Source organism: Mytilus galloprovincialis, chromosome 12 (genome assembly GCF_965363235.1).
Source record: "Mytilus galloprovincialis chromosome 12, xbMytGall1.hap1.1, whole genome shotgun sequence".
Taxonomy (NCBI): domain Eukaryota; kingdom Metazoa; phylum Mollusca; class Bivalvia; order Mytilida; family Mytilidae; genus Mytilus; species Mytilus galloprovincialis.
In genome coordinates, this window is record NC_134849.1 from 23509141 (window position 1) to 23653319 (window position 144179).

The 144179-nt window shown below is 32.1% G+C and overlaps 3 protein-coding genes and 2 long non-coding RNA genes across 7 annotated transcripts; 1 reads left to right on the top strand and 4 right to left on the bottom strand.

The window, feature by feature from the left end:
- Positions 1 to 39371: 39371 nt before the first annotated feature.
- LOC143054550 (uncharacterized) lies at positions 39372 to 56311 on the bottom strand. Its single transcript, XM_076227572.1, has 10 exons — positions 56221 to 56311; positions 53125 to 53265; positions 51872 to 51967; positions 48172 to 48270; positions 47702 to 47800; positions 45644 to 45781; positions 44310 to 44408; positions 42354 to 42452; positions 42097 to 42204; positions 39372 to 40306 (listed from the first exon to the last, which is right to left on the bottom strand). Exons 2-10 carry the CDS (start codon positions 53242 to 53244, stop codon positions 39935 to 39937), a joined length of 1230 nt encoding a protein of 409 aa, XP_076083687.1. The 5' UTR covers positions 53245 to 53265; positions 56221 to 56311; the 3' UTR covers positions 39372 to 39934.
- Positions 56312 to 56320: 9 nt separating this feature from the next.
- Positions 56321 to 118568, top strand: LOC143054551 (UDP-N-acetylglucosamine transporter TMEM241 homolog). 2 transcript variants are annotated; one of them, XM_076227573.1, is made up of 15 exons: positions 56321 to 56404; positions 80465 to 80716; positions 81640 to 81686; positions 83279 to 83368; positions 83648 to 83729; positions 84137 to 84214; positions 85650 to 85727; positions 87132 to 87180; positions 88111 to 88159; positions 89948 to 89983; positions 90889 to 90923; positions 92548 to 92617; positions 93721 to 93820; positions 94483 to 94547; positions 118046 to 118568. In XM_076227573.1, the coding sequence occupies exons 2-15, from the start codon at positions 80633 to 80635 to the stop codon at positions 118239 to 118241; spliced, it is 1059 nt and encodes a 352-aa protein (XP_076083688.1). In that variant the 5' UTR covers positions 56321 to 56404; positions 80465 to 80632; the 3' UTR covers positions 118242 to 118568. The 2 variants fall into 2 exon arrangements, with proteins under 2 accessions (XP_076083688.1, XP_076083689.1); XM_076227574.1 differs by lacking the exon at positions 118046 to 118568 and adding an exon at positions 96618 to 96815.
- Positions 62206 to 74254, bottom strand: LOC143054552 (uncharacterized). Of its 2 annotated transcripts, none has more exons than XR_012971728.1 (5): positions 74178 to 74254; positions 66751 to 66858; positions 64477 to 65863; positions 63738 to 63804; positions 62206 to 62937 (listed from the first exon to the last, which is right to left on the bottom strand). It is a non-coding gene; the product is annotated as an uncharacterized LOC143054552 (long non-coding RNA). The 2 variants fall into 2 exon arrangements; XR_012971727.1 differs by lacking the exon at positions 74178 to 74254 and adding an exon at positions 68928 to 69194.
- A 6732-nt stretch (positions 118569 to 125300) lies between the features above and the next one.
- LOC143055052 (uncharacterized) lies at positions 125301 to 128626 on the bottom strand. The gene is made up of 3 exons (XR_012971926.1): positions 128603 to 128626; positions 126470 to 126481; positions 125301 to 125455 (listed from the first exon to the last, which is right to left on the bottom strand). It is a non-coding gene; the product is annotated as an uncharacterized LOC143055052 (long non-coding RNA).
- Positions 128627 to 129201: 575 nt separating this feature from the next.
- On the bottom strand, positions 129202 to 135899 carry LOC143055259 (uncharacterized). Its single transcript, XM_076228389.1, has 5 exons — positions 135825 to 135899; positions 133784 to 133964; positions 131500 to 131579; positions 130451 to 130525; positions 129202 to 129221 (listed from the first exon to the last, which is right to left on the bottom strand). The coding sequence occupies exons 1-5, from the start codon at positions 135865 to 135867 to the stop codon at positions 129202 to 129204; spliced, it is 399 nt and encodes a 132-aa protein (XP_076084504.1). The 5' UTR covers positions 135868 to 135899.
- Between the last annotated feature and the right edge of the window lie 8280 nt (positions 135900 to 144179).

Below are 144179 nucleotides of genomic sequence, written 5' to 3' on the forward strand. Positions count from 1 at the left end.
AGGAGCGATGAGAGATCGGTTTTTAATTAAGTCCCACGCGACATGAGAGATCGGTTTTTAATTAGATTGGAAGTCTGTTATTACGCCGGTTGTGGTTTGTTTTATTTGTTTTCCGTTCATTGTTTTGTCAGGTAGTTGGATTTTTTTTTTATGTCATTTAGTTGTTTGAATCGTTTCACATATTTTTATGTCGAGGCCTTTTGTAACTAACTATACAGTATCGGATTGCTCATTGTCGAAGGTCATACGATGGCGTAAAGTAGTTTTATAAGAGCTGATTTAGACTCTGTTGGATAGTTGTCTCATAGGTAGTCATATCACATTTCTTTAATGTATACTGTTTCGGTCGTTAGTATTCGATCTGCAATGTAATGTCACATTTTTTTTTTAAATGAAATGCGTAGTATCTCTATGGGTAGTCCTATTCCATTATATTTGCTTTGAATAGAAAAACACACATAATAAGATTCATATTTAATAGTGTTAAATAAATTATGTAAACTCGCTTTATTTATGAAGAACACAATACTTCAGAGACCTCTAACAGGTTAGAAAGTAGAATTTACCAAAAACACAATTATTTTAGTGCAAAATTTAAACAGAGAAAAAAAAAAAAAAAAATCTACCAAAATGGCTTTTTTTGTGTGTGTTACACATAACACATCATGATATTGATAAGGGCACTCAATTATGAATTTCCTACTAGGAACGAACAAAACTTTTGAAATGAAAATAACACTAAATATAATTCGTGCTTCTGAAGCGCTTTCCTGGATTAACCTTCATCAGGAATTCTCAAACCTATACATTTTTAAACCTTAGATAAAATTGTGAATGGAAATGGGGAATGTGTCAAAGAAAAACAACCCGATCATAGAGCAGGAAACAACCAAAGGCCATCAGCGGTTCTTCAACACAGTGATAAAATACCGCAACCTGAGGATAACACAAATTATAGGAAGATTGACAGGTTAACAGTTATATTTGATTTATATGTGCTTTTAGTAGGTAAACACAAAATTATGATCATATTCAGGGCTCAAAAATAAAATTTGAAATATTTTCTTTTGAATTCAAAATTAACACTATAGATACATGTATCTACGTTCTAGAACATAACTTCATATTGCATATTTGCCTCTAGCTCTCATTGGTTATAAATTTTGTTGGGTTGCCGACACTCTGTATACTCAGGTTTCTTTTTATATACATATCATTAAGTTCGAACAGCATTTATATAAATAAAGCAAGTATTAAGCATATTGAGTAACTCTCGCGACATTTTTTCCCCCCAAACAATCATGCCGGAACCTAAACAAGGCGATTTTGAACCAAGAGGCTCACTCATAATTTAACACGTGGTCAGTCATGTGTGGGCGTACTATTATAACGGGCGTCTTTTTATTTGGATCGACCGATTTTTTTGTGACCACAATTGTTATGATTATTCAGCAGAAGTTGGCAAAGCGATTACTTTTTTTGTAATCAAAACTGTTTTTAAATCACTGTATGACATATCTATTCATAATAATAGGACCTTGGTGTCAAAAACCTGTAACACTTTTCTAAATGAATAGACGAATAGAATATCTCATTCATCTAAAAGTTGAGATATTATAACGAGTTTTAACTTTTGTTTGTGCTTATGGAACGTGATTATCGGTACATAAATCAGAAAAAGACGATTATAACATATTATCAAATTTAAAGGTGAAAAAGGACAGACAAAACCCATTACCAAAAATGAAAAATAGATATAAAAATATATTTAGCGAAAGAAGAAACAAGGACAATCAGATATCCATAAAACAGTACACGAAACAAAAGAAAACACAAGGCAGCTATGCAATAAACCACTTAAGTTATCCTATCGTAATACTTATTCGTCGAAGGACATGTAGAAAAATCTGTCCTTTCGGAACCAATCCTTACTTAAGCAGTTTCATGCATATCAGTCAGTTCCAAATATATCTAGAAACCAGAGGGACGCCCCTAGTTTAAGTGTTCACAGTAAATACACTTACATTTTATGTTTGTACTATCTGATGTGCCCCTGAAGTTTATTGGTGCCTGATTGTTATTTTTCATCATACTTCCGAAAATCAGATATTAAACTTGCAGAAGATTGTATGCTTCTTACATACAAATTCGTAAATGTAGATTCATAAGCGTTCTTCAAGATTAGAATGACAACATGCAATGATAAAAGGAACCATTATTGAACTCAGTGTTTTTGAACTTACCATGCACATCCCATCATTAAAGAGAGGTCTGAACAACATTTGTGTGTATTTGTGCAAATGTTATATTTCAAAACATGTGTCCAAATTAAAAATGTTCAAAGAAGACTAAATACTGAAATATCCGTATATTAAGATTAAATAATTGTTCTTTCTCCCCCTCATCCCCTCAAGCCACAATTGTGAAAAGATTAAGAAGAATAATGCGCATGCACATCACCCGTCCCACTCACCGACAAACAGATGACCAAGAAATAATTGTACATGTACATTTTGTTTTGTTGATTATAACTTTAGATAGTTTTCATCCTATTTGTTTCTGTATTATTTGTTTTCGAATCATGTTCATTTCTTGGCTTCACAGGAGCTTTTCATTTTGTAATATACATTAAGTTGTTTACAATGAACATTTTGACATTAACATTGGACATTTTATATTTAAATGATGAAACTTAAAAGGGATGTATATGCCTGTCCCAAGTCAGGATCCTGTAATTCAGTGGTTGTCGTTTGTTGGTGTGTTACACATTTGATTTTTGTCCATTTGGTGGTACATACATTAAGTCGTTTTTTTTTCGTTTGAACTGTTTTAAATTTGTTATTTAGGTCTTTTATAGCTGTCTATGCGGTACGGATTTTTCTCATTGTTCAAGGTCGTACGATGACTAATAGTTGTTTATTTTGGTTTTTTGTGGAGACTGGTCTAATTTGCAATCATACCACATCTTTTTTTGTATATTAGGTGTTGGTTTTGTTCATTTTTGAAAGCTGTACGGTGACCTATAGTTGCCAGCTATTACATCAGTTGGTCTCTGGTGGATAGTTGTCTCGCTAGCAATATTCCTATTTTTATACAAGATATGCAAGCCATTTGTCATTGCTTACAAGCGAACTCCTCTCAAGCCTTGTTTTTTATTGGTTTTTTTTCCAGTAAAAGAGATTTCGACATATATTTTTTTGACTTCATCGTGTTACCTACATGTACCATACTTTTTTTCACCCTACGTTATATGTATACAAGATATCGAAAGTCATTCGTCATTGCTTACCTAAGAGGGGCTAAAGATACCAGAGGGACTTTACTAGCTTTGCTTGTTTTTTAAGCATGAGAGATTTCAACATATATTTTATGACTTCATTGTGAAACCTACAATACTTTTCTAACCCTTTATTATTATAATACAAAGTTTGACAAGTTATTAGAGAATACCTCATTCTATTATAACATTTACGTTTTTAAAGACTAAGATATTTATCAAATGTTTGCACAAGATTATAGTAGAAAAGAGTGAAGCAATTCACGACGCCTTAACACTCTATAAAAGATATTTTGGGTGAGAAATTCTAAGTCTTAGTAAATAAATCTGAGAACTGTCAAGTTGAAGAAAAGTTTTGTTGGTGTATGACATTTCGATGTATTGTAATTCAAGAGTTTCGAATGGCCTTGTACTTATATCACCAACGGAGAAAAATAAGAAACTTAATTACACAGTCTAAATATATTTTACTTCAGGTCAAAGAACTGCCAGAATATTGGCCATGTCACATTTTTTTGTAAACTTTTTAGTTTAAACTTATTTATTTATAGTGGATTGGGAAACAAGTTATTACAACTTATATTAATCCCTTTCCACGTGGCGGGTTTGTGCAAGTGTTGCCTTGTAGCGGCATTAGCCTGCTCTTTTTTGAAATCTACAAAGGTGTTTTATATGTGCAACAGATATTGCTGTCTCTAACACGGGTCAGCCATTTATCGTCCCTTTCCGACGGACTATCATCGTTTCTCAAGACCATATTCGCAAATGGTGTCAAGGGAGAGCCGAAAATTCAGTCCATGAATTTTTCTCCCCGTAACGGGGATCGAACAAAGAACCTTTGTGTTAGTAGTCCGATGCGCTACCCACTACACGACGGCTCTCTGTAAACTTCGTCATACACTTATACACTTCACACACGAGGGTAATTACTATCACCAGTCCAGTAGTCAATACTTCGGTGTTGACATGAATATTAATAATGTGGTCATTTTTATAAATTTCCTGTTTACAAAACTTTGATTTTTTTCGAAAAAAAAGGACTTTCTTACCCCAGGCATAGATTACCTTAGCCGTATTTGGCACAGTTTTGGGGAATTTTGGATTCTCAATGCTCTTTAACTTCGTTCTTGTTTGGCTTTATAAATATTTCGATATGAGCGTCACTGATGAGTCTTATGTAGACGAAAAGCGCGTCTTGCGTACTAAACTATAATCCTGGTACCTTAGATAACTATGGCATTCCATCTCTAGATTGAAATAACAACAATTATTAAGAGAAAAGAAACGATAAACAAATCATTTTTCAGTGTTACTTTTGTAAAATATGATTGAAAAAGCAGGACGGTTCGTTTATGAGACGGTTGATGGGTTTTCCGATACTGTGGTCTGGATGAGGGTTTATAGAATAGAAAATAGTCATAAATTATATTCAAGTAAACGAAGGTCATTAATGTTATAGATGGAGATACATCTGTTTCGTATTTTTTTTTAAAGGAAATACTAGTATATATAGGTTAATTTAATTCAAATTGGTTCTTATCTGTCTGATTACGTTTCATAATTTAATGCATATGGAAGACGAGATAAAAATCTCAATAGTTCCAAGAAGCAAGGTTCTGCAAAGGGGTTTGACAACGATGTGTCAATCGGCAATCCTCGGATAACTCCGCTTCTCTTCTTCTATGAGGTACGGAATCGGCCGAGTTGTGACGATTGAGCGATGTGTCAATCGGCAATCCTCGGGTGACTCCGCTTCTCTCCTTCTATGAGGTACGGAATCGGCCGAGTTGTGACGATTGAGCGATGTGTGCGATGAATGTAGACTAGCAAAGATACAATATGTAAGAAATCTCGGGAGAAATTATGCATAAAAAGCGGTCCTATTTGGACAAACAAAGAAATATTTAAAACACACAGAAAGCGTCACGCTTTTCGTTGTAACGTTTGTTTGTCGAGTTATTAAGTTCATATTTCAATCATAATGCATTTGTAAATATACTAGATATAGATCGAATAAGAAAAATATGTACTTTAAGTGGTAAATATGTGGAGTTATATAACTTTTTTCAAGTTAAACAAATCAAGTTTATTACTGTTAATTAGGAAAAAAGCAAATTTCGTGATTAAGATAAAATGGCGATAATATTCACTCGCGTTAGTTTCATATTTCAGATCAAAACAAAACAAAATGACAAGAAAACCTCGAATAGAATTTGCATTTAATAGATTGAAACCATTTTACCGTATAAGCATTATATGTCGGATAGCAACAGAGATATAAATAGTTGCATGGTATGCGTGGGCTGAAAAGATGAAAGTGATAATAACCAATTATCAAACAAACCAATTATTAAGATGTCCTTGATGGTACAGGTTACAGTGAACAGGTTAAATTTAAATTATTTTCAAAAGAAACTATCAAGTTACATATTCTACAATACTTAAAACGCTAAAGATTATCAAACGAAAATAACGCTTATAAGTTTTGTGCGTCCGAAGAGCTTTTGTAGATTAAAAAGCTAATGATGTTTGAATACCTTTTCACCGCATCTGTTACGAGGACCAAAAGGGACCTACAAAGAATTTATAGATTAACCTTCATTAGGAAGCAAAGGATGTTTGAAAACCTTTATACCTCGAGGACCAATAAGCACATAAAAAGCATTTCTAGGTTAACCTTCATTTTATAGGAAGATAGGGATGGTTGAATACCTTTATACCCCGAGAACCGATAGGGACCAGTCACCTAAAAAGCTTTTCTAGGTTGACCTTCATTTTATAGGAAGATAGGGATGTTTGAATACCTTTTGACCGCAAAGGTCGCGAGGACCAAAATGGACCTAAAAAGAATTTCTAGATTAACCTTCACTAATGATTAACCTTCACTAATGAAGGTTAATCTAGGAATGCTTTTTAGATCTTAGGTGGGGGGGGGGGGGGGGGTGAAGTTTTGGGTTTTTTCATCTGACACATACACTTATACGCTAAAAACTTCTGAGGGTCTTGCAGCAGTAAATAACTAACAATAATTACATCTTCGGGATTACAAAAATGCTATGTCAGATCTTAGGGGTGCTTTGGAATGTAGACAGTTTCGTATCATGCATTATCTAGTATTGTATTTAAAATTCTGATGGGTACAATTCTTGCAGTAAAAAATTCTGATAGGTCATTTTTTCCCATAAAAGCCCATCCGCCTAATATGAACCTAAACTCTTCATCTGATAGGTCTCAATTTTTAGATCTGATAGGTAGTTTTTCATGAATTTTTTTTCTAACACGTATAAAAAAAAAACACTCCCCATCCATCATCACCTGTCAGAAACTAACTGGAATGGCTAAGGATGTTTGACTACCTTTTGACCGCAAAGGTCGCGAGGACCAAAAGGGACCTAAAAAGCGTTTCTAGGTTAACCTTCATTTTATTGGAAAATAAGGATGTTTGAAAACCTTTATACCTCGAGGACCAATAGGGACCTAAAAAGCATTTCTAGATTAACCTTCATTAGGAAGCTAAGGATGATAGAATACCTTTTGACCGCAAAGGTCGCGAGGACCAAAAGGGACCAAAAAAGCATTTCTAGATTAACCTTTATTAGGAAGCTAAGGATGATTATGAATACTTTAAGACCGCGAGGACCAATATATAGGGTTAAAAGGCAAAGGCACCTCCATCTAAAACCAACTTTTGTCTGAAGGAATTGGATTGATGGTATTCATTACGCCATTATTTTATCAAATTTATCGTATTCTGATTGAGTTCTATGGCTTTCATTCGCCATTTCAGAATTTATATCACTAAATTTTATTTTCATTTTGGTGTACGAACAACGAAATTACCAATAGTCCTTTAGATTCTAAAGAGGCGAAATTTCAGAGAAAAAGACCGGTTTTGTGTCGGTATTGTGATATTTGTCCATAACAAGTCCCCAACATATATGTACTAAGAGTCCTACGAAGGTAAGCTAAATTATTGTATTGGCAAAGCCCATGATTTTTAGAGCGAAAATAAAGCTTTGTAATAAACCTTTTGTAATCTTTGAATGTATAGGTGTTCAAATAATTGTTCAAAAACTATCCATTATAAATTTATTTGAATAAATAGTTATTCAAGTTATTGGTTAACAGCCATCCATCATAATTTTACACAATACATTTTTGAGTAGCATTGTGAAAAAGCTTTATAAAGAACCTTATATTCGGTTATAGTAATTCGGACGCTTACTAAGTTATCCTCTTAAATCATATCGAAGGTTATTGTCCTTTACATTTATGAAATAGTACACTGACATTACAATTACAGTGAAAACTGTTTAAACCGAACCACTTAAGGACTTAAGATTTTGTTCGGTTTTGGCCGATGTTCGGTAAAATTAGGTTCACAACGCATGCAATTTGATATGACGGTGATTAAGAACATGTTTGGATTAAACAGGCTTTCGGTTTATACAGAATTCGGTTTAGTCAGGTTTCACTGTAATTATCTTATTTTTTAATCGCCTTTTTTTCTTCTAGATGAGATAAATATTATAATCGGCATGAACGTAGCCCATGTGGCCGGTAAATATAAAGAAAAAGAAGATGTGGTATGATTGTCAATGAGACAACTGTCCACAAGAGACCAAAATGACACAGACATTAACAACTATAGGTCACCGTACGGCCTTCAGTGGCGGATCCAGAACTTTACCTAAAGGGGGGGGGGGTGGGGGCGCTGACTGACCTAAAGGGGGGAGGGGGCCCGCTCCAGTCATGCTTCAATGATTCTCTATATAATCAACCAAATTTTTCCCACGAAAGGGGGGCCCGCCCCCCCCCCCCCCCCCCTGGATCGGCCTATGGCCTTGAGCAAAGCCCATACCGCATAATCAGTTATAAAAGACCCCGATAAGACAATGTAAAACAATTCAAACAAGAAAACTAACGGCCTTACTTACATAAAAAAATTCGTAAGGGTTCCACGGAACCCAGTGTCTCGCCTACTTTTGCTGTTAATCGCAGACTCAACAAAAATGAGGGAAAACATCAATAAAAATTTCCCTCTCGATACTGTCTTTTGATTGAAAGAAGCTTCCAAGTTTGATAAAAAAATCCAGGATAGTTTATGAATCTAATAAATGTTTTATAAACTTTAACTGCAGACTGTATGTAATGTTAACTGGGAGAAAAACTAAGTCCATTTATAAGTAAAATACGGAAAAAGTGAATATTTTTTTTACAAAATTTACTTCTGAATAATATCTTATGATCAGAAACAAGCTTTTGTCTAAGTTTGGTAGAAATCCAGGATAGTTTAAGAACATTATAAAAATTTTAAAAACTTAAACCACAGAGTGAATGTTTTGTTTCTGGCAAAAAAACTAAGTCGATTTATGAGTAAAATACGGAGAAATGGAAATTTATTTTTACAAAATTTTCTTCTTGATACCATCTTATGATCATAAACAAGCTTCTGTCCAGGTTTGGTACAAATCAAGGATAGTTTATGAAAGTTTTAAAAATTTTAAAAACATTAACCACAGAGAGAATGTAATGTTTCCTCGCAGAAAAACTAAGTCCATTTATAAGTAAAATACGGAAAAGTGGAAATTTAATTTTATAAAATTTTCTTTTTGATGCTATCTTATGACCATAAACAAGCTTCTGTCCAAGTTTGGTACAAATCAAGGTTAGTTTATTAAAGTTATTAAAATTTTAAAAACTTTAACCACAGAGTGAATGTAATGTTTCCTCGCAGAAAAAAATAAGTCCATCTATAAGTAAAATACGGAAAAAATGGAATTTTATTTTTACAAAATTTACTTCTGGATACTTTCTTATGATCATAAACAAGCTTCTGTCCAAGTTTGGTAGAAATTCAGTATAGTTTAAGAAAGTTATTAAATTTCAAAAACTTTAACCACAGAGTGAATATTTGTGGACGCCGCCGCCGACGACAACGACGATACCGACGACGACGGAATGTAGGATCGCTTAGTCTCGCTTTTTCGACTAAAGTCGAAGGCTCGACAAAAATGAAAGAAACACAAATATGTAACACATAAACAAACGACAACCACTGAATTAAAGGCTCATTTCGCCCAATCTAGACTCTCAAGTATCTATGTTCAAAACAATAATGAAAGCAAGCTTAAAGTACTTGGCCTTATGGTGGCCGGTTAAGGTCATTTCGAGTTTTCGCTCGCCCTTCATATCATTATGAAGGGCGAAAACGCGAAATCGTGAAGTCGAAACGTGAAAACGAAAACATGAAATGGGAATGAAAAAATATTTCGCGTTTTTGACGTCTGGTCTTTGCGGTTTCGCGTTATCGTGTGTTCGCCCTATAGAATAAAAAGTAAAATCACAAATATACCGAACTCCGATGAAAATTCAAAACGGAAATTCCCTAAACATTGTGGATCGAACCTGGTTTTATAGCTAGCTAAACTTCTCACTTGTAAGGCAGCAACCATTTGATTTTCGGAGAGGGGGGGGGGGACTATGGTTTTTTTTTCTGGACAATTTTTTTCGCGATAAGTCGAAAACAATTTTTTTCTTTCAATTTTAGCATTACATATAGTGGCAGCTGAGGGTGAAACAAACAATTCTTTTTTCTCAGAATCAAAAACAAAATATTTTTTTCTCCAAAAACTGGAAACAAACTTTTTTTTTCAAAAAAAAAACCATAGCCCCCCCCCCCCCCCAGAAAACAAATGGTTGCTGCCTAAGACAGTCGCATAGAATTCCTTTATAATAACAACGAAGCGTGAACAAAACAAACCGACATAATCTTCATCAATAAAAAAAAAATAATAATGATAAAAAATAGACACATACAAATATGTAAAAAAGAAGCCACAAAATGGCATATAGAACAAGCATACTAGCAGAAATTAAAGACAAGAAAACACAAATTTACCATGGTACCGTAACAAAATGACGGAATGTATAAGTACAGAGCCACGTCATATATGTAACAAAGAACTGAAAGGCAAGAATACGAGAATATCATAAACAATAATGACAGGACGTACAAGTACCACATGTATCCTAATAACAATAAAAACAAACAAATATTTAATAAAGAATCACAAAAAGGCATATATCAAACTTAACAACCTCATTCATTGCTTTCTTATTTTTGAATCCCATTTATGTATGTTAAATCCACCCAATAACGACTGAAAGACTCTAAGCATGCACTGGGACTGAATGTCCAGATCAGCATGGCTCTAACGCCGAATCGCGCGCCTGACGTCAGAATGTAAACGTCACACAGGTAGAGATATATAATAATTTTGTCGTTCAAAGTTTGAAAATAATCTGCCGAAAGTAAATAAGAAGTATGAAGGGCGAAAATGCGAAAACGCGAAATGGCCTTAACCGGCCACCATAAGGTCCAGTTCTTTTAGCGTGCTTTCATTATTGTTTTGAACATGAATACCAGAGTCCGGATTGGGTTTACCAAATACGGAATAATTGACTTGTACTTTTATATATAAAAATGGCCCGAAAAATAAGAATAAAGATACATCCTATGAAAAAAATAAATATTGTATTGGGTTTACAGAATACACTAGAATGATAGACCAATACTTTATAGAAATGGGCCCGGATAAATAAAGAACAGAGAAACAGGCTACAAAAATAAAGATTAGGGAGTAATGGTCATTAATGGGTTGCTGAAATATACATGATCATACATAATTGAGTAACTGGCAAAATTTATAAAGAATGTAAAATTGCTAAAAATTAAAAAGTGCAGAATTTAAGATCCCATCCAGATCCTTTTTACTTTTATGTTTTGTTATTGTGATATGTGTTTAAATAGGTATTCCGTCTTCAGTACCTGCTTCACTCTGTTTTTGTTTTTTGTTTTATTTAAACTTTTTTTGTTATTCCCCTAATTATGTTGGAGGGTGAAGTTACAGATTTACCGTAAATAAAGATACGTTTGTGGTGATAACAGATATTTAATCATGTGAAAGAGGCAGAGCCAATTCTCTAAACTTATTTCACACTAGGGATGTTTTCAAAATGTCTTTTGAGCTTTTCTTCAATTCACAGTACATGCATTTGTTGTCGCTTTGACACATTCCCCATTTCCATTCTCAATTTTATGTATGACAGTTTCATATACCATGAGGCTTTAACAATATTATGGTGTATTTTTGAACAGAATTAAGAAAGCCTAAAGATGGCTCAAAACTGCAATGTTGGTTTATATTTTTGACAAAAAAAAAAACGTTATTTAGGCATCAATGTTTTAGCGCAATACCTTTGAATGTACTAACAACTTGTAAATACTGTTGAAACATTACATCCATGCATTCAATACTGCAATTGTTCATCATTTGACAAACATTTAAAAAAATAAAATTTATCATTTAAAAGATTTCAGGAAATACTTAATACATTTTTGAAGATACAAAAGAGGGACGAAAGATACCAGAGGGAGAGTCAAACTCATAGAAAATAAACTGACAACGCCATGGCTAAAAATAAAAAGACAAACAGACAAAATAATAGTACAGAAGACACAACATAGAAATCTAAGCAACACAAACCCCACCAAAGACTGGGGTGATTTCAGGTGCTCCGGAAGGGTTAGCAGATCCTGCTCCACATGTGGCACCCGTCGTGTTGCTTATGTTATTACAAATCCGGTAAATATAGTCTAATTCGGTAGGTCACATTACATTTTTTGTTTACTTCTGTCGTTGATTGCTAATTGTGTAGCATAAAAGAGGCGTGGCAATTGTTAGCCAATATTTCTTTTCCTTGTAGATTCTTTAAAATATCTGAATAGCAGTGTATATCTATATATTACAATTTTTGACATGCAAATCGACGCGTTTTATAGCTACTTTGATGGTCAAATTAGAATGAAATTCAAAACAGTGTGGCTGTGGCCATTGATTGACACATTAAATTCATCCATTGACTGGGACAATTTAGGTGAACGTTTGTATGTAACGACCACTGCCCACTATGTACTTTTTAAAGACATTTAAACTATGGGATCACCAAAAGTTCTCAACACCTTAATAAAGTAATTCGAAAAATTAATCAGAAATAACACGATGTTTTGATTTATATCAATTATATAAATCAAAACATAAAGGTTATTCCTGATTAATTTTTCGAATTATTTTTATAATTAAAGGCGTTAAGAAACCTTTGGTGACCCCACAGTTTAAATGTCTATCGTAGGTACGTCGTGAACAGTGGTCGTTACAGACAAACGTTCACGTAAATTGTCCCAGTCAATGGATGAATTTAATGTGTCAATCAATGGCCACAGCCACACTGTTTTGAATTTCATTCTAATTTACTCTGTAATTTACATGTATGTGTTAAAAACTTGTAATTGATAATAGACGACAGGACACAAATGTGTGTAAAGAAGTGTGAACTGGTTTAGAATTCTGTCAGTTATGTGAATTAAGATTGAAAAAAGTGGTATTTTCCAATACGTTGATTCCACATGCAAATTTTTTTCCAAAAGTATGTTTTGTTTTTCGTTACATACTTTTATTATTATAACTAAATCTAATATTTTGATGACTGTACTTTGAAAAATGTATTTTGTATGTCAGGCTGACAATTATCAAATACTTATAATGTATTTGCCAAAAGCTCAATATTCATTTGGTAGATTTTTGCAAATAAAGTACAGCTAGTCGTAAGAAATGATCAGAACCAAATCAAATAGGAATAACACGTGATGTGAAGTTAGCCAATCAGAATAAAGTATTATGATGAAACATGCATCTAATGTAATTATATGTTGGGCAGGATGTTCTTTTGAGAGAATGTTCTGCATCGATGGACTTGTTTATATTTCATTCGGTACGATTTAGAGATTGTCGAATTGTACCACAAGGGTACGACCGTTTGTGTTTCTAGAGAGGGGAAGCAGCGAGAAGGATTTTGAAAATGAATACTATTAGTATTCTGACCTGATAAATAACATTGCACAAGACAAAAGGAATATTCTGCAACACAAAATACAAGAATCAATCGTGAACAAAAGTGCAAATAAACTTTCGCAGAACAAGGCCGCTGAAGAAAAAAAATAAGCGTGCTTAGCAACAAATGAAAATGAATAGTCAATCCCAAAACAAATCCTCTTGGCTTTCATAATATCAATTGGTCGTCCACTAATCGTTTGCACACTATTTAAATCTAATATGATCATACTGCATATAATAAGCGTCTTAAATTGACAATAAATATGTATTGCTATTGCTAAAAACGCCTTTCTGTTTAAGGAATTTGTACGTATTGCCTCTAAATGACTTTTGGTTACTTTTGGAGATTGTTTGATGACGTATACCCAGTACCTCCTTACATAACCATCGCGACAGGTGCCACATATGGAACATGCTTTGCTTTAGCCCTTCCGGAGCACAAGATATCTACTCCGGTTGATTATTGGTTGGGTTCGTGTTACCCGATCATTTAGTTTTCTAGGTTATATGTTTTGTATACTAGTCTCTCGTTTTTCTTTTTGTCTTTTTCCTTTTTTGCCATGGCGTTAATTGTCAGTTTATTTACAACTTATGCGTCGGAATGTCCCTTTGGAATCTTTCGCTTTTTTAATCTTTCATTCATATGTGTATTGTAATAATCTGTAATATTTTAATTTTGATGACGTATATATAAGCTGTATTTAGAAATCATCATAATTTGGCAAGTGCATACATTTCAACTTTACGTCATTCTATTCGGTTGAGTATGACGAATTTTTGTTTGGTCAAGGTCTTAGGGTCGAGAACTATAACTGCGTCAGTGAAATATTTGTAAATATATTTAACACGCGAAATTTAAGAAGCTTGTTTTGATTTTTCTTTTGTGAAAGTCTTTTGACATAAATCAATGCGATAGTTATCAAGTATTTATTAAAGATCTCTTAAAAATTTTAACAAAAGATTTTAAAATTCACTTGAAGAAAGCCTTACAAACAGAAATCAAACAGACAGAATCTTTTATTTAAATACAGATTTAAAAAAATAAAAATTGTGAAAATCTTTTGACTGAAAACAAAGTATAATATTTATAAAGTATTTATTTAACAATTAGTTTGCAAATCATTTCCCTTGAGCAATCATAAAAAATAACAATCAAACAGAAAAGATGTTTTGTTCAAATTAAGATAATTGTTTTTAGATATTTGCACTAATTGAATTTTTCATATAATATGAGTTGCGTTCGATGTCGTAGCAGCTCACTTATTCATTGATGAACGACTTGCTATATAGCTATACTTTATAGCTTGCTGTTTCGGTGATCCAATGCTCCATGTTGAAGACCGTACTTTGACCTATAATGGTTTACTTTTACTACTAAACTAATTGTGACTTGGATGAGAGAGTTGTCTCATTTGCACTCATCAGGCATGGGGTAATCGTAATCATTAATCGTAATCAGCTGTAATCGATTACATTTTGCAGTGTAATCCTATGTAATCAGTAATCATGCCATTTCTGATTACAAGTAATCATAATGTAATCGATTACATTGCAAAAAACAGGTGTAATCATGATTACTTTTAGATTACTTGCTGATTACAAATCTTGTATATATATGAAAATAGTTTTGATAGACAATATGAAAATGTAAAGCTTGAATGAAAAATCATGAAACTGGTATTCACAATAATGTGACCTTGTTTAATGTGATAAATTGTATCATCTGTATAACAAATTTCTATAACCAAGTGTTTTATTTTGTTAACAGTTTACTAAAGGAAATTGCCTCTCCAATATTTTGTTGTGAGATTGAGCTCTTATGATACAAGAATATGCCTTGAAAGCATTTTTTTCCTTGGTTGAAAACTTCTGATATTAACTCCAATTTCATATAAGTTTACCCAATATTTTTACATAACTACATTGAAATTCAAATGCAGAAAACATTTAGTTCCAATTTTACTTTGATGGTCGACATATATATATGAGCTCACTTAATTCAAAATGGAAGTTAAAACCAGATTTTATTTATTGACAAATTGAATAAATTTTGTTTTCCATAAATTCGTGTATAATATGTGCTTTCTAATTTTTATTCTTTATTAACTTTGAGCCTTACGGCTCATCAGTACAAACAAGTACATGTACAGTGTATACATATGGCATAATATTACAAACAATATGCATAGTAAACAACAGGTGACGTCAGAATTTCATTAGTACAAAATATATTTTATTAAAATAAACTGTTTCTTAATTTAAAGAGAAATGTATATACTTTCCTAAGTTACAAAGCTGTTTTGTGTTTTCACCTGACAATAATTATTAATTAGATCAAGTATTAAAAACTTTCAAACAAAATAATGACAATCAACCACTTTTAACTTTATTGATATTGTTATTAAGACAATAAGATTTTAATACCCAAGCTCACCTATTGTTTGTTAAAAAAATGGAAGTGGTGATTAACACCTGTAAAAACATTAATGAATGTGTCAATTATGTCCCAACAGACAATGAAACTATACTTAATTAATTTTTCCTTACTTGTTCAGGTTTTTTGTTAATTAGGCAGTTGGTTAAAATTTGTAGAAAAAATAAAGTTATATCTTTTACATAGAGAAAGGACATGTATGGCAAGCCGTTCTCGTCAAAACTATGTTTAAACCATTTTTCGAAAAATTTACACACTGAGAATTACAACAAAGCACACTGAGATTTAAAAACTTCAAAACGCACACTGAGAATTGAAAATTACACACTGAGAATTGAAAATTACACACTGAGAATTGAAAATTACACACTGAGAATTAAATATTACACACTGAGATTTCATAAAGACGCACTGAGATTACTAAAATGAAAAACGCACACTGAGAATTGAAAATTACACACTGAGAATTGAAAATTACACACTGAGATTTCAAAAAGACACACTGAGAATAAATAAACTGAAAACACACACTGAGAATTTGAAATTACACACTGAGAATTTAAAATTACACACTGAGAATTTAAAATTACACACTGAGATTTGTGCGCACTTTTTATGCGCACATATCTAATTAACATACTTCATCTGAATCTATTACAAGCTTAAAACAACAAGGGGACAGAACTCGTTAGTCCTTCGATTTGGTTCCAAATTATTAATAAAAAAAACTTTAGAAATACAAGAACAAGAAAAATACCCACTTACTCTTATTACAAAATATAACCAAATGGTGAAAAACTTTATTAAAATTATAAGAAAACATTGGAACAATCTGCAAAAGAATGCAATGACATTTTTACTCAAGTGTCTATTATAGCATATAAACGTAACAAAAACATAAAAGATTAACTAGCGAAATCAGGGAAACAGTTGGAAGACTTTTGAAAAGGGACCCATGTTTAATTACTGGTAGTAATGATCTGAATTATAGGCAACAAACTAACTTATGAATATAAGCGATGTTAACAGTGGCGGATCCAGAACTTTTCATAAGGGGGGGCTCTGACTGACCTAAGGGGGGACCCGCTCCAGTCATGCTTCAATGATTCCCTATATAATCAACCAAATTTCTCCCACGAAAGGGGGGGCCGGGCCCCCAGGGCCCCCCTGGATCCGCCTATGGTTAAGTCTTGAAATTTATTACGAATGTTGGTTGAAGGAATCGCATTTCATTATAATGACAAGAGTTCTTGAGATCAAGATATTAATCTGTTGAATTATTCATCTCATGAATATTCATTAGTAATTTGCATATTAATCTCAGTGTGTATTTTTGAAATCTCAGTGTGTAATTAACAATTCTCAGTGTGTGTTTTTCTCAGTGTGTGTTTTTTATTTTTTTAAATCTCAGTGTGTAATTTCGATTTCTCAGTGTGTTATTTTAGGTTTTTAAATCTCAGTGTGTATTTTTTTCGAAAAAAAGTGTTTAAACATAGTTTTGACGAGAACGGCTTGCCATAGACATGCACTTGTCTGTAATAGCTATTTTATCAAATTACACATGTTACACTGTACTTGTCAATAAATTCTTTTAATTAAGATGAATAATTTAAGGCTTTTAAAAAAATCACCAAAATTAGCTTTTTGTGAGGATACAAAATTATAAAAAAAACTTTGATATTGCAATATACAATGTAATCATAAGTAATCTAAAGTATTCATGATTACATTAAAGAAAAGTAATCTAATGTAATCGATTACATATGAAAAAGGGTGTGATTGTAATGTAATCGATTACATTTTATTAGCAAAGTAATTGTAATTTAATCATTACATTTTAAAGTAATCGACCCCATCCCTGGCACTCATACCACATCTTCTAACATCTATATAGCCTATAAAAAATAGACAGGCGTACCAATCTGACGCATTTTTAGAAAACCTACGTCCAGAAGTTCAAGGCAGCTCTATATAGTCCTACGTACCGGCTATCATATGTGAGGCACCCTTGGTCTATTGTTATCACTTTTATGACCATCGTTTGTTAAAGTGCTTTTCTTCAATAGATTCAAGAAGATGTGCATGATCATGAGAACCAATGAGACAACGCTCCATCCAAGTCACAATTTGTAAAAGAAAAAAACATTATAGTCAACACGAGATCAATTAAAACAAATCATGGCTTCCATATTTACTTGACTAGAAGGATATTTCTAAAAATATTCTAGTATGTCCAATTACTTTGTCGTAAAATCATGATTTACAATATGACCTGTCACCACTACTGAAAATATTTAAAATTTAAATATTCTCGTCAAAGCCACAACCGTTACGCCAATATTTTGGAAAGCAAATTAAGAAAAAAACACGTCACGGAATGATCAGATGTTACCAAATTGTATTAGTTAAAATGAGTCAAAAAGAGGAGTTGCAAGGGTGTTAATACAATCTCTACTCGAAGTTGCTATTCTTGGAGTTTTAATGGTTGATCATCCCATCAGCCTTCAAAGCGTTACTGAAAATAACTTGAAAATGGCTAAATATGGGATAGAAGTAACGCCCAGATCCAGAAAGCTGGAAAACAGTAGTTTCACCATACTCGGTTTTAACTATTTAACTTCCAAAAAAAAAAGGGGTGGCATTGATTTTTTTGTGTAAGTCAGACACTTTAACTCTATCAATCAAATTATTTTATTTTGTCCTCAAACTTAACACTATAAGGTATGGGGGGAAATCTTTATTTAGAAAAAAGATTTTTGTTATCTGCTTGAACACAATATTTTTTTCGTCAAATTGGGGATCAGAATAATTTTTTTAAGATGACAAAGGGAAACCTATACAAAGTGCCGCCTAATTGGATGCATGGTGCCATTTTGCTGGGGTGAAGAACTGACAATACGATTAGGAAACAACAATTATAGAGGGAGGGTGACATATTTTCTAACAATGGACACGAATTATTTAGTTAAAGTCGGAATACAATCTTGTTGAATGGTAGTTATAGATATATATTAATATCTATTTAAAGACGAAAAAGGAACATATCGAAAAATATCAAGTAGGTTGAATACTAGTACCATTTTGATGGGTTGAAGATCTAGCAGTACGGTTATAAAACAACTTAAAAGTGGGAGGGTGACTATTTCATGTATTTACTATTCACGAATTATATAGTTCAGTTTATTTTGTGTAAAAAAAACAAATAGTTATCATGTTGATCTTGACACATACTCCATATATCATAACGGTGATGGTTAATTAAGGCAGGGGTTTGATTTCAATTTCTTAAGTGAATCTTTAACGCTCTGAATCCGCTGAATAGCCCATTATAGTGACATCACATTTAGTTGGCCGTGTGACGCGCTTACAAGTTAGGATGACCTAGACCGAGTTTGTATAAATTACAATATAACGGCTGATTATGGCACCATGGTTGACCCTCAATATATTGTTACAAGCGTATTTCAACTGACATTTTTAAACAAAGTAATTTTATATGATTAATCACAAAGTCTCTAAATGTAAAGACTGAATATGTGTATTGAAGTGTTTCGGTCTCAATTTAAAAAATCTTGGGAACATGTACGTGTTTTGATTGTTTTTCTATGTTCAACCTACAAATACTCGTTGTAAAACATCAGGTACTTCATTTTAACAAAATAGTTAAAGCAATGATAAACGTTTAAAATAAAAAAAATAATAAAAGATAAAAGAGGGATACCATATAAATATATATATATAAACTTTCCATGTATTTCATGCTCTAAGTGACCAGCCTGTAGTAATACTCGAATCAAAATTAAAATCAACGAAAATGCAAGTTTTCGTCAATCCACGAAAATTGATATCCACGAAAATAAATGAATCCACAGTACTAGTAGTAATTTGAATTTTAATAGCAAGTAGTCAAAATATATGTACTAGTAAAGGGGAGGGTTGACGGGTCATTTCGCGTTTTTGCCCTTCATATTATTATATAGGGGGAAAACGCGAAATCGTAAAGTCGAAACGTGAAAACGAAAACGCGAAATGGGAAAGTAAAATATTTTGCGTTTTCGCCTTTGCGTTTTATACGTCTCGACTTCTCTTTTTCACATTTTTAACATCTGGACTTCGTGATTTCGCGTGTTCGTGTCTTCGCCCTATAGAATAAAAAGTAAAATCACAAATATACTGAACTCCGAGGAAAATTCAAAACGGAAATTCCCTAATCAAATGGCAAAATAAAACAAAAGTTCAAACAAATCAAAAGAATGGACAACAACTGTCATATATCTGATTGGTACAGACTTTTTCTTAAAATATGTAGAAAAATGGTGGATCGAACCTGGCTTTAAAGCTAGCTAAACTTCTCACTTGTATGACAGTCGTATAAAATTCCTTTATATTGACAACGAAGCGTGAACAAAACTAACAGACATAATCTTAATCAATAAAAAAAAAAATGAAAACAAATAGACACATAAAAATATGTAACACAGTAAAACAATGGCATATAGAACAATCATATTAGCAGACATTAAAGACAAAAAACACATATTTACTATAGTACAATAACACAATGACGGGATGTATAAGTACAAAGTCACGTCATATATGAACAAAGAACTGAAAGACAAGAATACGAGAATATCATAAACAATAATGACAGGACGTACAAGTACCACCAGTATCGTAATACCAATAAAAACAAATAAATATTTAACAAACAAGCTCAAAAAGGCTTATATCAAACTTAACAACCTCATGCATTGCTTTCTTTCTTTTGAATTTCATTGATGTAATATATATGTTAAATCCAGCTATAAACGACTGAAAGCTCTAAGCACTGGGACTGAATGTCAGCATGGCTCTAACACGGAATCGCGCGCCTGACGTCAGAATGTAAACGTCACACAGGTAGAGATATAAAATAATTTTGTATCAACTTTGGGATTCTCAAAATATATGTTTTTGTTCTGCGAATGTGATTATTGTAAAATATATAACATAATCTCAGATTAAAAAAGTATTGTTTACGGGCTTCACTGTTCGACTTTCTTTTTCGCCTTGTTAAAGTTGTTGAACAGGTTTTTTCCATTGTTATTCATTGTACCTGTGCAATAATTTTACGACATGAAACAGTGAAATTTCAGATGAAATGACCACTGTCCACCATGAAATTTTTTGAGCTCTTTTAAACCTGTATAATGTCATTCCAAAATCATTTATGCCTAGAAAAACACGAAAACTTTCATTGAAACACTTCTTTCTGTACTGGATGTGTAAAATTTATCAGGACCTGAACTTAAAGTAAGAACATCATAATATTCATTATGCTAAAAATAAGTGTTATGAAAGCGGCAGGGCGGATCCAGCCATTTAACAAAGGGGGGGTCCTAACCCAGGACAAAAGGGGGGTTCAAACTACATTTCCCCATTCAAGTGCATTGATCGTTCAAAAAAAGGGGGGTCCAACCCCCGGACACCTCCATTTGGATCCACCACTTAGCGGGTACGGTATATAACTTAATACATTTTATATAGCTTTCTCCATCGATAAAGTCCGTTAGTTGCTAATTTTATCACAAAATATACCTCAGAAGTTTTTTATTGTTCGGCTGCTGTCATGTTGACGTATGTGAAATATCTCAAATATTTAAAGCCTCTGGATCACATTTAGTGCCATATTACCTATTATTTTTATTCTAAAACGTGCTTTGTATATAGAAATAAGAAGATGAGGTATGAGTGCCAAACGAGACATCTTTTATGGCTGACTATGCGGTATGGGCTTTCCTCATTGTTGAAGGCCGTACGGTGAACTATAAATGTTAATTTCTGTGTCATTTTGGTCTCTTGTGGACAGTTGTCCCATTGGCAATCATATCATATCTTCTTTTTTTTTTATATTAGATCCAACGCCTCAATTTTCATAAAACACATATACATAAAGGATAACATCATTACAGCTTATTTCCTAATGAATGTAGAGCAAAACTTTGGTTAGCTTGCTTGCTTTGTTTGTATATTGTACAATCATATTAGGAAAACAACAAATTAAATTCAAATATAAAATATACAAGTTAAACTATGCCTATATATATTGTTCAAACAACTATACACACAAAGCAAGCAAGCCAACCAACGTTTTACTTTGCAAGCATTAGGAAATCAGCTGTAATGATTTTATTCAATTTGCCGAATGTCCGAGCCCGTTAAAAAACGAAAACAAAATGAAACTACAGTTGCTGACTTCACTACCTTCAAAACAAAGGGAACAGTTTGGAAGTCTCATATACTGAAATGTGACAAACATAAAAACTTATAGATTTTGTTAACACTGTCATGAATTTAAATATTTCTTCGCCTTTTTTACGAACACAAATTCAAGGATCACACATTTGCTTTTAATTATCTATACGGAAATTGCTGTACTCGTGAATATAAGCACCGGCTGTTATCGACGGCTTACTTTACACTAGTAAGTTTGTCTCATGGGTAATATTTTTTTCGCTGTTGTTTCGTTGCTGTCTGGTGGACGAATACATGAAATCTCCGTGCCATCATCAAACATATTAATGGCTATATATCGGGTAATTCAAACCCTTTTTTCTTCGCATAGAAACAACTCTTCGTTAATCTGAGCATGGAAGGAATACTTTGTACCACAAACTATAAATGAGGATACACAAAATGAAAAACTAAGCGAAATTGTGAATCCCGCATTGCACGAAAAAATGTGTTGTATTTCAATAAATAACACGTGTTATCAGTTGGTTGTAAACACGTAGTAGTCCATCATCCATTGTTACTCATTTAGTGGATTGGTAAAAAACCTAGGTAAAAATAAATTGCGTCACATGTAAATAAACAATTACATGTGCGAGAACATAAGTATGCTAATTTATGCATTTCCATATAAGGTAGTGGTCCCGACCTGTTACAGAATACAGTAGAATTAATGATTCTACCAATACTTCATAGAAATGGACCCGAAAAATAAATCATAGAGAAACAGGCTACAAAAATAAAAAAAATATGGATAAATGGTCATTTATAATGGCTTGCTGACATATACAGAATGGAATAACTGGCAAAGTTGTTAAACCTTGATAAAGAATGCAGAAAAATTGCTAAAATTTAAATAAAAAGTGCTGAATTTAAGAACCCATCCAGATCCTGAAATTTACTTTTATGTTTGGTTTGTGTAATATATATCCGCCTTCAGTACCTGTTTCGTTCTGTTTTTTGTTTTGTTTTATTTTTTGATGTTTTGTTGTTGTTGTTGTTGTTGTTTGTTTGTTTGTTTGTTATTTTGTTATTTTTTTAAAGTTTTTTCGTTATTCATTCCCCTAATTGTGTTGGAGGGGGGGGGGGGTAAAGATTTACCGTAAATAAAAATACGTTTGTGGGGATAGGAGATATTTAATCATGTAAAAGAGGCAATTCCCTCAACTTATTTCACACTAGGAATGTTTTCAAAATGTCTTTTGAGCTTTTCTTCTTTTCACAGTACATGCATGTATGACAGTTCAATATACCATGAGGCTTTAACAACTTGATATTGTGGTTTATTTTTTGAACATGGACAGAATTACGAAAGCCTAAAGATGGCTCAAAACTGCAATGTTGATTGATATTTTTGACAAACAAAAACATTATTTGTGCATCCATGTTTTAGCGCAATACCTTTGAATGTATACTTTTTAAATTTTAATCCTGATATTTATGATGAGTTTATTTGATATCATATGCCAAAGTTCTGCATTCAAGATTTTAAGGGACGAGATGTGTTCAGTATGATAGACAAGTACTGTTTACAAGATCCCCAAGATTTTTATAAATGAGCTTGATATATTAGGATAAATGTTGATTCAAATAATGCTAAATAGACTAACAACTTGTAAATACTGTTGAAACGTTACATGCATGCATTCAATACTGGAATTGTTCATCATTTGAGCAACATTCGAAAATAAAATCTATTATTAAGATTTCTAACATACTTTATACATTCTTGAAGATACAAAACATGTTATCACAATTTAAAATGTGATTTCATATTTTTTGTTAACTTCTGTCGTCATGCAGTTGCTTGCTAATTGTGTAGCATAAAAAAAAAGGGGGGGGGGGGGGTAAGGGGTCCTGATCCCGAAATCCCGGACTTAAACATGAAATCCCGAGGTCCCGAATTTAAAGGAATTTAAATCCAGCCATTGCGAAATTTGAAACAAGAATTCCCGCATCCCGATGATCAATCCCGAAATCACGGGTGCGGGTTGCTCGCTTCATTATAAACCAATTGATGGCCTGCTCTATGGTCGGGTTGTTGTCGCTTTGACACATTTACCATTTCCATTCTCAATTTTAAGGGCATACGATACAGTTACAGGGAAGGTAATGACGTTGCTAACGTAAAATGTTATTTTCGCGACGTCAAACTCTGACATATCGGGAAAAGATGCATTTTTCGACTGATTTTTATCATTCAAACTGATTTAATTTGAAAATGAGTGCATGGACCCCTATTTTTTAAAACAGCAATTTGTTTCATTTTGCAAGGAGATTATGTGACCCAAATTTTATAAAACTGTAAATAGCGCATTTTTTTAAATTTTGATAAACATGCAGCAAAAAATGACGTTTTTTCCTCTATTCATGAACGTTTGATAAATATAGAGTTATTTCGGAATAAAAATTGCATAATTTTTAATGATACTTAAAAATACAGAAATTACCGATTATTTAACAAAAACCATTTTGTGTTTATCTTTTAAAACAAAAAAGTTATGTCTTTCTTTCGAAAAAGAAAATACGGACACAAATCTGAATTTTGAGCAAATATACAAAATTTCGAACTCATTTTACTCAAAAAGTAGCACATGAAGGTATATTTTTTATTACATATTTGATTTAATGAGGTAAAAAATAGCCTATATGCAAATTTTCATCAACTTGTAAATACAGGTTCAAAACTGTATCGTATGCCCTTAATTGATATATCATCATCATACAACAGGACACAAATGCGTGTAAAGAAGTGTTAACTGGTTTAGAAATCTGTCAGTTTTGTGAATTAAGATTGAAAAAGGTGGTATTTTCCCAAACATTGATACCACATACCAAGTTTTTTTCCAAAAGTATGTTTTGTTTTTCGTTACTTACTTTTATTATTTTAACTCAATCTAATATCTTGATGACTGTACTTTGAAAAACATATTGTGTATGTCAGGCTGACAATTGCCAAATACTAATAATATATTTTGCTAAAATGAAAATTCATTTGGTAGATTTTGCAAAGAAAGAACAGCTGGTCGTAAAAAATGATCAGATCGAACCAAACCAATATTTAAGAATTGAATGCTTCTTTTTGTAACTTCATTGGGGTGTAAAAGCGTAGACCGAAGTACATTTTGTATGAAGCGCGGAATTCACCTGTGCACTTTATTGTGGGACCACGTGTTATCATGAATGAAAAGTTTTATTGAGCGATGCAATTGCTTTAGGAATAACACGTGATGTGAAGTTAGCCAATCAGAATAAAGTACTATGATGAAACATGCATCTAATGTAATTATATGGTGGGCAGGATGTTCTTTTGAGAGAATGGTCTGTATTGATGGACTTGTTAATGCTTCATTCGGTACGATTTAGAGCTTGTTGAATTGTATTACAAGGGTATGACCATTTGAGTTTTTGGAGAGGAGAAGCAGCTAGGAGGATTTAGAAAATTAATACTATTATGCTGGCCTGATACATAACAATGCACAAGTCAAAAGGAATATTCTGCAACACAAAATGCAAGAATTAATCGTGAACAAAAGTGAAAATACACTTTCGCATAACAAGGCCGCTGAAGGAAAAAAATAAGCAGGGGCGTAGCTACCTAAGGCTCGACTAGGCACGTGCCTATACATAAATTTGCCGATTATACCCCTTTTGGAAGAAAAAAAAATAAAAAAAATAAACATTTTAATTCTAATGCGTATTATTGCCAAATTAGGGAACTTGACTCCAGAAATATCAGACAAAATTTACAACTGTTACCGTTCGGATTTAGGTGAAAAAAAAACAGAATTTGAAGATGAGATAGCACGATTGGTAAGCCCGTTAGCGTACTGAAGACAACAGACCAGATAGACTTCTTGGTGTCCTTAACGTAACAAACGCCGATCTGTACCCTTCAGTAAATAGGATTATTTGGATGTTATTGGCAATGCCTGTTTCATCGGCAACTAGTGAAAGATCCTTCAGCGCGATGAGACGCGTCAAATCCTACCTGAGATCGACCATGGGAGACGAGCGACTCTCAAATCTATCTCTTCTTCATATCCAACGACATCTCAATGTTGATGTTGATGCGAGTATAACTGATTTTATCGGCAGAAAAAAACGTCAACTTGACTTTGAGTAAATGTATCATTGTCTTTTTGTATGAAACTGGATCTGAAAGTTATTCATAAAAGTTCAGAAATATTAAATTTGTTTAACCAATTTTTGCCCAAATTTAAGTTAAAAGATTCGTTCAAAAAAGTTGAAAATCTTTTCCTTTGACCCTCTGCGGGCATTAATCTAAATCTAGTTGGATCTACACTGGGCATATTGTAAATATTTATTTTTTTTCAGATTTTTGTTTGTACTACGTTAATTCAGGTGTTAATGTAATACTATTCATAATTCTTCGAACTTTTTTTCATGAATATTATCATGATAAAAACCAGTAAATATGATATTTTTGTACACAAAATTATGCAACTAAAATGCTGAAAACCGTTTTCCGTCGATGGGGCTTTGCCCCCCGGATCCCCTACCACGGCTCCGCCCTGGACCTGCTGGGGGGCCTTCAGCAGCCCCCAGACCCCCTGCCGATTTGTGCCTACAGTTGATCTGAAACCTAGCTACGCCCCTGATAAGCGTGCTTAGCAACAGATGAAAATGAATAGTCAATCCCAAAACAAATCCTCTTTGCTCTCATAATATCAATTGGTCGTCCACTAATCGTTTGCACACTATTTAAATCTAATATGATCATACTGCATATAATGAGCGTCTTCAATTGACGATAAATATGTATTGCTATTGCTAAAAACGCCTTTCTGTTAAAGGAATTTGTACGTTTGGCCTCTTAATGAACTTTGGTTACTTTTGAAGCTTGTTTGATGACGTATACCCAGCACCTCCTTACATGACCAACACGGCGACAGGTGCCACATGTGGAGCATGCTTTGCTTATCATCAGGAGCACACGAGATCACCTCCGATTTTGGTGGAATTCGTGTGCTCAATCTTTTTCTAGTTTTTTATGTTATTTTTTTATATACTTTTGTTTGTCTTTTGGTCTTTTTTCATTTTTTGCCAAGGCGTTTTCAGTTGTTTATGTCCCTTTGTATCTTTCGCTTCTCTGTTTCATTCATATCTGTATTGTAATAATCTGTAATATTTTAATTTTGATGACGTATATATAAGCTGTATTTTGAAATCAAAATTGGCAAGTACATACATTTCAACTTTACGTCAGTCTATTCGGTTGAATATGACGATTTTTTGTTTGGTCAAGGTCTTAGGGTTGAGAACTATAACTGCGTCAGCAAAATATTTTAAAATATATTTAACACATGAAATTTAAGAAGCTTGTTTTGATTTTTCTTTTGTGAAAGTCTTTTGACATAAATCAATGAGATAGTTATCAAGTATTTATTAAAGACCTCTTAAAAATTTTAACAAAAGATTTTAAAAATCACTCGAAGAAAAGCCTTACAAACAAAAACCAAACAGACAAAATCTTTAATTTAAATAAAGATTTAAATAAATAAAAATTGTGAAAATCTTTTGACTGAAAACAAAGTATAATATTTATCAAGCATTTATTTAAGATCTATTTAACAATTAGTTTGAAAATCACTTCGCCTGAGTAATCCTTAAAAATAACAATCTAATAGAAACGTTCTTTTGTTCAAATTAAGATTGTTTTTAGATATTTGCACTTATTGATTTTTTCATATAATTTGAGTTGCGTTCGATGTCGTAGCAGCTCACTTATTTATTGATGAACACCTGATATATAGTTATACTTTATAGCTTGCTGTTTGGTGTTATCCAATGCTTCATGTTGAAGACCATACCTTGACCTATAATGGTTTTCCTTTTCTAATTATGACTTGGATGAGAGAGTTGTCTCATTGGCATTCATACCACATCTTCTAACATCTATATAGCCTATCAAAAATAGACGGGTGTATCAATCCGACGCCATTTTGGATAACCTAGACCGCTTGATGTTTAAGACTATCTATATATATTTAGTGGTTAGGCTAGTCATACATTCAGTAGTCCAACTCTACATAGCCCTATGTAGCGGCTATGATATTGGACGCCCTCCTGGTCCATTTCCATTACTTGTATGCCCATTGCTTGTCTCTCTGTTTTTCTTCATGTCTAATCTCTCGAAACTACAAGATCAATCATTACTAGTCGAGAAATGTATTTAGATACCGTAGACAGCTTTATGTTTTAGGCTATCTTTATCTCAGTTTTAAGTGGTGAGGCTAGCTATACGTCCAGTAGTTAGTACAACTCTACATAGTCCTACGTACCGGCTATCAAATTGGGGGTACCCCTGGTCCATTCTTAATACTTCAATTATGCCCATCTTTTGTTACATTGTTTTGCGTCAATGGATATAAGGAGATGTGCATGGTCATGAGAACCAATGAGACAACTCTCCATCCGAGTCACAATTTGTAAAAGAAAAAAAAAACCATTATAGTCTACACGTTCGAAATCACGAGATCAATTAAAACCAATCATGGATTCCATCATTACTAGTCGAGAAGAATATTTCTACAGATATTCTAGTATGTTACATTACTTAATCTTGATTAACAATATCCTGACGACCTGTCATCACTACTGAAAATCAAAATGACGAACAGCTCATTGTTCATTCATAAATGTTCTCGTCAAAGTCTCGACCGTTACCCCAAAATTTTGGAAAGCAAATTAGGAAACCAACACGTCGTGGAATGATGCTGCCAAATTGTATTAGTTAAAATGAGTCAAAAGAGGAGGTGCAAGGGTGTTACTATCTCTAAACGAAGTATCTATTCTTGGAGTTTTTAGTCTTTGGTTGATTATCACACCAGCCTTCAAAGCATTAATGAGAATAACTTGAAAACGGCCAAATATGGGATAGCAGTAACGTTCAGTTCCAGAAATCTGGGAAACAGTAGTTTCACAATACACGGTATTAAGGAGCAACCATTTAACTTGAAAGTGTGTGTTGGGTTGGGTGTGGAGGTATTATTGGTTTTTGTATAAGTCAGATTTTTAAAGATTGTTTTCAGTTTATCTACGCTATCAAGCAAATTAAAGTTTTTTTGTCTTTTCGTCCTCAAAATTTAACACTATAAGGTATTGGAAAAATCTGGTGTCAGATTTTGTTTTGTTATCTGCTTGACCACAATATTTTTTTTATCAAACTTTGGGATCAGAATAATTTTTTTTAAGACAACAAAGGGAATGATATAAAAAGTGTCGACTAATAGGATGCATGGTGCCATTTTACTGGGGTGAAGAACTGACAATACGATTAGGAAACAACTAGCAATTATTGAGGGAGGATGACATATTTACCAACAATGGACACGAATTATATAGTTAAAGAATACAATCTTGTTAAATGGTAGTTATAAATATATATTAATATCTATTTAAAGACGAAAAAGGAACATTTCGGAAAATATCAAATAGGTTGAATAGTACCAATTTGATGGGTTGAAGAACTGACAGTACGGTTATAAATAACTTATAAAGTGGGAGGGTGCCTGTTTACTAACAATGGACACGAAATATATAGTTCAAAGTTTATTTTGTGTTAACAAATATTTATCATACTGATCTTGACACATATAGCTTATCGGTGATGGTAAATTAAAGCAGGGGTACGATTTCAATTTCTTAAGTGAATGATATACGCTCTGAATCCACTGAATAGCCCATTATGACATCACATTTAATTGGCCATGTGACGCGCTTTGAAGTTAATATGACTTAGACCCTCTTTGTATAATTTACAATGTAACGGCTGATTATGGCACCATGGTTGACCCTTAATATATTGTTTTGTTACAAGCGTATTTAAACTGACATTTTTAAACAAAATTAAAGTAATGTAATATGAATAATTACAAAGTCTCCAATTTTAAAGACTGAATATGTGAACTGAAGTGTTTCGGTCGCAATTTAAAAAATCTTGGGAACATGTACGTGTTTTAGTTGTTTTTTTTTCTATTTTCAACTTACAAATACTCGTTGTAATACATCAGGTATTTCAGTTTAACAGAATAAAGCAATGGTAAACGTTTTGAGTATTAATCTTAATTTTGTTGGTAAAAGAGGGATACCATATTTAAATATATATGTATAAATTTTCCATGTATTTCATACTCTAAGTGACCAATTAGTAGTAGTAATTTGAATTATAATTGCAAGTAGTCAATATATCTATACTAGTTAAGGGGAGGGTTGGAGGGTTGGCGCATTCAAACTAGTTGAACCCCGCCACATCATTATTCCTGTCGCAAGTTATGAGCCTGTATTTCAGTGGTACATTGATCCATATCAGATGAAAACTTATTAGTATGTAAATTGCTCTCTGATGGAGAATTGTCTCAAAAACGATTATACCGCATCTTCTTATTTTTATAAACATGGTGAACGATAATTAAAATCAGATATTTACCAGTGACTGTGTATAACAATTTTCAAAGTTAAAGTTCGATCTGACATTAAAAAGCACATACAACCACCTTCCCTTGAGGCAGATGCACTCACATATGAAGGATATCAAATAACTGCTTAATTGAAATCAAATATTAATAACTATGTACCCTGGGTTTTAATATGTTAAGATATGTTTGAGGTATTCGAAATTTTCCATATCTACCGTACTAGTGTTATTGTGCCATTTGTTTTTATGATTTGCTAAAAAGCAAACCCAATCTCTGACAAAAAATCTTTTTAAAATTGTTCAGCTTAAGTCGGACTGGAAAGATTCCGATACCAATTGTGTAAATATTTACTGATTCATAAAAATGTTATGAGACACAAGATTTTCAATATAAATATTTATCTAATTAAATCTAAACTAGATGATCAATAAATTTTAAAAGAGTAAATATTGATCTGATTGAAACTAGACATCATGTTGAATAGCTTTCTAGAGCACTTTCTTTATAATTTGTAAATACTATTCTTGTATCCTTTAACATTTGTGATAGTAGAAAAATGCACTATAAGTGTATCAAGTTTTGCACCACTACGTAAAATGCTGATTTACCATCCAAAAAGTGCCTCATATGTTGGTAATAGTAGATAACTAGTTGAAATTCTGTTGTGTTATTTCATAAGAGTTGTGATTACAAACTGTTACAGCAGTATATTTAGGCCAACATTCTAAGTTCAAAGAGGCAAAACTCCTAGAAAAAATTGAGATTTTGTTTGTCGAGTGACAATGTTGGGGCATGGGGTATGTGAGTGTGCTCACAATGGTTCTTTAATTAATTTTGTATATGTAATATTGTGTCATAGATCTAATTGATTTCTTCAGTTTATGTTCACTTGTTTTTGTTAATATGTCTTTTGATTGAGTTAAGCCATTTCAAATGATATTTCATAGCGAGTCTTTCTATATTGTGATATATACTATTGGTTCTTGGTAAGGGTGAAGGTTAGCGCCTATTAAAATGTTTAAACTAACTGCATTTGTTTGAATCTGTCCTATGACAGAACCTGATGTTCAGAGGTTGTCATTTGCTGATGTGGTTCTTAAGAGTTTCTAATTTCTTGGTTTTTTTTATACAGATTAGGATTTGAAATGGTTTTACACTAGCTTGCTATTCAGTCTGAGTCAAGAGTGTGGGTTGAAGGCTTTACCTTGACCTATAATGGTTTACCTTTATAAATTGTGACTTAGATGGAGAGTTGTCTCATTGGCACTCATACCACTTATATCTTCTTATATCTACTACAGAGTTTCTGCAAGTCATAACACACATCATTAGATTCATAATATATCTTCAGCTCAGAATTTTGAACCATCTTTATATCCAAAGTGATCACATAGATCTAGCATGGCTAGATCAATCATATCTATATTTCAGGAACACAGAAGACAATTACTGGCCTATTAGGGTTTATTTGAACCAGAGGCGGATTTAGGGGGGGAGCACAGGAGGCCTGGGCCCGGGCCCCTCTTTTTGGGAAAAAAATTGGTTGCTTATATAGGGAATCACTGAAGCGTGACTCGAGCAGGCCCCCTCTTATGTCAGTCAGCAGGCCCCCACTTATGAAAATTTCTGGATCCGCCACTGTGTTCAGGTTCTTGTAAATGTCATTCCATTCAATTTGGGAAGGGCTAACAACAACTATTTGATTCATCAATGATGTTCATGACTACTGTCTATTCATCTATATTCATGACTTGTGTCATTCTAGAGCATTCAAGACTAGCAGGATAACTTTTATTTTATCTCACCAGTGGCGGATCCAGGAGGGGTTCCGGGGGTTGGAACCCCCCCTTTTTTTTGGGCCGATCAATGCATTTGAATGGGAGCATATAGTTGCCCCCCCCCCTTACTCTGTGTTGGGAACCCACCCCCACCCCCCCTTTTTAAAATGGCTGGATCCGCTACTGCTCACATACATATTAATTCAAAATTATGTCAAATTCGAAAATTAAAACTTTTTTGTACATGGTTTAGAAACTGGGAACAGTAGCTTTTCAACAATTTAGTGCTGAATACAAAAATACACAATATTTTTCTGAAGTTGACCTCTTATCATTTTTATACTGCAGCTTTAAATAAACTTAAGCTTAAGGTAGGAAAATGTAAAGAAAAAATAAAAACTGTCCCAAATTGTGACGAAGACTTTTGTGATATGAAATCGACATTGCATGGAATATCTTGTTGTTACAATATTTAAGAATTGAATGTTTCTTCTTGTAAATTTTTTTAGTTGTAAAAGCTTTGACCTAGGTACATTTTGTATGAAGCTACCATGGTCAATGCTTTTATAACCCTTTAAAATACTAAAAGAAACTTTCAATACTTATAATTACATCGGGATCATGAAAACACAGTTTTCTATCAAATTTTTCACTTGTATACCTGTGCACTGTATTGTGCAAGCTCATGTCATCATGAATGTTACATTTCATTTTAAAATGAAGGTTAATTTCAGAATGACACCAGATAGATAAAGATCTAGCTGCAGAATAAAATGTGTTATCTTTATTAAATAAGATTTACTTTGGCACAAGGGAGATAATCAAATTTGAATAAAGTTAAATCTCTCTTTACAAATGCATTTTTGTCAATATACACTTATAGGTATAATTCATGTTGCAAGTCCTAAATTATTTACCAAATACTTATTGGCATTGATTTAATGGATAACTGTGACAGCAAAAATATACAAATCTTCTTTAGCAATGCATGCAGGATTTGTTACAAGCACAAAATGAAGGTACATTTATCTATGAAAAAACTATTTTATCTCAATCTATGACTAAATAATGCAATTTTAGGAAATGCCCAATATAAATAAAGCAATAACATATGTGGATTCTAATAAAAACAAAACAAATCTTGTCACATAATATAATATAAAACATTGCACAAATTTTTAAATTCAATTTAATTCATACACTACCTAATACAGGGGATGAACCTAATTCTTTGAAGTCACATAACCATAAGTAATATTTTATTTCTCAGACATTAAATTTCCCCACCGCAATAATAACAATAAAACTCCATACTTTTCTATAGTAAAATGATAGTGACCGAAGTGGATTATATTTATATAATTAGGGGAACTGGAAATTTTTAATAGCATCATGATCAGTGGCGGATCCAGAACTTTCCTAAGGGGGGCCTGCTGACTGACCTAAGAGGGGGCCCGCTCCAGTCATGCTTCAATGATTCCCTATATAATCAACCAAATTTTTCCCACGAAAGGGGGGGCCCGGGCCCCCCAGGCCCCCCCCCCTGGATCAGCCTATGATAATTTATATTTTTTTTGTATATAACATCTTATTGTATATGTATATTATATGTAGCATCAAGATAATTGAAATTTACATAAATTTCGTTGAGAATTTTTTTTTGATAGACTCAGAGTTAAAAGCTAGAACATCATGGTACCCTGAAAATTACTGTAGAATAAAGGGGACTTCTGCGCTTTATGGTGAGTCTCCAATTTGTTATGTAGTAACATTTTTTTTTAATTTGAGATATTTTCCTTGAATATTATAAAATATGAAATTCAAATTTTTTTTTTTAATTGAAAGATTTCAGGCAGATTGGTGTGTCTCCCCCACCTAAGATTGTAAAATAGCAAAACATGATGTGTGCAGATCTTTATATAAAATATGCTAATATTGAGAGAGGAGCTTAATTCATTGTAAGACTTTTCATTGCAATAAAATGAAATATGTGTTTCATCTTAATATGACTGTTTAAAAGAAGAAATTATCTATGTACGAGTTATTTTTTTTTTAACTTTGCCTTTTAAGGGAAGATAACTCAGATAACCTTACTGTAATAACTGAAAATGTTGAAAATTTACATTTTTTTGTTTAAAAGCAATACAAGTCCTGGGAGTCCTTAATTTTTTAATGTAAACTACATTCTGGCAATTATAACAAATTGCATAGATTTAAATTTAGACCCTTCTTTCATCTACCTTAAGCTTTTGAGTATTAAAATTTCTAGTTTATGTACACAGCAGATAAAATGCGTAGAGTTGCAAAAATAGCACATAACTGAAGCAGGCCAAGTCCACATGTTCATAATAGTAAACACAATTGGGATTAAATCTATTTGAATCATATCATAATAAAAACAATATAATAATGACAAAGCTATGACATAAAACGCAACTTAAATTATTTATTTTTTGTGTCAAAGAGGGTAGAGGGACAATTAAAATTGCAAAAAAAAAAAAAAATAATTTCACTCTGTTCTGTCTAAGGGTGCAATCAACAGTTTTTTACGTGACGTCATTCTGTAACAGGGCATGTAATAGTGGACCCATCATGCAGAAGTCAGATATTCATAGTTATATAGATATCTATACATCAATGGAAAGATAATTCTATGAACTTTCTGAATAAATAAAAAAAAATCCAACATCTCTTGTTTAAACATGCAAATTGGTACAAGTTATCAGCTGGAAATTAGGCATTTTCCCCCTAAAAAACCTTAAAAACAGACCACCTTTGGACACACGGATCAGTAACCTGTGCATATATTTGAGATTTCTTATAATATGCATTTCGAAGAGCTTATCCGGCTGATTTAAGAAAATGTAGTTTCAGCCTACGTTCGCCTGCTCCGAAAGGAGCTATCTTACCTGACAAATCAAAGTGCTTTTTGCAACAGGTGAAAATCAGCTGTTTATGGAGTTGCCTCCCATATAGTAGGAAGTCACAAAAACCTTTTTTTTTTTTTAAATCTTGACAAAAGTGGCATTTTAATTGAACTTCAATATATGTTTTTCACATTGAACATAAAAAACAATCAACTTTTTCATTTAGTGGTATATAAATAGCAGGGAATTCCATCAGTATGTAAATCTCACTGGGGAAATACCCCTAGTTTTTAGTACGAAACTGTTTATAGCACCCTTAAGCAATTAGCATGTCTTATATTAACCAATTTGTGCATCTAGTTGCAAAACCAGTATCATTTCGACCATTTTGGTGTCTTGATCTTTTATTTCTATGCAGATTTGGCCGAGTTATTAACATTTTAGTATACACTGCGTGAAACCTTGAATGACAATAAAAAAAATAAAAAATCAGAATATTCAATTTGTATAGACATGTTTATTGCAACTCATTTTTCTGTTGAACTAAATAAAGAACACAATCAACAGAGACTTTCTCTTCTAGAAAAGTTCAAACATAATGTATTATTTGCCATATAATTGTACTGTATGGTTAAAATGGTGTACACACTAACCAGAATTCTTTACATAAGAAAACTCAAAACAGCATAAAATTCAATGTCTAACAATTAACAACTAAATATAGAATGTTAACCTGCTAAGGAAATTCTAATATGACATATTGAACCATGAATATCTAACTTTTTTCATTTCATATCATCACAAAATAAAAAAAAATGTATGTCTCTATAGCACATAGTTCATTTGTGGTCAAGGGGGAGATAATCAAAGCATTAATTACAAATTTACAAATTCAAACACCAAAAAATGCAGAAATTCAAATAACAAATTTAACAATAGTGCAGTTGCACTTGACAATTTTATTAAACATATTTTTCTGCGTATAAAATAAAATATATTGCTATTGTCTATTCACATCTTTAAAACAATCATGACGTCATAGCAACATTTGTGACGTCATCAATACCAGATCAGATCATTTCTTGTACTACAGTAAAAATTCAGTGTTCAAAATGTCTAGCTATGATAGGAGAAAAAACAGAATACAAAGAAGAAGAAAAAGTACATTTGTCAAAGGGTACACACCTTGGAATGACAAGTTGGAATATATTACATCAGATACTGAGGCAGAACATCAATATGTTAACAACAGGATCTGTAGGCCTGAAATGAAGATATATAAAACTGCAGTGTCACAGCATACTTAGGAAGATAATACATTGCCAACAAAACTTCGACCTCGTCATTGCTTCATGGAGGAAGAGGAAACTGAAGCGCAAGAGGACACCACAGAAAATATCATTGTTAATTTTTGTAAGTTGAAGGATTTTATAAAAAAGTGCCTAAAACATCGATGCAGGAACAAATCTAGCATGAATATTAACATTTCAAACCGCATGGGTATATGCATTTCTTTACGCGCAAATTGTGCGAAATGCCAATTTGATACGAATTCATGTAAGGTATATACCGAATGTGAAAAAAAGAGCAGAGGACCAGCTGCAGGCTACCTCCATGAAGCAATGACACTAGCAGTATTAAAAACAAAAATGGGAGGATCAGACTTACAAATGACCCTTGCATGCCTAAACATCAGAGTGCCAAGTCTACAGCTGATCTCAAATAATATCAATAAACAGTGTGATAAGATAATACAGCTAAATGAGGAGGCCATGATAGAAAATCAGAGATTTGTCAAAGAATTTAATACCTGTATTGGTAAAGACAATGAGGTAGATGTGGAGACAGATACAGCTTATAACAATAGAAACCAAGTTGGGTATGAAGCTGGTACTCAGTCTTTCTGCCCACTTATTGAACAAAACACTGGACTAAATTTACCTATTTCTATGTCAACAGCTAACAAACTATGCAGTAGGAAAAAAATTTGTAATCACAGTGACAATCAAAGCTGTAAGAAAAATTACAATACTGATGATACCATTGCTTCCAGTGAAGGAAAACTTGCAGAAAAAAATTTGCAAAAAGTTAATGATCAAAATATTTTAAAAGTTAAATCTGTGACCAGTGATGCAAGCGCTCAATTGAGTAAAGTTGTGAGAGAATTTGGTAAAAAGTCTGGCAACTCCATTCGGTACTATCAATGTTTTGTACATAGGATGCGCACTGTTCAAAAATATATAAAAAATTTAAATTTTTCTAAATTACCACCTGGTTATGACAAAGACTTTTTTCGGCAAAGATTAGCTACTTGTATTCGATCTAGGGTAAGGCTCGAGTTAGTGCGCATTCACAAAATTAGTACAGAGCATACTTTTGGAACTTTAGCACAGTCAGCAATCAAAAATATTGTTTCTTGTTTTAGTGGAAATCATGCAAATTGCAAAGAAAAATCTGAAGCCTGCTGTGCACATTTAGACACTTTTAATACTAAATATTTGCCGTATGGAGTTTATTTGAATCTTAACGTGATAGACAAAAAAAAGATAGAATCTGCATTAAATAAGTCTCTTTCTTTAGATGTTTTAAATAAAATTTCTAGTCTTCACACAACAAACCAATGTGAGAGCTTGCATCACCGTGTCTTTACATATGCTCCAAAATCAGTACTGCATAAGAGAAATTTTAATGGTTTATGTCACTCTGCATGTCACTCGTCTACATTTGGAACTGGAAAATCTTCTATCTTATTGGCTAAATCTTTAGGACTTAACTTTTCAAAATTTGCTCCGTTCTTTAAATTTATGATACGAAAAGACATTATCGCACTTTATCATTCTCAGAGAAAAAAAACAGCAAAATACAAAATTCAAAAATTCTTGGCTAAGTGTAAAAAACAAAACAGAAGAGTTAGACAAGGGTCTATGTATAGTGGCGGCAGTACTGATGTAAATGAAATCCATAACTATGGAATCAATGAAAACAATTAAAATGTGAAACCAACTGAACTGTTTTATTCTTTTCTTACCTCAAAATATACAGTTTTTAAAACCATTATGTCCCTGACATGCACCTAAAGGTTTACACTGGTTTCTTTCAATATTTATATCAACCGGTTCTAATGATAAATGATCAATATTTAAACATTTTTTTTTTATGGCATAAATGTGAAACATGGTGAGTGATATTAGAAAATGTACAATTATTTGCCAAAAAGTATTGAAGGCGGTGTACAGTGAAATTTTGATGTTTGCCTCTAAAAGATGGCCTTATAATGCCATATCCATCTGCATTGGTTGCACCATACCAAATCTGACAGCCATTATATATATTAAATCTAAAAAGTTTTGACTTTAAATATTGCTGTTCTTCATCTGAAAACTCAGTTTCATACACTTTGGACATGTCATGAAAAAAATGGGAATAAAACTATATGCGACTATAAATCTGAAAAACATAGCAAATTTGCCTATCAAATTGAACTCAAGAAAAATTGGATGCTTCACAACTGTTTGTGCATAAAATAAACAAAGACTAAGCTGCAATTGAGCATAATGGTTACAAAAATGACAATTGATATGTACATGCTGAAAATAACCTGCACCTGAGCTGTCTTGATAAATTTTAAACACGAAAATTAGAATATTTGGGCATATTTCTAATGCCTTAAGGGTGCAATCAACAGTTTTTTACGTGACGTCATTCTGTAACAGGGCATGTAATAGTGGACCCATCATGCAGAAGTCAGATATTCATAGTTATATAGATATCTATACATCAATGGAAAGATAATTCTATGAACTTTCTGAATAAATAAAAAAAAATCCAACATCTCTTGTTTAAACATGCAAATTGGTACAAGTTATCAGCTGGAAATTAGGCATTTTCCCCCTAAAAAACCTTAAAAACAGACCACCTTTGGACACACGGATCAGTAACCTGTGCATATATTTGAGATTTCTTATAATATGCATTTCGAAGAGCTTATCCGGCTGATTTAAGAAAATGTAGTTTCAGCCTACGTTCGCCTGCTCCGAAAGGAGCTATCTTACCTGACAAATCAAAGTGCTTTTTGCAACAGGTGAAAATCAGCTGTTTATGGAGTTGCCTCCCATATAGTAGGAAGTCACAAAAACCTTTTTTTTTTTTTAAATCTTGACAAAAGTGGCATTTTAATTGAACTTCAATATATGTTTTTCACATTGAACATAAAAAACAATCAACTTTTTCATTTAGTGGTATATAAATAGCAGGGAATTCCATCAGTATGTAAATCTCACTGGGGAAATACCCCTAGTTTTTAGTACGAAACTGTTTATAGCACCCTAATCAAAAGTACAGTACTAAATTGTAGTCTTTCTATCTTTGCAATGGCAATGCCTACTGTGCATGAATTATGTTTATTCTTATATTTACATCTTAAAATACAATTTGGCAGAAGCATATAAATATGGCAAGTATAATTGAAATACAGATAAAAAATATAATCACATACATTTTATATCAAAAGTCACAGGTAGCTAAAATAGATGGACTTTGTGTTATAGAAGTTAAAAGTATTCTACAGCAAGAAAACCTTAAAATTCAAATGTAAAAAATTACAAAACAAAACAACCCAAATTCTCAACTACATTATTATTTAAATGTTTAACATACAAACATAATATTGCATCTTAGATTAAGACTAGTCAGGGTCGGCTTAAGGAAAGGACTCAAAATGAAAAGATAGCTGCATGTACGAGTGTTTAGAAAACGAAGTGAAAATAAGAAATTCAGATCTAAAGGGAAACACATCAATACATGTTTTTTAGTGAAATTTTTCTTCCTGGTTCCATTTAGATAATTATTTAGACCACAGTCAATCACTTAAATTATACAACCATTTAATACATATTTATTGCTGACAGTTTATCATGTACATAATACTTCTGTCTGTCCTGTTTTGTCTTCTGAAATATCTTTTTCCTTCTGATCACTTTCTTCTGTCTTTTGAGCAAGGTCAAGGTGACTTGATTCCTCAGTTAACATAGTGTTTGTTTCAAGAGATTTCCTACTTTCTGTTTCAATTGAAGTAGTTTCTTGAGAGTCTATTTTTAGATTTGTTACTTGATCACAGATATCGGTTCCAGGATCTTGACTTTGTATACTTTCTTTATTGTACATTACATCTGTATCCTTTTGTGTCACAGTTTCTGAGCTTATAATGTCTTTTTTTACAGGTGATTCTTCATGATAATTTGATTCTGTCTCTAGTTTTGGTTTTTGTTCACTAGAAACTTTTGCCTGGAATAAAATAAAAAAAATTACATACTGGAAATGATTTATTAAAAGAAATATTTAGGTTGAAATTTTTTATAGCACAAAAAATTTCAGTATCTCCATAAATAATCAGTCAAATTTTACATATCCCAGGACCTCTACAACTGAATTTCAAGATATCCTTAACTAAAAAGCTATTTATAGAGGTCCACAATTATTTCAAGAGCCTCGCAATACAATTTAATGCTGTCCTGAAATTTATTTATGGGGGACCTGAAGTATATAAGGATAAACTGAAATCGAATTATTGAGGTCCTGGAATATTCAGCAGTTCTGAAAAAGAACTATTTTGAATAGAGATGAGCCTCATATGGAGAAATATTTTTAAAGTACATGTACCACATGCAGTGGTGGAATCTGTTTCTATAAGATATAATGATCATTAGGCAATATGTAAACATACTTCAATTTTCTTTTTCAATGATCGACAAACAAAAACCAGGTTCTTTTTATAGTTCTTTTTATGCGAAGACATTATTTGGATCATCACAATAGGAAATTTAGAAGAAAGCAAGAAAATTTGACGTCATTATTGAACTTTGACCAATGAAGAACTGAGAATAATTGATACATTTGGTAATTCAGTTATTCGTTTGTTTGTTTGTTTTGCATATTTATATGTTCATTCAAACTACTTCCTGTATAATTTTCCTTCATTTCAAAAGAGTAAATACTTTTTCCCATGACTAGATATACTACTATTGGCATTTCATTTTCTCCAAGATTGCAGGGTAATCTTTTTGTCACATATGTTTTCAATGAGCAAGCATTCTTCTCAAAAATCTAACATATCATGTAATTACAGTGAAACCTGTGCAATATGACACTCTGGGGGACCTGAAAAAACTTTTCAGTCTCGTTCAGTCTCGTTGAAATCTCGTTCTTAAATTATTTCCAAAACATGAATTACAAGTGGAATATATCAATGAATTTTAAAAATATTATAATCAAACATAACTCTGTGAAAAAATTGTGTATTTACAATGAATAGTTTTTGAGTAATTCAGTTTTAAAATTTTACAACCAATCAAGTCAGTATTTTAAGCCAAAATTTTGAGAAAATGGGTTAGGGATACAAAAAATGATTTAACAAGAATCATGTACATCCCATATCATTTTGGTCTTTTCAAATTTCTTATATATATATTTTTTCAATCATTTATATTAAGATAGTTCAAATAATATGCATTTTGTTCTTAAAACTGAGAAAAATCACAAAAATACAAAATTGACAGCATGGTAAATTTTACACAAAAAAGAGTCAAAATATGATAAAACTTTCTTATATTAACACCTACCTATAGTTTTTTTGAGTAAAATTTATTCAGATTGACCCACTTCATCTTTATAGAAAGTACGAAAAAAAGTTTAATTGTGGAACTGTGATTTTTTTCACGATAATAGCCCAAAAACAGCTAAAAATCGATGAAAAATGGGAAAAATCTATAAAATTGGGTACTTTCAAAGGACCGTAGCAAAAAAAGAAGTGCCCCGCCATATGATTTTTTCTTCACCAATTATTTTGTTACAGTCTTATAAACCCCAAAATCAGGTTAAGAAAAAAAGTTTAATTCCAGAAATTTTTGGCTCATCAGAGGTGTACATCCTTAAGCAAGGTGTTGTAATCATGGTAATACTTAGGTTTTTTCTACAGGGATAGGCATATTTTGGGACAATGAAAATGTGTCCGTTAAAGCAGGATGATGGAATACCCAGGTGTCAGATTAGGCATGTTACATTGTACCAGTACTTACATTAGAACCTGGATTCAATGTAGCTAATTCATTAAACATATTAACAGCATTATGTAACATCTCTTTCAGTTCAGGACTTTCTGCTCGATCAGCCGCTAATTCATTTCTCTGTAATAAAATCGAGAAACTTGATTGAAATGAGTATAAAAAAGAGAAAGAACATTCTAAGAAAATTGATATATTAATTTTTGCTAAATTTTCAATATTTCAATCTGTTTAATCAAAACATCATTTTTACCCCTCATTGAAATACACACCTGTCCTCTTTTTGTAGGGTCAGCCCCGGACCCTAGTAGAAGATACACCATTTCTTCATGTCCCCTATCTGCTGCCCAGTGAAGGGCTGTCCATAAATTCTGTCAAAATAAAACTATATAAAATGTACTGCATGAAAATAATAATAATTCGTTAAACATATATGGCAATCAGATGTCTAAGCTTTGCACATCTTCAGTAATTCCAGTTCGATTACCTAATATGCAAATGGTGACTTAAAGATTAACATAATGTAGAGGTAGTACCTGTACAGTACCTGATAAAAGGGAGATAATTTGTGTAACTTTTCTTAACTTTTAAAAAAAATATATTGCTTTTTGGGCGGTAACTTTAATATGACTTAAATTAGCAAATTAGTTGTTATCAAATTGCAATGTAAATCTTTACAATCTTGTATACATTAGATTATTCTTTACTTTACAGCCATAACTTTAAGCCTTTTGTGCTTTTCTTTAACAGTAAATTATTTTTTTGAAAATATTTAAGATTATTTACTGCATTCTTATTTAGATATTTTACTCTCTCTGATTTTTTACTTTAACAAATTCACAACTAATAATAATTAATTGGCTAAATAACTTCAGAACTATAAATAACAATTTATTGGATAAGTAGCTAGATGAGTACATCATTTTCTTAATACAGTCAAAAATTTCACACAAAAATAAATATACAGTGAAACCTGACTAAACCAAATCCTGCATTAACCGAAAACCTGTCTAAATCAAACCTAATCGTAAGCACCGTCATATCAAATTATGTGCATTGTGAACCTGATAAAACCGAACATTGGCCAAAACCGAACAAAATCTTAAGTCCCGAAGACGTTCGGTTTAAACAGGTTTCACTGTAACATTGACATCCATAGGAAACTTATTTTGTGGACACTCAAAATTAAAACTTTTAGCCCTTTCGTGATGGCTCATTGGCAATTCATTTAGCACTGTTTGCTACCACTTTTATGAATTCATTTAAGGTGGTACCTAACACTTTCACTAAAATTATTTTGGCTCGTTTAATTTTCATAACATTTTGACTAAGTATTTACTTTGACCCTTTGACAAAAATATAAAAATTTCAAAAAATTTGAACCAACCATTTTATCAGAAAAAATACACTGGTTATATAGCAGTTTGACAAACACTAATTTTGATCATTGAAAAGCTTTAAAATGCCTTCACAACGCAACGTAGTTAAAACGTTTAGCTGATTTTAGAGAGTTATCTCCCTGTAGTGTTAGGTACCACCTTAAAAGAAGATTAAAGTTTGATTTTTTTACTTGGTAAAGTGATGTACTTTAGTTTAAGGACTGATTTTTGTTTTGTGGACATGGGTCATTTCAAATTGGTGTATGTGACTACTCCTCAAAAAAAACATTTATTGATGAGAGACATGGGAGTCCCTTCCTACTCTCTAAAACGGTTAAAGGTGGTACCTAACGCTACAGGGAGAAAACTCGGTAAAAACAGCTTAACCTTTTAATCACATTGTATTGTAAAGAAAATATTAAGCTTCTCAATGATCAAAATTAGTGTTTGTTAAACTACTATATATCTAACCATTTTTTTCAGAGAAAGTGATTGGTTCAAGTTTTTTGAAATTTTTATATTTTTTTCAAAGGGTCAAAGTAAATATTTTGTCAAAATGTTACGAAAATTAAACGTGCCAAATTAATTTTAGTCATTGTGTTGGGTACCACATTAAATTGCAAGTCTGATTTTGGTAAATATGGTTGATATAAGTAAACCACAATTTTTTTAGACTTAATACCAGTGTCCTATAATTTGTAAGCAAAATTTGTTTAAAACCACAAAATAAAAAATCCACCAAATGTTTCCTCATTACACAAAAAACTACCAATGAAAATAAAAATTCAATACACAATGCTATGAATATTCATGACACAATGCTATGAATATTCATGAGATTTAACTTACAGATCCATATGCATTAATCTGACAGCCTCCTTCAATGAGTGCACTGGCGACATCAGGATGATTATGGTAAGCTGCATACATTAAACCAGTAAAATCTGCCTGAAACATACACATCCAATTACTGTTAATTCAGAAATTATTGTGTAATTATTGTGTGAATTTATTTATGCGATTATGTCATCTTAGACTAAAATGCAACTTTAATTTATGCGATATTGAAAAAATTCTTATTTAATCCATATAAAAATTTTCAAAATGCAACCTTAATTATAGCGATCATTACCCTGTCACATTTTTCAAAATAATAAAAACATTACAATAAGAGAAGAAGCCTCAGAAAAACCAGGGATGATGAGAAAAAAAAGAAGGCAATTGAAATATTTGCAATAAGCATAATTGTCCCTTACGAACTGGAGGCTATTTTCCCAGGTGGATTTCTTTTTTTCGTAAAAGTAATTTCTTTGTAGAAAAGAGACAATGTATTAAACATTGTTGTAGTATATAAATCATTCACATGATGTTATGATGAATGTCAGACACTGTTTACAATTATTTTTTATTGTCTTAGGTGCAGATCAGGGATATTTGTAACAGAATGAGGATGTATTGGACTGAGATTTAAAAAAAATTTCTTTACTATTGCGATCAGACTGTCAAAAATGTGAGTCCCATTCCAATTGCAAAATTTTGTTTAGGGCAATTATAACTATCTTAAGCAAAGAACCCTTGATATGGCTGTAAGAATATTATGCAAAGCATTAATAATTAAGTTCAAGATTTCCAATGTTTAATTTATTTACCTCTAAATCTTTAAGATTGCTACAACCTTTACAATTCAGATAATTTCCTGCTGCTATTAGCATGTAAGTTATTTACCCTAACAACTCGCCTCTAAATCTCCAAGATCACTAGAACCGTTACAATTCAGATCACTGCCTGCTGTGATTAGCATGTGAGTTATCTCCCCATACAACTCACCTCTAAATCTCCAAGATCACTACATCCTTTACAATTCAAATCACTTCCTACTGAGATTAGCATGTGAGTTAACTCCCCTAACAACTCACCTCTAAATCTCCAAGATCACTACAACCTTTACAATTCAGATCACTTCCTGTTGAGATTAGCATGTGAGTTATCTCCCCTAACAACTCACCTATAAATCTCCAAGATCACTACATCCTTCACAATTCAGATCACCTCCTGCTGAGATTAGCATGTGAGTTATCTCCCCTTACGACTCACCTCTAAATCTCCAAGATCACTACAACCTTAACAATTCAGATCACTTCCTGTTGAAATTAGCATGTGAGTTATCTCCCCTAACAACTCACCTCTAAATCTCCAAGATCACTACATCCTTTACAATTCAGATCACTTCCTGCTGCAATTAACATGTGAGTTATCTCCCCTAACGACTCATCATCCTTTTCCTGTGATCTTGCTGTTTCAAGAAGGGCTGTTCTTTTATCCTAAAATTCATAAAATAGGACTACCGATAAATATAAGTGGTACTTTGAAAGAACAGTAACTATATTACATTAGAGAACTGGTCATCCAGTTATAAAAATTTGAAATGTGATCAGACTTAAAATTCAACCAATCAAAATAATGTATTTGTGTATCGAGGACAAATTTTGTACCCCACTTACCGAGTAAATTTTTATGACTGTACACCTGATCTCTATGCTTCTGGAATACATTTAGGTTGAAACTTTCAAAAATAAATTCTGTGATGAAAATGATTCAATCATGAAATAAATATTGATGTGAAATTGATGGATTTCACCTATTTCTGAAAGTGAGGACAAAATGTTCTTCATCATCATTTTGACAGAAATATATTTTTTGCTTGTTTTTTCTTTGATATCAACCCTATGGAGTGTCATCAAATTTGTCTCATTTTACTTGCTAACACTTGATGATTTCATTCTACTTTATACGTTTTTTACACTGTAAAATTTAAAAAAAAAACATTTTAGAAAATTGATGTAGTGTTATAAAAACAATTTCAGAGATGTGTGCACATTGAGTTATTTCCCTTGTGATGTAAACATGTTTTGATGTTGACTGATGCATTAACAACTTCGCTTTTGCAAAATTCATTTAAAAAAAAAAATGCAAAATGTGCAAAACCCTGGATACAGACACAGATGACTTAAAAAAAATGTTGACTTATCTATCAGTTTCTGTGAAAAAATCATTATCATGAATGAAGTAGAGTTATCTCCCATTAAATACATAAATTAATAACATAATAATAATCTTTATTGTCATATAAACAAATTAAACCAGATTTTGACCAAAAAATTGGCACCTATTCAACACAGAAAATATTTTATTTAAGTCTTTTGTTATCTCCAAATCCTATAACCAATGAATATTCTATAAGAGAGTAACCATTTAACTCGAATTCAAGGGGGGTATGTTTTTTTTTATCTCAGTCAAAAGTTTGGCCGATAAATTTTATTCAGTTTTCAACGCTATCAATTTTTTTTTATAAAATTCAACACTATAAGGTATGGGGAAAATCTTTCTTCTTTTGTCATCTGCTTGACCAGAACCTTTTTTTCCCGTCAAATTGGGGGACAGAATTACATACCCCTCTTTTCGAAATTAAATGGTCGTTCCCTAATATTATTTATCATTTACTAAATAGTATAATTATTTACAGCAACATGGAGTCTGACATACGATTTGTATACCCCCCTTTTTGAAATTAAATGGTCGTTCCCTAATATTATTTATCATTTACTAAATAGTATAATTATTTACAGCAACATGGAGTCTGACATACGATTTGTATACCCCCCTTTTTGAAATTAAATGGTCGTTCCCTAATATTATTTATCATTTACTAAATAGTATGATTATTTACAGCAACATGGAGTCTGACATATGATTTGTATACCCCCCTTTTTGAAGTTAAATGGTCGTTCCCTAATATTTTCAGTGTTATTATTTAAGGAAGCTGGCTTGTGCTGTTTTAGATGTTTTGCCAGGTTTCGGAATCCTCTTGTTTTATCCATTTGAATGCATTAAAAAAATTTGCTCGGTGACCCCCATTTTTCTTTTTGTAATTCTTTTACATGTATAATGATAAGCCATCTGTAAAAGTCTTTTAAAATTTTAATTACTTTTTAACAGTTTTTGAGAACTTCAACTTGTCAATGATAAAGCTATGAAAAGTTAAGAGAGAATATTTTCCCGCCAAAATTTCAATGGCCTTTATTTCGAAAACAAGCACGGTGACCTATATATTTTTATTGCTCTTTGGAATCCTGTATTAATCCCCTATCTATATAAACTAGTGTTTTGAAAGGTTAATTACTTTGAAACTGAGAAGCGAACTCCCTTAAAGCTTCATGCAGTCTAACATTGTTTGTACCTACTTTATTCTGTAAGGTGATATCTGCACCAAGATTGAGTAGAACTCTTACAGCCTTACTATGATTCCAATAACAAGCACAGTGTAATGCAGTCCAATCATTCTGAAAAATACAACAGAAATTATAGACAAATCATGATTTGGATGGAGAGTTGTCTCAATGGCACTCATACCACATCTTCTAATATCTATATATTTTCATATTACAGACTTTGACTCCCAAGTACATATCTTTGACAAAATATTTACTTTGGTGTGTTGACAAAAATTCAAGAAATTTGAACCACACAATTAACAGGTTTAATTTAATTGGATATATAGCAGTTTGACAAACACTAATTTTGATCATTGAGAAGTTTCATTTCTATTAACCGATAGTATATAATTAAAAGGTTCAGCTGATTTTTAAAGAGTTTATTCCTTTTGACATTCTGTACCCCCTTAAGTTGAAAAGACTGATGAAAATGCTGATACCTTATCTTGTACATTGACCTCAGCTCCAGCCTCCACCAATATCTTTATAATATCCCCATGGCCCTTCATAGCTGCATGATGGAGTGGTGTATTTCCTCTCTGAAAATGAGAAAAAAATCCAATATCTTTAACACATTTAAGAGATCAACATGATCAAGCTACATGTTTATGCAATGCAGGGTTCTCACTAAGGTGAGTCCATGAGTCCTGGACTCATCATTTTCAAAACTAGGGAGTCCACAGATGCATGAAGATAGAAATATTTTGTATAAACTAAACACAGTTAAACACAATATCATCATTTTATAGCAAAAGTTTAAAAAGTAATCTGAATTTAATGTCATTTCATTGCTTTGTTAGGCCATAGAGACTTAAATATTACATTATATTGCAATAAAATATCTTCTCCTTGCTGTTGGACTCACCATGGCCAAAAATGATGAGTCCCTGGACTCGCCTTTAAAAGTCCTTAACGAGAACCCTGCAATGTACATCAGAAAAATAAAAATAAAACGAAAGTTGAGTACCATTTAATTTTAGTGTAATCCTCACTGTCTTTTAGTGGTAATGTGAAACTCTATTGCAAGGATAAGATGCTATCTAAAATGATTTTAAAGATTGTGTTATAGATGTGATTCTATGATTTCTAGAAAAAAGATTGTATTTGAAACTTCCCTTTTAACAAGGATGATATTTGAAAGTTGTGGAAAAACACTGTTGCACACAATGAGACAGCAGTAAAAAGAAAGAAGACAAAACTGGTACACTGCCTTTTAACAACCTCTCAAGAGTACATCATCATGTAGGTATTACTGTAATTAATTGGTTGTCATTGTTGCTTTCTATCCTATCTGTTTTTCGATTGTTTATTATAATAAAATAAAATTGAGAATGGAAATGGGGATTGTGTCAAAGCGATAACAACCTGACCATACAGCAATTGGTCTTCAATGTACCCGGAGGTGTCCTTCAGCTGGCCCCTAAACAAATATGAATTCTAGTTCAGTGATAATGGACGTCATACTAAACTTCCAATTATACTAAGAGTGTTTTTGTTTTTTTCATTGGTAAAATGCGTTTCAACTATAACCATGAAAGTCATGAAAACTGGTATCAAACTTATAAACGTGAATCCAAAGAAGTATATGTATATAGAACAGAATTATCACAGGGCAATCAACAAAGAAAAGACATGTGTTACACTTAAATCCATATAAGACGTTCAAATACTTTTTTAATCTATTAGTTTGTTACTGTACAGAATGTTTTTTCTTCCTGGGATATTCTTACACTGAATATAAGGTTTTGGTTTTCCGGATTGAATTGTTTCATATTTTGTCATGTCTGAACTTTCACATGACTTTTAATAGCTTAAATTACAGTAGGTTTTTTATTCATTGTTGAAGATAGTACCATGACCTATATTTGCTTGCATACACAAGATCTTGACTACGATTGATAGTTGTATCATTTACAATCATGCCATATCTCCTCATATTAATACTCATATAATTAACAAACACAATTTAAAAGTGGAAAAAGACCTTCTATAATGACAGGCCTCACATACATTTGCAAAAACTTTAATTGTCTAAAAGATAAAGATTAGTAGCATCAAGGATCCGGAAATTTTTTCACCTAATTTCGGTCATTTTCATATAACTTAAAAGTTGGTGCCCCTTTTCAAAAACAGATTGTCAAAATCTCATTACTGCATGAGTATGCTCCTACTCGTAGCATCAACGAACTTGTTTAACTGTTGCATCGCGTTTACTTCATGATTTATCCTACCATTTTCCTAAAATCGATCAAGAGCAATTAAGGGAAGGCAACAGTTTAAGAATAAAATGATTTTAATGACTCAAAATCGTAATTTTCTCAGTCATCGCTTACGTTTCTTTCGATTCTGAAGTCGAAATTCAAACCGGATGTAATGCGACAATACTAAAACGAACAATTCCGGACTTATTCCCGGGATTAGTTTTGTTTATCAAATTCACAGGAACACATCGTTTTTTTAATATTTTACCTTTAATAGTGTAAGAATATTAATGAAAATAGTTGCACTTGCTTTATTTAGCAAGAAATCATTTTAAATTTACGATTTAGTGTCAAATCTGTGGAAGAGAATTTTAGGCATGCGTATCATAGTAAACAAAGCACGTGTGTTAGTAGTGAAAAAAATCTTTTTTCTACGTAAATTAAATCAAGTTTTAATTTAATTTTAAATCATAATTGACAATTGTCTTAGCTGAAAAGTAATTAAATAATGAAGACAGTTGGTATTGAATTTTAATTTCTTTATAATATTAGTTCGGAGCTTGTGATTTAAAATAGCCAGGTATGAATTAAAAACACAGGTAAAGAGATTGGCGATCATTAGCCCATAGCTCCCCGAGGCATTAATATAGCTATTAGGAGGGCCCTCAGGATTATAACACTTTACTGGAGTGGCAGTTTAATTACATAAAATCGATAACAAAACAACAATATGTTTAAAATGGCGATTTGAAACTCAATCTCAACGAAATGACCGAAATTATTTCTGTTGAAAAATAAAATTTCACCTAAATCCCAATAAATGATTTAGGACTTTTGAGTTTCCAAATCGGTCATGTCTGGCATATATGACCGTTTCCGGACCCTTGAGTAGCATCATGAAATACTGGTAACTTGTAGTAGTTCTACTGAAGATGCATAAAATATTTGCCACTGGACGTTAAGCAAACAGACAATCAATCATACCAGTAACTCCTCCTGAAGTTGCATGAAATATTTGCCACTGGACATTAAGCAAACAACAAGCGATCATACCTGAGTATCTCCTCCTGAAGTTGCATGAAATATTTGCCACTGGACATTAAGCAAATAACAGACAATCAATCATACCAGTAACTCCTATTGTAGTTGCATGACATATTTGCCACTGGACATTAAGCAAATAACAGACAAACATACCAGTATCTCCTCCTGAAGATACTTGACACATTTGCCACTGGACATTAAGCAAACATTAAGCGATCATACCAGTATCTCCTCCTAAAGTTGCATGAAATATTTGCCACTGGACATTATGCAAACAACAAGCAAACATACCTGTATCTCCCCCTGAAGATGCATAACATATTTGCTACTGGACAATAAGCAAATAAGACAATCAGTCATACCAGTAACTCCTCCTGAAGTTGCATGAAATAATTGCCACTGGATGTTAAGCAAATAACAGACAATCAATCTTATCAGCAACCCCTCCTGAAGATAAATGAAATATTTGCCACTGAACATTAACTAAACAACAATCAATCAATAATACATTGTACCACTAGCTCCTCCAGAAGATGCATGAAATATTTGCCACTAGATTTGGCAAACAACAATCAATCAATGATACTAGTTACTCCTGAAGTTGCATGACATATTTGCCACTGGACATTAAGTAAACAACAATCAATCAATGATACCAGTTACTCCTGAAGGTGCCTGAAATATTTGCCACTGGACATTAAGTAAACAACAATCAATCAATGATAACAGTTACTCCTGAAGGTGCCTGAAATATTTGCCACAGGACATTAAGTAAACAATCAATCAATGATAACAGTTACTCCTGAAGGTACCTGAAATATTTGCCACTGGATGTTAAGCAAACAACAATCAATCAATGATACCAGTAATTTGCCAGTACTATATTCATACTCACAATATCTTGTACATTAACATTACATTTAGCCTCTATCAGAAGTCTTACTATCTCTGTTTTACCCTGTGAAGCAACATGTATCGGGCAACAGTCATGCTGAAAAATAATAAATAAAGACATTGTTCATCAGTCAGGAACATACAACTATCTTATGATGTAACCACCCTTTCTCAGATTTTCCCTTGTGTATCAATATTTTGATACTTTTTTGTGTCAAATTTACCATGTTGTCAATTTTGTAAATTTGTGATTTTTCTCAGTTTTAAGAACAAAATGCATAATTTTAACTTTTTTGTTATAAATGATTGAAAAAATACATATCTAAGAAATTTCATAAGACAAGAATGATATGGGATGTACATGATTCTTGTAAAATCATTTTTTGTATCCCTCTGACACCCATTTTCTAAAAAATTTGGCTAAAAAGACTGACTTGATTGGTCCTATTAAAAATTTGAAAACTGAATTACTCAAAAACTATTCATTGTAAATACACAATTTTTTCACAGAGTTATGTTTGATTATAATATTTTAAAAATTCATTGATATTTTCCACTTGTATCACATGTTTTTGAAATAATTAAAGAACAAGATTTCAACGAGACTGAAACGTCAGAAGAATACATCCTTAAGGATCCATTGATTTAGTCATAATCATGCTAGTGATATCAATACACACTTTCAAAAATTTAAAAGTATACATTTTATTGGCTGATGTTATAAATCCAAGAATTTGGTACATATATAAGACTAAGATTTTACAAAAAAATATTTATCGGTTTTATCCAGTATCATTTTCATGATTATATACATTTGTTTTCCACTTTGGCACTATTATAACTATATATAATGTCACTACCAAGACTAAATAATTATCATTATTAAGTTATATGATATCTGACATATATCATACTCCTATTTAACATGTTTAAAGCAATTCTCAAACTGAATCCTGAAGATAGTAACTAATGTGAATTCATTATTATTCATGGGATACCAATTTTCATGGAATTCGTGGTAATTGCATGAATTGGTAACAACGATTATAAATGATCCAAAAATACAAATTTTCCAAAGAATTGGATACAGACTTTGGCAAATCCACCATATCAAATATCCATGAAAAGGCATGTTTTCCTCAATCCACGAAAAATTGGTATCCATGAAAATAAATGAATCCACATGTTCAGTCTATATATATCAATCAAATAGTCTATACATTTTTAAAGTAATTTTATTCAGCACTAACTTACTGTATAAGATACCCAATTCACATCAATGTCACCAGCTTCTAAAAATTTCTTAACTCGCAGGATATGTCCAAACCCACATGCCTCCCAGAATGCTTCTTGGCGGGATGCGGCTAATCCCATTCTTTAAGGGATTTGTATTATCTGAAATTATAGAACATTCAAACATTGAAGATTTAGATTACAAGTGATTTTATCCTTCTACATGTTCTAGCATGTCTACACTCAACTATAGCTAATGCTCTTTTTTTTCAAGAATCAAGTCATATCTTGTGCACTTGTAAACCTTTGAAAATGAAAATGCAGGTGCGTATAAGAAATAATAAGCATGTGTAGTATGCTGTTTGCTGAACATAATCATATCTATAATTACACCTTATGTAAATGATGTAAGAATCCTGGATTTTGATTGGTTGATAGCTAGTGTATTTTTCACCAATTTACTGTTATCAAATGAATATCGTTCATTTTTTAATGCTGCCGGGGTATTTGTCAAAAGGATATGCCTTTTTCACCCTCTCTGCCGTGGTATTTGCCAAAAAATATTCTATCCAACTGGACGCTTGAACCTCTATGTAGAAGCTTGCACTTTGAGCCGCATGAAAGAATATACCAGCTGCTTCATATCACAAAGAAGAGAACTGTAAGATAACATTCCTTGGTATGGACTGATCATATATCTTCGTGATCTTGGTACTATCCAGTTCCCATAAATTATGGTCTTGAAGTATAGACTTTGGGTACTGACGCTGTTTATCATCTTAACATGTTATTCTTTCATTTGTCTTTATGAATATTGGTTTTACCATGTTTACTGTTTAGTTTGTATTTGATGTTCATATCCATTTGGCATGGCTCTGTACTTGTATATTCTGTCATAGTGTTATTGTTCTATGATAATTTTTGTATTCTTGTCTTTCATTTTTGCTAATTTGCTGCGTCTTTATGCCTTGTTCATGGCCTGGTTGTTGTGTTTCTTTACTTTTACATCCCATCATTGTGCTATTGTAAATTGTGTATTCCTGTCTTTCATTTTTTCCAATGTACTATGACTATATATATGCCTTTTTGTACTTCTATGTTACATTTTTTTTGTTTTTATAGTGATTAGGATTATTACACAATGTTGACTGATGTACCCCTACATGTATCTGTGACATTTTAACCTATTACATGTATTACATGTATGTCTGTTTGTTTTATTCACATGTACACATCGGTGTCAATGTAACATGTATAATGGAATTTAATGCAGCTGTCATACAAGTGAGAGGTTTAGCTAGTTTTAAAACCAGGTTTAATTCATCATTTTCAATAAAAAGGGTTTTCAACATAAGAAAATGCCTGTACCAACTTTGGAATACAGCAGTTGTTATCCATTTGTTTGATGTGTTTTCCTCAGTGTTCCTTGCAGTGTTCAGTATTTTTGTGATTTTTATATATCATGTATATATATACATATATAATCATACATTTTTTTTCTGTATATCTTTTGTATATAATTCATTTTAACTATTTCTAAATCCCTGCCATGTCTGCCATTCTGATTTTTTGGAGTAGATCATCATTATAATAGAGATATTCTGCTTAGTAGACATTAAATTTTATAGCAGATCTATACGAACATTTTAATGTACATGTATAAGCTTTTATGATAATCATGGTAAATAAACCTTGACAATTTGTCTTATTGTCATGATTGTGGAGGCTGTCAACATGGTCAATATATAATGATTTTTTTGTTTGTGTAAGATAGTTTTATCATTTGTTTATTATAAATTTTATACTGGTGAATATTATGGGGACGAAGTCCCCAATAACAGTAGAAAATTCAATAAAAAAAAAAATTCGGGAAAATTTCCCGAATTTTTCATTGTACTAATGAACTCAAAATCGTTCAATTTTTTTTTGTCGTGTTTTGAAATCCCGGACCTGCGCAGAAATGTACAATGTACTTCCTTTTTCCGGTCTCGTTTGTATGAAACTTTGAGTAAAATATATATTTATCAGTCTAGTATAAAATAGGAAGGAACATGCAATACCAATTTCATTTTTAATAATTCCTTGACTGTCAGACATGCTTGATATATGAAAAAACGTTACCTGATTATAGCGTTTCTTTGTTTACATTGCACATGGCGTCATAATTTAATTAACGTCACAACTAAAATCCCTAACAACAGAACCAAAATCGGAAACGTTACGGTATTTCCTTTTCTTTTTTTTAACAAATATTTAAGTTACAAAAAAATAATTCATACAGACTTCGTCCCCATTTACAGGTAATGCCTGCCTCATATACTCTGATTGTAGAGGTGTTCCTAGATTGGCAAAGGCTAGAAAATATAGATACATTCAATTATTGTACTAATAAATTAAAAATTTGTGTATCCTGTTAAATCATCTTGGTAAAAAATGTCTGAACATAAACATGATAAAAGCAAAAACTGTGACCACCTAGGAGACTTGTGGTGGTTGAGAAAAAGAGAAGTATGTACATTAGGTGAAAAAGACTCTTCGCCCACTGTGGGTCATTGACGTTTTGGACTGTTGGAGTGAAAATATATGCCAGTTGACAGGAGTGCGTTATACATTGTGTTAATAGTGATACACACCCCTGAGTCCAAATAATTATGACGTCTGGCAAGGCTATTAAAAATTTTTTGTGGAAGGCGTCCCAGAAAAAATTAAAATAGCCTTGCCAGACGTCATAATTATTTGGACTACACACGCCTGTGAGTCACCCAGTACTGTAGCTGCAGATTGGAATTGTTGGAAGCTCTTACCATAATAGATTATCAAAATATTTTTTGAACAATTTGCAGACGATCTTCTAAAGGGTCTAAATCATTAACGAATTCAGTTTCCCAGAAAAGTTGTTTACCACAGGCACTTGTTTCTATCCATTGGAATATACGTTGATAGTGGGTCTTCCAATGGATAGAAACAAGTGCCTGTGTTGTTTACCAAAAAAATTAGCATTTTTATTATTTTGCATTTTTTTATTCGCACAATAAAGATTTGTGTAATAGGAGTCCAACTGTTAGCTGTAAACTGTTTAACACACGGTATACTAAAAATTTCAAATCGTAAACTTGCCTGACTTAGAGCTTATCGATAAGAAATCAGTGAAAGTTAATTTGTTGATGATGGGATGAAACTGACACCGGAAACTGTCGATATACAATAAAACAAAACCAATGACGGATAAAAGATATAGACACATCAACATTGACAATCATTGATGACATGCATCTTGAATGAAATATTGTTGATTTAAAAGGTATTCATTTATTAAATAATATCACATGAACTGCTAAATGTACAGACCACTCAATTACATCTGCGTAAAATACCCATTATTCTTCACTTCATTATTTTTAATCACTTATTAAAAAAGGGGGTTTATCTGGATTACACTAAAGACCTGAAAGTGGTATCAGGTCCGTTCGCGCCCAATATACTTTCGCACCCTACACGTTCGCACCTTGCACGTTCGCACCCAAGGTCCGTTCGCACTCTACACGTTCGCGCCCAATTTTAATTCAAATTCCAGTTGAATAATTGGAAAATCATCATTGTTGTTTTTAATAGCTTTCGTGTAAATACTGAATGTATTTATAGCTTGGTATGAGTAAAAGATTGAAGATTTTAAATGAAAAACACAAAAGATAATTGTTTTTAACAGCTGGGTCCCTTTGATCTGAAACAATGAAACAATAAAATATAGCAATACAATATTATAACCAAAATATGATAAAATTTAATCAACACACAAAAAAAAAAAACGTAGTCAGAATCTGAATATCTCACTTCATTTTGAAACAATTAAGTCAATGAAACAAAGTTATAGCAATACACTAACCAAAACATGATAAAGAGTTATTCAACACAAAATAAAACGTTGACAGAATCCCACTTTATTTAGAAAGGAATATTAATTTTTGTAACAATACACTATCCAAAACATGATTAAGATTTATATTCAACACAAAAAAAAAATGCTGTATCACTTTGAAAATAAAAAACAATAATACGTTATAAGAATATTACTTGATTACAAAGTTAAAATTAGGCGCGAACATGTAGGGTGCGAAAGTTAAAGGGGGCGAACATGAGTGGGTGCGAACGTGAATGGGCGCGAACGGACCCGGATTCCCTGAAAGTGGACCTGAAAAGACCTGAAAAGACCTGAAAATAGACGACTAAAATTATTCAAATTGCAATAACTTTTTTATTATTGGATGGAATTTCTTCAAGTTGGAATTTTATTACATATTTCATTAAAATTTAAATGTTTTAAATTAAAAACAATTTTTTGATGCCAAAAATTGGACCTAAACGGAGAAATGAAAATACCTGAAGGGACCTGAAAATCTATGTCGGACTAATTCTAACTACAATAACTTTTTTTAATATTCAATGAATATCTTTCAACTTTTGATTTTGTAAAAAAAAAATTCAATATAATGAGAATATAAAAAAAAATATGTGAAAAATATTGTTGGGGTGTCAAAACTCGGACCTGAACGGAAAACTAAAAATCTGAATGAGCCTAAAATTCCACATTTTTTTTAAAACGAAAATAATAAACATAGACGAAAAATATGGTTGATAACTTTTCATGTTCGATGTCATTATGTCTCTTGTAGAGATCTGTCTCATTGTCACACCACATCTTTCTAATTTTTATTGACGGAAGATACTAATATGCCGATACGTAAAACATGTAAAACTGATACAAGTAAAAAAAAAAAGACGGAAGATACCAAAGAATAATCACAACTCGGATGTCAAAACTTATAAGTCAAAGAGACATAATATATCATAGAAATAAATAATTCAGAAAAAGGTTTGATGTCTTTAAACTACGATAACCCCGTCACAATTTTTGTGGTGTCCCAAGTCTGGAACCTTCACTTCGTGACAAACGTCGGACCTGCTGAATGAAAAATGAAGTCCTGAATGAACCTGGCTAGTTAATTCATCATCTTATAAAACATTTGCATTTTCATTCAAGAAGAGTCAAAAGCAACTTGTGATAAAACTATTCAATGGTTGATGACCGAGCAATGTTTAGTTTGTGTAACAAGATATAGTGATAATCCAATTAAAAGATTAAAATGAAATGTTTATTTAGACTAATGATCCAATTATCACCTAATATCAATACAAGGTGTGAATTACAACCGTCACACGTTCATATGTAATTAAAACATTCCAATCGACGAACTCTTTAAATTACATATGATTTATGGGGAAGCAATACTAATACTTTTATTTTATAAATAAAACAGTTTACGACCTGCTTTAATATAAATTAATGTAGTTTAAGCAAGTTGTATTAGTTTGAATAATTTCAACGGACAATCTTCCTTTCTTTTCTTTAGGTTCAGGATTCATCAATAACAATGTACTTTGTTTTCAAATATGTTCCTGTATAAATATAAAGTCATTCGTTCTCTTCAATAGACTTTTGTCTAAAATAGAAACAAATAGGAAAACAATGTTTTGCGAGTTTAAATACAACTACCCCTAAAATCCATTCATGTGTTTTGTTTCACCGACAAGGTCCGAATTTTGTAACTCAACCATTATATTTTCGATAAAATTATTTATAATTTCAATGATATATTATACCTTTCCTATAACTAAATTCATATTTCAAGGAGAATGATTGAAAACAGTTAAAGATATTGAATAAATCTGACAGCAGTCTTAATTTTCAAGCAAATTTATGTTACTTAATTTTCCGTTCAGTTCAGAGTTTTCACACCCAAATGGTATTTTTCATATATTTTTTTTAAATTTTATCATTATAACTAACTTTTAGTTTCACAAAATCTAAAGTTGAAAGATATCCATTGGTTATTAAAAAAGTAATGGTAGTTAGAATATTAGTCGACATAGATTTTCAGGTCCCTTCAGGTCTTTTCATTTCTTCATTCAGGTCCAACTTTTGGCATCATAAAATTGTTTTTAATTTAAAACATTTAAATTTTAATGAAATATGAATATTAACAATTAATAAAATTCCAACTTGAAGAAATTCCATCCAATAGTAAAAAAGTTATTGCAATTTGAATAAATTTAGTCGTATATTTTCAGGTCTTTTCAGGTCTTTTCAGGTCCACTTTCAGGTCTTTAGTGTAACCCGGTTTATGTCAAGATTATGTCACAGGGTAGTGAGGATCTCACTAATCTCTCAATGCAGTCTGCACTGATAACTTTTTCAACTTCTAGTCTGAAGATCAATATTAAGACATTTTTCTGATTTGTCCAAACAATGTTTTGCAAAAACTCACTAGTCAGCTAGTCTGAATGAAATTTTACTAGTCTGGGGCATCGGGGTAGTGGCTAACCGTGCAGACTGCAATGTGAGTTTAATATAAATCTGTAATCCTCTACTATAAGCATTTGACTAGCTACATCATGTACATGTAACAAAAAATATATATATACAAGAAATGACATAAAACTGACTCTGAATACATGAGACTCACAAACTGAAGATGATCAGGTATACAAATGTTTTTTTATTCGAGTGAGATTTTTTTCACCGAAGCCTTTCAGCGCTATCAATTTAAATTATTTAGTCAAAATTTAACACTAGTATTAAGGTTTATCAAAATTGGCAAATATGGCCATTATTACCTAAAAAATTACTATGTACAGACTTAATTATCTGTGCGGTTTGGGAAGTTTTAAATGTTTTTAGATATATATAAAAGTTAAATTTATTTTGCATATCTGAAAGATAAAATCATTTTTGGTGAAGGTATGGATTCAAAATATTTTTTTTGTCCTCTGCTTGAACAGATTTTTTATTCATCAAATTTTGACAATTTCAATGATCGTTCCCTAAACATTTTCCATCTGAAATTATAGTTTTATTTTAGACATAAACAATATGTTAATGTAGCCTGGGACATTCGTTCTGAACATGCATGAAATATTTGCCACTGGACGTTAAACAACCAACAATTAATCAATATATATAGACATTGTCTTAGTATTTAATAGTTAGCTATACAGCGTATAGGTACACATGTATATCATAAATATGTACATGTATAAAACTGGCATTTAAGGTAGCGCCTTCCTCATATTATAAATCTATAATCCTGTACTGTAAGCATTTGACTAGTTCCCGCTGCCTTTGTTTTATCGTTTTGACATTATGAATACACTGGAACAGGAGAGTCAGGTGGCTATCCCGGCCTTTGTGTTGATTGAACGTGTCTGTCACGCTCATCCAGACTAAGGTTAGTTCCACTGGGACTAAGCTCTGGCAAATAAGACAAAATTTAGATGTTCAGATACTTTAATATTCTAAATATAATTTATACATGTTGTTATATATCAGTATGAGGGTTTGGATGGGGTTAAATGATTAAAGAATAATGTCTTAAAAAAATGAAGATTAGAGAATAATGGGCAAAAAAAATGAAGATTAGAGAAGAAAGGGGTTAATTTTTTGAAGATTAGAGAAAAAAGCAGTTAATTTCTTAAAGATTAGAGAAAAAAGAGGTGAAAATTAAATGTTTACAGAATAACAGACCCCCCCCATCCAGACCCTCCAGTATGTATGGTAAGATTATGTAAGAGAGAGTTGTTCCCCTTTGCGTACAATGGGAGGCAACTCTAATTGTACCTAATTGATAACGCTGTGTGGTAGATTTGCCTCCCCTTGTTACATCATCCAGGTTTATATTACCATGTGGTTTTAAGCAAAAGAGCATGTTCCACTTTTCATTATGTATAGTGGATGTATTTTTTCTTTCTTTCTCTTTTTATATTGTCAAGATTGTTAATTTTTTCTAATTACTTTTATTATTACCCACTTTGGGGTTCAGGTGCTTCATATTGACACTTTGTTCATTGTAGCTTATCATGCTTATTGATACCATGCTTGGTATAACTATATTTGAATGGATTATTATAATAAAGCACCTTTCGCCAAACACTATTAGTTGTCAATTTGTCAGTAATTTGTATTTTTGTTTGTGACGTCATCTTTGTCTGATTTAAATGTAGAAATGGAAGCTGATGTGTTTGTATGTGTCCGTATGAATTCGCCTCCATCCATGCTACCAGAGCTATTCCCCTACTCTGTAATATTGTATAATGACACCAAAACATAATTTAGGTACATATGTAGATCAATTCCAAAATCATTTCTAACCTTCTATGTCATTTTGTCTCTGGTGTAGAGTTGTCTCATTGCCAATCATTATAACTACATGTCCTTATTTTCATATGGAAGGGCTGCTGATATAACTGCATTGCCAAGGTACCATTATATGCCATTAGAACATTAGAAAGACACAAGAACAAACTTACATCAAAATTGATATTGCAGGGTTACGTTGAAGTATAAAAACAGCAGGGGAGAAAATGCCTATACCACATGTACCAAGTCCATGAAGTCAGGAATATGACAGTTGTTTTCCATTCGTTTGTTGTGTTTGGGCTTCTCATTTTGCCTTTAATGCCTAAACATGCTTAAAAGGACTTTCTGTTTGGAATTTTCCTTGGACAAATGTTGGAGTTCTGTATTTTTGTTTTTTTACTTTTTGAATATATGTCATATGTATGTATTCCGGTTTTTGAAAAACACCTTTATTTAGAATTCTCTTAGGGTCCAATGAGTTAGGTGATTAAGACTTAACTGCTTAATAAGTGTTTTAATATAATGTCTATTAGCTATACATATTTTCCGCTTTAACGTCTCTTCAACACACACATGACACACATTTCAGTAGTTTTACACATGTTTTAGGGAGCTACCATTTGATTTTTATGGGGGGGCTAGGATGAAATTTGAAAAAAATAGGCAGGACAGGAGTTTTGTGTAAAAAAAAGGCAGGATGAGACACTTGCAAAAAAAAAAGTCAGGACGATAATTTAGGTAAAAAAAAGTCAGGATAAACTAAAAAAAAAAAGGCAGGACCGAACAGACTGAAAAATAAAAAGGCAGGACAGAGATTACAGCTAAAAAAAAATGCAGGACAAAATTTTTCATCCTAGCCCTCCCATAAATATCAAATGGTAGCTCCCTTAGGCAAAGTGAAAATGTTGGGAAGTGAAATGATTTATTAATTCTAAAACTATACAGCAATGAACATAATGATTAAAATTAGAACAATGATAAATATAAAAACATTAAAAAAATGTGATTAAAGTTGAATTACATTGAATGGTAAATTCATTAAAACATTCATACATTTATTAATATCCAATGGCATGTACAAATGATGTTCATATGTTCATGTACTTCAATTAGGGGTTCTGCAGTGGATTAAACAAAATATGCAATTTAAGCTACTTATTTCTTTTTCTTGTGATTTCAGGGAAGACTTTTTGAAATATCTATGTGATGACTTTTATTCTAGTTAACATAATTTTTAGCTATTTTAGTACAGGTAAATTTACTAAAAACCATAAAAAGCTGCATTGACAACATGGACAATGTGTTCTTATTTAACATGTTTAAAAAAAAATATTCCTAAATGACAGCATGTGTTAAAATAACTCTGTTTTATTCATAAGTTTGGCATTAGCTGATTTGTTGCAGTCTGAATGCTGCACTTGTATATTTATACGGATCCATGCTTGCTGCAACTTGGAACCAGTTTCTTGCTGATCTATTACTACCAAACATCTGATAGGCTATCCCAAGTAAATTAAAATCTTGCATACACACAATACACACTCTTTTCTCTGATAAGCCATTTTCATAATTGTTATCCTTTGCCAAGATTGTCCTCATCATCGGATATATACCATTGTGCCATTGACATGCTTTAGTGTCTTCTAGATGGAAATGACACAGAAATAGTAGAAAATATGCAAATGGTTTGTAGTGAACAGTTATCAGAGGTTCAAAGAAATCAATTCTTAATTCTATTGGGAGGATTGATGAATAAATTGGAAATGATGCAAATGACAGATGTTGATTTGGATATGTCTTCAACAGTGATATAAGCTTCTGTTTCTCTATCTGTTTCAATGGGATGGTTGACAATATTGATTCATATGTACATTTTGACAAAGTGTAATTTACGATATCAATTGAGATATAATAATGTTTATGACAGTAAAAGAAAGAGGCCAATTTAAGCCACCCAGATACTGCATCTGAATTTAAACCAACCAACCATTGACTGAGCTCAAGTTTGTAGATTCTGTATTGTTGTTTATTGTTTGGGTTATTTACATGTTGTAGTACAGAAGGTATTCTTTTATATGCATTTGCTATTAACAGTGTTAAGATATATCTAGATAATTCTCTTCTATAAAGATATGTTTGGTGCAGGAAAGTGGTGAAATTTGTTTTGTTTATTCTACTTGTTTCTATTGTAATGGAAACCTGGTTTAATATTATTTCGATAAATGTATTAGTTGCACACACTGATTTAGTAATCTCACTAGGAAATCTTGTGTAATCATTTAAAGTCTGAGATGATGAGAAGATCTGAACTCCTGTTTGATATGAATTCTTAAGGATATTGATTAATGTGTATCTGTTTTTACTGTTAAACCTTAAATAGAACAAGTTATTGTCAGGAATGAAATAATGTAATAATGTTGAATATTCTATACAGTATATTAACCTTTGTAAACAGGCCATAAAACAGGCAATGATATTGTCTGGTCTCCAAACTGATGTTTCTGTTTCTTCTGAAATCCAAAACATTAGGGTCTTCAGAAAATATGAACACAATAAACCTTTGACATTTTCATTTCTGTCTACTATTTCTTTCAATAAAATTTTAAGCAGAGCATAGCATAGTAACTGAGTATGACTGAAAGAATATATCAATATTTTTTCTGCTATAGAAAATGATATTCGCCACTGAAGATGCTCATTTATAGATCCCTTGTAGCCGATAGGAACAAATAAGACACCGCATGAAGTAATTTTGGAAATAAGTTCAGGAGAAGGCCATGCTGAACGTGGTCTAGTGATCCATGGTTGTGCTATAGATAGCCACTGATCACATTTAATGCAGAATGCAGAATCTACTTCATCGTTAGTGTCTGTAATGCACGGACCATGAATTTTATAGTAATTATGATGACCTGAATTGGTTCTAAAAAATGATAAGAAAAGTGATTTGTAAAGGTCACTTGAAAATACATTCATTCCTTTATGTTTAAGTAGAGTTTGTTTTAAATCGTTTGGTACAGTGTTATAATTAGAATATAATTGTAGATTTGTAAAACATGGCTGTGTGTCCTCAATATTCATGACTAATGTCATTACACAGTAATCCTTGACAGCCTTGATATCTTTATTTGATTCAAATACTTTGGAGAAAGCTAAAATGTGCATGATATCTAAATCACTACCTTTAAGATCTAGTCCTTCTCCCTTACTTCCGCTGCTTATATTAATATGTAATTTGTTGGATATCTGTAAATCACTATATATAAATGCCAGTCGTCTTGCTGTTACTTCTTTCTCCGATCCAATCTTCTGACACAAATATTTATAAAAATGCAAGGATTCAGACTTTTGGTGAGACATCATTAAATTTAATTTTTGGAATGAGTTCTGGATGGTAACTCTATAGATATTCTCTCTATCCTGGTAACGTTTTCTAGATACCGTAGTACTGTTTTGTTGCCTAGATATTCTCTTGATCCTTGTAATGGTTTCTGGATGGTACTGTATAATTGTGTAGATAGTCTCTCTAGCCTTGTTAAAGTTTCTGGATTGTGCTGTATTATTGTCTAGATAGTCTTTTAGCCTTGTTATGGTTTCTGGATTGTACTGTATGATTGTCTTGAGTCGTTTATCCTTGCAAATGTTTCTGGATTGTACTGTATGATTGTCTTGAGTCTTTTATCCTTGCAAATGTTTCTGGATTGTACTGTATGATTGTCTTGAGTCTTTTATCCTTGCAAATGTTTCTGGATTGTACTGTATGATTGTATTGAGTCGTTTATCCTTGCACAGGTTTCTGGATTGTACTGTATAATCGCTTGAGTCTTTTATCCTTGCAAAGGTTTCTGGATTGTACTGTATAATCGCTTGAGTCTTTTATCCTTGCAAAGGTTTCTGGATTGTACTGTATGATTGTATTGAGTCTTTTATCCTTGCAAATGTTTCTGGATTGTACTGTATGATTGTCTTGAGTCTTTTATCCTTGCAAAGGTTTCTGGATTGTACTGTATGATTGTATTGAGTCTTTTATCCTTGCAAATGTTTCTGGATTGTACTGTATGATTGTCTTGAGTCTTTTATCCTTGCAAAGGTTTCTGGATTGTACTGTATGATTGTATTGAGTCTTTTATCCTTGCAAAGGTTTCTGGATTGTACTGTATAATCGCTTGAGTCTTTTATCCTTGCAAAGGTTTCTGGATTGTACTGTATAATCGCTTGAGTCTTTTTATCCTTGCAAAGGTTTCTAGATGGTACTGTATGATTGTCTTGAGTTTTTTATCCTAGTAATGGTTTCTGGAAGGTACTGTATGGTTGTCTAGATAGTCTTTTATCCTTGTAATGGTTTCTGGAAGGTACTGTGTGGTTGTCTAGATAGTCTTTTATCTTTGTAATGGTTTCTGGATGGTACTCACTGTTGCCTAGATATTCTGTCTGTCCTTGCAAAGGTTTCTGCCATGGATGGTACTGTACGATTATCTAGATAGTCTTTTATCTTTGTAATGGTTTCTGGATGGTACTGTATGATTGTCTAGATTGTCTTTTATCCTTGTAATGGTGAGCGATAATTGCCTTTAAAATAAACAAAAAATTGTTTGCTTTACCTATGGATTGAAATTCAGACAGTTATCTGTATAAAAGAAGTAGGAATTTTGTAGCTAAACTTGAGATATAATGGCAGTTTTGACTATCATACACTTATTTAATGGAGCCTTTTACTTGTTGTGTAGTTCCTAGTAATTATATCTGATGTAGCTGATGGATATTTTGGGGTATGATCAAGATACATTATAATATTATTAACCATGTTACCATATATATCATAATAATATAATGAAGTGCATGACGTGTTGGATTAGGGTCCATCGTTTTTTTTCTTTTACTTTTTATACCATTTTCTCTAGTATTCTTTATTTATTTTGTCTATTATTCTCCATTATTTCCTTAAAATATTTTTCTCACTTTTCTTTTTTAATTTTATATCTTTTTCTATTCTTTATTTTTTTTTTATAAAATTGAGAATGGAAATGCCTTTTATTCGATCTACACTTTTGGTCTATTTTTCTCTTCTCTGTAAAGCCCATTCAGACCTTCATCCATGGGACCTGGCACAGCTTACATTAAGTTGTATCATCAACATGTCAGGGTGACCATTATTTGAATATTATCAATATCAATCTCTTTAATTTTCAAAATTTAATGGTGTACGGTTTTACATGTATAGTATAAAGGGAAATAACTCAACAATTATTTAAAAAAACACAGATTTAATGAAGTTTATCTATTGTAGAATCATTACAAACAACCTTTCCTTATTAGATATTTGATTAACTTTTGTATAGTAGTACTTTTTTCATAGAATGATATATTTAGAATGATTTGAAAATGAGGAAATTTTTATCCTAAATATAATGATACTTAAAAGTAATGTAGGTTGACATGAAAGGCATTCTACTTACAGGGATTTTCCAACAGGGATTTTCCAAATTTTGTCATTAAGTAGTAGTACAAGTGTAGTGATGAAATTTCCTCTGACTGAAGTATAAACTAGGAAATATTTCTTGTTGCTGAAACAGGAAGATAACATTGATTAACATGATTAAGTAACACATCTGAAATATATTTTATTGTCATGATGGTTCATTTAGCAATGTTTAGTAACATGAAATATTATATTTAAAAATAATGGGATGCCAATGAGAAAACTATTCATCAGATAATTTGATTTCATTTGTTTACTATATATCAGTTATTGGCAAATATTTCTTTTTAGAAATTATGTATTGAATAGATAGTTAATCCATTCAAACATGAAATAAATGATAACATTTTAACATTCTAAATCGCACATCAGTCATTGTCAGTAGAATCTTTCAAATCATCAATCTCAAAACATCAATACTAAATTCAGCTATTCACCTCAAACTTATTGTACATAATCATGATAATATATATATTTTTTTTCTCGTTTTTTTTTTATAAAATTAATCTCCCAAGTAAAGGCTGTTCACATTACCATGATTACGTGAGTTTAGGAATTCAGTCTTTTTATAAGTTTTATAATAATGGTTGGAACGACACAACATGTGTGCATCCAAAAATAAATGACTGAGCATCCACATCATATCAATATATCACTGATATAATTTATCATAGGGCACAACAATGTTGGATCAATTCAAAAATACCAATGATATGGTGGATTCTGTAAAGTTACTGAATCTACATACAGTGTACGCTGCCACAGATTTGTGGATGGTTAAGCAGCTGTCTTTTATTCTATAGTTTTTGTGGTTTGCTTTTTGTCTTTTTCTTTTGCTAATCATTGCTAATGGTCTTTGTCATTCTTCGACTTATGGTTTTTAGTTTCCCAATTGGTACACTACAGTTCAGGTGGAGTTTGCTTTGTCCACCCGCCAACAGTGGGAGTGGGCACCACATGGGCAAACTGTCTAGCTTGTCCACTCTGCCCACCCATATGAGTGGGCATGCAATTTCTTTTGGTGAATCAAAAGACTAGCAAGTACAATCAATTGCAAAAAGCAGATAAGCATTTGTAATCAATATTTTTACAAACAAAAAGTAAATATAGCTAGAGTGGGCTGTCCACTGTGGGCAGTTGGAAAACACAAAATCCACAATGCTTGTTGTTTAGCTTCATACTCAAGTTCTGATATGGTGGATTCTGTAAAGTTACTGAATCTACATACAGTGTACGCTGCCACAGATTTGTGGATGGTTAAGCAGCTGTCTTTTATTCTATAGTTTTTGTGGTTTGCTTTTTGTCTTTTTCTTTTGCTAATCATTGCCAATGGTTTGTCATTCTTCGACTTATGGTTTTTAGTTTCCCAATTGGTACACTACAGTTCAGGTGGAGTTTCCTTTGTCCACCCACCAACAGTGGGAGTGGGCACCACATGGGCAAACTGTCTAGCTTGTCCACTCTGCCCACCCATATGAGTGGGCATGCAATTTCTTTTGGTGAATCAAAAGACTAGCAAGTACAATCAATTGCAAAAAGCAGATAAGCATTTGTAATCAATATTTTTACAAACAAAAAGTAAATATAGCTACAGTGGGCTGTCCACTGTGGGCAGTTGGAAAACACAAAATCCACAATGCTTGTTGTTTAGCTTCATACTCAAGTTCTGATTTTTCAAATTATTGTCATTCACCCTAATCAGTCAACATGCTAATGGAGCAACCATTTAACTTTGAGGGATTGGTCATGATTTTTTTCATTCTAAAATGTTTTTTTAGCAAGCATCAAATCATTTTTTTTTTTATACAGATTTGTTTTTGAAAAACAAACATATAGTTATACATGTAAAATTCAATGTATTTGCAAAACTATTAATCAGAAAATTACTTTTTTTCCTATAATGTATACCTGATCAAACTATTGAGAAGTTGAGAATATTTTTGTAGTTAAAAAAACATAATCCCCTCTCCCCCCTCCTCATAATTAAATGGGTGTTCCCTAAAAACATGTAGTTTTCAATTCACAAAATTTCTACATATATATTAAAACAAAGCAAGTGAGGTCATATTGCATAATTTTACTTGAATCAGAGAAAGCAAAGTATCTCTAAAATTTATTTGCTATCATTACTCATAACATATTCACTTTACCTACCTTCTAATCTAACTTCAGTCATTTACTCTTTTGTTATTAGTGAATACACTTCAGTATCTTTCCAACTCTCACGTAGAAAATGGCACTTGTAAGTTGAACTCATTCAATATATATAGGCAGACAAACTGAGTTTCCAAGTATAGTGTTAGATTGATGAACAGATAATAAAGGAGGGTGTGGATGGGGTTTACAGAATAGAGAATTATCATGATTATGGGTAAAATATGTAGAATACAGTGCAAAATATTAAGAATATAGAAAAATAGTCCATAAAAATAAAGAATAGAGAATAAAGGGGTGCTAGAATATAAAGAATAGAGAATAATGGACAAAATAAAAAAGAATAGCATGAATAGAGAAAAATGACATAAAAAATTCAAGACTACAGAATTGAAGGACCCCCCATCCATACCATTATAGAGGGAAAAAAACCCATTGAGATTGATGTACAGATAATAACAAAATATAGAAAATGAAGAACCGTCTTCCTTCAGACTTTTCATGTGTAACTAAATTTATTGTTAAACTTTCTCATCACAAACGTTAATTGATGAACTTAAAAAGAAGAAATTACTAAGGCATTTTTTTGTGGAAAACGATTGTTTTTGATTGACTTGATTTTTGTTGAAGTTATTTCCCTTAGTAGCCTTGTTAGAAGGCACACTAGTTGATTTTCTGATAAAAGGTCAATAGATTGATGACCGAATTAAACATTTGGCTTAAACCTGTAACATGTGTAAACAAATGAAAATTTTTGAAAAGCAACTTTTTATACGACCACAAAAAATGTTTTGCATCGTATAATGCTATGATGTCGGCGTCGTCCAAAGACACATTTGGTTTCCGGACAATAATACTAGTTTTAAAGTAAATGGATCTCTATGAAATTTTACCAGAAGGTTCAATACCACAAAAGGAAGATTGGGATTGATCTTGGGTGTTATGGTACCAACAGTTTAGGAATGAGGGGCCAAAAAGGGACCAAAAACAAGATTTTTGTAGTTTCCGGACAATAGCTTGTGTGTAAGTGTATGAATCTCTCTGAAATTGTACCACAAGGTTCCATATCACAAAGGGAAGGCTAGGGTTGAGTTTTGTTAAATGTATGGATCTCTCTGTAATCATGTTAATTGAACTGCAAGGTACCATACCTCAAAAGGAAGGCTGGGATTGAGTTTGGGGGTAATTACTCAAGGTGGGTGGGGGGGATTTTTTTCCCTAATTTTTTGGGTTTTTTTCATTAAAATTTTCCATTTTTACATTGATTATTTCTGATTTATATAAAAGCAAAAAATACTGATATGGCAGGAGATACACACCAAACAGGATGTGTAAAATTATTATATATAACAGATGAACTAAGTATTGTGCAACAGCCCAGTATGCGCAATAGCAAGAAATCTTCAATGGCACAGTATTGCGCAATAGCAAGAAATTTTCAACAGTCAGGGGACTTATTGAACTAAGTGATTTTTAAATCACTTATTTGAGTAGCAAATTTGAAGTTTTGTTACAAATTGTGATTTTGTAGTTTTACCAAAATTTTAAACACACAGGGTTAAATAATATCTTTTCATTAATTAAATTGAAAAAAATGAACTTTTTGCTTCTTTTACATTGTATGTAGCAAGGTTTATGCCTTTGATGCTATTATTTATCTGCAAATTCTATTTTAGTTGAAAAAATGCTATAATAATGGCTTTACATAATGAACTGATACTTTCTTGACAGATTTTTCCCAGCAGTGGGAGTATTTTTCCTGTAAAGTTCAAGGTTTCATCTTTCAGATTATGTAATAAAATTCCACTGTTCACGATAAAAATTTCACTGTTCGGGGGGTGTTGAAATAAGTGGGGGTTATTAAAATAATGATACTTAAATAAGTGATTTTTGGGAAGGAAATGGAGGTATGATACTTAAACAAGTGATTTTAATGTCATTATCCTAGATTCAGTACAAGGTCATCACCTGAAATGACCTGGTCATCCTAGACAACACAGATGTTGGTTCTGATAATTTTAGAAACATAATTAGTCCCTGGATCATTAGTATTCTATATTAAAGCTACAATAAAATTAAATCACTTCTTCTAGTGATTAATTTGTACTACTTAAATAGGTGATTATTATTTGAAAGAAAGACAACTCTGACTTCCAATCTTTATGGAAAGAATGATACTTAAATCAGTGATTTAGAAAATCACTCATTTAAGTAAGTCCCCGGACTGTTCAATTGCACAGTTTTGCGCAATAGCAAGAAATCTTCATTGCACAGTATTGTGCAATAGCACATTATTGCGCAATAGCACTGTATTTTGCAATAGCACAGTATTAAACAATATCACAGTATTGCACAATATCACAGTTTTGTGCAATAGCAAGAAATCTTCAATTGAAAATTAATACAAATATTTTAACCCATGTCAAATTTTTAAGATCTCTGACCACATTTATTTTGTGTCAGAAACCTATATTATGTCAAATATTTGATCAGAATCCAAATTCAGACAGTATCAAGCTTGATTATTGTGTCCAAACCTGCACCAACCGCTGGGCGAAGCATTTTATCCTTAACTAGAGTTATTGTCACTATAACAAATTATATTTGGTTGATTTATGAAAGAAAAATGTCATATTGGCCTCAAACATGACAACACAGATATTATTGTCTTTTGATCATTTTTATACGACCGCAACAATTTTAATTTTTTGGTCGTATATTGCTATCACGTCGTCGTGGTCCTGCGTCGTCTTGCGTCGTCTTGCGTCGTCGTCGTCTGAATACTTTTAGTTTTTGCACTCTAACTTGAGTAAAAGTGAATAGAAATCAATGAAATTTTAACACAAGGTTTATGACCACAAAAGGAAGGTTGGGATTGATTTTGGGAGTTTTGGTCCCAACATTTTAGGAATTAGGGGCCAAAAAGGGCCCAAATAAGCATTTTCTTGGTTTTCGCACTATAACTTTAGTTTAAGTGAATAGAAATCTATGAAATTTTGACACAAGGTTTATGACCACAAAAGGACGGTTGGGATTGATTTTGGGAGTTTTGGTTCCAACAGTTTAGGAATTAAGGGCCAAAAAAGGGCCCAAATAAGCATTATTCTTGGTTTTCGCACAATAACTTTAGTATAAGTAAATAGAAATCAATGAAATTTATACACAAGGTTTATGACCACAAAAGGAAGGTTGGGATTGATTTTGGGAGTTTTGGTCCCAACATTTTAGGAATTAGGGGCCAAAAAGGGCCCAAATAAGCATTTTCTTGGTTTTCGCACTATAACTTTAGTTTAAGTCAATAGAAATCAATGAAATTTAAACACAAGGTTTATGACCACAAAAGGAAGGTTGGGATTGATTTTTGGAGTTGAGGTCACAACAGTTTATGAATTAGGGGCCAAAAAGGGGCCCAAATAAGCATTATTTTTGGTTTTCGCACAATAACTTTAGTATAAGTAAATAGAAATCAATGAAATTTATACACAAGGTTTATGACCACAAAAGGAAGGTTGGGATTGATTTTGGGAGTTTTGGTCCCAACATTTTAGGAATTAGGGGCCAAAAAGGGCCCAAATAAGCATTTTCTTGGTTTTCGCACTATAACTTTAGTATAAGTAAATAGAAATCTATGAAATTTAAACACAAGGTTTATGACCATAAAAGGAAGGTTGGGTTTGATTTTGAGAGTTTTGGTCCAAACAGTTTAGGAATAAGGGGCCCAAAGGGTCCAAAATTGAACTTTGTGTGATTTCATCAAAAATTGAATAATAGAGGTTCTTTGATGTGCCGAATCTAACTATGTATGTAGATTCTTAATTTTTGGTCCCGTTTTAAAATTGGTCTTCATTAAGGTCCAAAGAGTCCAAAATTAAGCTTATTTGATATGCTTTATCTAAACATGTACTTTGATTTTTGATTATGGGCCCAGTTTTCAAGTTGGTCCAAATCAGGATTCCATATCAAGTATTGCATGTGCAATAGCAATTAATTTTCAATTGGAGTTATCTTTCTTTGTATAGAATAGTAGTTGATAATATATGTTGGAAATTTGCCAGACATGACTATGATGTCATTTTCTATTTTTATTTGCCAATAACTTTATGTAAATAACTTCATTGGAAATTTGCCAATATAAAATTTTGCTGATGAAGCTTTTTTTTCCTTATCTTATCTAAAATGTTTTTAGATAATGTATGTTGGACATTTGCCAGACATGACTATGATGTCATTTTCTATTTTTATTTGCCAATAACTTTATGTAAATAACTTCATTGGAAATTTGCCAATATAAAATGTTGCTGATGAAGCTTTTTTTTCCTTATCTTATCTAAAATGTATGTTGGACATTTGCCAGACATGACTATTTACATTTTGGATATTGAACCATAATAGTTTAATATTAAATTTAAAAACTTTAAATTCTAATTTCCATTTCTTAAACCAAATTCATAATGTGACATAAACCTATGTTGTCTCAACTATTTAATCACAATCCACATTTATAGCTGTATCAAACTTAAAAGTTGTGTCCATACTTGTTCTCATTTCAGATTTCATAATTAAATAAAAAGAAAATTTCTTCAAACATTTTTTTGACAGGATTAATATTCAACAGCATAGTGAATTGCTCAAAGGCAAAAAAAAATTTAAGTTCATTAGACCAAATTCTTTCTGTGTCAGAAACCTATGCTGTGTCAACTATTTAATTTTAGATTTAAATAAGTTTGAAGAAGAAATCTTTAATTGATTTGTAAAATCTTGACATTTGTTTTGTGTAAAAAACCCATATAATGTCAAAAATTTGATCACAATCCAAATTCAGAGCTGTATCACGCTTAAATGTTTTGTCCATACCTGCCCCAACTGTTCAGGGATCGACCTCTGCGGTCGTATAAAGCTGTGCCCTGCAGAGCACCTGGTTGTTGTTGGTTTACTGTCCCAATGAGGTATAATGAGATATCTCCTTTTATTCATTTGTTGTCAATTATGGTTCTGATATGTTATGTGCTCAAATGAAAAAAAGGGTATTTTATATTTCTTAAAGGACCTTGATATATTAACAAATGACAAAATGAATGAAGCATTTTCAAAATTCTTGTCTGAAACTGTTGAGCCAGCCTTGACTAAATTATCTAATTCCTTGACTAAATTATCTAATTCCTAATTAGCTTGGATCTCTTCATCCATTTATTCATTGTTGAAGGATTGTGTTTTAAGAAAAGCAGTACTATTGATTTAGTCCCAACTTACCCATGTTATCTGTCACCAGGCTTATTCAGACTTAATTTTAATTTTATCATTTATTTAGAAATTGGACTTTTAGAAAATATATTGTTTTACAAATTTAAATATTTACATGTATAGACAAATAATGTGTTAATCTTAATTAGTGGCATATGATTTTCAAATGTTTGAGACAGATTTGTTTATTTATTGAGTTACAGAAATTAATATGAAAGACATTAATTCATACTAAAGGTGTGAAAATTATTGTATAGGAAAATGAAAGAATAAGATTATGAGTATTATAAATTATAATTATCTTTTATATTAATTAATGTGAATGCTGTCACTTATAGCTTAAAGTTATGAAATGTCATTTTTAATTTGAGTATTTTCATGTTAATTGAGTATTGTATATTTTTGATATTTAGTATAAATACTTATTGTAAACTTTGTAAAATCAGAATATACTAGAAGAACATCAGTTAGATACACTAGGAGTCACATTATATTGACGTTATCCTTTGTATAGTTTATATTAGTACTTTGGCTTGGAATTCAGTGGCGGATCCAGAACTTTTCCTAAGTGGGGGCCCGCTAACTGACCTAAGGGGGGGCCCGCTCCAGTCATGCTTCAATGATTCCATATATAATCAACCAAATTTTTCCCACGAAAGGGGGGCCTGGGCCCGCAGGGCCCCCCCCCTGGATCCGCCTATGGAATTAAATCATATAACTTGAATGTGTTGGATTTTCGTGAACTGCAACAACTAGTTCCTAATATTGGTGACTTTCATAGCGTAATAGTTTTTCTAATGATTTTACGAATAAAATCATGACCCCGTAACCACGCCCCTCGGTTTCATATCTGTGTGAGTAAAACTTTTCTTTGAAGTTCAACAGCATCAATTCCAACAATAGAATTATAATTTCAATGAATTAAATTTACTAGGAAAGTTTGCATTTTAAAGGAAGTTAAATCTTTGATTTTTAATTGTTTTATGTATTATTATCAACTGAGCATCTAACTGTGCGGAAACATTGTTTTAGGCTAAAATTATCATTATAATTTAACCTTTAGTGTTCTTGTTTCATATTTTTCATGTCAGGGCCTTTTATTAATGACTTAATGTATCTACAGTATGCATTTATCTCATTGTTGAAGGCGATACAGTGACATTGAATTACTTTTATTTTCATCATTTGCACTCTCAGGGATTATAAGTTGTCTCGTTGGTAATCATATCACTTCTCCTTATTTGTATAAGCTTTGTAACATTGGCAAAAGCCTAGAAAGTTCTAGATCTGAATACTGTAAACCAACTTATTTTTGCGGATACTTTTTTCGCGTTTTACCCTTTCTATACCATTTCGCGGGTATTTAATTTCACAATTTTCTGATTTACTTGATGGAGTTTAATAAGGAATAATGGAAGTTTTACATATTCGCCACGATTTAAATTTCACGTTTTTTTTCTACTCATGAAAGTCGCGAAAATAAATCGCTCGCGAAAATAAGTTGGTTTACAGTATTTATATATATAATTAAACAGTTTAAAAGTACATTGTACTATCAAAGATATGACTAATGAAAACAATTCTAAATAACTTCACACATACATGACATAATTTCACACATACATGACATAACTTCACACATACATGACATAACTTCACACATACATGACATAACTTCACACATACATGACATAACTTCACACATACATGACATAATTTTACACATACATGACATAATTAAGGAATAGACAATGCGGAAATAACAAAAAGTTCAGATATGTCCTACTATATTAAATAATCACTGACATGAGGTTTCTGACTTTATTGAACATACAAATGAACAATGGACCTAAGGGCTAGTGTTACCTTTTGCAAACACTTTGCCTTTGTTTTCTGTCATCCTTTGAAAAATTGTAAACAGCAAAAAAAATTAAAAGGATCAACAAAATAAGTTAATCAAAATGAATTTATTAATTTCTATGTTATTTGGTTTCTGGTTATAGCTGAAATTGTCAGATAACTTATATATTGCCCTAAGATGATGATTTTTACCTTATGCAAGTTTTGGTCAGAAACTTTTGAAGAAATAGAGGAACAGAGTCTGGTGATGTTTTTAAGTGTAACTTTAGACTGCACTCTGTGGACATCATATAGAATACCCTATGTGGTACATGTATTTAGACTGGTCCCTCTGTGGACATCATATAGAATACCCTATGCGGTACATGTATTTAGACTGGTCCCTGTGTGGACATCATATAGGATACCCCGGGTGGTATTCAAATTTTAAATGGTCCCTCTGTGGACATCAAATAGGATACCCAGGGTAGTACATGAATTTAGAATGGTCCCTATGTTGACATCATATAGGATACCTTGTGTGGTACATGAATTAAGACTGGTCCCTCTATGGACATCATATAGGATACCCAGGGTGGTATATGAATTTAGACTGGTCCCTCTGTGGACAGCAAATAGGATACCCAGGGTGGTACATGTATATAGACTGGTCCCTCTGTGGACATCATATATAATACCCTATGTGGTACATGTATTTAGACTGGTCCCTCTGTGGACATCGTATAGGATACCTGGTTCGGTACATGAATTTAGACTGGTCCCTCTGTGAACATCAAATAGGATACCCAGGGTCACGGGGTGGTACATGAATTTAGAATGGTCCCTCTGTGGACATCATGTAAGATACCCTATGTGGTACATGAATTTAGAATGGTCCCTCTGTGGACATCATATAGGATACCCCGGGTGGTACATGAATTTAGACTGGTCCCTCTGTGGACATCAAATAGGATACCCAGGGTGGTACATGAATTTAGACTGGTCCCTCTGTGGACATCGTATAGGATACCTTGTGTGGTACATGAATTTAGACTGGTCCCTCTGTGGACATCATATAGGATATAACCCAGGGTGCTACATGAATTTAGAATGGTCCCTATGTGGACATCATATAGGATACTTTGTGTGGTACATGAATTTAGACTGGTCCCTCTGTGGAAATCATATAGGATACCTTGTGTGGTACATGAATTTAGACTGGTCCCTCTGTGGACATCATATAGGATACCTGGTGTGGTACATGAATTTAGACTGGTCCCTCTGTGGACATCATATAGGATACCCCGGGTGGTACATGAATTTAGACTGGTCCCTCTGTGGACATCATATAGGATACCTTGTGTGGTACATGAATTTAGACTGGTCCCTCTGTGGACATCATATAGGGTACCTGGTGTGGTACATGAATTTAGAATGGTCCCTATGTGGACATCATATAGGATACCTTGTGTGGTAAATGAATTTAGACTGGTCCCTCTGTGGACATCATATAGGATACCCAGGGTGGTACATGAATTTAGACTGGTCCCTCTGTGGACATCATATAGGATACCTGGTGTGGTACATGAATTTAGAATGGTCCCTATGTGGACATCATATAGGATACCTGGTGTGGTACATGAATTTAGACTGGTCCCTCTGTTGAAATCATATAGGATACCTTGTGTGGTACATGAATTTAGAATGGTCCCAATGTGGACATCAAATAGGATACGTAGGGTGGTACATGAATTTAGAATGGTCCCGCTGTGGACATCATATAGAATACTTTGTGTGGTACATGAATTTAGAATGGTCCCTCTGTGGACATCATATAGGATACCTTGGGTGGTACATGAATTTAGACTGGTCCCTCTGTGGACATCATATAGGATACCTTGTATGGTACATGAATTTAGACTGGTCCCTCTGTGGACATCATATAGGATACCTTGGGTGGTACATGAATTTAGACTGGTCCCTGTGTGGACATCATATAGGATACCTTGTGTGGTACATGAATTTAGAATGGTCCCAATGTGGACATCAAATAGGATACCTTGTGTGGTACATGAATTTAGACTGGTCCCTCTGTGGAAATCATATAAGATACCTTGTGTGGTACATGAATTTAGAATGGTCCCTCTGTGGACATCATATAGGATACTTTGTGTGGTACATGAAGTTAGACTGGTCCCTCTGTGGAAATCATATAGGATATAACCCAGGGTGCTACATGAATTTAGACTGGTCCCTATGTGGACATCATATAGGATACTTTGTGTGGTACATGAAGTTAGACTGGTCCCTCTGTGGAAATCATATAGGATACCCAGGGTGGTACATGAATTTAGACTGGTCCCTATGTGGACATCATATAAGATACCTTGTGTGGTACATGTATTTAGACTGGTCCCTCTGTGGAAATCATATAGGATACCTGGTGTGGTACATGAATTTAGACTGGTCCCTCTGTGGACATCATATAGGATACCTGGTGTGGTACATGAATTTAGAATGGTCCCTATGTGGACATCATATAGGATACCTTGTGTGGTAAATGAATTTAGACTGGTCCCTCTGTGGACATCATATAGGATACCCAGGGTGGTACATGAATTTAGACTGGTCCCTCTGTGGACATCATATAGGATACCTGGTGTGGTACATGAATTTAGAATGGTCCCTATGTGGACATCATATAGGATACCTTGTGTGGTACATGAAGTTAGACTGGTCCCTATGTGGACATCATATAGGATACCTTGTGTAGTACATGAATTTAGACTGGTCCCTATGTGGACATCATATAGGATACCTTGTGTGGTACATGAATTTAGACTGGTCCCTATGTGGACATCATATAGGATACCTTGTGTGGTACATGAATTTAGAATGGTCCCTATGTGGACATCATATAGGATACCTTGTGTGGTACATGAATTTAGAATGGTCCCTATGTGGACATCATATAGGATACCTTGTGTGGTAAATGAATTTAGACTGGTCCCTCTGTGGACATCATATAGGATACCCAGGGTGGTACATGAATTTAGACTGGTCCCTCTGTGGACATCATATAGGATACCTGGTGTGGTACATGAATTTAGAATGGTCCCTATGTGGACATCATATAGGATACCTTGTGTGGTACATGAAGTTAGACTGGTCCCTATGTGGACATCATATAGGATACCTTGTGTAGTACATGAATTTAGACTGGTCCCTATGTGGACATCATATAGGATACCTTGTGTGGTACATGAATTTAGACTGGTCCCTATGTGGACATCATATAGGATACCTTGTGTGGTACATGAATTTAGAATGGTCCCTATGTGGACATCATATAGGATACCTTGTGTGGTACATGAATTTAGACTGGTCCCTATGTGGACATCATATAGGATATAACCCAGGGTGCTACATGAATTTAGAATGGTCCCTCTGTGGACATCATATAAGATACCCTATGTGGTACATGAATTTAGAATGGTCCCGCTGTGGACATCATATAGAATACTTTGTGTGGTACATGAATTTAGAATGGTCCCTCTGTGGACATCATATAGGATACCCAGGGTGGTACATGAATTTAGAATGGTCCCTCTGTGGACATCATATAGGATACCCAGGGTGGTACATGAATTTAGAATGGTCCCTCTGTGGACATCATATAGGATACCTTGTGTGGTACATGTATTTAAACTGGTCCCTCTGTGGACATCATATAGGATACACCAGGTGGTTTTCGAATTTAAAATGATCCCTCTGTGGACATCAAATAGGATACCAAGGCTTGTACATGAATTTAGAATGGTCCCTATGTGGACATCATATAGGATACCCTATGTGGTACATGTATTTAGACTGGTCCCTGTATGGACATCATATAGGATACCTTGTGTGTTACATGAATTTAGACTGGTCCCTCTGTGGACATCATATAGGATACCCAGGGTGGTACATGAATTTAGACTGGTCCCTCTGTGGACATCATATAGGATACCTTGTGTGGTACATGAATTTAGACTGGTCCCTCTGTGGACATCATATAGGATACCCAGGGTGGTACATGAATTTAGAATGGTCCATAATGTGGACATCATATAGAATACCTTGTTTGGTACATGAATTTAGACTGGTCCCGCTGTGGACATCATATAGAATACTTTGTGTGGTACATGAATTTAGAATGGTCCCTATGTGGAGATCATATAGGATACCCAGGGTGGTACATGAATTTAGACTGGTCCCTCTGTGGACATCATATAGGATACCTTCTGTGGTACATGAATTTAGACTGGTCCCTCTGTGGACATCATCATATAGGATACCTGGTTCGGTTGGTATGAGAAAGTTAAGACAGACTGATCAGAAAACCAACTATGTTAAAACAAAATCTAAATTATGACGTAATTATAATTCTTGAAAATATTTTCTAATTTTTATTTCAGATCATAAAGCTCTACTATATAGCTGCTGATAAAGGGTTTGGCACATATACTATATTTAGAAAAAATAGTTCTATAAAAAACTTGCACCAATGAATCCTTTGGTAGGACATCTTTATGCTTGAATCCCAAGATAATGGCCAGAATTCTACAAAATAGATAGAACCCAGCATGACAGCTTCTTCCTGTTGGACGACATTTTCACAGCTACGTCTTTATGCAGTTTTGTTTGTAATCACTACATTTGTAAATAAGGTTTGTTGTGATTACCATTATTATGCATATTATTGTCTAGTTTATTTACATTATATTTTCTAGGGAATTGTAGCGCAACGACCAGATTTCCATAACAATATACACACACAATTTTCAATATCATTAATACTGCAAATGGAATTCTCATATAAAAAGGAAGATGTGGTATGATTGCCAATGAGACAACTTTCCACAAGAGACCAACATTTTTGACCAATAGAATAAGTAGACAGCTCTCTCACAAGCAAAAAAACCCTAACTGTAAAAATATAAGGGCATACACTACAGGCACGGGGACACATTCTACTAAATCCACACAGCACGAGTAACAAACCCTGCAGAAAATATAAAAAAGAAGATGTGGTATGATTGCCAATGAGACAACTGTCCACAAGAGACCAATAGAATAAGTAGACAGCTCTCTCACAAGCACAAAAGCCCTAACTAAAAATATCATGTATTGTTTTCATAATACATATATCATTCACTATATTAAATGTGGGATACTTAAAAAACGTTATACATGAACTGTTATAATCAACCAATCAGTCAATCAGCCAGTTGATTGATTGTTGCTGTTTTAACGCCACTTTTAAGTGCCACTTTGGGCTTTTTCGATGCAGCCAGTTCTTATTGTGCCTGGACTGGAGAAAACCACCATCCTTCGGTAGGAAAACTGACAATCCTAGTCAATTAAGATTGGAGTCTTCCAGTTTTTCTGCAAACAGCTATGTAATTAAAAATGATGTGTATCAGTACTAGTTAATTTTTTGTAATACCAATAAATGTCTTTCATTGATTTTTTGCAATGTCTTATCAAATTATTTATTTATTTTAATTTGTTTATAATTGTACTTTTATCTTTCACCATAATCATGATAATTAATTTTGTTTGCATTAATTCATGAACTTTTATTTTTCAGTATGTGCTCTCCATCTTAGAATTCAAATATCCAACTATCTTCCAAGGGTAGGTTAATTACTTTTTGTAATACAAAAAGAAAAAATTGTCTTATAAGTATACATATAACTGCATCATACATTAGCATCTGGCTCTTTTTTAAACAATTTCTTAGAATATGACAGAAATAAATCCATATGTATATAAAGAAGATGTGGTATGATTGCCAATGGGACAACTCTCCATAAGAGACCAAATGACACAGAAATTAACAGCTATACATGCTATAGGTCACCATACACTACAGCCTTCAACAATGAGCAAAGCCCATACCACATAGTCAGCTATAAAAGGCCCTGAAATCACAAATGTAAAACAATTCAAATGAGAAAACTGGTCAAAGGGAAGTAACTGGCATTTTTATACTTGATAGGTATACAGAGTTGAATTAAAAACTTTTACTAGTACATTTTTTGTGTGTTTAATTAATCTTTTACAGATAAAATAGAAATAAACAAAAACAAAAGCCTCAACCCCCTCACCCTCCCTCACCCCCCCCCCCTCACCCCCCAAAAAAATGAACAAAAACCAGATCAACACAAACACAAAATAATCAATATGTTTTTAATAGGTCTGTTTATAATATTTTATGTATGCAGTTTTCAATCACCAGTCATGTTAATTTTACTGAATGTTTTTTTAAATTTTATTTTGTATAAATAATTATAGAATAACTAATCGAAAAATTCAAATAGAGAAAAACATTCAACGAGTGACCGAACAACACATTAATTCACAAATGTGTGTAGCGCATGAGTTAATTATCAGTGTTGTTTGGTCATGAGCAATGACAAGTTGAATATTTTATGATATTTGAATTCTTTAATTAGTTATTCATTTTATTACATTGGCAAATGGCTTTTTTTGAAGAAATTAATGTAAAACGTGTAAGGAACTATATCTTTTTTCTACGCATTCACAATTTGTTTTGATCCGCCGTTATTGACGTCTTGACAACACCTATTGTTGTATGACATCAGAGAGTGAAATAACCATGTTTATTTCACATGTGAAATTATCGGTTTTTATTTAACTGGGAAATCAATGTAATTCATTGCAACCAATGTAATAACATCTTATACATTAAAGAAAAATTCTAAAAACCTCAACCGCCTCTCAGCCTGAAAAAAACCCAACCCAAAACATGGTTAGTCTTAAAAACTCTGGCTTCCTCTTCCAAGAAAAAAATACTGCCATGATGTAGCCCAGAGTGCTGAAAGTGGATTCAAACACAAAATTCATTATATCAATCATACTACCATGACCAACTCTCCGTATTTTTATGCCCCATTTATGGGCATTATGTTTTCTGGTCTGTATGTCCATTCATCTGTTTGTCCGTCTATACCCGCTTCAGGTGAAAGTTTTTGGTCATGGTAGTTTTTGATGAGGTTGAAGTCCAATCACTGATCAACTTGAAACTTAGTACATATGTTCCCTATGATATGATCTTTCTAATTTTTATGCTACATTAGATTTTTGACCCCAATTTCACGGTCCACTGAACATAGAAAATGATAGTGTGAGTGGGGCATCCATATACTATGGACACATTCTTGTTATGTATTCTATGTTAATAATGATTTATCTATAACTTGTAGATGGCAGACATTAGTAGGATTTTTGGTAATGAAGATGTTGGTCGCAACCCGCTATCTAAAACCGATGCAGATCACAGATAGTGAAAAAAGGTAAATAAACTACCTTAAACTAAATGTAATTACAAGCAATTAATTATTCCTAGTTTTGTAACATTGTTGAAGGCTGTAGGGTTGTCTATAATTGTTTCACATCCACTACATTTGAACTTTGGTGGATAGTTGTCTCATTAGCCTCTCCTTATTTTTCCTTGTTTTGATAACATGATTATAAATTGTTGAAAAGTATGTAACTTAGATCTTATCTTATATGAATACATCACCAATATTTAGAAAATCGTAAAAATGAATCCCCATATTTTTATTATACAGAAGTGACCTAATAAGATGGATACCCTCAATGGTTTTCTTTGTGATCTCTATATACTCAGGATCAAAAGGTTTGGCAGAGTTGGTTAGTAGAAATTGACAATTTCAGCGGATTAATGCCGTGGATTAATGCCGGACATAAAACTCATGGGTATTGATGCTGTATTGATGTGGTATTAAAACAGAATTTGATACAGTGAATTAAAAATAATTGTGTTTTTATTTTTGTAAAAATTGTAAAGAAAATAGCTGTCCCAACATTTTTTTTTATAAAGTTCTAGCTTTTTGATTTTAATAACATTATTTGCATCATTTCATAAAATTTAAATGACAGAAAATGAATTCTTCAGTCAAACTTGTTAAAAAGGGGGCCATATGTGCATTGCATAGTCTTATACTTGTGTTTAAACAATGCTTAAAATTTTTCAGTCTATACCAGTATTTTTAGCCATACAGAACAATTACTGTGGTGTTTAATTCTATATTTTTCAGTCTATACCAGTGTTTTTAGCCATACAGAACATTACAGTGGTGTTTGATTATTTATCTCAAATGATAATGTATAGAAAGGTAGGTCTAAATAGTGTGATGAGGTTCTGTGTTACATAAACAAATGTCACAATTAATTATACCCCTGATCTGTCTTTCAATCTGTGTTAATTTCCAAAAGATCTCAGGTTGTCCATCCAATTAAATGTTGGTGACATTTCTCAGGAAATGCAAATCAAGGCTTTTTAAAAATTAGAATCTAACTTCATGTGATAGATATAGGAAGATGTGGTGTGAGTGCCAATGAGACAACTCTCCATCCAAATAACAATTTAAAAAAGTAAACCATTATAGGTCAATGTACGGCCTTCAACACAGAGCCTTGGCTCACACCAAACAACAAGCTATAAAGGGCCCCAAAATTACTAGTGTAAAACCATTCAAACGGTAAAACCAACGGTCTAATCTATATAAAAAAACGAGAAACGAGAAACACGTATAAATTACATAAACAAACGACAACTACTGTACATCATGTGAGCATGTTTTACTTTGTGACACATTTTCTAATACAATCCATCACTCATCAACTTCCTGTTTGTAGATTACTAAATATAGTGGGTTATCATTAGTGTATATTCCACATGTATATAATTATATGTATACATTCATATTATCAAGTTTCTGAGACAAAGGTAATTTGAAGTTAAATTCTACATTATTTTTTGCGATAGTTACATGCATTTTCTTAGATTTGCACATCTCTCTATTGGATATTTAATATGTTATTATCTTAAAAAATATAATCGTTACTTTTATATCTTTTGAAAAATACATATGCAGTTCTACATCTAGTTGCTTGCAAAAAAATCAATAAAACCAATGAAATTCAAAAAAAAAAAAGATCATACAATTGTGTGCATATATTAATATTGTGATTTTAACAGAAAGGACAAAAATGCTAGATTTTTTTTTTACAATTTCAGGAAAATCTGCATACACTAATATGCATAAGATATCAGAGTGAAGTTATTATTTCGATTATCACCCAGTTGCATTATTCGCAATAATAAAAAACTCTCATTAATTTCTGAATTTGCAGTACTAAAAAATGAATTGCTAATCAAATGATGGGTGCAAATTAACAAAGGGGGACGAAGGATACCAAAGGGACAGTCAAACTCATAATCTAAAACAAACTGACAACGCCATGGCTAAAAATGAAAAAAAAACCAAACAAAGAACAGCACACATGACACAACATAGAAAACTAAAGAATAAACAACACGAACCCCACCAAAAAACTAGGGGTGATCTCAGGTGCTCCGGAAGGGTAAGCAGATCCTGCTCCACATGTGGCACCCGTCGTGTTGCTTATGTGATAACAACTAAGAATACAAGTATAATCAGTTATGTTAAAAACCATTTCATCAAATAAAGTAAAGTATTTTCTTACAAGGAGATTTTTGCAAATGTACAAATTAATTGTTTGAATTATTTTTTTCAATTTTTACAGCTTACAAGTGCAATAAATTACCTTATGTGTATGGTGATAGCTATATCATCTTTAGGAATAGTATTAACAGATCCACAGGTAGGCTTAAGCTTTGTTGACCAATACTTAATATAATTTGATTAAAAATAAAAAATGGATTCAATTTTTAGTTGTTTTATACCAATTTTTGTGAGTTTCGTTGGAACACGTGAACGACGAATTCAAAAGTTCAACGAATAACATATTTCAATAGATTGGTATACAGAGATTGTCAAAACCACAAAATCAAATATCCTTGAAAATGCAAGTTTTCAGCAATCCATGAAAATTGATACCGAAGAAAATAAATGAATCTACAGTAATTAAAATTTGATATGACAAATTGTACTATTTTACTCAGGAACAATTATCCAGAGCTTCATGGAACTTGATTATATATAATATTTGGCTTATGTCAGTATTGGCGTAAGATTTCAGATTCAACCCTCATAAACTTCCTGTTTAACAAATGCTTACATATTCGAAACAGAACATAATGGCCATTGACCATGTCCAAAATTTCAATGCATATATTCATGGAACTAAAAATATCTTCCTTAAATTTGTTAAATGGCATCATGTCAGCATATGATGCATGTTTCAGATAAATTACTATTTCCTATTGGGGTCCTCTGTGGCAAAGAGGGTCTTCGTAGTTCTATTACTGTAATCACTTGCCAGTCAACAATGAGGTTGTAAGTTTGAACCCCGCTTGTGCAGGTGCACTTGACTCCAATCTTAATTGACTAAGATTATTAGTTTTCCTATATAAGTTCAGTGGTTTTCTGCTGTCACTGCGGCTTCCTCCACCAATAAAAATTGGCCGCCACGGAAAAGCTCAAAAGTGTTGCATAGAAGTTGCATTAAAACACCTTTTGACAGTAAACATATATATATTATATTAACATTATACATGCCATGTATGAAGTGTTTTCATTCTTACTGGAAACTACAAACAAGAGCTCCCCGATATTTGTTTTCAAGCTTCATGTGAACATGATTTTACGGTGCAATGCATTTTCAGATTCTTTTCTCCTCATTTTCCTGATTACTGAAAACTCAAAGCACGGGTATCATTAGTGAGCTGACAGTCCTACTTGATGTAATTCTGTTTCACATTAATTCTTAAGAAGCAATGATGAAACTTGACTATTACAAACACCTTATTGATTTTAACAGTTATTTCCCTTTACCCAGTTCTTCCCCCTTGGCTGAATAATTATAGTTATGAGTGATTGATTAATGATCAAGTCTATTAATATATTTTTGTTAACTGTATTTGGCCGTGTGTAGTATGGAGTTATGTATAGTATGCATCCCTTTTTCATCCCCTAAAAATCGTGTAAAAAGGCTAATAAAAAAAGTTTAGGAAAGTTGTTAGAAAAAGATAAAATAAACGTCTAGTTCACTGTAAAAATCCTTTGATAGTGACCTATTAAACCATGTATATAAATTTAATTTCAGTTTCACCATGGTGGATACTTCTGGATATGTGTTCATATTCTATCTACAGGTATGTTTCATCAATAATGATATGCTTGACTGATTGTTGTTTGCTTTATGGCCAGTGGCAAATATTTCATGTTTGTTCAAGACAATTTGTCATCAATATGAATAATTCAGCTTGTATGAATTGCATCAGGAAACCTTCACGTTATTGTTTTTTTTTATCAGTTCGGTTTTGAAAGACTACAGTCACTGACTGCTTTTGTAATCAATATGAACATAGCTGCTTTGCTTTATATCTCAAATGGGAAGCATGTGAAAACTTTATTTATACAATCAATGGTTGTTGAAAAAAAAAAAATATAATTTTTTTTTTGCTGGAGTTTATTTAAATTTGACAAATTTGCTAACAATGTAAAAATAAAAAGATATGGTATGATTGCCAATGAGACAACTATCTACAAGAGACCATAAGACTTAGAAGTAACGACTGTAGGTTACAGAATGGCCTTGAACAATGAGCAAAACCCATACAGCATAGTCAGTGATAAAAGGCCCTGAAAAACATTCAAATGATCATTGGACTTTTATTTGTCTGTGAGAGATTGGTCCAGTTTCCCAATCAATAAAGCCTGGAAACAGTGTGTAAAAAGAGCATGTGATACAGGTAGTTACAAATTACAAACCAGAACAAAACAGCATTCAGGATGGTTACATTGTCAAAAATGCATATTTAATGAAAACCACCAATCAATTTGAAATTAGCTCTGTATTTACCATCACAGATAAATGAAAATAGCAGATGATCAGCCTTCCTCTTTCAAAAAGACACCAATCAAAACATAGGATTCCTGACACTTTTTAATGTATAAGGAATTCAAGTCCTCATATTTAAAGTAGGAGAAGTATTTTCAATCAGGGACTGAAATGCCCTGAAATATTTGAATTATTCTTGTGAAAATAACATTTATATAATTTTTGGTTTTTTTATTTTTAGGTTTATTGATGTTATATACAAATATGACAAAGGGAAGATTGAAGATAAGGTAAATCACATGTGTAGATATTTTTATGCCCCACCTACGATAGTAGAGGGGCATTATGTTTTCTGGTCTGTGCGTCCGTTCGTTCGTGTGTTCGTTCGTTCGTCCGTCTGTCCCGCTTCAGGTTAAAGTTTTTGGTCGAGGTAGTTTTTGATGAAGTTGTAGTCCAATCGACTTGTACACATGTTCCCTATGATATGATCTTTTTAATTGTAATGCTAAATTAAAGGGTTTACCCCAATTTCACGGTCCACTGAACATGGAAAATGATAGTGCGAGTGGGGCATTCGTGTACTGGGGACACATTCTTGTTTTTAATAAAAAAAGATAGATGCTACAACAATGTATAACTAATTGATTTTTATAAAGGCTGTTCTACAAAACATACATATTGATATTTTATAGTGTGTCTTTCTATGTTGCATTGTGATGTTATACTATTGATTCAGAAAAGAGAGAAGGTTTGGTACCATTAAAATGATTAATCCCGCTGCAATTGTTTGCACCTATCCTAAGTCAGGAATCTGATGTTCAGTGGTTGTCGTCTGTTTATGTGGTTCATTTAAGTGTTTCTCGTTTCTTGTTTCTCGTTTTTATATAGATTAGGCTGTTGGTTTTCCCGTTTGAATAGTTTTACACTAGAATTTTTTTTGGGACCTTTATAGCTTGCTGTTTGGTGTGAGCGAAGGCTCCGTGTTGAATGCCGTACCTTGACCTATAATGGGTTACTTTTATAAATTGTTATTTGGATGGAGAGTTTTCTCATTGACACTCATACAACATCTTCCTATATCTTTTTATATCTATATAGGAGTATGATAGGACCCCTGGGGGAATGAACAAGTCGGGATTTTTTTTTAATATAGTTTCCGTTCTAGAACAAAAGTCCACGTCAGTAAATAGAATAAAACTGGGATCCTGTAAACATGCAATTTTTGTTTTGCTTTTTTTAGACGCATTTGCTGTAATTAATGGATTAAAATTACTTAGGTATATATTCCACATGGAGGTACTCCAACTTACAGCAGGATTATACACCGAAGAAGAACCCTAGCGCCATTTGTCGTTATAATGATCGTTAGCATAATACAACGATGACATTTAACACTTCGACATTTCAAACATCGACAATTCACTAATCAACAAGTCACATGTTACAAGTTACAAAACATCAATATACAAAAAGACAATTTACCAATAAAGAATTTTGAAATCTACAAGTTACAAATTGACAATTAACAAATGAAGATTGTTGAATTTTGATACAAATCTACAAGTTACAAATTGACAATTTACAAATGAAGATTGTTGAATTTTGATACAAAGTTACAAGTTACAAATTGACAATTTACGAATGAGGATTGTTGAATTTTGATACAAAGATACAAGTTACAAATTGACAATTTACGAATGAAGAATGTTGAATTTTGATACAAAGATACAAGTTACAAATTGACATTTACGAAATGGAGAATGTTGAATTTTGATACAAAGATACAAGTTACAAATTGACAATTTACGAATGAAGCATTATGAAATTGCACAGTTACAAGTAACAAACTGACAATTTACCGATTAAGAATGTTGAAACTACAAAGGTGCAAGTTACAAATTGACAATTTACGAATTAAGCAGTATGAATTTAACAGTAACAAGTTACAAATTAACAATTTATGAATCAACAATTTAGAAATTACACAGTTACAAGTTATGAATTAAGAATTTTGACCCCGTTGGCTTTCCATAGTATCTAAGCTAATTTTATATATGTATTTGTTGTTCTATTTACAGTGCTGTGGAGAAACTCCATTGTAATTATATATACAGGTTAGTTCAACAGTCTTTATTAGCAGATTAAATAACATGAATAGGGAAGATGTATAATGCAGTATATACATTGATATATGGTAATTTTATATGTTTGAAGGAACTCTATTGTAATTGCATATACAGGATAGTTACTGCTATTAATGAATACTATTGTTACTTTTTATGCCCCACCTACGATAGTATAGGGGCATTATGTTTTCTGGTCTGTGCGTCCGTCTGTTCGTTCGTTCGTCCGTTCGTCCATTCGTCCGTTCGTTCGTCTGTCCCGCTTCAGGTTAAAGTTTTTGGTCGAGGTAGTTTTTGATGAAGTTGAAGTCCAATCGACTTCAAACTTGGTACACATGTTCCCTATGATATGATCTTTCTAATTTTAATGCCAAATTAGAGATTTTACCCCAATTTCACGGTCCACTGAACATAGAAAATGATAGTGAGAGTGGGGCATTCGTGTACTGAGGACACATTCTTGTTTTTTTTTTTTTATCATAGGAGTGTTTTGATAGCTATATTCATTCAATTAAGAGCAAGGCAAAGAAGCAAATTCTAAATTTTTACTTTTCCTTTTTTTTTTTTTTCAAATGATAAAACCAAAAGTATATTACTTCTAATTACTTGAATCAATGCCTGTCAGAAATACGGGTGAAAACAGGCCATTTTTTGTAATAAACGTATTTACACTTTTGGTATTTAGCTGAATTTTGTCTCCAAATAACCTTAGAACTACTCCATATGACCATTTGACATCAAGCAACAATCAGTTTTTATTAGTGACATTGAATTGTGATGTCAAAGTTTATGTGAACCTGTGTGATTTTACGTAATGGTGGACAAATTTGAATACAAGTGTAAATACATTTATTCCTGGGTTATTTTATCAACTATATCTATTCTTCTGTTTTCAGCATTGTTATATTGACTCCATCAAGTTATTTATTAGGTATGTAACTCTTATATTTTATATAGCAACATTACGAAGTCGTTATTAGCGCTATATATTTATTGAAATTTGTTGGAAAGGATTATTTTAAGAATCCCTTTTGACAAATTAGTTTCTTGTTATAGATGACAATATGGTTGTTTTGATTTAAGTTGTTTTTATGCCCCATGTATGGGCATTATGTTTTCTTGTCTGCATCTGCCCGTTCGTCCATCTTCAGGTAAAAGTTTTTGGTCGAGGTAGTTTTTGATAAATTTGAAGTCTATAATCAACTTTAAACTTAGCACACATGTTCTTTATGATGTGATCCTTCTAATTACAATGCCAAATTAGAGATTTCCCCCCATTTTCACGGTCCATTGAACATAGAAAATGATAGCTTGGATGGGGCATCTGGTACTATGGACACATTCTTGTTTATCATCTTTTGTGAGAAATATTTTCAGACATATAAATGTAAAATAATATAAATGTGAGAAGATGTGGTATGAGTGCAAATAAGAAACCTATCCACTAAAGTCATTATGCTGAGACATCTACAGTGGTCTCATGGTAGCAAGTTCGCTCAAGTGTGCAATGTCATGGGTTTGAACACTTACTGGCTTAAACAAAATAGAATAAAATTAGTTTTTTATGCTTTTCTGTCTCGAATGAAGAGCTAGGAGCAAAAACTGGTGGACTCCATGTTAAAATAATTTGACATGTCTTTTTCAGGATATACTTTAGGTGATCTAAGGTAAAATTAAATAAATCAAGAATTCAAAATTGATACTTTAAGTTGGAAGAGTATTAGTTAATGATCAAAATAAGCTAAAAATATTGATAGGTCATGGAGCTTCTTTTTGAGATATTTGATTTATAAAATATGGCAGGAAAATGCTGACTCAGACTTTTACCTTATATTTGCGTTGATATTATGTGGGTCTCAAATCAAGAATCTGCTTAAATTTTGTCAAATGACCTTTTATGAGCTATTCAGTCTTATGTTAAAATATAAATAGGTGTTATGGGGCAAAATATTTTACCTTGTATCGTATGGAAAAAACACCAAGGAGTTCGAACATTTGACACTTATTCCAAAACCTCACCTAAGTAAATCCTTAATGACTGTTACCTTGTGAACTAAGCATTTTAATCATCCAGCTCAACATTGTGGTTCTAGTACAAAGCAGGGTTAATACCCATATTGCCCTAATATGTTCTCCTCCTGAATATCCACTTAATTTATCGCTGGAGGTTAAGCAACCATCCATCATCATTGTCATTGTTGTCGTCATCATAATGCAGTAGATGTAAGCGACTATAATTATTGCATGAAAGATGGTAATTGAATGAATTGTAAATTTCTTTTCTTTTAAAAATAAAGTGTCTGACTTTTGTCATTGTAATGCCTCACCTTTACTACATACTGTTAAATTATTATTATTTGGATACCAATTTACATGGGTTTTCTGGGTACAGGTGAACCACAAATTCAAATGGTCAACTAATTTGCAAATTTATACAGGCTTTTTTTACAGAATATAAAACCAGTAGCAAAACCACGAAATCAAATATCAACGAAAAATGCTAGTTTTCCTCAATCCACGAAAATTGATACTCATGAATAATATTTTTCTTGCAGGAGATGCATTAGAAGCTGTCAAGTATCCATACCTGTATTTTTCTAAGTTCTATGTTGGATGCTGTGTAAGGTGAGACATTTAACATCATTTGAATTAAAATTAATATAATTTATATAGATGACATATCTGGGTCTAAATTGAGTTGATAGAATTTGTTTAATACATTATAATACTTCGCCAAATTGTAGTCTATATCATGCATTTCAAAAAAAAATATAAGAATTAATGGTCACTGAGCTATTTTTCAACCTAAATGCATCAATGTCAGATTTATTATAGAATATATACATTAAAGCTAATAGAAAGAAACTTTAATAATAGACTTTTAAAAAATATTTGTTTCAGGTCACCAGGTCATTTTAATGCCCCTGCAGTTCTTAAGTTAACTGTTCTAGAATTATGCCCCTTTACAAATGGAAAAAGGCTGTATTTTTCATTTCCGTTCTTTTACTTTAGCACAAATGTTATGAAACCTATACACAGTGCTTAGTACTATAAAACACAGATCAAGTTTGAGGTTTGGGGGCTTCTCTGTAACCATTCTAGAGTTATGCCCTTAACAAACGGACAATTGTTAAATTTTTCCTTCCTGTCCTTTAACTTTAGTTTGCCTCAACCAAATTCTATGAAACTTATAAACATTGCTAATTACCACAAAATACAGATCAAGTTTGAATTTTAAGGGTGTCACTTTTACTGTTATTGAGTTATGCCCTATATATATGGAAAATTGCTGAATTAATTCTGTTCTCTAACTAAATTTTATGAAACTTATACAATATATCACAACACTCAAATCAAGTACACATTTGAGTTGCTTCACTTTTACCATTCTTCAGTAATGTCCCGCTATAACTTTATATGATATGCAAGCAGGTGACTCACAATGACTCATCTGTGTCCAATGGATACATTCCAAATTTATTTTAATAAACAACATAAATCTAAGTTAGTCTTAAAAATTAAGTTCTGAATATTTTTAAAGGTCACATGTCACAGGTATTTGACCATGTTTGAGTCACACATGTACTTTTCCGTAGGACCAATGTTATATATAATATCAAACTATGTGATAATATGCATTCAATGTTTTTAAGCTTGTTGAAATATTTCGAAACTTGATATTAAACGAAGCCCTTCTGTTTTCCTTACAATTGTATGATCTGTTTCAGTGGAGTGTTTGGAGTACTATTGAATCTCTATACAATACGTCTACAAGAAAAAGTTTCAGAGGGAGTGATGGAATTCTCCAGAATTCATGGCTTAGTTAAGGTAGTTGTTATTTATAGTTTTGAGTATTTTCTAATGATTTTTTGCTGGGAGAAAATAGTGGAGACTAATTTAATTGAAAAAAAAGTCCTTTGGTGAGTAAGGGTAAGGTTGTACATGTAGAGGTGAATAAAAGCTTCATAAGAAATTAGTTATGTTGATGTACTTTTCTTTACTCAAAATAGGCCACTTAAGAAACATTAAAAATTGGAAAAAAATTTAAAAATCCATGGACAAGAATGTATGATTTATCGACACTTACAGTGTTATTTAGTAGCTCTTTTTGGAAAAAATGACAACAGCTGTCTGTATGTTATATCAAAATCTTCATGTCTTTAAAGTTTGAATTGATTGATTATTAGTGTTGATTGCCACTTTCTGGACTCTAATTGACTATATCATTGTGGCCAATTTTATTGGACAAGGAAGCTGTAGTGCCCCAAAAAAATTGACCAATCTTATGGAGGAACATTGGCAATCCTAGTCAATTGGGGCACAAACAGGGATAAAACTCTCAATTTCAGTGTTAACAGGCTAAAATAACTAGATGAACATCTTTTGAATTTATAAGTGGGTTCCGAAACTATTTGTAATGAGCAACCAGTATATATAATCTATTGGGAGTCTAAACTGATAATTAAATAATTTTAAACTTTATTTTACAGATAATAACAAGTGTGATCTCTCTGTCTCTATTTAATGACATTCTCACAGCAGAACATGCAGCATGGTAAGTAAATGTTTTACAAGTTTTTACCTTGCTTTAGAATTTCACTTGGCCTTTTTACCCATCACTAGGTGTCCAATGTTGTAATCATTAAAACCAATAATCTCCTTTGAACCTATTGGGTCAATTGTTACCAGACTTAACCTGAATATTGCTTAGGAAATATAGTTTTTAAATATGTCAAAAAAAGTGAAGATAGTAAGGCAAAACATACAAGGTAAATAGACAGTGGAAAGTGGACCTCTATAAAAGTTATCCACTTGAAAAAATATTTTTCCCCTGGTTTGCAGATTTTGCAGGAACTAATAATGTCAGAGTTATGTGGACTTTTTAATTAGATGTCATATGGTCTTTATGTGATATTAGGTTGCTGTCTCATCAGGATATACCCTAAATCTTCTTAAATTAGCAAATAAAGAGATGATTACGAGACTTTGCCTTCTGATCTATTATAGAATAAACAAAACAATTTAGGGTGGAATAAGTATATAAATTAAAAATCATTGAATTTGTTCATACTTTGCCAAAACGTAGATATATTGATAAATTTTCAAAAATAGAATTCAAGTGATAGGTCACCTGGTGTTTTCCCAATCTACAGGTTGTGACAAAATGATACATTTTGTATGATGTCAGCAAAAAACATCGTTATGTGATTAGAAGCTTAATCAAATGATAGAATTGTAACAAAAAATATGAGCAGATAGATTTAAGAAAATGCTTTGAGAATATAAAAAAAAAAGATATGGTCACAGTACATTTTTTTCCAGCTAAAATACAAAATGGCAAAATTTTATGTTGATTCCTTCAGAAAATGAACTATTTCATAGTTAGTTCCCCTTAAAAATAATCTACTCTTGTAAAACTATAAATATTTTGCTGTCTTGAGTGAAAATCTGGACCTTTTGTCCTCTGTTATTTATAATCCAAGATGGCAAAGGACACCCATACTACTCTAAACATGCATTTGTACTAGATACTGTAAAGGAGTAAGTTAGTTAATGTCCTAAAATGGCCCCCCTTTTTTTAGCTTAAATTTCAAATTATGATTTATTGACCAATATCACAATGAATCATAACTTATACATTAAATAGATAGAAAATAAGCCATTTTGTTGAAAATTTATGTTCCTGTGTTTTATTTATAACGTCACTAATAGTACTTTTTTTAATTTTCCACAAAAAAGTTAATGAAAATGGGTAAATTTACATCGATTATTGGACAGGAAACATAGAACGCAAGAGTTGACAACAAAGATCTTTTAAAAGAATAATTGTTAATACATTTTACATTTATAATAATTCTATTTAACTTTATCACATGTCTGAAGGTCAACTCATAGCATTTTTTATCTTGTTACATTAAACTTTATAATTTGGGCCATATATGGCTCTTTCTGAACTTACTCCTTAGTAATATTTTCCATGCTTTTATAATAGCAAAACATTGTAACCAAATAGGTTTCACAAAAATAAAAACTTGATAGCATTACTCAATTTTGCAAATTGAGAAATAATTGTGTGCTTTATCATTGGGATCTTTTAAAAATTGATTAAAATGCAAGATGAATTATTGCAATTTCAGGAACATCTGCGTACATACTTTTGTATGAAATAAAAGAATGTCAATTCTTGTTATTGCAAAAGTCAACTAGTCACCAATAACTTTCACAGGGGTCCACTGTCCAATGTCAATTTAAATTAAAAAGAATACAATAAATTTTGAATTAACTGTAACCATGGTAACAAACTTACATTATTTGTATGTAGCATTTCCAGAAACAGCATTAAGTTAACTTGCATTTGTGAGGGTTTGGATGGGGTTTAAAAGATTAAAGAATAATGCCCTTAAATAATGAAGATTAGAGAATAACGGGCAAAAAAAAAATGAAGATTAGAGAAATGCGTGGTCTAATTTTTTGAACAATAGAGAAAAAAGGGGTGTAAATTAAATGTTTACAGAATAACAGACATCAGTATATATGCATTTATACTTTCATGCAACATCCTAAACCATGCAAACTTAGTAACTTAGTAATATATTGAGAATTTTTTCATATTTTAACATTTCAGCTTAATGATCAATCATCTGGCAGCACTGGCATGTGAGGATACATCTTATGACCAACCAATCAACAAATCATCAACAAAAGAAGAACCAAAACAAATATTGTCAAAGCATAATGTTTTATATAATGACTATTTAAAAGAAAACGATAATAAAGATTATATTATTTAATTAATACTTTAATAAAGGATAATTAAAGTCAAGAAGAGAATATGTAGTTTTTCAATTGCAAGTTTGGAACTTAGTACATTTTTATCTGTTTACCCTCCCGGAGCACATGAGATCACACCTAGTTGTTAGTACGGTTTTTATGTTTTATGTTGTATCATGTGTACTATTGTTTATCTGTTTTCTTTTTCCCTCTGGTATCTTTTGCCCACTGTAAAGGGTTATTTCTGTAAATCAAACTTTATGATCAAAATATTTATACATATTTTTGTGAGTTGCAGAACAATTTTCATTAATATTGATTTCTTGGTTTTAACAACTATCCATGCATCCTCTTTCTAAAAAATAAGATGTGTTATTATTGCCAATAAGACAACTCTCCACCAAGGACCAAATAACCTAGAAGTTCAGCAACTATAGGTCAACTTGTGGATATCAACAATGAGTTTAACCCACAACGCAAGCTATATAAGGCCAAGAAATGAAAACTTAGAACATTGCAAACGAGAAAGCTAACGGCCTGATTTATGTCCATACAAAAAATGATATGATAAACAGCAACATAGGACAACGACTGAATTACTGGCTCCTGACTTTGGGCAGACACATACAGAATATTGTAGGGTTAAACATGCCACCGATTAGTATAAGAAACAAAGACTCATTTCAATAAGCTGCAGCTCACTACTTAGACCATGATTACATGTATTATTAGCCCTCAGCCTAAAAAAGGGACGAAAGATACAAGGGGGATAGTCAAATAAAGGCAACAATAGTATACCGCTGTTCAAAACTGGTCAATCTATGGACAAAAAACAAAATCGGGATAACAAACTAAAACTGAGGGAAACGCATTAAATATAAGAGGAAAACAACGACTGGGTTGACATCTGTAGCTACTAAAGGTACAGAACGCACTTTTCATTGGGTCACATAAAAGTCACATTATTTGCTAGTTATCAATAGTAAAAGGTGGGTTTTGGCTTTTAAGAACGAACCTGGGATGACATGGAGCTACTAAAGTTTTGGAATGCACTTGTCATTGGGTCACATTAAAGTCGCATTATTTGCTAGTTATCAATAGTAAAAGTGGGTTTTGGCTTTGAAGAATGAACTATACCTGTATGCATCAAAACATTTTTGATAAATTACTCAAACTTAAGTCTTATATTTGATAGGTTCTTTGTATTAAAGTAGTAACCCTCTATTGAGAAGACACTGACAGAAAACACAAGCACTAGAATATTGTTTGAGTTATATTTACTTTAAATCCAAATGCTGCTGAAATATTCAGTCTGGTATGCGGTTTAAATAGAACAAAAGAATTTGAACTCAATGTGAATATTCAGCATTCACAAAATAGAAGTTAACGGAGGCAAAGTCCAACACCATTGCAAAAGAAGAATATTTAGACGTATAACAGAAAAAGTTGATAAGACAGGGCTATGAATCAATCAAAGTAAGGTCATCAATTTTACAGTCGCCATCATGAGCTGATTGGCCATTATGACAAAAGTGTGTCAGAAATCATATCTAATATTCTTCCTCAGTCATAATTACCTTCCATCATTACCGCACTGAACAAAGAAATAACACGACGGGTGCCGTATACGGTGCAAGAAATGCGTACCCTTCCGGAGCACCTGATTTCACTCCCGGTTTTTAGTGGAGTTCGTGTTGTTTCTTAATTATTATTTATAACTGTTGATGTAAATGTCCTTTAGTTTTGTGAGTCTTTGTTTACTCCTTGGTTTTGATTGTTATTGTCTTTAAGCAGAACGTATCCAGTCTCAAACCTGGGATGACATCTGGAGCTACTTAAGGTTCGAAATGCACTTGTCATTGTGTCACATAAAAGTCACATTATGTGCTACCGTAGTTATCAATAGTAAAAGGTGGGTTTTTGCTTCGGAGAATGAACTATAACTACATCAAAACATAAAAAAACCTATATATGATGGGTTCTCTTCTTTATTGAGAAGACACTGACAGAAAACACAAGCACTTGAATATTGTTTGAGATATATGTATTTTAAGCTGCTGAAATATTGGAAAATAAAAATAGAAAGTTCACATCGAGAAAGTATTTGTCAATCTGGTACTAAAATGTTCATAAGACATTGAATGTCAAGTCTATATGCACGCCAAAATAGGAGGAAGAACAAGTCAAGAGCCACGTTTTTGTTTCCCTTTGACTATCATAATTGATTGTCCTTTTGTTGTTTAGACTGTATTAGGCCGTTAGTGTTCTTGTTCCTATAGTTATACATTTTGTCCTGTTCAAGCATGTCTGTTATTGCCTTCCTTGTGGTATAGAGTTTACTTATTGTTGAAGTAAGATGTCCTATTGTTGCTAACATCTACCTCAGTTTCGTTTTTTTTTTTAACTTTTGATCCTTTTTGTTTTTGTTTACTCTTGAACATTTGTATATGCTATTGGACTTTCAAATATTTTGATATTGTGCATCACTTACGAGATAATTATTGTCGAAATGCATATATATCTAAGAGTGCAATGTAGGTAAAATTAATTATGTTTTGGTCTCAGTTGCAGTCATACCACATCTGATTAGTTTAAACATATTTTATTTGCTGAATTAAAGCAAAATGGATTAGAAACAAGTAAATCATATTTTTTATTAAGTCTTCTCCATAATACAATATAAATAATATAATATAATGGACAAACATGTAAAAAAACAGTTTATAAAATACAAAACTATCTATCATAAGTAAAATAGAAGTGAGAGAGAGAAAAAAAAGTTTGAAACGTCATATTATTCTGTGATGATGATGTTGTAACGTGCAATTAGTATCAATACCGTTTTATGAAGGCACATCTTATTGTTCATATGGTATTATCTTTTTCAGTTCAAAATTTAATTTAAATTATACAGAGCTGACATCATATACACGGGGGAAAAATGAATTTTAATTTTAATCGTGAAACTTATGTTAGGTTGATTTCTGTGGTTTTTTTTTAGCATTTTTGTGTTCATAGTACACACCTGTTACTGAAGGCTGTGTAGTGTCAACATAAATATTGATACACAGGCGCAAGATATAAGGGAGATATGCAAAAGACATACGATGGATCAGAAGGTATGTTACTGTTGCAAAATTGAAAGTTGACTATTGAAAAGTGGAAATTATGACGTTTGTCGTAGATTCTATTTTGAAATCTTCTATCTGTCTTAATATCGATGAAAAGATCAAAGAAAAAGAAAAGAAAACTTTTTACTCTCTGTAGTATCTGCAGTATAACATATGCCATTTTTTAATCACTTTTTATATATAAAACATTTCTAAATTCTCTCTTTTTATAATGCTACAGCATAACGTCAAAAAATCCCGTTTGTGGGCATAAAATATTGATTTTCTAATACATGTATTATAAATCTTGCTTAGAGTATCGTATATCATTTACAGATAAAAGCTTCAACAGACATTGTTTTTCCATCATATTTTAACAGAAACAGATATTTTTTCAAAGCATTTCATGAATATACAAAAATTGTAAAGGCTGTGTAAAATATTGTGAAACAGCCAACTACATGTTCTTATATATGTCCTTTTATATGGAAGGGCTACTGTAACTGCGAGGTACCATTAATTATGATCATGATTATAAGGACACAGGAACAAACTTACACACACATGTTATCGTTAACAGGGCAAGGACAGATTGAATTAAGGTATCAAAATAGATTGAAATTGTCCATTTTTTTTTTAGCATTGAAGTGTTTGCATACGTTTACCAGTTTTTGAAAACACCTTTCTTGAGTTTTCTTGGGATCCAATGAGTTAAGTGATAAAGTGTGTTAATATATTGTCTGATGTGCATATTTTATACATGTTAACTTCTCTTTAACACACATTTTAATTAACTCATTTAGTAGTTAAAATAGTTCAGTGATTTTAGGCAAAGTGAAAATGCTGTGAAGTGAAATGATTTATTAACTCAAAAACTAAACAACAATGTACAATTGCATGATTATGAAATTCTAACAATCATTGCCAATATTATATATAAAACATTAAAAAATTGAGAAAACTATGATTACTGTTGAAATACATCGAAAGGTAAATTCACTAAAAAAAATCCATACATATATTTATGCATTTACATTGTATTCAACATGTTCAATGACATGAACTTCATTTAAGGGTGCTGCAGGAATGCAAACAAAAACCTTATGCTACAAGTTGATCCTATTGATATCTCTGAGCATCGTTACATGGGTGAATTCATATATATGATATACTACATAGAAATGATGTAAAAAAAGTTATCCTCAAAAATTAGTTCAAGATTAATTTGACTTGAACAATTAATAGCTTAGGTCATTCTTTGATATTAAAGACTGAAGCCAAGGGGATAACCAGCTAGGTGAGTAACAATAGAAATTGCAAGCTTAAATTTTTTACCTGGTGATTTCAAGGAAAAGTTTAGTATCCATATGATTACTTTCATTCTAGATAACATAACTTTACTATAAAGCAATAAATGCTACTTTGACAATGTCAGTATCATCTTATTTCCTGAATAAAAAACCAAAAAAGGATTGGAACTGTTACATGTGTTACTTCTTCTTCGAAAGTAGAAAAAGTCAGCTTATGTAGAATGATGCAAGCCTGAATGCTGCATTTGTTACGTTGAATTTATCTATCTTAGCAGCTTGACGAAACAGTTCACTTGGTAATAAAACACTACCATAACCTAACACACGTAACATTTGTAAAACTACTCCCAATAAAATATAGTCAAACAGAAATAATTCTGCTATATATTTTGTATGATCTAGTTTCTCGTTATCATAAACTGTTGCCGTCAACTGTTTTGCACAATAAATACATGATTCCAAGTCTTCGAGATGATAACAACACAGAAAATGTATGAAATGTGTAAATGATAGGGAGTGAAGGCAAATTGCAGTTTTCTTGACATCAATATTGAGTTCTATTGGGCATACTGACGAGTTTTTTGCAAAAAAGACATTGGAATGTGTTATTGTTTTCGACAATGACATAAGCATCAGTTTAAGTGTATGTTTTAATGTAATCTTTGACAATGTTGATTCAATTGTAAATTTGGTCAAAGTGTAATTTATTATATCTATCGATTTTAAATAATGTTTGTGACAGTAGAAGAAAGAGGCCAATTTAAGCCACCCAGATACTGCATCTGAATTTACACCAACCAGCAACTGACTGAGGTTATTTTTGTAGATTTTGTATCGTTGTTTATTTTTTGGGTTATCTATATGCGGTAGTTTAAAAGGTATTCTTTGATATTCATATGCAATAAGCAGTGTTAAGATACATTTAGATAATTCTGTTTTACAATGATGCAGCAAAGTGTTGAACATGCATGAAATGGTGAAATTTGTAGTGGGCATACTTGACTCTAATGAATATAAATCCTGTTGGTTTATTACCGTTTTCATTACTGTTCTATTTTCACACACTGATCTGGTTATTTCACAGGGAAACCTTCTGTAATCATGAAAAGTATCTGATGCTGAAAAAATCTGAATTCCTGTTTGATATGAATTTTTAAGTATATGGATTAATGTGTTCCTGTTTTTACTGTTAAATCTTAAATAGAAAAAATTGTTATCAGGAATGAAATAATGTAATAATGTTGAATATTCTATACAGTATATTAACCTTTGCAAACAAGCCATGAAACAGGCAATGATATTGTCTGGTCTCCAAACTGATGTTTCAGTTTCTTCTGAAATCCAAAACAAAAGGGTTTTCAGAAAGTATGAACATAATAAACCTTTGACATCTTTGTTTCTATCTACTATTTCTTTTACTAATATTTTTGATAAAACATAGCATAGCAACTGTGTATGACTGAAAGAATATATAAGTATTTTTTTCTGCTACAGAAAATGATATTCGCCACTGAAGATGTTCATTTATAGATCCCTTATTGCCAATTGGAACAAATAGAACACCTGATGAAGTTATTTTGGAAATAAGTTCAAAAGAAGGCCACGTTGAACGTGGCCGAGAGATCCATGATTTTGCTTGCGAGACCCACTGATAACATTTTAGACAAAATGCCAAATCCCACTTACCAGAATAGTCTGTTAAGCAAGGGCCATGAATATCATTAAGCATTGGATGAAAACTACTGTATTCCTTTAATATCTGTGATTTGTAAAGCTCACTCGAAATAAAGTTCTTTCCTCTGTGTTGTTGCATCATTTGTTGATAAACATATGGTAGAGTATCAAACATGGAGATGTGTCCTCAATGTCCATGACAAATTGTAACCTCTGATCCTTGACATCATTCTTTCCTGGTTCATATACTACAAATAGAGAACTGATATACATTAAATCAAGATCACTATCTTTAACATCAAGACCTTCTCCCCTACTTCCACTAGTCATTATACACATTTCTTTGTCGGAACATGCAAAGTCACTAAATATAAATGACAGTCGTCTAGCTCTTACAACTTTCACTGATCCAATCTTCTGACTTAAATATTTATAAAAATGCAAGGACTCTATGTTACTGTGAGACATACTTGTCCTTAATTTAATAGGGATTCTGAACTATCAAGATACTGGTATTATCTCTTTATCCTTGAAATTATTTCTAGATGATACTGTTATGTGTAGATTGTCTCTGGTATCTGGATGATACTATATGATTGTCTTGTACCCTTGTAATGGTTTCTGGATGGTACTTTATTGTTGTTTAGATAGTCTTTTATCTTTGTGATGTTTTTTTTTTTGCAGTGGTTTCTAGATGGTACTGTTCTATTGTCTAGATTAGTCCTTCTAGCTTTGTAATGGTTTCTCGATGGTACTGTATTATTGTCTAGATGGTACAGTAGTATATTTTAGATAGTCGTTAATTCTTGCAGTGCTTTTTAGATGGTACTGTTTTATCAGGTAGATAGTCTTTAATTCTTCCAGTGGTTTCTGGATGGTACTGTATTATCAGGTATATAGCCTTTATTCTTTTAATGGTCTGTGATGATTTTTATTTTTATTTTCCTAAAAAAAAATTAAAAAAATGTTTACTTTACTTGCACATGTTACATGACTTATATATTGAAGTTAAGACAGTTACGTGTATAAAAGAAGAGGAAATTATGTAGGTAAACTTTTGATGGCAGTTTTCTATTATTAAATTATTTAATGGAGCCTTAATTAGATACGATTTCTTATAATAATCATCTATGATGTAGCTGACACAGCTTTGTATTAATGAGATCTTGATACATTTTGACATTAGGCCAAAAAGAAATAATACACGTGTTTCCGCTAACGTGTTGAAAAAAATGGGAAAGTATGTAGGCAAATTAATATCATTTTACGTCACACACATTTTTAGCTGGTTACTACTAGGAAATCAGTCTGATGTTAACAAAATCGCATAAAACGTGTTAGAGTAGGCACTCAAAATTAGAGTAGGTAATGTAAGCGGAAACACATTTTTTTCCCACTTATTAACATATATATCATGTCTATACGGGTCTAGATAGAGAGGTCCTTCATTTCTTTATTTGTCTTCTTTCATTCCAAAATTCTCTAGTTTTCTTTATCCATTTAGCCCATTATTCTCTATTCCTTATATTTTAACATCCTGTTATTCTTCATTCTTAATTTGCTTTGCCTGAGTTTCGTTATTCTTCACTTAATTTTATACTCCTGTCAAAATTTTGACGGGACATATTATGGTATACAAATGTCCGGCGTCCGTCCGTCTGTCTGTCGGTCGGTCCGTCTGAGGGTCTGTGTGTCTGTCTGGCGTTCACATGTCGCACGACTTATCCTGATTTCATGAAACTTAACACTGTTGTTTCTTATGATGGTTAAACGATCTGTATTATGTATACTTTTTGTTGAAAATTAGATTAAAACGTTTTGAGTTACTTTGTAACTAAAACAGGGGTGCGTTTTTTTTTTCACATGTCGCGCCGTATCCCAAAACGATTTTTTGTATTGTTTAAAACATGTAAAATTTTACAAACTTCTTATTTTTATTAATCTAAAGATTTGTATACTAGTACTTTTTGGTGATGATTCAAAATTTTGTTTAAGAGTTATTGTTTTTTTTTGTTAAAAAACTAAAAAGTTTTTTTTTCACATGTCGAGCCGTTTCTCAGAAACTATTTATGTTTAATGCATAAACCTTCACACACTTAGAATCTGTAAACTCTTTCGGGATGATACCTTATTTTCTTTTCGAGTTATTGAATTTTTATTGAGCTTTTTGGTAAAAAAAACATGTAATTTTTTTCTCTCTCTTATTAGAATTCCGTTTGAACAGGAATAAGGAATAAGTCAGGATATTATCTATCTTGTATAAAGCCTATCACGATCCTCCTCTATGAGGGGCCGTTCATGTCATTTGCGTGATTATATACGCGTATATGATTTTATACGCGTATATATACGCGTATATTACCTACATATACGCGTATATTGTGGTTTTGAACGCGTATATTGTTAAAATAAACACGTTTATACTTTAATCCAATTTATTTATCATATACGCGCAAATGACATGAACGGCCACTCATACTCATCTATTGGGGCTGACATAATTTAAAAAAAATCGTATTATCAAACATAAGAGGTTGACAATTTGTTTTTATTGTCAATATATCTACCAGATCAATGAAAGGTTTATGGTGTAATGTTTAATGTATGGGTGTACATTTATAGAAAGGGAAAGTATTCTCCAATTATAGAATATTTACACAGATTTAATGAAGTTAATCTGTTTTAGAATCATAACAAACAACTTTTCCTTGTTGGATATTTGATAAATTTTTGTATATTAGTACTTTTTCATAGAATAATATATTTATAATTATTTGAATAAGGAAATATTTATCATAAATATATATTCTTAATACGTTGATGTGAAAGGCGTTCTACTTACAGGGATTTTTAAAATTTTGTCATTAAGTAGTAGTACAAGTGTAGTGATGAAATTTCCTCTCACTGAAGTATGAACTTAGAAATATTTCTTGTTACTGAAACAGGAAGATAATGTTGATTTAGTAACACATCTAAACTATACACGTTATTGTCATGATCATGATGATTGTTCATTTAACAGGACAAATTATATTTAAAAATAATGAGATGACAGTGATGAGAAATCTATACATCAGATCATTTCAGTACATTTGTGTACTAAATTTGTTATTGGCAAATATTTTTGTCTTATGATTAGAAATTTTGTATTGAATATGTAGAAATCCTTTTAAAACAAAAAATAAATCTTAAAATGATAACATTTTAACATCCTTAAAATCGCACAATCAGTCATTGTCAGTAGAATCTTTCAAATCATCAATCTCAAAACATCAATATTAGATTCAGCTATTCACAGAGAGTTTATTGTACATTTTCAATATTTATCTATTATAAATATTTATAAACTGATATCACAGAGATATGCCTCACCTATTTGTCATTTTGATTATGCAAATGTTGAAATCAAAATAGCAATTCTTTAACATCTTACTCAAATTATGCAAATATTCAAAGTCAATGAACCATGACTGAGTTACATGGCTAAACAATCTCCATGTAAATGAGATTTGCCAATGCTAATACAACTGCATAACAAATAACATTGACTTATTATAAGTCGTTCCCAAACCTAAATACAAACATTTTTAAAAGTTTCAAAGTCAATGAACCATGAAGAAGGGATGGGGCTATATAATCGCCATGGAAACGATACTTGAAAATGCCAATAAATTTGCATACTAAATATCATTGACTTAACATTAACAGTTCATCTTAAACTGATCTAATCACAAACTAATACATGTAAACTAAGATAAGTTTCAAAGTCATTAGACTGTGACTGAGGGACGAGGCAAAATATTCCCCATGGAAATGAGATGTGCCAATGCTTATACAACTGAATACAAATAAACATTGGCCTACCACTAATGGTTCTCCTGAACTGACCTAATCACAAATTAATACATGATAACTTAGAAAATATTTCAAAGTCAATAGACCATGACTAAGGGGGCGGAGCCAAATTATCTCCAATGCTTATACAACTGCATACCAAATATGATTGACCTACCACTTGTGTTTCACCATAAACTAGACCTAATCACAAACTAATACATTGTTGATGCCATCGCCGCCGTCGCCACCGACGCCGGAAACAGCATACCTATGTCTCGCTTTGTGATTCCGTCAAGGCGTCTGTGCTTAGCCTCCTGGAACACCTGAGTTTACCCTTAGTTTTTTTTGTTTTTTTTTAATTTATCATATTTTATTGAAATCTGTACATTTTTTAGTTGAAAAACATCAAGTATCGGTACCTTATCCTTGCCTCGTTAACATTAGTAAATAACATATTTATTGATGTTTTGTTAGTATTATACATACAATTTTCCATTCTTGAAAAAAATATATACCATGTCAGTAATTTCAAAAAAGAAGTTTACCATTAAGGTTTTCTAACACAGCTGTCCATCTGTTTGTATGTCGATAACATGTGACGTCAGACATTAATTCAAAAACGCTTGAACCAATTTGCATAAAATGTTGGGGATTTGTTTATATCTCTTGACGTGAGCTCCTTTTTAATGCCCCCGCCGTAGCGGAGGAGGCATTAAGTTTAACCCTTGTCCGGCTGTACGTCTGTACGTACGTACGTCCAAAAGTTGTTTTCCTTTCTCTAACTTTAGTTTGCCTCAACCAAATGTTATGAAACTTATACATAATGCTTATTACCACCATTTCCAGATCAAATTTGCATTTTGGTGCTGTCACTTTTACTGTTTTAGTGTTATGTCCTTAACAAATGGAAAAATTGACAACATTTTCATTTTTCTTCTCAAAATATCAAGTATTTTTTTAAATTGGAGTTATCTTCCTTTGTCAAATTGACAATCATTATAGTTGAATCAACAACAGTCAATGATTTATACAATGCAATGTTTAATTTTGCCTTCTACTGATCAATTAATGCAATTTTTACCCTCCATTTAAAAAAATTGGACTTATCTATCTTTGTCCTTAATGGTAGTTGGATCAACTACAACCAATGCTTTATACAATGCAATATTCAATTTAACTTCTGATTGATAAATTAAAGAAATCTTTACCATCCAGTGCTTACAAGCATATTGGTTACCGTTCTAGGGTTATACCCCTTTACAAATGAACAAATTGTCTGAATTTTTGGTTTCCGTTCTCTAACTTGAATTTGTCTCAACTAAATGTAATACGTAATATATATAATACCTTTTACCACAAATCTTAAACTCAGTCTAAGTTCAATTTTTGGAAGCGTCAATTTTACAGTTCTTGATTTATGTCCCTTTATAGCATTATATGCTAGCGCGGGCATTATCTATGTCCCTATGTTCAGTGTTACCTCTGCGGGCGTATTTAGCTTATCAGCGAAGCAGTTTATTCAAATAATTTTCATTTTACTTAAGGATCAATAATCTAACTTTGAGGGAGGGGTTATGATTTTTTTCATTCTAAAATGTTTTTTTCTTTAAATACAATTTTTTTTTATGATCGTTTTTATTATGCATGTCACATTTAATTCAATGTATTTGCAAAAACTTATAATCAGATTTTTTCCCCACTCCTTATACAAGTTATAGTAAAAAAACAAAAAAAACCCTCTCCCTCTTTATAATTAAATTGGTGTTCCATAAATGCATGTAGTTTTCAATTCACAGTATTTCTGCATATTCATATATCAAAACAAACCGAGTGAGGTCATAGTTTGCATAATTTTAACTGAGTCAAACATTGTCAAAGTATCTCTTAAATATATTTGCTATCTTTACTCATTAGATATTTACTTAACTTACCTCCTAATCGAACTTCAGTCATGTAATCATTTGTTCTAAGTGAATAAACTTCAGTATCTTTCCAACTCTCACGTAGAAAATATCACGTGTAAGAGGAAATCATTTACTATATATAGACATAAAAACTTGTAAGAGGAAATCATTTACTGTATATAGACATAAAAACAAAATTTCCAAGTAATTAAGTGTCAGATTGATGAACAGATGATAAATATATATATTATTATATCTAATATAGCAAGAAATATATATCATCCATTTGAGAACTTAACATATTATAATCATAATTGGCAATGAATGAAAGGAGATCTACCGTTATACCTCATTATATCTTTCATTTTAGCATTTAACATATCAGAACCGTAATCGACATAATTGTCATTTGATTAGTTTTGTTGGCGATTTGCTGTCTCAATGAGTTATAACGGTTACTATAATTATAATAATTTGATAACCACTGACATTAAGTTTTTAGACTTTATTGGACTAACACATGAAGGTGGTCGGATAAAACTACTTTTTTTAGCTAAAATAACCTGGGCCGAAGGTCACCTGGCCAAAACACAAGAACACTTTGCCTCTGTCTTTTGTCATCCATTGAAAAATTGTTAACTGCCAAAAAAAAGGAATGATCAACAAAACAAGATAAAAAAATAAATCAACATAAATTATTAATTTCTGTGTTATTTGGTCATTGGTTGAGAGTTGTCTTTTTGGCATCTTACCATATCTCTTTAGTTTTATATAGCTACATTTGTCAGATAAGTGATATGAGTTATTGCCCTGAAGTGATGATTTTTACATTTCTTCAAGTTTTGGTAAAATTCTAGAATATATAGAGACAACCTTGGTCTGGTGAGGGCTTGAAGTATAAATGTCCGTCTGTTAGGCGTAAACATGTCGCACCGTAACTTGAGAACAACTTATCCAAATTTCATGAAACTTTACATAGTTCTTTCTAATGATAGTCAGACGATCTGTATACTTTTTGGTGAAAATAAGTTAACACTTTTTACAGGACTTTGTAACTATAACAGGGGGTGTTTTTATACGCCCGTTTACGAGACGTATTATGGTATACATTTACCGTCTGTCTGTCCGTTCGTCATCAACATGTCGAACATTAACTAAAAAAAACGCTTTAACCAATATGAATGGAACTTTGATGCATTGTTTATATCTATTGACGTGAGCTCCCTTTTGTTTTTTTATAAACTTCGGATTTTCTGTTTCCGAGGTTTGGGATTTTACTCATTAAAAAAGGGGAATTTTCCAGTTTTTGGACAATAACTCAAAACAATTTCATCACTTAACCAGAAACTTAGATGAATTGTTTACTATCCACATGAGATCCCTTTGGATTTTTATAAATGTTAGACTACTTTTCTGATTTATGGGGTTTTAATCATTACAAAAAGGGGACATTTTCACTTTTCGGACAATAACTTAAAAACGCTTTGAACAGTCTTTATGAATCTTTGCTGAATTGCTTATATCTATTGACGTGACATCCATTTTGATTTTATACATTTAAGATTTTACGTTACCGATTTATGGGGTTTTATTTATTAAATAAGGGGGGGATTTCTAAGTTTCCTGTCAATAATTCAAAAATGAGTTGAGCAGTTATTTTTTCATACATTACTGTAATGTAAGAAATTTTTTGGTTCATAGTCTGACAACAAATTGATTAAGTATTGTACAACACCACAGTGTATTGCACAACACCAAGAAATCTTTAATTGAATAAAATTCAATTCATATAACCATTGCCTTCATTTAGTCAGAAACATATACTATGTCAAATCTTTAAATTATAATTCAAATTCAGATCTGTATTAAGCTTGAATATTGTGTCCATTTTTGTTACAACTGTTCAGGGTTGGACCTCTGCAGGTGTATCGGTTATTGCTTGTACACACTCCTTAATTATACTAATCTAAAGATCTGTATACTTTTTGGTGATGATTACAAATTTTATTTTAGAATTAATTAGTCTTTTGTAAAACAAAAAGGGTTTTCACATGTCGCACCGTATCTCAGAATCTATTTAGGATTATTGCCCTCTATGGACATCATAAAGTTCAATTAGTATGTGAAACAAAATCAAAATTATATATTTCACGAAAACATTTTTTTCCAGATTATAGCAACTATAACTGCATATACTACATATAGAAAAAAATAGTACTATAAAAAATTGCACCAATGAATCCTTTGGTAGAATATATTTATGTTTGAATCCCAAGATAATGGCCAAAATTCTACAAAACCAATAGAACCCATCATGACAGCTTCTTCCTGTTGGACGACATTTTTAGATTTCAATAATGATCATTCATACGGCAAATAGACTTCAAATGTTTTGTTTTCATAATGCCTATCATTTACTAAATAAAATGCGAGATACTTGAAAAGAACATTACACATGAACTATTATAAACAATCAGTAAATCATTCATCGTGTTGAAAAAAAATCAGTTTTGGACCGTACCATAGGAAGTGATACAAAAAGAGTTTTCTTAGTAAACAGCCATGTAAAATTTGTGTTTAATAGAACCACTAATACTTAAATATGTTAAAGTAGTTATTTTTTTATAATACATGTAGCAGTAAATGTCTTTTATTGATTATTTGCAGTGTTTTACCATTCTTGAAAATTAATTGTAATTGGTTAATAATTGTTCTTTTATCTTTCACTATAATCATGAAAATTAGTTTTGTTTGCATTAATTCATGAACTTTATTTTTCAGTATGTGCTCTCCATCTTAGAATTCAAATATCCAACTATCTTCCAAGTGTAGGTTATTACAAAAAGCAGAAATTGTCCTAAACATGTTATAGGTATATACATAACTGCATCACACATAAGCATTTGGCTCTTTTTTTAAACAATTTCTTAAAATATGTTAGAAATAAATCATATACTGTTGAAAGGGAAGTAACTGGCATTTTTATATTTGAGCGGAATACTCAATTGTTCCCTTTGAAATTGTTACACGGTGATGACTGCTGTACCCATATTTTGACTATTTTGTTTATAATGTCTATTTAGTTCACGCATCTTTTTAAATATAACGAAATTTAATGAGACTGTCAACAAAGTTAGAGGATTAGCGCTATATAACTAGGTTTAATCCACCATTTTCTACATTTGGAAATGCCTGTACCAAGTCAGGAATATGACAGTTCTTGTCCATTCGATTTTGATGTGTTTTTTCATTTGATTTTCCCATGTGATTATGGATTTTCCGATTCGATTTTCCTCTGAGTTCAGTATTTTTGTGATTTTACTTTTTTATTCAGACTTGAATTAAAAACTTTTACTAGTTCATTTTTTATTCCATTTATGGGCATTATGTTTGTAGTTTGTGCATCAGTTTGTCTGTTTGTCAGTTCGTTGGTCTGTCTTTCCCACTTCGGGTTTAAGTTTTTGGTCAAGAACAGGGTTTCCGCTGGCGGTCCCATTTTCTCATTTTGCGAAAAAATAATTATTGTGGTGATTAAAATTCATCATTTGCGAAATAATTTGGCGAAAGAAATATTTTTACGATTTTATTTCGTCCATGTTGTTTGGTTTTTTATCTTTGGGTTTCTCGGACTTTGCCTGATCAGACAATACTCGGAAGTCACCTTGAACTCGTTAAGATTTTCACAGAAAATCAATAATCATCTTATTGCTATTTATTGCTGTAGACATCAAAGGACTAATTAATAAAGGTGTTGATTGTATTGTTTAAATTTTTAGATAATATGGTTAAATGGCGTCTATCACATGTCACATACAGAATTTATAAACAACTTGACGCACGTATTTGATTCAAACTTTTGACATCTTCTTTCCTTTTTTTTAACGATGGTCCGGACAAGGAAACTCACGAAAAAAGTTCAAAAGCAAGAAATTCTCCGACCTAAAACTTTATTTTTCAACTTTGATATAGATAATTGATTTGAGAGTCGTTTTAACGATGCACGTGTTTCAAGCATGTTTTTTTTAATTGACGATGGTCTAGAAAAGAGAACTGTCGTTTAGTCCGATATTACTCTGACGTCCAACGGCCTCAGCTTGTCTTGCAAAACAGCCGTTGGACGTCAGAGTAATCTCGGACTAACTATCGTTATGAAGAGATATATTCAACAGGTTGGGAAGAACCCCTCAATACTTTAATTTCTACAATAGCAGAATGATCCCTTTTCTGAGGTTCAAAAGTAAGAAAAATCTCTGCCTTTAGTCTTTATCCTTCAACAGGAAGGGAAATTTATATATATCCGATTCACTAATTGAAAATGAATCTCGTGTTCATATAGGTCAAGATGATGATTTCTATATTTGCATGGATATATTGCTATTTTTACAGTATCTTTTAAAAAGTAAATGTTAATTGTTTATTCATTATAATCAAGGACGTATATTATATGTCAGTTATAATGTAGACTAAAATATAAGTTTGAGACTAATCTTATTGGTTTTTTTTCTTTTTGGGTTGGGGATAGAAAGAAGGAAAGTTTTAAACGAAAAATATATTAATGTTACTTGGCGAAAAAAATATGATTTTTCTAATATTAATGCCAAATTAGACTTTTGACACCTAATTTCACGTCCACTTAACATAGAAAATGATAAATAATGCGAGTTGGGCATCCATGTACTAAGGACACATTCCTGTTTGGTGTATAATTATTCTTTCACAGATAAAATAAAAATAAATAAAAATCAATAACAATAACCTCAACCCCCTCTCCTCCAAAAATAAACAAAAAATAGATCAACACGAAAACAAAATGATCAATATATTTTTAATATGCCTGTTAATAATATTTTCTGTATGCAGTTTTCAATCACTAGTGATGTTGGTTTTACTGAATAGTCATGGGCATTATGTTTCTGGTCTGTCCGTCCGTCCGTTCGTCCGTTTGTCTGACCCGCTTCAGGTTAAAGTTTATTGGCGAGGTAGTTTTTGATGAAGTTCAAGTCCAATCAACTTGAACCTGAGTAAACATGTTCCTTATGATAAGATCTTTCTAATTTTAATGCCAACTAGGAGATTTTATCCCATTTTCTCGGTCCACTGAAAATATAAAATGATAGTGCAGATGAGACACATTCTTGTTTTTTCTATATCTATTTTGTAGAAATAACATGTTATGTAAAAAAGAAAGAAAACGAGAAAACCTCAACCGCCTACGCCTGTAAAAAATGTCAAAACATGGTTGGTCTTCGAAACTCTAGCTTCCTCTTCCAAGAAAAAGTTGCCACCACAATATAGCAGGGAATGAAGTGCATTCAAACAGCAAAAGTCATTAACTCAATAACACCACCATGACCACCTCTACATATTTTTATGCCCCATTTATGGGAATTATTTTTTTTCTGGTCTGTGCTTCCGTACATCTGTTTGTCTGCCTTTCCCGCTTCAGGTTTACATTTTTAGTCAAGGTAGTTTTTAATGCAGTTGATGTCCAATCAACCTGAAACTTAGTACTCTATGTTATTTTCAGAAATATAAAATGTAAAATAATCTAAATATGAGAAGATGTGGTATGAATACAACTAAGACATTTATAGTCTAATGCTGTGACATCTGCAGTGGTCTTATGGTAGTATTTTCGTCTCAAGTGTGCGAGGTCATGGGTTTGATCTCTCATTGGCTTAAACAAAAGACTATGAAATTGTTTTTTGCTGCTTCTCTGTCATATGAAGAGCAAGAGCAAAATAATACTGATATTTTCTCGTCCTAAATATGCATTTAATATTTTACTGGATGTTAAGTAGCCATTCATCATCATCATTATCATGCAGTTGATGTAAACAACTATAATGCTTGCATGAACTATGTTATTGGAACTTCTTGTCTTTTTAGAATAAAAGTGACAATGGAACTTGTCATTAATGCCTTTTATATATCTTACTGACTGATAACTTCCTTTTTCAGCACAGTAGAGTGATATGAAATATTGTTGCTAGAAACTAAGTGTGGACATGCCCGTTGTCAATGAAATTAACAACATCATCATGGTATAATAGCAATTACCAGATTATCATTGGTCATTTCAACTCAATTGCCTTTCTCACTTTCACCGTACCGGGTCAACCTAGAAAATAAATCTGCTTGAGATGACCAACAATAGTCTATAAATCTTTACTATGTACCTTTATTTTCTTGCAGGAGATGCATTAGAAGCTGTGAAGTATCCATACCTGTATTTTTCTAAATTCTATGTTGGATGCTGTGTAAGGTGAGAAATTTAACATGATTAGATATTAAATTTATATGATTTAGATAGATCATATACATGATATAATATGGGTCTAAATTGAAATGATAGAATTTGTTTAATACTTGGCCAAATTGTTGTTTATATCATGTATTTGTCCAAAATAGATAAGAATGATAGGTCACTGAGCTTTTTTCAAGCTAAATGTTGTTTAAAATTGTAAGATTTTGTATAGATTATACATGAAAATTAATTAAAGGAAACTAGATGATAGAATTAAGATAATTGTATCAGATCGCCAGGTAATTTTTTAGTGAATTACTAAGATATTCTTAAAAGTAGAGTGTTGACATTTTTAAAGATCATATGTCACAGGTGTTGCAAGTCCAATTTGAAAATGTTTGAATCACACATGTACTTCTTTTAAGGATAAATTTATTCATAATATGAAATTATGTGATAATATGCATGCAATATGTTTAAGCTTGTTGAAATATTTCAAAACATGGAATTAAATAAAGCCCTACTTCGAACTTTACAAAATGACATGATCTGTTTAAGTGGAGTGTTTGGAGTACTATTGAATCTCTATACAAAACGACTACAAGAAAAAGTTTCAGAGAGAGTGATGGAATTCTCCAAAATTCATGGCCTAGTTAAGGTAGTTGTTATTTATAGCTTTAAGTAATGCTTTCGTTGTTGTTGTTTTTGCCACTTACAGCACTCTTATTGGCTTTATCATGGTGGTCTATTTTATTTGTAGAGGAAACTGGACTGCCCCTACAAAAATTCACCAATCTTCAGCAGAAAAATTGGCAATTCAAGTCATTTAAGTTCAGATTCACACCAACCGATCACAAACAGTGTACAAACTCTCAACCTCAGTGTTGGCTGATTAGTGACATCTACAGATGAGCAAACTTTTTCTTCATGGTAACTGAGGCCCCTTCTTAGTTTTAAATTTATAAGTGGATTCAAAAATCATTTGTACGGTCATCACATGCTATTTCTCTGTTTGAAGTCTAAATTTAAGAGACATAACTGTATGTATTTTAAACATGGCTTTTGTAAAATGTAATTTTTTATACTGTAAACCAACTGATTTTCGTGGATACTTTATTTCACATATATCTGTTTCAAGCTGATTAGCTTTCGCAATATTGACTTTGTACATAAATAAGACAGGTCCAAGTTTTGCATATTGGTGACAATTTAAATTCCTGTTATTTTTCTAATCGCGAAAATAGCGAAATTAAATCTTACGTAAAATAAGTTGGTCACAGTATCCCATGTTTAGGTTATCTAGATATGTGAAAATCAAGTTTTAGGAAGGCCAAGCTTAAAATACAATACAGTTATCTCCATTCGAGTGCCACATATCAAAATAAATCTAATTTAAAAAATATTTTGGCTTAAATATGCTATAAATGAAAAAGTCAATGAAACTGTTGCATAGTCTTTAGCAGCTAAACAATGTGACGTCGTCATTGTATACTCTGGTTAACAAACATAAACACTAGGAGTATTTATGAATTTTATACACCTTTGGAGAGTGAAATCATGTATTGACAAAAAGAAGATATCAAGGCTCATAATGTGACTTTTTTTTTGAATTTAAAATAATGGCTTTCTAAGTTACAGACTTGTAGAAAGTTGAATTTTACCATTCAAAATATTTATCAAAATCCAATGAAAATTAATGTTAAAAACAGATTGCATTAGAATGGTTATTAAATATTTTAAATTTTATTTTACAGATAATAACCAGTGTGATATCCCTGGCTCTATTTAATGACATTCTAACAGCAGAACATGCAGCATGGTATGTAAATGTTTTACAAGTTTTAGAAAAAGAAGATGTGTTATGAGTGCCAAAGAGACAACTGTCCATCCAAGTCATAACTTGACCTACCTTTAGGTCACTTGGCCTTTTTACAATCACTAGGGGTCCATTGTTGTAAACATTAAAACAAATCTTCTCATTTAAAACTATTGGGCCAACTGTTACCAGACTTACCCTGAATATACCTTAGGGAATTTAGTTTTTAATTCTTTGCTAGGATTTTGATCTATCAAAAAGATGATCATTGTTGCTAAGAATTAGATATAGAAGTTCAACATCAGTTTTTTGTTTAAATTTTAAAAAACGTTAAGAAGTTTAAGCAAAATGTACAAGATAAAAGTGATCAGCTTGGTCAAGGTTTATTACCTCTGCAATTTTCTAAAAATTGGGACAACAAATTTTGAGTATTGCCTCTAAATATAATTTTTTACCAAATTTCACAGTTTTTTTAGCTTTTATCTAAAAAAAAAATCTAACCAGACATAGAACAGATATCATGATCCATTTGTTCTAGATACTGTAAATTTAGATTTTTTTACGATGTTATCATAATTGTCATGAGATAGATGTTGTAAAAAAACAAACTTGATAATATTACTGTAATGAAGAAATTATTGCATCCATCTATTATAACTATTTTTAAAAAAATTGAAAAAATTGCAGGATTAATTATTGCTTTTTCAGGAAAAATCTTCATACATATTTTTGTATCGGATATAATAATGTCAGTTCTTATTTATAAATGAAATAATCAACCAGTAGCATTGTATGTATGCAGCTTTTCCTATAACAGCAATTATAAAACTTGCATTGATGTTGATTGTTCATGATAATTTCTGAATTGACAGTATATAAATTTATGTGTTGTTAAACCGTTCAATGAACATTCTAAACCACGAAAACTTTAAATTAATAAGAAACAAGTTCCTTGAAATTTTAATGTTATGGCAGTTTTGAACCAATGCATGCAGATATACTTAACTAAATCTTATATGCACGTTTTCTACATTTATTACAAATCTAATTGTTGAGAAATAATATTTCATTCAGTGATTGTTGATTGCACGCTAATAAACTTTTAAATTTGTTGCCCGAGTTAAAACCTGAATGCAAGATTGATACACAATTAAAAAAAAAGAGCATATGGAAAAGTGACAGATAGGTGAATTGACATTTTTTTCTTTCAGAGTAAAACATAGCCATTCAAGTATATAAATTATAAATAAGTTTGTTTTTATTTGAAATTTAATATGACTTTAGATAGGTTTGAAATATAATTGCTATAGTGGGAATTAACAAAGTTAATAAAGTGGGATTTTATAAACCAAAATCTTTACTTTTTCATATTTTATCATTTCAGTTTAATGATCAATCACCTGGCAGCACTGGCATGTGAGGATACATCTTATGACCAACCAATCAACATATCATCAACAAAACCAGAAGAACCAAAACAAATATGGTCAAAGCATAATGTTTTATATAATGACTATTTAAAAGAAAATGATAATATACAATTACTGTCTTTTGATGAGGTAAATATGCGGTTTTATTGACTTTTGAAAAAATGATATTCACTGAGGCCGACGGCCGAAGTGAATATCAGTTTTTCAAAAGTCAATTAAACCACATATTTACCGAAACAAAAGACAGTAATTGTTTTATTCCATATTCCGAGGAGATAAAATGTATTTGATGACAAACATAATACCAAAACAAATTTTACATGAAACATTTACCATAACGTAGCATGTAAAAGCGCGTGACGTTTAGCGCGGTGAATAACACTTTCTCAGGTGAATATGCTTTTTTATTCAAAATCCAATTCATATAGAGAAACCTACTAAAATAATACCAATATGGAATAATAAAGATTATATTATTTAACTAATTCTCCTGGTATAAACCACCCATCAATGTAGACATAAAACAAATACTTGCACCAAATAACCAAGTATAATCAATACTTGTACCAAATATCCAAGTATAACCAATACTTGTACCAAATATCCAAGTATACATAAATACTCTGAATATGCACGCCATAGAAGGCTATAATAAATACCAAAGACTTTGTTAAGTGGAAAGTCGCACGACAATGCCGATGCTCTATATTTATTAAGAAATAAACACAATTCATACATATATATCTACACATATCATATATATTTCAAACATCAATATCAAACAAACTAAAAAATCGCCAAATATAAAGCTTAATAAACTTAAACCAGAATTGAAATTTACCAAGAAAATTCGACTGCTCAGATTGACGATGTCGTGCTGAATAATTATTTAGGCAATAAAATACCGCGAAAATAATTTTGAAGCGGGAAAACATTACGCCCTCTATGCTACATATGATGAAACACCCAGGAGAAATTAATTTCACTCTAATGCACTGCCCGTTTAAACGAATGAAATTATAATTCTCCTGGTATAAACCACCCATCAATGTAGACATAAAACAAATACTTGCACCAAATAACCAAGTATAATCAATACTTGTACCAAATATCCAAGTATAACCAATACTTGTACCAAATATCCAAGTATACATAAATACTCTGAATATGCACGCCATAGAAGGCTATAATAAATACCAAAGACTTTGTAAAGTGAATAGTCGCACGACAACGCCGATGCTGAACCCAAAGAACGGGAAGCTATTTATTACTATGTATGGAAAATTATATAGTTCAAAATGTAAATAAAACAAAAAAGATATTCATTTCCCAAATTCTGAGAAACAATCCTACGTTCACATAGCCATCCTTTTAAGTGTCCGACTTCCAACGTCCATGACGTTTAAAAAGTCTATCTGAAAAAACAAACCTTGCAGCGGTAATAGCACCACAAGTTCGTAAACTATATAATCCGTATGCTTTTATATCGGGAACAAATGGAGAAATTGCATCAAAGATATTTCCCTCATCCTTGTATAGCTTAAAGGCTTATTTGTTGAACGAAAAACAAAATTTTCTTTCACTTGTGACAAATTCCTGAATAAATACAAATTTGAATCAGATTAAATGCCACTCCAGGCATATATAATTCCAAATTAGGACTGGACGCAAAGTTGTGACGTTCTTCACTATAATAAACCAGTTTCCATCTCTATAAATATCCGTTTTTTCGATAAAAATTGAAATGTGTATTGACTTGCCATTAATATCATAATAACACAAATTCAACAATTCTGATACACGCATAAAACCTAGATATCCCAATATACACGCACACATGGTACGTTGTGTAAAACGATTATATGCACAAAATAACTTATTAAACGCATCCTGTAATAACTCATCGGCCCTTCCTACCAGATTTGTGAGCCTAATTTCTTTTTAACATCCTTAAAAACATATTTCACTAATTGGGAATCTGTTGGAGAATCTTCACCAATAATCGAGTGCGCCCCTTTATACTATAGTATGCATCACATACAGGACTAGACAAAGCAATATCGTTATTGGACATCTGGAAAAAACATATTTAATAACATTATTTTAAATTGATATGTGGTTCCTTCCAAGTTTTGACATAGTTCATCAATACAATACATAATATACCAATAAAATGAAAAAATACAGTATAGTACATGCAATAAAAATGTCCCCAATACATGAAAACGAGTTAATATTAGTTAATTTAATGTCACCCTAAACTCCATTCTAATAGACAACACCCTAAATAGTAAATCAATATACCAAAAGCCGATTTATTCCCTCAACCAGGTAAAAAGTTAGCTTTGTTAGTAGGTAGGTAATATAAACCCAACACCTGATCAATAAAATAAAACGGCCAGTAAAACGCCGATCTTCACAAAGGTACTATAATAATAGTATCATATGCCTTGTACATGTATACATAAGGACTTTCAATAATAGGCAAACTGGGGGAACATACCACCCATTTATACCTTCTGATCAATTAATCTATCTCCTTTGATATATAAAAAACGGCTAGTAATACGCCGATCTCCACAAAGGTAAAATAATAGTAAAACATGCCTTACATTGGTGCATGTATACATAAGGACTTTCAATAATAGGCAAACTGGGGGAACATACCACCCATTTACACCTTGCCAATTGACAGTGAACGCATCAATACACATTGAATGCACATTCCAATACCTGTAGTAAAATACAGGTAATCGATGGTTATAATCACTAACAAACCAATTAATTTCATGAGGACCCAAACAGGGAATCCAAATATTCAAAAATATGTACTGCATAACGGCAGTCATCAGTATGTATGATACGACTTATATAGTCTGCAATTTCATTCTTTGCCTTTAGGTATTCATTCAACCTCTTAGAACAAGTGTGCTTTAAACAAGTCACAAAAATAGCATATGCAATATCTTGCAAATAAGGCTTCATAATGCCCTTCTATATATGTGAACAATGGAAACGACGTTTTGGTTTGGTTATCCGTAAACCATTAATGCGTTTATCTATCATAAAATCTGTCAAAGAAGCAATATACATTTAACAGCCGTAAGTTCTTTCTAAGTAGAACTATGGTGTACATCGTATTCATGACACATACCATGAGCAATATTTTTAGGATTTTCTACTGAACATCTACCATATCCAGTTCCACTGGTATCACTATAAACATAGTGTGACACGAAAAATAGGATACAAAATGTTAAGATTAACACATTTAAGATTTTCCAGGCAGAGTATAAGCTGCTCTTTACTTTGGACTGATAGTCCAATATTAGATTCGAAGAATAGGCTGACTTAACATCAATACTAATGATTCAATCATAATATAAGCCACATTCCTATGACATACATGTATAAGCGACATGGATATAATCTGACCAACGGAAGCTACAGTTCTCTCATAAAATTAACCTAAATATTCTGAAGATAGTATTACTTGTTTTATGGTATCAAACAGTTATGAAAGTCTCAACTGGTATGCTTATGATAGCTTTGCCTGTATCAATGAAATAACCAGATATCAATGTATAACTGGGAGACCATATGGACACAACCACTTTGATCAATAAGGTCTTGTTTAACTCAGGTGGCAATATCTGTACACAAGCTAATATCAGAATCGGTGTCAAATCCATAATCTATATACATGAAAATTTCTTTTCATCCCCCTCAATTTAATTAGTGGTCAAGTAACTTTAGTAAATATACAATAAGCAGAACTTTATCCAAAAAGGGGGAACGAGAATAAAAATATATGAACTTTCATCCAAGGATTTGTAGTCTCAACTATTATAACTTGCAATATGTCCAGTAAAAACCAAGATAATCAGAATGCAGATCGTATATGCCTATATGGTGATAAACTGAATGTCAAACTTAAAACAATAACAAATCTATTTAATAGATTGCATAGCTACCATGATATCTTCAAATTTCACAAAGGTGTTTTCCATAGATGTAAATTGACATGACCTATTGACCTAAATCTAAAATTAAACTTTCATTACCATTGTTTAGAACAGAGGTAGCAAGTGAATTTGCAAACCAATGGTTTAGCATCAGTACATTCAAAAATAAGTCCTCTAAACAAAAGATCATCAATAGCTTCTAAAAACAAATCACTGTATGTAATAGCAGAACAATTGTTTTGTAAACAAACGGACAGCCGTGTAGTATAAAAATGTATTTTTATAAGCGTGTAAAATGGTATCGGTAATAAAATCATGACAACCAATGTTATACCAAAAATCAATATGTCTCTATAATCTATCTCTGACGATAATTTTAGACTGACCTTGTTCATATTCAAAATGAAAATAGTCGGGTATGAGTAAGTGTGCACTCGATTGACTACCAATAGAAATATTTAAATACTCATCTTATATAAATAATTCCGTATATTGCCTATCGACTGTTTTCGGGTTGAATAGGCATCTATTCGTCAAATATTGGTTATCCACAACCATAGCAGGCTCCTGAAACTCAGACTGACTTCCGCTCGTGCTGTACATGTTGCAATTTAACGGGAAAACGGCATACCAACCGGGATGAGGTTCTCGAAAGGGCTGCTGTTGAAATTTTAAAATGTTGTTTACATGTGCTGAAAATGTCCTGTTGTGAAACACCATGCAGGCGATTCCTCGAGTAATGATGGAGAATCTGGGTCCATTGTCAAATTCAAGATAGGCAGCGTAACAAGAAAATTCGACTGCTCAGATTAACGATGTCGTGCTGAATAATTATTTAGGCAATAAAATACCGCGAAAATAATTTTGAAGCGGGAAAACATTACGCCCTCTATGCTACATATGATGAAACACCCAGGAGAAATTAATTTCACTCTAATGCACTGCCCGTTTAAACGAATGAAATTATAATTCTTTAATAAAGGATTATTAAAGTCAAGAAGAGAATATTTAGTTTTTTTAATGACAAGCATGGAACTCGGTTCATTTTAAGGGTTCTTTCTGTAAATCAAACTTGATGATTAAATACCTATACACAAGAACAATTTTCATTAATATTGATTTCTTTGTTTTAACAATCATCCACGCATCCTCTTTCTAAAAAAATAAGAAGTGCTATTAATGCCAATGAGACAACTCTCCACCAAGGACCAAATAACCTTAAAGTTCAGCAGCTATAGGTCAACTTGCGGCCATCAATAATGAGTTAAACCCACAATGCAAGCTATATAAGACCAAGAAATGAAACTTAAAACAATGCAAATAAAAGCTTACCGACTGATTTATGTCCATACAAAAAATGATATGATAAACTGCAAAATAGGACAACGACTGAATTACTGGCTCCTGACTTTGGGCAGGCTCATACAGAATATTGTAGGGTTAAACATGCCACAGATCAGTATAAGTTAAGTTAATGAAACAAAAACTCATCTCAATAAGCTGCAGCTGACTTCTTTAAAATACGATAATTATCAGCCCTCAACCTAAATGTAATGGAGTTTCCTAAACTCATTATTTGATCATGTCAACAATGTTTATGCATCTCAATGTGAAGATCAGCATTCACAAAATAGTAGGTAACTGAGGAAAAGTCTAACACCATTGCAAAAGAAGAATATTTAGATTAAAAACAATTTGAGCAGAACATACACAACCTCAAACCTGGGTTGACATCTGGAGCTACTAAAGGTTTAAAACGCTCTTATCATTGGGGTTTAAAAGTCATATTAATTGCTAGATATAAATAATAAAAAGAATGTGGGTTTTTTGCTTTGAAGAATGAATCATACCTGTTTGCATCAAAACATATTTGAAAAAAATACCCAAACATAAGTCTTATGATAACTGTTAACACCACTGGGTCGATGCCACTGCTGGTGGACGTTTCTTCTCCGAGGGTATCACCAGCCCAGTAGTTAGCACCTTGTTTTTGACATGGATATCAATTATATGGTCATTTTTATAAATTCCCTGTTACAAAACTTTCAATTTTCGAAAAACTAAGGATGTTCTTATCCCAGGAATAGATTAAATCAGCCGTATTTGGCACACCTTTGTGGAATTTTGGGTCCTCAATGCTCTTCAACTCTGTACTTGTTTGGCTTTATAACTATTTTGATCTGAGCGTCACGGATGCGTCTTATTTAGACGAAACGCGCGTCTGGCGTATCAAATTATAATCCTGATACCTTTGATAATTGTTTTGTAAACTCCTGAAGCGTGCACATCATAGACACAATTAAAAATGTTGAGAATGGAGGAAGCCATACGCTTTCAGTAAAACATTTGTAAAGACAACAGCAAGTCGACTGGTTCAATTTTTGTTATCTATTTTTTTTCATTTCTAAGTATTTATATTATATACCAATACAATCGTCAGTTTTTCCGACCCAGCGTCTGTGGTTCTCACCTGGCTATCCGACTTCCTCTAACAATAAAAACTGATCGCCACGAAAAAGCACATTAATGATTATTACTGAAAGTAGAGCTGAAGGCCGTACGATGAACTATAGTTGTTAATTTCTGTGTCATTTTGGTCTCTTATTGAGAGTTACCTCATTGCCAATCATAACACATCTTCTTTTTTTTATACTGACCATTTAATCAATTAATCTATATATTTCGCACGTACTTGGTTTATGATTAGTTAGATAACTAGAATACTAACAGTTCCAGAACATGAAATGGACACTTTATGAACTGTTTTGTAATGTACAGCTACAACGCTTATTGGTGCTAACATTAATACCAGAATTTCAACAGTAGTCTTTGTAGATTCTAGGTAAATTATTATACTGATTTAGAAACCATGTATTATGTATGAACATGAAAGTCAATAAAACAGTACAATAAGCAAGAGGCGGAAGATACCAACGGGATATGCAAAACAAAACAGATATCGAAAAAACTGCCAATATACAACAAAGTATGACGAATAGTGTAGTGAATCTCAGAGGCATATAGATAATATATAGAAGCCACGCTAGTCTGACAGTTATTGTTGGTAAGGTATCAGCAAGCCACCACAAACACTTCAATAGCAAAAAACTTAAGAAGAAAAAAAACCAATATAAAACTAACGACTGAGCAACACGAATCCCACTAATAATAGGGGTAATATCAAGTATTCTGTTAGGATAAGGTGATCCGTCTACACTAGTATAAAATAACTCATTAACCGCTTACTCGTTAAACGCTTTATTCGACAAATATCATTCACACTGTATTACTTTTTACAGCCTTTACAACACATTCCATCGTCTGCGTAGGGTTCACATCCACTACATTCCGTGTCATAATAGTTTGTGGCACAACCAAGAGGACGATTGCAACCAATTGCTGCAAAATAAAACGATATATACTTTTTGTCATTCTATGCGCGATTGTAAGTATTTTATTTCAAATGCGCTCAACATGAAACAAATTAATTCATTTACAGGCAAACTTGCATATAAATTTTACTATTAGGACCAAAGTAAACTGACTATATAAGGGAAATGAACTTTAAATTGATGTTTGAAATGCATATGTATTTTACAGCTGGATAAACTCTGTTACATTTATAGCATTTATAGCAAGTATGACTGTAGTAATATACATTTATATGTGTCACTTGTAACAACGTTAATTATTTCATGTAATAGGCAATCCACAAGTTTAAGATCTTCCCCGAAAAGTGTTGAGTGGTATCCCCTCACTATGATTTGCATATGATTTGATAAAGTTTTAAATGTTCTTGTTACCTGTTGATATAAATTAATCACTTATACATCATGTCTATTTCAATACGATTTTTAGATTTTTTTAAATATAACTGCAAAGATAAACGAAGGGGTGTGATAAACATGTGCAGTCAACAGTGTATCCTTCTATGCGTCCGTCATAAGTTTAGTTTGCAAATAAAAATTTAATTACCACCTCTTCATTGGTTTTGGTGATTTGATAATACAATGTCAATAATACTGTTCATTGTCGATTTTGATGTGTTTTACTATTGAAGAGTTGTGCCATATAGTTACATCAAATGTTTGTTTTATTCGGTTAGATCTTAATGGTTTTGATATTTCCGTGCAAATATAGGTTTTCACAAAATAGTGTTCTTGTAGTATTTCAGACAAAGCATTCTTCCTCTTTGTGATATTATTTACGGTACTAGTTTTTTTGGCACCTGATGCACATTTTGACCATTCCTGTCTCTTCAGCGATGTTCCAGATTAAAAGATTTTAAAATGCAAAACTTATTACAAAATTATGAATGAGCCATTATTAAAGATATGTCGTTTAGCTGCTACAAATAGTACTTCCCATTTTAAGCTTTTAATCAAAAGATAACTACTTTATAACTATACTTACGAGGTGGTTTGACTGCAAACAATAAGAAAATAAATTATAAGTCGTTTTTATATTCATGGTTTACAAAAAGACAATACAATAGCTATCATCATTAATGGGTAGAGATGAAATGTAGGTTCTGATTGAAAATAAAGGAATCAAGCACTACCTTAGTAAATATTGACAAACGTTTTCTGCGAAAAACAACTTAACTGTCAAACTACAAATAAGAATAAAAAATTGGCTAATAGGAAGACAATTTGCACAAGCCCTCTTTCTTGGGATTCTTTAACATATAAGTATTCAAATCATGTTAGAAGCAGTACAATGTTCTATTTGTATCTCTTAAGGTAATTGTTAATATTTATTTAAAAAACATTTTGTTACATATTGAATATATCATAGCGAAGAATCATGAATATGAGGGACCACTTAGGTTGGCATCACAACTTTTCATACAGGTTTGATTTAACAAAATATAATCAGTGGAGTATTCAGACTGACAGAATCCTGGTCGTCGTCTGACCAATTTGAATGATTTTATGTGAGAAAAGTATGAAATCATATATCAATATATACAACTAGAACACACCCGTGATATCGCGGGTCCGTGACTGAATTAAAGTATATGACTTTGCGCTAGCCTTATTTTAGTATTAGTAATGTCAAAAAATTCATCTGATAAAGTCATGCCGATTATAAGATACACAGTTTTCTCTGTTTTCAAATCTTTCTGTTTGAACCCGTCGAACTGGAACTTATCAATTATTGATAATATTAATTATTTGGAAAACAAAAGGTCCTGGAATGGAGTATTTTTTAATCAACAGCATTGTCCTATATTAGTTATAAATAAAGTTGAATTCTTTGATTCGCTGTTTTACGTCATGCCCGCTTACAAATTGAAAACTGTACCTATACGCCTTATTTTTAGTCCAGATGTTTAGTATTCGTATTGTTATCTTAGAAAGTCTTACTGATTAAAATACTACAATTTAGTAGTGTCAATCCTATGATTATGACCCGTGTATATAGCATATTAATCCTGAATACACCGTTTGGTGGTGCGCCTGTCAGATGCGGAACGTACAGATAAGGTAATAGATAACAGGTGAATATACTATTGGTACCGGTATCGTACTCGACCCGGAACTTCTTAATTATTGGCAATATTAATTACGTGGAAAACAAAAGGGCCTGGAGTGGTGTAATTTTTAATCTACACCTTTGTACTATATTAGTTATATATAAAGTTAAATTCTTTGATTCATCATTTTTACGTGATGACGGCTGACAAATTGGACCTCGTAATTTTAGTATTATAGATATGCTAGTTGTTAAAAGAAATCTTTAGTAGTTTACCGATAACAAGAGACAAATCAGGTAAACAATCACAAATTGATGCGGTTGCATGAACTCTTAAACTAACACGCACGTTGTGTCGACAGGGTAAACGTTTCTTGTTATGCATGCATCATCTTCTGCCACGCGAACCCACAATCAGTCAAAATTTCATAATCAGTAGAATTTAAGATCCGACTTTTCTACGGATAGCTAACGATACAACACCATAAAAAGATTTGTAGATAAAGGCTACATCGATTGAGAGAAAACAAATCCGGGTTACAATCCAAAACCGAGGGAAACACATCAACTATAAGAAAAACAGGAAAACTGAAGTGCAGCAAAAACAAATTCAAACCTATATAGAAACGAACTATTTGATAATAACTGACTAATGATTTTCCTGACTCAGAACAGAACATTTTATGAAAATTTAGCAAGTACCCAATCATGTAGTATTAAATGTCATAAAAACCCAATTACAACAGGGTTGTAAAGAATAGACTAATACTATTATACCTGGCCATGGGGATGTTTATCCAATTTACCTTTTTTTCGACAGCAAAAACGTAACCATAAAGCGCAATTTAAGACAAATCGAATTGATAAAGACAATTAAAAACCCTAACCGTTTATTTATTGTTATATAAGTTATATGAAATAAAATTATACGAAAATAAAAATAGTTTTGATTATCGACAAGATCTATTAAGACGTATCTACTAACAATATGTTCTGTTTGTACCACTATTAACAAATAAAAAGATAATTTGATTAATAAAGTATGATTTAAAAAACAAAAATACAAACCTGTTAGTGCTACCCAAGCTGAAAGAGAAAGGAATTCACATGTTAACATTTCAAAGACCAAGATGAAGAAAAAATCTATTTACAAAATAAAAGTAGAATTTGTTACAAAATATTAATAGTCAAAGACAATACAGTGTACATGTATGCATTGTCTTTGGTTATTTAGCATTTAAAATTGTTAAATTCATACTGTGTATTTTTGCACAATGTTTTAGTTTTAACATTTGTTGTGAGTATACGTAGGATAAATGTAAGAAATGGAAAGATGCTTGGGTTTTTTCTTTGCATGTCTTATACATTTCATACTTGTCTTTTCGTTTGTTTGTCATGTATAATACTTGTCTGTTTTGTTTTTATTATTTTTTATCTTGTCTGTTGTTTTGTTTTTAATTCTTTTTATTTTGTTTCCATTATCATGAAAATATAAATTTGTTATTTTTCACGCAAGAATTCGTTGTTTATGCATTCTGTCAAATAAACAATAAAAACACCATACAGGGTCACATATTTGATAAAGTACATACACATGACAAGATTAGATATACACCGAAAGGATAATGAAACGTTTAGTTAACTTTACAAATAAAATCTTAATTTTACTAACCTGGAACTCCTCTGACTGCAAATTAAAAAAATAAAGGAATATAATAATTAACCATTTCAGTGGTTGTTATTTTGGGAGCAATAATTTCTGTAATAAAATAATAGAATACATTAACCGCATCAAACGCGTATTTAAGAATAAAATTGAGAAAGGAAATGGGGAATGTCAACGACAACAACCCGACCATAGATCAGACAACAGCCGAAGGCCACCAATGGGTCTTCAATGTAACGAGAATTCCCTCACCCGTAGGTGTTCTTCAGCTGGCCTCTAAAAATATGTATACTAGTACAGTGATAATGGACGTCATACTAAACTCCGAATTATACACAAGAAACTAAAATTAAAAATCATACAAGACGAACAAAGGCCAGAGGCTCCTGACTTGGGACAGGCGCAAAATTGCGGCGGGGTTAAACATGTTTATGAGATCTCAACCCTCCCCCTATACCTCTAGCCAATGTAGAAAAGGTAAACGCATAACAATACGAACATTAAAATTCAGTTCCAGAGAAGCGCGAGTCCGATGTCAAAAGATGTAACAAAAGAAAATAAATAAAATTTTAAGAAGTATGTTTATAACCTAGCAACCAACTGGAATTTAAAACAATGATATAAGAAAAAATACGTAATAAATTGGAACTCTACTTTTCAGAACTACTCAATGATAAAACTATAAATAGGTGTACAAGGAAAGAAATGTATAACAGATATTTATTGTTCATTAGAAATTATACTGATATACATGTCCTAATTGAATTTACTTTAGGCATGTGTAATCATATCTTTTTTGCAAATTTGATACGTTAACCCATTGATTATTATTAATGCTGAAGATTTTCTCATCCAAACTTTGTCGCTTAATAAGGTCCATTATGATTTCGTTCAACAACATTCAGAAAATTTTCAGTTCATGAAACTCAATTTTACTTTTTGAAAAAGTTATCGTGGTGTTTCCTAAATTTCTTCCGGTTGATTATTTACACTGCTTCGTTTGCTACAACTTTGTGATTCTTGAGTATATTAGCTGTCAAGATTGAAATTTAGATTGGAATAACTTGCAATATGGACAGTGATTTTCGTTTCACCATCAACATCTAATTGAAAAAGTGTATCCGGTAACGATAATCGTAAATTGTATTGTCTTTTGGAACTTGTATTTTGCTTAAAATGGATAGTTTTAGTAGGATACATATAATTCTATATTGAAATTTCCATATCTATAAATGTTATTTAGTCCTTACCTACATATGGAAAAGGCTTAGGCATAAATCCCTGGCAAACCTCGCAGATACAATTTGGAGTACTTTTAAACTTCCCTGTAAAATGTACATACAAATCGTTATTACTGTTAATTACATCTATGTTTTTTTTTTATCATAAATTTATGATATATCGTGTCTATATATTTCCCTGAAATACAAGTTTCACTAGTGTGTAACATTTAAAAAAAGACCTCGAAAATATGTATATGTATATGATCGGGTTGTTGTCGCTTTGACACATTCCCCATTTCCTTTCTCAATTTTATACTAAAATATTATAAAACCAGGTTCAATCCACCATTTTCTACATTTGAAAATGCCTGTACTAAGTCAGAAATATGACAGTTCTTGTCCATTCGTTTTTTATGTGTTTTGTCATTTGATTTTGGCATGTGATTATGGACTTTCCAATTGGATTCTCCTCAGAGTTCAGTTTTTTTTTGGATTTTACTTTATATTATACCATCAACAATGTGATAAATTGGCTTCAAGCAGTGGGAAATTTAAATTGTTCCTCAACTTATTTGCACTCGTTGCTAAACAGGCGATGAGCTCGTCAAATAAGTAACATATTTTCCTATACTATACCAATATCGTGTAAAAGATTACTAGTATAAAACCTTTATTTTTTCAATAATGCTTGAATGATGGCAATAATCGAAAAAGGGGCCCGGGGATGAGTGTGGTAGCGATTCATATTTTTCTGTGTTATAATGTGTTATTGAAATATATATTTTCGCATACGCTTAATCAATATTTTAACTAAGCAGATTAAATCATTATGTTTACATACGTATGTGACGTCAATTAAATGAGAGACAATTCGTGTTCCAATCTAAAAGCTGAAAGGAAATTATTTCATCGGTGAATGATAAGGTGATTCATATCTATAGTAAATTTTAAGGGTTATGCGACCTTCCTTTATTGAAATGAAAAATAACTGAATAATTCGATATCATGTGACTGATTATAGGTTACCATAGAATATTTTTTATGTCATTCATATAAGGTATACTAGTTGTACTCACTAAATGGTGTCTTATAGTGGAATATTAAATCTTTGTTAACAGTTACTTCTTTGGCGCATCTGTATTCGTTACCGTTACGTCTGTGATACAAAAATGATATAACACATATGATGCCAGGACGTCCATGTCTGCTCTGTTGAAAAGGCCGGTGCGTCTGTTTTGATATGTTTCATATGGACAGGTATGATATGTGTACTCAATATAAAATTTTATTATTTTCTTGATAAACGAAAACTTAAAAAAAAAGTAAGGCCACACCAATTTGATTTCTTGTTCAACGGACCCGCCCGCACCTATTTTTTTCAAAACAGAATTTTTTATTTTTTTTTATATTCCCGCTTCCCGCATCCGGAAATGTAATCATGTTCATTTCCCCCACCGTTTTTTTTGTAAATATTATAAAAAGATATCAACATTTGTTATTAAAATCACAGTCTAACCTGTATATAACGATTTTAAACATAAAAGCACCCCACCACACTTTGTAAATATCTGTGAGAATATTTGTTTCAGTATGAAACCTATTTATCCAAAGCGGGGGTACTTCAATATAAATTTATAACAGCGGAAATACCTGTAAAAAACAAAAAATTGGTTACTTTCCTCCTTACTTATATTCCCTATCAAAAAATTTTCGTTGTTAGAATAAAGTACAAAGAACTTCTGAAGGATTTGCCTTCAACTGCAATTATATTGTATCTGGCGAAACAAAACTATCCATAGCCGCTGCATGTTTATGCACCTGTCCTGATTAATTGAGGGGCCTGTCGTTCAGCAGTTATCGTTTGTTGATGTTGTTCATTGGTATTTTCCAGTTTGGATTCACATGATATATAATTTAGATCGTTGGTTTTCCTGTTCGATTTGTGTACGCTTATAATTTTTGAGTCCTTTATAGCCTGCTGTTTGGTCTGTATCAATTTGACAAAGCCCTGTGTAAAAGGCCGTACTTTGACCTGTGTTTGTTATTATCAGGTTGAGAACAACCCTCCCTCAGAAAAGGGGTCATTTTACTGATGTAGGAAAGAAAATAGAAATACCAAGGATTTGTATAGTTCTTCTATACAAAACCTTAGAAAACTTAGAATTTTGTACTCAAAAAGAAGAGAGTTACATCATATTTTAAACAACTTTTTCTAAAAGAGGGGTCCACTTATTTTGAATAATATTAAACTGTTAAAGTAAATGTGTTAACATGGTTAAAGTCCAAGAATATAACTAAATTCTTGGACATGATTTGACCATTTAACACCAGATAGATATATAGTTCTTTGAGAAAATATGAGCCCTTTTGTACAAACAAATATTTTATAACTTATATTGATCCCTCATAAAACATGTAAAAGGGATATGTATAACATTAAGGGGTTGTCCCCAAACTGATTATGATTTGGATGGAGAATTGTCTCATTGTCAGTCACACATACATAGACCAGATTTAATTATTTCTTGGTGAACAGGAAAAAAATACTTCAGAAATTAAAGAAATGTCAAAGTACAAGTGATAAATCAAGCTTTAATATTGTCAAAACCTACTATTTTATGTTTACAAAAAAAAATTATAATCGCTCGCCTTTACTTTTCAAGCTTCGCCTCAAAAATTTGCAAATTAAATATTTGTTTATTAAAATTTTCAAATCGCTCGCTCGCCCCAAATTTTGGAGTTCAAAAATCTATAGAACAAGAAATTAAATTGGTGTGGCTTAAAATCACAATAATTCTGAACTCCGAGGATAATTCAAAACGGAAAGTCCCTAATCAAATGGCAAAATCAAATGATGAAACACATCAAACGAATTGACTGCAACTGTCATATTCCTGACTTTGCACAGTCATTTTCAAATGTAGAAAATTGTGGATTGAACCTGGTTTTATAGTACTAAACCTCTCACAAATTATCAAAACAGGGGTATAATATATCAAGAGATTATCTTTGACAACGAATAACATAATCTTGTCAAAACAGAATTAAGACTGTTGCTTTGCATTCTTTTGTTGATATTGTCGAGCGCAAGGTTTTGTCTTATTTTACGGACATCACCTTCTTAGGCTTCCTGAATTTATCTCTGAATATCTAATTTTATAAACACTTTTTTTTAAATTAGTTATTTTCACTTAAATTCCAGCAATTTGACGAACTGATCATAACCAAACTGGATATATAACGAATTAAAAATAAATTGAAAAGATTTCATATAGGTTGATCTTTATTTCGAGAAAAGTTTATATTTTTGTAATTATGCGAGTAGATACTGATAGTATATGCGTGTTGTGAAGGTCTTACCGAAGTATATAAAAGGGACCTCTTCTCTGCCAACATTCTCGTTTCTCTGTAAAGCCATTTGGATACTTTGCTGTATACACTGATGATCCGCAGGAAATAAGGAAATTTTCATCCTGTCCAGTTGCACTGATTATACCACCACTCTTTTGCCAGTTACAACCAAAATTACACAGTGCATAGGCTGAAATAATGTTTTACAGAGAAAAACCACCTTTATAAGTAGTCCAACAACTAAAATTAGGCAGTTGTATACTTAAAATACAAATTGAGACAAAGTCTTAATACAAAACAACATAGTATACCAAATCAGTGATAATATTTAATACATGATATAATAAATGGTTTGATTAAGTGGAAAACAGGAATAGTTTTATTTTTCAACTCATGAATAAACAAACCTTGAAGTATGATGATTGATAAATGCGTTCATAGTATTACCTCATTGCTATGCAAATTATCGTACAAAACCATGCAACGAAAAGCTTTTTTTGTATAAGTGGATAATGTAAGTAAGATAAGACGTGTCACGGTACTTGTCTATCCCAAATTCTTGTATTTGGTTTTGATCTTATATTTGTTATTCTCGTGGGATTTTGTCTATTGCTTGGTCCGTTTCTGTGTGCGTTACATTGTAGTGTTGTGTCGTTGTTCTCCTCTTATATTTATGCGTTTCCCTCAGTTTTAGTTTGTTACCCCGATTTTGTTTTTTGTCCATGGATTTATGAGTTTGAACAGCGGTATACTACTGTTGCCTTTATGTAAGTAACATTTTTCAACTACTTTGTTTTCTAAAAATATTAGAAGGGGAACCTTCTAAATTCATATATATATATGACTATTTATTTATATTTGGTTTATATTATGTATTACTAACTCTACATTACTTTTATTTGTCAAATACTGATAGATGCAACGAAAAAAACCCTCAAATACATATAATTTTCATAACATGGCTACACATGCAAAACTAACATACAAAATATTATTGACAAGGAATGATTTCTGATGAAACAACTCTCTACCAGAGTACAAATGACAGAGATTAAAGTAGTTATAAATCACCTTACGGCCTTTAACACTGGGAAAAACCCATACCATATGGTCAGCTGTAAAATGCACCAATATGAAATTTGTAAATTTTGATTCAAACGAAAACACCAACGGCTAGGTTTATATATCATCTCAATTTACTTAAAACCAATATCATGACAGAACTAAACCCATGGCCGCCAATGAATCATTTGGATAAACAGGTTTAGGTCACGTATGTTAAAATACGCACCAGTATTTACTAGATGATTGATTCAAAGTTCTGAAAACGTCTACTTAGTAAACTGTATGTTAAAGAACTAATTGTAATTCCAATCATATTATTCGTTTTCGTCAAATCTTTATGGAATGATTTTTTTGCGAAATTATCATTATCATGAAATGCAAAAAGTAAAATAACAAAAATACCGAACTCGAAGGAATATTCAAATAGAAAAGTCCCCTCTAAAATGGCAAAACCAAAATCTCAAACACATCACATGAATTGATGACATCTGTCATATTCCTGACTTTGTATTGGTGATAGGCAAAAAGTACCATAATGCTAACAGAATTTGTATAATATTTGGTATAATGAATTTTGTAAGGTAAATTTGTATTTAACTGGTTTTATAATTAAACAAATATGGTCGAAACGCATCGTACACAAACAAATAGAAAAATTCATTCTTGACCATATTTAATATCTTATATTCCATTTACTCTTCTCTATATATAATGTTTGTTTGTAATAAAGAGCACACTGCTTCTTAGTCGATGCCTTTTCTATGAACCAGTTAAACATGGTGTTTTATCGGAAGGATCAATGTTAACATACAACTTATGCAAATTCATTTGATTAGAGTATTTCATCAATCTACGTTAACTGACGTAGCCTAAACTATTATAAGTATACGTCTTCTATCTTTTTGATTTATTTCATAGATCTCCATAAAGATTATTTGTATAATGAGTATGTAGAAATCGTGCAAGAAATAACGAGCAAATATACCTGCATTGATTGAACTGATGGTGATAATGGCGATTAAAAGCATCCTTTCTAACGTAGCTGAATGTTCACCCTTTCTCTGTGTGTTAAACCCTCGCTAACGATATAGATATTTTACTAAAGTTGTTTAAATATATATGTATTTTGAAAGAGGCATGCGCAGTTCAAACTGTAATTGATATATTGCTGTCTAGTGCATAACATGTCTTTTTGTTTATTTCAAAGTTTGTTTAAAGACCATGAAATTATTCGTCTTGTTTTTTTAAATGATTTAGTTTTAAATTGATCATTTGAGAAATATATCTTAATAGAACAAACCCGTGATATCGCGGGTCCGTGACTGAAAGTGTATAACTATGCGTAAGCCTTATTTTAGTATTGGTATTGTCATCTGATAAAGTCATGCCGATTATAAGATGCATAGTTTTCTCTGCTTTCAAACACTTTTTGTTTGCACCCTTCGACCTGGAACTTTTTGGTAATATTAATTATTTGGAAAACAAAAGGCCTGGAATAGAGTATTTTTTTTATCAACAGCATTGTCCCATATTAGTTATAAATAACCGCTGTTTTACGTCATGCCGGCTAACAAATTGAAAACTACCCATACGCCTTATTTTAAGTCCAGATTTTTAGTATTCGTATTGTCATCTTAGAAAGTCATACTGATTAAAATACTACAATAGGAAACAATGTGACAATGATTGAATGTAGTAGTGTCAACTCTGTGATTATGACCCGTGTATTATAGCAAAATCCTAAATACACCCGGTTTGGTGGTGCGCCTGTCAGATGCGGAACGTTCAGATAAGGTAATAGGTAACATGTGAACATACTATTGGTATCGGTATCGGACTCGACCCGGAACTTCTTAATTATTGGCAATATGAATTACGTGGAAAACAAATGGGCCTTTAGTGGTGTAATTTTTAATCAACACCATTGTACTATATTAGTTATATATAAACTTGAATTCTTTGATTTATCGTTTTTACGTGATGACGGCTGACAAGTTGGACATCGTTATTTTAGTATTATAGATATTAAGATGCATGGTTTGATTATGGTATAGAAACAAGAAATCATTAATATCCATAAAATTGTACTCATTTATATTCTTTTTTATCTTTCATTTGGATAATTAATCCAAACGGGAATGATAAATCTTGGTGAAGATTTCAATTTAAAAAAGAAGAAAAACATTTGTCATATCTTTGTTTCCGCCTTTTGATGTAAAGTGCATGTACAGTGTCTATTAGTAAAGACATATTCTATGAAAAAAAGGCGAATTGTTTTGCGTTAACTTTTCTACATTGGCTAGAGGTATAGGGGGAGGGTTGAGATCTCATCAACATGTTTAACCCCGCGGCACTTTTGCGCCTGTCCCAAGTCAGGAGCCTCTATCCTTTGTTAGTCTGGTATAATTTTTAATTTTAGTTTCTTGTGTATAATTTAGAGTTTAGCATGGCATTCATTATCACTGAACTAGTATATATAGTTTTTAAGGGGCCAGCTGAAGGACGCCTCCGGGTGTGGGAATTTTTCGCTGCATTGAAGACCTGTTGGTAACCTTCTGCTTTTGTCTGTTCTATGGTCGGGTTGTTGTCTCTTTGACACATTCGCCATTTCCATTCTCAATTTTAAAGATATATGTCAGCATAAACTTCGTGGTTATACACTCCTCTCGTGATAGACAAGTGGAACAACCCTTCAACTAGCTTACATCTATTTTATTATTTCAGCAAAGCTACTACCATGATCACAAACAATGTATTACGGTTATTTTGAAACACTGGTTTGCGAATAGTTCTATACCGCTGCTGTGGACTGCTAATCGTAAGCTTAGTAATTAGTGTGTCAGTACTGAAACGATTTACAGCAAGTACTCTTGAATTACCTGTTGTTGATTTTTGTAGTCAGGTTTCAATTCGAACAGTCTTGGACATGAATTAAATACTACGCTCGAAATTTGCACACCTCATAAAAGAACTAGACCGATTGTAATCGGCTTTTTCAAAATTCAAGATTGAGGAAGACATCCGAACCACCTTATACTTTTCAACTACTTTATGTCTTTGAATGATTTGACGGAAAACGTTCTTACTTCTTAAATATGTCTTTTTTTTTTACTTAGGTAAGATTATGGATAATTGATTACATTATTCTTTCAATTGTCTCATGCTGATAGGTACATATAATATAGAAAAAGTACGTAAATATAAATAACATGTCTGCACATATTATTGAAAAACTAAGAAGATGTGGTACAATTGCAAATGAGACAAATATCTTCTATAGGACAAACGATAAAGATAAGAGAAATAGCATATCACCTAAAGGCCTTCGTCAATGAAAAAAAAACCATTACATTTAGTCAGCTTTAAAAATCACTGACATAAAAATTGTGATTAAATTAAAACGAGAAAACCATATACAACCAAATAGAAAATTTAGCCTTTACACGGAATGTCCATATTTGTTACTCCATTTGCTCTTATCTATATATTAAATCTGAATGTATTATTTAAGAGCACACTGCTTATTAGTCGATGCCTTTTCTATGAACCAGTGAAACATTTCCAAAAGGATAATAACCAACCTTAGCATTCAATTCATGCAAATTTATTTGATAAAATATTTCACCTATCTACGTTAACTGACCAACTGAAACTATTATTAGTATACGTCTTCTATCTTTTTGCTTTACATTATAGTTCTGCTAGATTTTGTGCTAAAAGTATTAAACGGCTATATCTGAATTGATTGCACTGATAGTGATAATGGCGATTAAAATCATCCTTTCTTATGTAGCTGAATGCTCACCCTTTCTTTGAGTGCTTTACTACCCAGGCTAACGAGATAGATATCTTACTGAAGTAATGTATACATGTATGTATGAATAAAGATGTATGCGCAATTCAAACTGTAATTTATATATTGCTGTCTTATGCATACATGTCCTTTTATTTATTTCCAAAATAAATTAAATATTGTCACAGTTAAATGCAATGGAGTCAAGTATCTTGTTTTTAAAATGATTTAGTTAAATTGATCATTTAAGAAATGTATCTTATATGCATTTAAAAAGAAATACATTTGACATATCTATTTTTCATAATTCTGATGTGAAGTACATTGTACAAAAAACAAAGACAAGATACATGTACGAATACACCACTTGATTATAAACGCCTTACGTGATGGAGAAGTGATACATCCTTGCAACTTGCTAGGTTTAGGTTAGGTTTTTCCATGAACGCACACAATTTATTACGGTTATTTTGAAGTTTGGTTAAATAAAGCTGCTTGTGGACTGCTAATCATATGCTTAGTTATCAGCATGCCAGCTGTTTATTTTCGACTTAGGGACTGTGCAATATTTATCAAGCAGGGGGGACCGGTGCAAATCGCAAAACCTGTTTGGAAAAAAGTATTGTTCCATGCTGATTTGATAGGAAAAAAAGTTATGTCCCATGACCTCTATTCATTAAAAAAGTATGTGTCCCATGAATATCAAGAATATATTGAGTGAATAAAAACTCAATCTGTACCTTAAATAACGTAAAGCAACAATATTTATTGTGATATAAATGTTTTTGACAATCATTTTAACATTCTCGACTAGTCTTGACCTGCAAATTTAGTTTTGACTGGTGTAAATCAGCCCATCTAACTAAATTAAATATTGATCTTACAAAATTCAAGCTTATTAGATAGTTTGATTTATTGCTGTGAAATGAAAGAATTTAATTTTACAATAGGTAAAAATAAAAATTATTATATAAATTCAGATAGGCATCTTTAATTTTTTTAATAACTTTTTCAAATCAACTTGGATTTTCATCAAACTATGCAGCTATCTTAGAGATATATTAAGCTTACTGAATCTTAGGTCATTTTGTTTTTTGTTGTATCACGCCTGGTAAACCATCTAATCTCAACCAAATGGTTGAGACGGAAAAAAGTATTCTGGCACTTCCTGTTGAGCTTTTCTGGTTCAAATTATCCAAAATAAACATAGGGTAGGTCGACTTTTCGTCAATTTACTGAAAATCAATGCGTTTTTTGTAAAATATGAGAATGTCATGCCATAGATAATTGAATTAGGGGTTCTCTCGTGTATAACATGGACCAATATGATTTAAAATGACATCGGAATGACTTTTCTCCAGCAGGTAAATGTGGCCAGTGCAGTCAGCTTTTGACAAAATGACAGCGATATTATTGATAAACTAACGTATATATCAGTGAATTAGTATTTTTCTAAAACCTTATAAACATAAAATTACAGTTTGTTCTTTTTCTTTACTTATATAATTGCATTAAGCAAAATATGCTATAAAGTATGTCATGTTGAGATTTTCTGGTATCGGTTGAGATATTCTGGAACAATGTTGAGATCTTCTGGTGAATGAAACTTTCAACTATAGCTTAGTATTAATTACATATATAACCGTTAAAACATTCCTACTGTCATTCAAATCTTGTCTGTAGTTATGACAGCAGCTTCTAAAGAGACCTTTGGTTGTAATAGAGTCTAAATAGTAAACAACTGTGTGTTTTTAAAGTATTAAAGTTCTAGCGCTGGAGATTAATAGTCTAGCTTTTGAGATGCAGTTTTGCTTATAAGCTATAAAATCAATATTGGTGTAATTGACATCTCCAAAAGCTAGAATTTATTCCTACATCGCTTATCTTAACACCTCAATAGCTAGCTTTTTGATATCTACATCGCTATACTTTACATTTGCAGTGCTGGTGTTAACATCAACACTACACTTTATCTACAGAACTTGGTTTTAAAAATCCGACGGTTAGCACGGGACAATTTGCATTCCCTGCGCTATATTTACATAATCAGTGCTTAACTGTGAATCTTCAACACTAGACCTTTATTCTGACAGCCTCATGTCGTGGTATGGGGTTCCTTCTTTATAAAGAATACATAGACGTGCCACAGGAATGGGTCCCTTTTTCATTGTCAAATTATATATCAACGGGTAGCAATTTCACCAAAGTAAATGTCAGTGGGTCAGTTATTTTCTATAACGTTTTTTCTATGTTTATAATCAACATGAACAAGAGTAAAACTGCAAAGATAGTAGTATTGATGTTTGAATGAGTCATTAACGCCCATTGTCTAACTACGTGCATATTCAAGACGAGTACATGAAAATGATGCACGAATATAAACCCTCCTTTGTACTAGATTGACACGCCGTGTGTGCTTTTGTTTGCAAATGTTTGCACCTGTCATAAGTCAGGAATCTGATTTACCACAGTAGTTGTCGTTTGTTTATGTACTTTATACGCATTTTTCGTTTCTCGTTTATTTTTATTTTTTTATTTTATATAGATTAGACCGTTGGTTTTCCCGTTTGAATGGGTTTACACTGTAACTAGTAATTTTGGGGCCCTTTATAGCTTTATGTTCGGTGTGAGCCAAGGCTCCGTGTTGAAGGCCGCACATTGACCTATTATGGTTTACTTTTTAAAAATTAATTGTCTCATTGGCACTCACACCACATTTTCCTATATCTATTTTGAAATTAAATTGGTATACACGTCCACTTGTATTTGTGTACTTCTGATGATTTAAGCCTTTTTCAACTGATTTTTATGATTCGTTCTTATGTTCAGGGGCGTAGCTGAGTTGAAATAACATGCAAGCATATATAATTTTTTGGACCATTTTAAGATATGAAAATGATAAATACCCTATCTGTTTCTTACTATACCATATTTCAAGAAACGATAGTAACATCCTAGTGGGTTTCGTAATTTGGAAACCCGGGAACAGATAAGACACAAAATGACAAGCAAAAACTTTCAACATTGAAAACTAACTACAGATGAAAAACACGGACCCCGAAAAAATGTGGCGACCTCCGGTGCTCCGAAGGTAAGAAGGTCCTGCTTCTTGCAAGACACCCGTGGTGTTTCTCACGAGGGTCATTTTAAAATCAAATGAGAGGTTTCTACGACAACGGTAGAAGGTCATTTGTAACACAGATACCCTAGGTGAATCAATAGTCTTTTGGACGAAATGACAATGGGAATACGAAATCGAACGGCTACTTTTAAGTCTTGACTTATAAGTAAGGGAAATAAATCTAAGATGTTTTCAGGGTGATTTTATTGAGCCTGTATAATTAAATGTTAATACTGCATGTAAGACTTGCAAGTACAGACACCGCCAGACACGATAATCCGGAAAGACTAAAGACTATCCGAAATTCAATTTTTTTTATTTTTTTTTTGTGAAAAACATGTGCAAGCAAATGATTTTTTGCGTAAAGGCAGTTACGCGCCTGATGTTGTTCTGTTATTCCACTGTCCCAGGTTAGGGGAGGGTTGGGATCCCGCTATAACATGTTTAACCCCGCCACATACATTATGTATGTATGTGCCTGTCCTAAAAAAAAGTTAGGACCATGTATTCCAGTGGTTGTCGTTTGTTTATGTGTTGCATATTTGTTTTCGTTCATTTTTTTTTAAATAAATAAGTTTTCTCGCTACAATTGTTGTACATTTTCATTTTAGGGCCTTTTATAGCTGACTATGCAGTATGCTCATGGTTGAAGGTCGTACGGTGACCTATAGTTGTTAATTTATGTGTCATTTTGTTCGCTTGTGGAGAGTTTTCTCATTGGCAATCATACCACATCTTCTTTTATATCTATATTTATAGTATACACAAGGTATTATCCCGCAGTTAATATTTGTCCCTTTTTAAGAACACATTATTCTAAATCTAAGCCTAGAAGTGTTTACTTCTCACTTCAGCTGTGATCACACCGTACCGGATAGTACGAACAGACGCCTAACGGATAAAAGAGAAGGGTTTCCGTTGACAAAATTGATATCCGTTGGGAGTCCGTTGATGAAGATACGGATTAAAAACGGAAACTCAACGGACACATACCGTAAAAAATGGACGCCTACCGGATGTACAACGGACACTTCATCTGTTGAACGTCCCTTAATTCAAAGTTTTGAACATGCTCAAAATTTTCCACCGGACAGAAGGGACATTGATGGATAAAACGGACATGAACGGACATGAAACGAAAACTAAGAAATTTCAACGGACATGAACGGATTGAAAAAAGTTATCCGTTCGGCGTCCGTTTGCGCTATCCAATAAGGTGTGACTGGTGCTTAAAACTCCGGTCACACCTTACCAGATAGCGCGAACGGACGCCGAACCGATAACTTCTTTTTTTGAATTCGTTCATGTCCGTAAGCCGCATGTTGTTTTCCGTTAGACGTCGGTCGATATCTGTTTCATTTCGCTCAGTGTCGGACTGTCCGCTTTATCAGTCGACGTCCGTTTTGTCCGATGGAAAATTTTTAGCATGTTCAAAACTTTGAACGGACGTTCAACGGATAAAGTGTCCGGTTTTTTTTACAGTACTCGTCCGTTCTGTGTCCGTTATTTGTCGTATACTAAGGTATATAGGATTTTTTTCTGAGACAAGTGCCTGTGGTATTTCACTAGACATTAAAAGTTCAATGTACGATAAAAAACTTAATTCATATAGTTTTTTCACTAACCCTCCCCCTAACCCCCGTCTTAACTTAATTTGGGAAAAATTGATTGACCAATAAGGATATATATTAAATCGATGTCAATTAAACATAATCCCTAATGGAAGGGCAGACACAAAAATTACTGAACTGTTACTAATAGATTGATGTTCTCCGTTCGTGGTAATTTTCCAAATAAATCGGAGGTTATGCATTTTCTACATCCATCTTAATAGATACCCATGTCGTGGACTTGATACATAATTGTTCTGCTTTATATAATAACTATGTTATAGGTAAATTGAAAACTTATGCAAATGGTGTTTTTAAAATAAAACACTTCGTAACAGAGAAGAAAATTGTCATTTTATTTGTTTCTATTAACAAAATTTTTGTTACTACAGTAAACAATTCAGTAAGCATTTATCGCCTTCTCTAACAAAGAGCTTCGATTTTTTTGTTCTGTTTCAACCGCCGGTTTTAGCCTGGGATCCGGCCCAATCTAGCTGACAAGATTAGCCAGGACCCCAGGCTACCGCCGGTTTCCGCCCGATACTGCGATCTACACGATTGCACTACGATCGTCAAAAACATGATTTTTTTTAGAGATCGGGGTGCGATCTTGGCCTAGTGTGACGGGGTCCGGGGTATAATATAAATATTGCTGAATATTACCAAATATTAAGGATGTGCCCTGAATGCAGTTGTGAACATTCAATCTAAGTTATAATTATTCAAAACAACACGTGTGATTACACTAAGTTGGACGTCACTTACAGTACTTGCAAAGCAGTTTTAAAATCGAATCATTATATCTTGTTTTTGTGA

Coding starts and splice junctions, on each gene's coding strand:
- LOC143054550 (XM_076227572.1), bottom strand. CDS start 53,244: ATGGGATTAGCCGCATCCCGCCAAGAAGCATTCTGGGAGGCATGTGGG. Junction 45,782..47,701: donor ATATCACCTTACAGAATAAA/GTAGGTACAAAC, acceptor TATGAATTTTAG/GATAAAAGAACAGCCCTTCT. Junction 44,409..45,643: donor GTGATCTTGGAGATTTAGAG/GTGAGTTGTTAG, acceptor TGTATGTTTCAG/GCAGATTTTACTGGTTTAAT.
- LOC143054551 (XM_076227573.1), top strand. CDS start 80,633: ATGACAGCTTCTTCCTGTTGGACGACATTTTCACAGCTACGTCTTTAT. Junction 83,369..83,647: donor ATCACAGATAGTGAAAAAAG/GTAAATAAACTA, acceptor TTTATTATACAG/AAGTGACCTAATAAGATGGA. Junction 90,924..92,547: donor TCCATCAAGTTATTTATTAG/GTATGTAACTCT, acceptor TTTTTCTTGCAG/GAGATGCATTAGAAGCTGTC.
- LOC143055259 (XM_076228389.1), bottom strand. CDS start 135,867: ATGCTTTTAATCGCCATTATCACCATCAGTTCAATCAATGCAG. Junction 130,526..131,499: donor CCACTATAAGACACCATTTA/GTGAGTACAACT, acceptor TACATTTTACAG/GGAAGTTTAAAAGTACTCCA. Junction 129,222..130,450: donor TAAGCCTTTTCCATATGTAG/GTAAGGACTAAA, acceptor TTTAATTTGCAG/TCAGAGGAGTTCCAGGTTAG.